At 36.9% G+C, this 144,179-nt stretch overlaps 8 protein-coding genes and 1 long non-coding RNA gene across 21 annotated transcripts in view; 2 read left to right on the top strand and 7 right to left on the bottom strand.

Moving 5' to 3' along the window:
• Positions 1 to 902, bottom strand: part of arid3b (AT rich interactive domain 3B (BRIGHT-like)) — a 39,413-nt gene extending 38,511 nt beyond the window's left edge. The window contains exon 1 of one of the 2 annotated variants that reach the window (XM_048158498.1): positions 444 to 902. In XM_048158498.1, the coding sequence (XP_048014455.1) occupies positions 444 to 479 (36 nt within the window). In that variant the 5' untranslated portion in view covers positions 480 to 902. Of the gene's footprint in view, positions 359 to 443 lie in introns of those variants that run through there. The other variant, XM_048158499.1, reaches the window with a different exon arrangement.
• A 1,816-nt stretch (positions 903 to 2,718) lies between these two features.
• Positions 2,719 to 5,575, bottom strand: LOC125247779 (cytochrome c oxidase subunit 5A, mitochondrial). Its single transcript, XM_048159262.1, has 5 exons — positions 5,385 to 5,575; positions 4,252 to 4,368; positions 3,606 to 3,727; positions 2,978 to 3,106; positions 2,719 to 2,876 (listed from the first exon to the last, which is right to left on the bottom strand). The coding sequence occupies exons 1-4, from the start codon at positions 5,455 to 5,457 to the stop codon at positions 2,993 to 2,995; spliced, it is 426 nt and encodes a 141-aa protein (XP_048015219.1). The 5' UTR covers positions 5,458 to 5,575; the 3' UTR covers positions 2,719 to 2,876; positions 2,978 to 2,992.
• A 2,078-nt stretch (positions 5,576 to 7,653) lies between these two features.
• LOC125247898 (delta-like protein C) lies at positions 7,654 to 11,632 on the bottom strand. Of its 2 annotated transcripts, XM_048159437.1 has the most exons (6): positions 11,364 to 11,629; positions 11,033 to 11,266; positions 10,875 to 10,932; positions 10,655 to 10,769; positions 9,574 to 9,728; positions 7,654 to 8,064 (listed from the first exon to the last, which is right to left on the bottom strand). In XM_048159437.1, exons 1-5 carry the CDS (start codon positions 11,409 to 11,411, stop codon positions 9,581 to 9,583), a joined length of 603 nt encoding a protein of 200 aa, XP_048015394.1. In that variant the 5' UTR covers positions 11,412 to 11,629; the 3' UTR covers positions 7,654 to 8,064; positions 9,574 to 9,580. The 2 variants fall into 2 exon arrangements, with proteins under 2 accessions (XP_048015394.1, XP_048015395.1); XM_048159438.1 differs by lacking the exon at positions 10,655 to 10,769 and having other exon boundaries at positions 11,364 to 11,632.
• Positions 11,633 to 16,588: 4,956 nt separating this feature from the next.
• rpp25a (ribonuclease P and MRP subunit p25, a) lies at positions 16,589 to 20,448 on the bottom strand. The gene is made up of 2 exons (XM_048158900.1): positions 20,323 to 20,448; positions 16,589 to 18,694 (listed from the first exon to the last, which is right to left on the bottom strand). Exon 2 carries the CDS (start codon positions 18,346 to 18,348, stop codon positions 17,656 to 17,658), a length of 693 nt encoding a protein of 230 aa, XP_048014857.1. The 5' UTR covers positions 18,349 to 18,694; positions 20,323 to 20,448; the 3' UTR covers positions 16,589 to 17,655.
• Positions 20,449 to 28,455: 8,007 nt separating this feature from the next.
• parp6b (poly (ADP-ribose) polymerase family, member 6b) lies at positions 28,456 to 54,929 on the bottom strand. 8 transcript variants are annotated; one of them, XM_048158420.1, is made up of 26 exons: positions 54,791 to 54,929; positions 53,121 to 53,220; positions 50,642 to 50,686; positions 46,284 to 46,579; positions 45,677 to 45,853; positions 45,351 to 45,428; positions 41,405 to 41,499; positions 41,119 to 41,179; positions 40,716 to 40,806; positions 40,572 to 40,638; positions 40,326 to 40,475; positions 38,613 to 38,766; positions 36,583 to 36,714; positions 36,335 to 36,430; positions 36,160 to 36,252; positions 35,318 to 35,443; positions 34,773 to 34,838; positions 34,446 to 34,513; positions 34,315 to 34,363; positions 34,114 to 34,226; positions 33,943 to 34,015; positions 33,775 to 33,844; positions 31,943 to 32,022; positions 31,632 to 31,695; positions 31,445 to 31,529; positions 28,456 to 29,353 (listed from the first exon to the last, which is right to left on the bottom strand). In XM_048158420.1, the coding sequence occupies exons 5-26, from the start codon at positions 45,719 to 45,721 to the stop codon at positions 29,257 to 29,259; spliced, it is 1,953 nt and encodes a 650-aa protein (XP_048014377.1). In that variant the 5' UTR covers positions 45,722 to 45,853; positions 46,284 to 46,579; positions 50,642 to 50,686; positions 53,121 to 53,220; positions 54,791 to 54,929; the 3' UTR covers positions 28,456 to 29,256. The 8 variants fall into 8 exon arrangements, 7 of the variants coding, with proteins under 7 accessions (XP_048014377.1, XP_048014376.1, XP_048014382.1 ...); XM_048158419.1 differs by having other exon boundaries at positions 54,779 to 54,914; XM_048158425.1 differs by having other exon boundaries at positions 38,613 to 38,751; positions 54,779 to 54,914.
• Positions 47,566 to 54,954, top strand: LOC125247200. Its single transcript, XR_007180036.1, has 3 exons — positions 47,566 to 50,549; positions 51,300 to 51,434; positions 54,819 to 54,954. It is a non-coding gene; the product is annotated as an uncharacterized LOC125247200 (long non-coding RNA).
• Positions 54,955 to 56,194: 1,240 nt separating this feature from the next.
• Positions 56,195 to 71,191, top strand: pkmb (pyruvate kinase M1/2b). Its single transcript, XM_048158427.1, has 11 exons — positions 56,195 to 56,320; positions 57,893 to 58,071; positions 58,163 to 58,254; positions 62,706 to 62,837; positions 62,931 to 63,117; positions 63,267 to 63,537; positions 65,038 to 65,188; positions 65,285 to 65,437; positions 65,734 to 65,900; positions 68,531 to 68,712; positions 70,691 to 71,191. Exons 2-11 carry the CDS (start codon positions 57,921 to 57,923, stop codon positions 70,795 to 70,797), a joined length of 1,593 nt encoding a protein of 530 aa, XP_048014384.1. The 5' UTR covers positions 56,195 to 56,320; positions 57,893 to 57,920; the 3' UTR covers positions 70,798 to 71,191.
• Positions 71,192 to 76,465: 5,274 nt separating this feature from the next.
• hcn4l (hyperpolarization activated cyclic nucleotide-gated potassium channel 4l) lies at positions 76,466 to 108,467 on the bottom strand. Its single transcript, XM_048158923.1, has 8 exons — positions 107,002 to 108,467; positions 95,778 to 96,201; positions 94,064 to 94,225; positions 90,500 to 90,718; positions 85,571 to 85,717; positions 85,217 to 85,457; positions 81,858 to 82,022; positions 76,466 to 81,206 (listed from the first exon to the last, which is right to left on the bottom strand). Exons 1-8 carry the CDS (start codon positions 107,640 to 107,642, stop codon positions 79,648 to 79,650), a joined length of 3,558 nt encoding a protein of 1,185 aa, XP_048014880.1. The 5' UTR covers positions 107,643 to 108,467; the 3' UTR covers positions 76,466 to 79,647.
• Positions 108,468 to 113,624: 5,157 nt separating this feature from the next.
• Positions 113,625 to 143,969, bottom strand: nptna (neuroplastin a). Of its 4 annotated transcripts, none has more exons than XR_007180141.1 (8): positions 143,649 to 143,969; positions 133,555 to 133,729; positions 131,654 to 131,748; positions 124,385 to 124,518; positions 123,529 to 123,816; positions 118,034 to 118,055; positions 117,776 to 117,851; positions 113,625 to 114,563 (listed from the first exon to the last, which is right to left on the bottom strand). XR_007180141.1 is itself a non-coding variant. In XM_048159117.1 (8 exons), exons 1-7 carry the CDS (start codon positions 143,719 to 143,721, stop codon positions 117,791 to 117,793), a joined length of 834 nt encoding a protein of 277 aa, XP_048015074.1. In that variant the 5' UTR covers positions 143,722 to 143,968; the 3' UTR covers positions 113,625 to 114,563; positions 117,776 to 117,790. The 4 variants fall into 4 exon arrangements, 2 of the variants coding, with proteins under 2 accessions (XP_048015074.1, XP_048015075.1); XR_007180142.1 differs by having other exon boundaries at positions 118,034 to 118,043; XM_048159117.1 differs by having other exon boundaries at positions 123,543 to 123,816; positions 143,649 to 143,968.
• Between the last annotated feature and the right edge of the window lie 210 nt (positions 143,970 to 144,179).

Below are 144,179 nucleotides of genomic sequence, written 5' to 3'. Positions count from 1 at the left end.
CAGTTACAGAAGATATTCAGATCACAGTCGAATCATGGCTGCCCAAAAAGTATGGCGCTCTTCCAAAAACAATTAAGCTATTAAAAGAGAGAACGAACACACGACGCAACAAAGTATCGCGTTCTAACGGAAACAAACGGAGATATTTTGGACTTTTCGAACTCGGCAGCGCGCGAACTGGAACTTTAAAAACAAATAAACAGCACGAGTTGTAACATGAAAAAATCCTGAAATCATGACGTGTACAATGTGGATTTTCGCTACATATAATAGCTTGATAACTCACACGGAGGTAATCAGAATAAATATTGATTAATTGCGACCATTTTAGAACATCTTAAATGTAGATACGATGTTTTATACGCTCGAGATCTGCTGATGAAATATTACAGTAGCTTATCAATATATTCAACAGGGCTCTGTGCCAACAGGACGGAACTCACCACTTGCGCTTTGCTGCTACTGGAATTGTCCACCATCACTCTTTTCCTAGATAAACCACCGTGCGTGTTTTGCTCAGCGCACCGAGGACGTGTGCATCCACCCGGACGTTTAATATCCCCTCTGATAAAACGGTAATAAAACTCTCGGTGTTTGCAGAGGGAGGAAAAAAACACTTGGGGCCAGCCAAAGGGGAAACGCCTGACCTCACCTCCCGAACTGCGCGCTCAGGGACTCCCACAGTCCCCTAGACTTTTCCTCCTCCAGCCGGAGCCAATCCCCCCGCACATTACCGCACATTTAAATCCCGCCCCACTGGCTGACTCGTGCAACAAGTTACTACGTTCTTACGTTTCCCCTTTGCAAGCAGCAAAGTAAAATATTTATAGCACAAAAACCGATAGGACTTAACATATTACACTTACGTGGCTATTTCATGGATCTAATATTAGAAGGTCATTTTTCATTTTAGACTCGAAATTCTGACCCCACATCAGCACATTATATATTTAGCAGACTAAAAATGAACAATGAAAAAAAAAAAAAAAAAAAAAAAGTTTTTTACCCAAAATCTTTTAAGTATACATCACAACTTTTGAGTGTAATTTTTACTTTGATATATGATTTAAGTTGAAAGCATACCTGCTGCGCCCCCTAGTGATTCAAAAATGCTATAACGTTTACTGTATTATAGCTGGTGTCAGGCAGAAAAACAAAAACTGTTTACTAGCCACCTTATTTTTAACGTAAGCGTTATTTTTTTTTTTTTTACCTCGAATATGTGCGAGACTTCCGGTCTCAATTATTTTAACTGTCCGTTATGCTGCTTGATGTTACACACTGTTATTTTTCATATTCATTTATTATCGTCGTATATAAACACTGTTTTGTAACGCAAATGGTTTTTACCGTTTACTGAGCTTTGTTATTCTTCGTTATTAGCAGCTAATAAAGCGGAAGTCTCGCACATTCACAGGAAATAGTTCGCTTTTCATTCAATTCCAAATACTCAAAATATTGTAGGTTCTCTTAAACGTTTAACAGAGACTTCCTCATTTGAAAAATAATGTGGATAGATTTTCATTTTTGTGATTATAACTATTTAAAGAAACAAAAACAAAACTACCCAGTTAAAAAAATACTATAGAGAACCATACTATAGTAAAGTACTTTGTTGTGGTAATATAACTATAGTAATATAAACAAATTATTTTATCCAATGCTGTACTAAGTTTTCTACAACTATTATACTACAATATACACTAGTTTACTGTATTAAAAAATAAAGTACACTACAGTTTATCAGTTCACTATAGTTAAAGGGTTAGTTCACCCAAAAATGAAAATGTCATTAATTACTCACGCTCATGCCGTTCCAGACTCGTAAGACCTTTCGTTAATCTTCGAAACGCAAAATAAGATATTTTTTGTTGAAATCTGATGGCTCAGTGAGGCCTGCATAGGGAGCAATGACATTTCCTCTCTCAAGATCCATTAATGTACTAAAAACATATTTAAATCAGTTCATGTGAGTACAGTGGTTCAATATTAATATTATAAAGCGAGAATAATATTTTTGGTGCGCCAAAAAAACAAAACGACTTCTATAGTGATGGCCGATTCCAAAACACTGCTTCAGGAAGCATCAGAGCATAATGAATCAGCGTATCGAATCATGATTCGTGTCAAACCGCTAAACTGCTGAAATCACGTGACTTTGCCGCTCCGAACTGCGGATTCGACACACTGATTCATTACGCTTCGAAGCTCCTGAAGCAGTGTTTTGAAATCGGCCATCACTAAATAAGTCGTTATTTTGTTTTTTTTTTGGCGCACCAAAAATATTCTTGTCGCTTTATAATATTAATATTGAACCACTGTACTCACATGAACTGATTTACATATGTTTTTAGCACATTAATGGATCTTGAGAGAGGAAATGACATTGCTCCCTATGCAGGCCTCACAGAGCCATCGGATTTCAACAAAAATATCTTAATTTGTGTTCCAAAGATGAACGAAGGTCTTACGGGTGTAAAACGGCACAAGTAATTAATGACAGAATTTTTCATTTTTGGGTGAACTAACCCTTTAATACTACAGTATGGTGTAGCACTCATTAAAGTGTTGTAAATACTATAATATAAACAGTATCCTACTATAGTATGGTTCAAAAACACTATAGCATTTACTATAAATTACTATAATATTTTTTATCACCAGTTAGCAGTTAATACAACAAGTCTGAGGCATCAGATAAAACACAACAAGTTTAAGTAAAGATATATCTCCCTTTATTAGGTCCATCAATATTTTACAAGCAAAAGAACATAATAAAGGCCAGTTAAATATAACACAAACACCATGACACGAGGCGAAGACTTCAAGTACAGTGGTCTACTCGGCCCAGACAAGAGCAGCAGTCCTCTGGAAGACTGTAGGTAAAAAGGAAAGATACAACGGACATGTTAAATCAAATAAAGAAACATCTTGCATTTGCTTAGAGAAACAATACATCATGCACGCTAATACTCACCACAATCGCAGACATCTATGCTTTGTCAATGCCAAGTTCCTCAGGTGTAGGGATACCAAGCTCACTGAGGGTAGGCTGGAGCTCTTGGACAACGTAGGGGTAGATTTCTTTGTGTGGGCCAGCTTTGTCCTGTGTAAAAAAAAAAAGAAAAAATTTAATTAAATTTGTAAAATAATTCTTTTTTTTTTTTTTTAAATAAAAAAAATATAGATTTTTTTTATTATTCATTTTCAGAAAAATCATGTTAAATGCAGCTTCAACAAATTAAAGGGATAGTTCACCCAAAAATGAAAATTCTGTCATCATTTACTCCTCAAGTAGTTCCAAACCTGTATAAATTTTTTTGTTCTGCTGAACACAAAGGAAGATATTTGGAGGAATATTTGTAACCAAACATATCTCGCCACCCATTGACTACCATAGTAGGAAAACTAAATACTATACTAAATACTAAATTTCCAAATATCTTCCTTTGTGCTCAGCAGAACAAAGAAATTCATACAGGTTTGGAACAACTTGAGGATGAGTAAATGATGACAGAATTTTCATTTTGGGGTGACCAATCCCTTTAAGTGAATAATGTTGTTGTGGTGGTGTATTCTGCAGTTGCACAGAGACATATAATGACCTTGACTGCCTCAAGAATGCGGATGGCACTGGCTAAATCGTCTAGCCTCCGACAGGCTCTCAGTGCTGCCTCCAGGATCTTTGGCTCAGGTACCAAGTCGTAACCGATCAAAGTGTTCATTCCTGAAGCAAAATGAAAGAAAACACACATTTACTCAACAGACACCAGATGGGTGTCATTCTGTTGAAATTGTCTTCCTTGATGCAAGAGCAAACACTTCCTTGTTCCAAAGACTTTTAGGTTAAAGATAAACAGACGGTCATAAATTTTTGATTCCAACAGATTAAACTAAACCAGCTTTACAGGTTATGAATCATAAAAAAGCAAACAAAAACAACAGGCTGTGTCAATATAGAGTCATCTGTAATGATTAATGATGGAAACCTGCTTGTATAATGGTGTATTATAGTTACAGGGTGATATTTCAGAACATGCTAAAAGGATTATATATATATATAGTTTTTGTTGAGATATTGCTTGCTACGGAATTCACTTTCTGAAACATTGCAATCTTAAAGAGCAGCATTCAAATCAACATATGGCCAATAAAATAAATTTATGAGAGCAAATTCTTGCTTTACAAGCTCAGCAGTTGAATGCACAGCTGCTGATTCAATAACAAGGTCAAAGCGCCACCGTCACCCACCTTTCCTCAGCTCCCAAGCATCGATGTCTGGCTTGTTGAAGTAAGTGACCCAGCGGGCATCAAACTCTTCATCTGTCTCCTGTTTGCCATGGGAATAAGAACGAGCAGCTACCGAAGCTGTGAAAGTAAAAGACCGGAGATGATCACAAGAGACTTGACTCACTTTATCAGACTAAGTAAGTTAGAGAACGACATCCAGATGATAAAAACGCTGCAGTCGTGGTCAAAGTACTTCCGGGAAGTATTGTATAATTTTCTCTATGATTCACTGATTGCGAACAACTCTTCGTAGCGCAGTGATATTTGGCATACAGGCCTTGTTCCAGTTGGAACTGGTCCAGTGCTTGTTTGACCTATGTTTGAGTGTTACCTTGTCCGATGGGTCAGTATGATTTGAGCTAACTCCTAACTGTCTGCTAAAGAAGGTCAGACAATACGTTCAATTGATATCCTAACATGAGATGTATAATATAAAACATTTAAACTAGATGTTGTATGATCATCATGATGTGCTCTATATTCTATAGTTGCATCTATTATGATCTGGGTTTGCACAGAGGTCAGTGAATTGTACCTAACAGAAATTGAGGATTATGCGTATTCCTCATCTTTAGATGCAACCCCGAGTCGCACGTACACATTGACCACATGATTATGGATTATATGACTATATGAAACCGCTCCAAAGCAAAAATGATAAACCACACAGCCTGTTTGCTAGGCTAAATATGCAGAAAGCCTAAATATTTACCTATTATACTTGCTGTTTCAATGAAAGCTCAGAATAATGTGTCAATCTGGGATGCTTTCGGTTTGAGTGTCGCGTTTCCTCCGCGCGCTGGGCCGAAGCCTCACTCTAGTGGGTCATTACAAGGACACTGTGAGAAAACTTCTACAGGACTTAATAAATGACAGGCAAAATGCGATTATGAAATGGAAATGCTTTAATAAAAACGATACACGAGCGCGTGATAATAACCTCTGAAAGGTATAACCTTTCAAGCAAGACACCGGTGCTGCCTCGGTTAGCCTATGTGCTAAGCTACGTTCAAGGTGTTTCCGTTATCTCTGATTCTTATTGTAGTTTTTTCTAAGAGCGATTTCATAATTAATGTGGTAAAATCAGTATTTACCTGTATATTGTGGCCGTGACCTTGTTAAACTCCGAGCACCGGAGACTGAGAGTCGAAGGGCGGCTCTGAACATAGTGCGGCTCACCGGACTCAAGCGCTGCTTGGACTTGAAGAACGACAGGCTCGCGCTGCTGAGGAGGCTAGTTCAGATAGCCGACCTGCTAACACGCGACTGTCTCGTGACTGCGCATGCGCACTTGTCTGGCAATAAAGCAGTATATGGACTCTGTTCATGGGAATCAATGTATAGTGAGGAGGAGGTTTGCTAAAGAGGATTATAAAAAAGCGTGAAGGACAAAAGTTACATTTCTAGACTGTATACAAATTTAAACTTCTATTATATGCATTATGAAAGCAATATTTGATTAAATATAGCCTATTTATATTATTTTGTTATTTAATGTTTATTGATATTTAATCATGGAAAACATTATTACAAAAAAACATCTAAATAAAACCACAAAAAGTACGGCTCCTGCATTTATTGCCTTCATATAGTACAAGCAATTCTTCATAACATGGTCATAATTTAAATGATATTATATGCCGTCATTAGTAAACTTTTTTTGTGCAATATTATGGCATTATTATCAAAGAATTATTTTGATCAAAATAGTTAAGTTTCGTTACATTTATGTACACTACCGGTCAAAAGTTTGGAAACATTACTATTTTAAATGTTTTTGAACGAAGTCTCTTATGCTCATTAAGGCTGCATTTATTTCATAATAAATACAGAAAAAACAATAATATTGTGAAATATTATTACAATTTTAAATTTGTGGTTTTCTATTTTAATATGCTTTAAAATATAATTTATTTTTGTAATCAAAGCTGAATTTTCAGCATCATTACTCCTTGATGATCCTCCACCAATCATCAAGATATGGTGATTTGAACTGTTTGAAAACAGTTGTGTTGCTTAATATTTTTTTGGAACCTGTGATACTTTTTTCAGGATTCATTGATGAATAAAAGGTTAAAAAGAACAGCATTTATTCAAAATATAAATCTTTTCTAACAATATAAATCTTTACTCTCACTTTTTATCAATTTAACACATCCATGCTGAATAAAAGTATTAATTTCTTTCAAAAAAAGAAAGGAAAAAAAAATACTGACCCCAAACTTTTGAACGGTAGTGTATATTGTTACAAAAGATTTCTATTTTAAATAAATGCTGATTTTTTTTTTCACTTTTTATTCATCAAAGAATCCTGAAAAAGTATCACAGGTTATAAAATAATATTAAGCAGCACAACTGTTTCCAACATTGATAATAAATCAGCATATTAGAATGATTTCTGAAGGATCATGTGACACTGAAGACTGGAGTAATGATGCTGACAATTCAGCTTTGCATCAATTATATTTTAAAGTATATTGAAAAAGAAAACCATAATTTTAAATTGTAATAATATTTCACAAATTTTCTGTATTTATTATGAAATAAATGCAGCCTTAATGAGCATAAGAGACTTCGTTCAAAAACATTAAAAATAGTAATGTTTCCAAACTTTTGACTGGTAGTGTACATACATTTATGTTACTAAAAAGTTAGTGTTAGATTAAAGTGAAAAAAGTGTATTTTCTGTCTTTCAATAAAAATTTTTTTTTAAATAGTTATAATGATTTAGCTTCTATCCCTAAATGTGAATTTCATATTGCTACAATATACAGCAACTGTTTCCAAAATAGTTGTTCTCACCAGCAGGGGGCAGTATTACATTTCATAATGTTAAACCCAGGGACAGTTAACAAAACTAACAGTGACCATCATTTTAAACTACATGTAAATGAGAAATGTTTCATTGGCAACTAGCTGAAAAATAAAAGACACATTATATATTCAGCGTCATACTCGTGAACCCTATCACTGCCATTATAAAGCATAGATGTGTCAGGATATTTATTAATATAACTCTGATTGTGTTCATCAGAAAGGAGAAAGTCATATACACCTAGAATGGCTTGAGGGTGAGTAAAGCTTGAGATAATTTTCATGTTAAAGTGAATTATCCTTTAAGACAAATATCACAATATTTTTGTATCAGACCCTTTGCACAGAACAGTATTTTAAAATGGCAAAATTAGTTCTCATCTCAACATTTGGTTTTCTTAAGTACTGCAGCCACTCAATAAAATCACTAATATTAAACAATTCACATTCATTTCTTTATAATTGTGTTATATTTACAAACATAACAGGCCTAAAACAGTGCGCTTTTAATAAAAAATGAAAAAGTTAATAACAAAACCATAAAAAGCATAGTTTAAAAAAGGCAATGCGTTTATTTGTTTACATTATTTGTGTTTACTTCAGGAACACATTATATAACTACCTGCCATATACATATAACAAATTATGATTTATGATCAACTACAGTACAAGTTTGTCATTTAAAGCACCATAATTAAAGGTGATGAAAGTAGATTTGTTGGATGAGACCTTTCAGCATAGAAAATAAAATACCATGACATCAGTTCAGATCCTCGTTGCAGAACAGGCCGCCCCAACCTTCCTTGCAATTGCACTGAAAGGGCTGGTTGCAGGTGCCATGCAGACACCCCGGGTATCGCTGGCACTTGTTGCAGAGGGGGCCTTGCCACCCAAGGCGACACTTGCACTCACTGGGGGCCTCACAATAACCGTGCTCCTTGCTACAGCCTGAGCAGATGGCTGTTTAGGGAGAGGGAGAAAAGAGGTGACATTAGAATGATTGGCATCATAAAACAACCACTCTTCTAGAGGCTCAGGCACATCAAAGGAGCTGAGGGACCAGTGGCAGTGCTAGGATGGGGCTTGCTGGGGCTATAGCCCTACCAGAAATTTGCTTATCACCTAATGATTTTCCTGTTTTTATGCTCAGCGTCACTTTAATTAAAAATAATTTTAAAAAATCATTAAAAACCTAAAAAATGGTTAAAGGATTAGTTCATTTTCAAATTAAAATTTCCTGATAATTTACTCACCCCCATGTCATCCAAGATGTTCATGTCTTTTTTGAGGAAAACATTCCAGGATTTTTCTCCTTATAGTGGACTTCAATGGCCTCCAGATGGTTGAAGGTCAAAATTACAGTTTCATTGCAGCTTCAAAGTGTTCTACACGATCCCAGACGAGGAATAAGGGTCTTTAAGTTTGAACTAAATTGTCATATACAATATGCTACTGCAAGTATATAACAATTAGTTCAAACTTTGACCTGTGGAGGGCAGTAATACACTTAGCAGCGTCTAAGAGAGCTAGTTCAAGATGAGCATTTATGGTTAAAATGTATACAATTAAAAAAAAAAAAATTTTAGAAAATGAGTGACGGTTTCTCTAGATAAGACCCTTATTTCTCGTCTGGGATCGTGTAGAACGCTTTGAAGCTGCACTGAAACTAATTTTGACCTTCAACCTTTTGGAGTCCATTGAAGTCCACTATATGGAGAATAATCCTGGAATGTTTTAATCAAAAACCTTAATTTCTTTTCGACTGAAGAAAGAAGGACATGAACATCTTAGATGACATGGGGGTGAGTAAATTATCAGGAAATTTTAATTTGAAAGTGAACTAATCCTTTAAAATGTTGTAAATGTGCCAATAATAATTATAATGGGGGGAGGAATCAATTATACTACTTTTTTTTGTGTAACAGTTGTATTGTAGTTCTCAGCACCATCAAAATAAAAGTCACAACAACAAACGTAGCTTACGTCACTTCAGAGTTCCTACTTCCGGTGCGAATGCAACCAGGAAAATTGTCCTAGGGGAACATTTAGTTGGTGGCTAGTTCTTATAACTAAGTTCCTAGAACTATCTGGTGTCAAAGCCCCTTATGTTACCTTGCAAAAGTATAGTGTAAGGTAAAATGGAAAATTAAATAAGTAAAATGCAGTAAATGCAGGGTATTGAAGTTATTGAGGCACTTATTTGTTTTCTTAGCACCCCCAAGAAAAAAAAATTCTGGAGCCGCCTGTGGGGGACACGCATAAGAAACACATGCTGCCTTTTTCACGGAAGGCAGAGCATATTAGGTTTCAACACGTGTCCTTGTTAATTCATGCTCTTTGCTTCTATTGTTACAGTGAACAAAAGCAAACTTAGAAGTTTTATTTGGCTGTAATGATTGTATCTCTATGGTGCACATAATAATGTACAAAATTCAAAAATAGTTATGTTCTGTTTTTGAATACGCTTACATTCTGCTCAATAATCGCCTATCCATCCAGGCAGGCAAATTCTGTTTCCATCGGCGTCACAGATGAAGTGGCCAAACGCATCATTCCGAGGGCGGCAGAAATCCGAGCATTCCTCGCCGTGGTAGAATTCATCACACACGACGCGATATGAAAAGCTATGGAAGTAAAATAATATGCATTCCATTAAAGTTGCAGTAAGTAGATTTTGAAAAACAACTGTTTGAAAGTTAGTCAGGCCGACACCTACAACAAACGTGTTAACAATCAGCAATAGGGGACGTAGCTATAACATAGAGGAGACAGAATGAGTAAGAGGGAGATTTGAAAAAAAAAAAAAAAGAAAACCTGCAGAAAGAGAGATGATAAGACAATACAAAAGAGCTCAAAAAATATCACTGGAATGAAGGGTTATGACTGGGCAAGATCATTAGGACCCGCGTTAATATTAGAAAAGCTTTAAGTGGGAAGGTCTGAAAACAGATGTGGAGGCTGCTTTGATTCGGCTTCACATGTGAGTAACACTGGGTTTGAGTGTTATTGATTGTCTGGAGCTGCGGCGAATAACAACAAACACTTGTTTGTATTTACTCTTGTGTACTGTACATTCAGTTTTTGTGCTTCCTTGTCATTTGTTCATCATCTGCGCTTTATTTTTCGTGAAGCATTTCGTTGCATGTCAGCTGTGATAGACATCCATAAATAAACAGACATAAGCTGTGAATATTTCAATTCAAAACATTTCACAAACATTTTCATTATTAAAAATTCATTAATCTATATTCACCTTTCAGATTTCATCAATGTGCAATGTTGAATTTTCTGTCGAATTTGAACCACTGAATTTTTAAAGCGAAATAAAATGGACCAAAAATTCCCTGTCGAATATTATAGGTTGTATTTTTAAACAGACCAAATATTTTGGAAGTGAAATCTTAAAGTTAAATATAGATTATTGAATTTTTAATAATGTAAATGTGTGTGAAATGTTTAAATCATTAAAAGCCCATTAAAATGCATATTTTTTTCAATTAGTGCAATTCAACAAGTTTTTTTGTTTCAAAAACATTTGTCATTATTTTACTTCCATAAAAAGCGCAGTTGGCTTTGCTCTCCGAGATGCACTTCCTGTGACCAATTCTTGTCGATAGCGAGTCTTCTTTTGGTGCCCAAACGGCTGATTGTGTTGTTGATATTCTCAGAAACGAATCAAAAAAGATATTTGTTAAAGACAGAAGTAGTCATAACAAATACAATTTTTTAAACTACTAAAAAAACAGGTGAGGCAAAAGTAGGCCGCATACTTGTTGACTGGTCAGAGGACTCTGCGTTCCAGGCTTCGATTATCAGCGAGACAATTCCCTGAAATGACAGAAAACTCTGTTAAATGTTTATTATACAATACATAGGCCTACACAATAAGTGATAATGAATCATATAAGATTCATTTTGAGCAACTCACCGGCCACTTGACAAAAAAAGGCACGCGGATATGTGCACTGCTGGAGATGGAGTCTACGCTCAATATGTCTGTCATTCCAGTGCCATAAGTGCACGGCGTCTCAGGTTGAATGATGTCTTGTGAGTGCTTCAGGCAAACGCGGAAAAAGATCTGGCAGTCGCTGGACCGTTTACACACACTGTTTGTGCTTGTGAAAGAGTGCACTTTCAACTCAAACACACCAGATGATTCTACCTATTGAAATAAAAACAGTACTAAGATTAGTACAAGTGAAAACACTGGTTAATAGAAGGGCCTTACATTCAAATGTGTGAAAGTGTGAAATACTCACCAGATGCGCTGATATCAAAATAAAAAAACTTAATAAAACACAAGCCATTTTGTTTCTTCCTGTCTGCAACTGAATGATAGCAGACTGCAAAAGTAGTCCGATATGAATGTTTGTAGTGGTATCCACAATTTAAGGGAAAAAAATATCAGAATGCAAAGATAAATTACTTAACTATTTGAAAAATCTTAATGTCATCTGTGTTGGAGCTTACAAAGCAAAAACAGATTTCTTGCTCCAGGAGACTTGGCACCTGTCAGTTGTGGAGTGTGGACTGTGTGGGGGCTTTAAATAGCAAGCCAAGTGAAGGTGTGGCTTATGCAAGGAAAAAGTCATATAAAAATTGCTTTGGATTTATTTGATGAGACCTTGAGGCCTTGGACATCATGATGCTTTACGTTCACTGTAAATGAGATATTACAAAACAACGCAAACAACATAAACTACATACCAGGCATTTGGAAACTTTAAAAAGGTAGGCTAATGTTGACAACAAATTAAATATTAACACTGGTTTATAAATGAATTCAAAAGCCAAATCACATTTTTTTTTTAATTGCTCCACACTGTGTTCCTAAAATTTATAGGATTAAATTCTAAACCTTTTTAAAAATACTTTTATAAACAGTTGTCTGAAGTGTTATTTAAAGGTGCCCTAGAATTAAAAATTTAATTTACCTTGGCATAGTTAAATAACAAGAGTTCATTACATGGAAATGACATACAGTGAGTCTCAAACACCATTGTTTCCTCCTTCTTATATAAATCTCATTTGTTTAAAAGACCTCCGACGAACAGGCGAATCTCAACATAACACCGACTGTTACATAACAGTCTGGATCATTAATATATACGCCCCCAATATTTGCATATGCCAGCCCATGATTGAGGCATTACACAAGGGCAGCCAGTATTAACGTCTGGATCTGTGCACAGCTGAATCATCAGACTAGGTAAGCAAGCAAGAACAATAGCGAAAAATGGCAGATGGAGCAATAATAACTGACATGATCCATGATATCATGATATTTTTAGTGATATTTGTAAATTGTCTTTCTAAATGTGTTGTTAGCATGTTGCTAATGTACTGTTAAATGTGGTTAAAGTTACCATCATTTCTTACTGTATTCACGGAGACAAGAGCCGTCGCTATTTTCATTTTTAAACACTTGCAGTCTGTATAATTCATAAACACAACTTCATTCTTTATAAATCTCTCCAACAGTGTGTAATGTTAGCTTTAGCCACGGAGCACTATCAAACTCATTCAGAATCAAATGTAAACATCCAAATAAATACCATTCTTACGTGATTAGACATGCTGCATGACGAACACTTTGTAAAGATCCATTTTGAGGGTTATATTAGCTGTGTGAACTTTGTTTATGCTGTTTAAGGCAAGCGGGAGCTCCATGGGCGGAGAGCACGAGAATTTAAAGGGGCCGCAGCCTAAATCGGCTCATATTTAATGATGCCCCAAAATAGGCAGATAAAAAAAAATCTATGGCGTATTTTGAGCTGAAACTTCACAGACACATTCAGGGGACACCTTAGACTTATATTACATCTTTAAAAAAGACGTTCTACGGCACCTTTAACCTGCCCCTTTTGCCATAGTTTTAAGGATGTAAAAAAAAAAAATCTTAGGCCTATTGACGACTAATGTCTTTAGCCACATTTTAGTATTTATCGATGTCGCGTGCCACGCAATTCTCTAAAAGTTTCAAATCACCAACACCCGTCCCTCGTCAGTGTCATAAACTGCACAGGGACGCAAAGGCTGAGGATCCAAATGCAGTGTTTAATGAAAGTGTAATCCACAAATAAGGTCCAAAAACAGGCAAAGGTCAAATACCGGCAAGACAGTCCAAACAATAACAGAGTCCAGGGAAAAAGGCAAACAGGAAAATACACAAACAGGCTGAAAAACTAAGAACTAAGACACAGGCAAACCGGAGAACCAGAGGCTTCGAAATGCAGTAGACATTAGCAAGGCCTATCGAAGAGTAATGCTGTGTTTGAAATCGCTCCCTATACCTTCATTCACTATTCCCCATATTAGCCCACTAATATAGTCCACTTGAAGGAGTGAATGAAAACGAGTGAGTGATTTAGGACACGGAGTGCGCCGGATGGGCTGCCACTTCTACATAGTTTGTGCTTGCTGTTTAATAATCATTTAAAACTTAGCAAACTGGCAGCTCCAGTAGTAAGATGAAAATATTTATCTAGAACTTTGTCTAGGAAATTATGTATAAACCTTAATTAATTTAATAATCACTTAAAAATGAATTTATACCTGTATGATACTACGCTGTACCCACATTGGACCATTGGATGGTTTGTAAAATGGATGGATGAATGATTCAGCTGTGGGCGCCATCTTCTAGCTAGACGCAAGAATTCATTAGGTTCCCGACTCTCACAGTGCATTATGGGTATTCTTTAGCCGTTGAGCATGCATCAGTTGTACACTCATTATTGCAGTGCACTGTGGGATTGAACGAGTGCACTCAATATTGTCCACTATGATTTTGGACACCACTCTCAAATAGTGCCCTATTTAAGGGTATGGGGGCGATTTCGGACAGAGCCTGAGTGATCCTGGCTTTTATAGACAGAGGAAATGAGATAAGGGGCAACCTCCATTGTAATATCAAGGCAGAGTTCTTAGATAATGAGGCTGGGCTCTGGGACAGGAGCTAACTCTGGAGTAGACTCTTGGACTGGAGTGGGCTTTGGAGCAGACTCTTGGGCTGGAGAGGGTTCTGGAGCGAATTCATGGGCTGGAACGGTCTCTGGAGACAACTATTGGGCTGGAGCAGGCTTTGGAGCAGACTCTTGGGCTGGAGCAGGTTCTGGAGTGGATTCATGGGCTGGAGCGGGCTCTAGGACCAACTCATGGGCTGGAGCAGTCTCTGGAGTTGACTCTTGGGCTGGATTGTGTTCTGTAGTGGACTCATGAACTGAAGCACAGTGCACGGCCCAAACACACCAAATGGCTGTAACAGGTAGTGCAATTGTCAGTGGGACCACATCTGAGACCCCCAGACTTGATGCCACTGCAGAGATGGCAGCTGCTCGCACAGACATCAGCGGTGTGTCTTCTAGACTTGAAGCCAGTCTCAAACACCTAGAGGTTGCCTTAATGGCTTCATGTGAACTTTCATGATGACCAGGAATACTGACGTGGCGTCTATGGCAGCTGAAGGCCCTGGCGTAACACCATGATGGCTGGACACTCTAGCATAGCGTCCATGACAGCTGGAGTCTCTGGTATGGCATCCATGATAGCTGGAAGCTCTATAATGGCACCCATGTTGGCTGGAGGATCTGGTGTGGAGCCATGATGGCTGGAGGTTCTGGAGTGGCAGCCATATTGGGTGAGGACTGGCATAGGAACCACAGGACGGGAAGGTACAGAAAGCACAGGGTTAATGACCATCAGAACTGGGTATGCTGGTGACTGTGACGGGCCAAGCTTTGTGGCCATTGGAGCTTGATGCATTGTCACTATCGAATGCAATCAGTGATGATGAAACCAGGCAAAGGATGATGGGAGATGAAGTCATTGAGGGAGTGACAACAGTCTGTGATGGAGTGCCACCTGGTGGCTCTCAAGGGCACTCCAGCGGGTGATTGTGACAGTCAGCCCCTTGTTAACCTGTCTATTTAAACCTCTGTTCTTCAGTTGTTTGTCGGTCATTGCTCCTGTATGTGTGTTCCTTCCATTGCTCTCCTGCCTTATCTTTGAGGGTTATACTCTTGTTCTTGGATTATTCTGTGTTTGTGTTTCTCTAATTAAACTTGTGCTTGCATCTGGATTCTCTCTCTCTCTGCCTCGTCCCTGCTCACAAGTTACAGTTGGGAAAGTTACTTTTAAAGGTGCCCTAGAATTGAAAATTGAATTTACCTTGGCATAGTTGAATAACAAGAGTTCAGTACATGGAAATGACATACAGTGAGTCTCAAACACCATTGTTTCCTCCTTCTTATATAAATCTCATTTGTTTAAAAGACCTCCGAAAAACAGGTGAATCTCAACATAACACAGACTGTTACGTAACAGTCGGGATCATTAATATGTACGCCCCTAATATTTGCATATGCCAGCCCATGTTAAAGGCATTAGACAAGGGCAGCCAGTATTAACGTCTGGATCTGTGCACAGCTGAATCATCAGACTAGGTAAGCAAGCAAGGACAACAGTGAAAAATGGCAGATGGAGCAATAATAACATGATCCATGATATCATGATATTTTTAGTGATATTTGTAAATTGTCTTTCTAAATGTTTCATTAGCATGTTGCTAATGTACTGTTAAATGTGGTTAAAGTTACTATAGTTTATTACTATATTCACGGAGCTGTCGTTATTTTCATTTTTAAACACTTGCAGTCTGCATAATGCACAAACATATTCTTCATTTTTTATAAATCTATCCAACAGTGTGTAATGTTAGCTTTAGCCACGGAGCACTATCAAACTCATTCAGAATCATTATATGTAAACATCTAAATAAATACTATACTCACATGATCTGAAACATGCATGCAGCATGAATGACGAACATCTTGTAAAGATCCATTTGAGGGTTATATTAGCTGTGTGAACTTTGTTTATTCACTGTTTTTTAGTCGCGAGCTCGGGGGCGTGGAGCGCGAGGATTTAAAGGGGCTGCAGCCTGAATCGGCGTATATTTAATGATGCCCCAAAATAGGCAGTTAAAAAAATTAATTAAAAAAAATCTATGGGGTATTTTGAGCTGAAACTTCAGAGACACATTCAGGGGACACCTTAGACTTATATTACATCTTGTGAAAAAACATTCTAGACACCTTTAAAAATAACGCATTACAATACAATATTGAATTACTGCCTAATCCCACTCCGTTACTTTCGGTTACCTTTCACACCAAAAGTGAAATGAATAAGCCTCAGGCTGAAGGAAATGCAAATTCACGTTTGTACAGTATAGAGGCCGCGGCCAAAACAAACCTTTCAGCTATGCTGCCATTTTGATCGCAGAAAAAAAGAGAAGAAATGTGGAATCAACTCTTCAGCAATAAAAACAAAAAAAAATGAAACACAAATGTGATGTTTATCTAAAGTCATTTTTGCTTATTGAATTGAATTGCATTGAAGGTCAGCAGCAAAGACATTGCTTAATAAAATGAGACTAAATACATAAAGTGTATTTGTGTAAACATATTTAATTATTGGAGGTTTGTAGAATATTCTGAGTTTGCATTTCATTTTTCATTATGACAATATTGAATCTGTTTTTGTGCAAGTGAGATGAGTAAATGCATGTTCACATTTAGTCTAGAACTACAATACCCATCATATTCACACGGCACGCACAACGCCTCTGCACTTACTCACGATTTCTCTCAACATGGGGACAGGAGAGGTGTCAGTCAGTAAATGGGAAAACAAAGTAACTTGCATTACTTATTTGAAAAAGTAACTCAGATATTTTGTTGTAAATTTAAAAGTACTGCTTTACATTACTAGTTACTTGAAAAAAGTAATCTGATTACGTAACTCAAGCTAGGCTACTTGTAATGAGTTACCCCCAACACCGGTAATTCCTTTAGAAGGATATAGCAAAACTTGAGTCATTACTATCCAAAACCTTACAAAAACCTCTAAAGCTTACAATGACTTAAGCCATTACAGGGCGTTAACATGCTTTTCACTTTAGAATACTGTTCCAAATTAGTAATTCCTTCTGAAAGATTTGGTAATACTTGAGTCATTATTAGTGGGTTACCATGATCTTCACTTTAGAATTAATAACACTTTATGCATTAGTCACATTAATTTTGAACCTGTATATAGTAGTTCTTACTATTCCTTTTGGGAGGTATGTAGATATTAGCTAATAGTGAACTACAACATTCAAATGAGTGTTGTTACTTACTAATTTGTTAACCAGAGTTCCTTGTTAGTTCATAGTAGTTAATATTTTGTTACTCATTTGTTCCTAGTTATTCATTAATGATGGAACAGTATTCTAAAGTGTTACCAAATGAATAAACATATGAAGAACATTGAGCAGGCAAGATGAAAGTGAATGAGTAAGAGAACTAGCTGACAATAAATTATTTGGTTTTATATTTTGGATGTAATTTAAACACAGACTATAATGCGGTAATACTAACAAAATTAGCCTACTTCATGCATTTTATCACTCAAATTACACATTCATATTTATTGCATCCTGATATGACCAAATTGTATGACAGTTATAAGCCAATATAGCAAGTTATCTAAGTAAATACTTTTATATCAACAATTTTTCACTGGTTCGAAAACTGCAACTTTGTCTTGTCCCAGAGCAGCTCTTTTAACCCTTGGAAGATCATCAGAACAAGGACTCGGTGGTCTTTTTTCTGGCTTTCCACTCCCATGTGGTCCATCTGCCCATTTGCTTTCCTCCGAGAGCGTTTCGACTGGAGGCTGATATCCCGGCTCCTGCGGGTCCAGCGGTTCTTTGGACAGAAGAATGCAAATGGAAGGAAGAGTTCTGTGGATGGTCATCTGAACCGGGCCGCTCTCCTGGCTCTCCCACACCTCAGTCACTGTCCTGTACTGGAGCTTTGACACCTGGTGTAAGCCCTGCACTTTCCGTTTCATTATCTCCGCACAGGTGATGGTTTTGGTCACAGCCCGTCCCGTCCCACTGAACAGAACCTGCGACGTTGGAGCCGTCTGTCCGTCGCCTTGAAATCGAGACATGGCAAAACCCAAAAGGTTCCTAATTTTGCTACCTTCCTTCACACGCATTTCCAGAACCTCAGACGTCAGTCCTGGGATTGGACATGGGATTGGTTCTCCAGTGGAACAGACCTTCCTGAATCCACCTTGCTTTGGTTTGTTAGGAGATCCAGTAAAGTTTATGGAATTCAGTTGGGAGGGTTGGACAGATGTGGTACATGTAGATTGTGCGTTATCATGAAGCTCTCTGCTCGGCATAAACATATTTATAGGTTATTTTCTATGTTCTTGAGGCTGCAAAATTTAGTACCACTTGATAATATTTCCCAGAACAGTTCTGGCCCTCAGAAACCTTTACCTTCAAGAAGACACAATGCATTATGATTTTATCCAGCATAAAGGAAACTGCACAGATGTGAGGGAAACCAAATGATCTTAACTGCTAAGTGTTCTGTTATTCCCAAAGCTCTGAACTGAATGACAGGGTGTCATTTACTTCATACTCTCTGGCGGTTGACATGAAGAAAAAAAAAATCTGTTCTGTAAATCGAGCAAATTCATCAAAGCTGAAAGTGCTGAGTAGCATATTTCAATTTCCATGAGAGGGGAGCTGTAACCAAACAAGGAAAAAAGATGATGAGCTCAGAGGCAGAACCACATTTTAAATTTAACTAGCTCATTTTGGGCATAACGTAATATTTATCCTAACTTTAAAATATTCTATTAAAGTTTTCAGCTTGTAGTTTATAGATGTTATGAAGTAAAGAATAGCCAAATGTATTCAAAATTACTCAAAATACCAATTCTAAAAAAAAAAATGCCGGCCTGAGCGGCTTCAACATGAGACGAGACAGAGACGATAACATATGTAATATGTAACGCACGTGAGTATAAATTTGTTCTTCACTTGCTGAAATTTAATCGGAATGATCAGGGAACTGAGTGAAGTACTTCCCACAGCATGGTAAAGAGAATAAACACCAATCCAACTGAAAAACTTTGCCGGGTTAGTGAACATCGCTCAACATGTGTTGGTTTTTTCTTGTCCTTTTAACATTTAATGGGTTTTCCTGTGCCCTGCTGACACTGACAACGCTAGTCAAAGCATTTGTCATTTGCGTCTTGTTCCGTGTTCACAAGTTTCAATATAAAAGTCTTTGCGACTGAGTGACTCCATCATAACGTCTTTGCCGCCATCTAATGGCATAATAATTGTAACTTCTGTTGCGGTCTATTTTTTTCCAGCGGAAGGAAGCCTTTTTTATGATTTTACTTAATGAAAGTTGCATTGATGCATATTTTTTGGCTTTAATATTTGTACTGTGTGATAACCATTTTATAAAATACACAGCAAAATTCCCAGAGTTAAATCAACTCTGCTCAGATTACATATATACTCTCTATATAGTGTTAAAGTAACACTGAAGCAGAGTGAAAGTTATTGAGATAATTAAGTGATTAAGTTATGATTAAGCATTAGTGATGAACACCTGCTGTTAACAAGCATAATCACTGAAAAGAAACACAATAACTACAAAGGACTTCCAGCCACAGCCTTAGATGAAATCAACTAAAGATAAAAGACATTACATTTCTCAAGATCTGATTAAACAACTCCACAAACAGCATATTATCTCATTAACTTTAACTCTGTTTCAGTGTTATTTTAACTTTATGTAAAGAGGGACCATATGTTCTCTGAGCAGAGTTGATTTTAATTTTGATTTTGCTGTGTAATAAGCCCCGTGAAGCCGTGGTTTACAGTGAATTTAAAACGCCCCTTAGCTGTTATAAATTCACTGTAAACCACTGCTGGGGCTTATTGCTTTATTATAAACTTTTTTTTATAAAATGTAGTTTGATCACTATCCTCTCAGTTGTTTAAAAGATTTGGGCAATTATCAAAGTTTGATAAAATGTTGTTTAAATTTTCCAAAACAATATTTTTTAACATGATTTGTTACATTTAATTACCCCTTATCAGATTTTGACTCATATAAGAAATAAAAATATAAACAATAAATAATAATAATAATAAAGCCAATTGGATATAGATATACAATTACACGCAATTAAAATAACATGATATATAATAAATAATAATATAAATGCCAAGCATATTTAAATATGCAATTACACACAAATACAAAAATAAAATAAAATCTAAGACAACTTAATGGAACAAGAACACATTAACGTTGAACTGATTTTTGAAGTAAAGTCTAGTGATGCATTTACCTTTTTGCTCTTAGAATTCTCATAAACGTCCACTGTAAGGTGAAGTTCTGCATCCGTCACCGCGCTTTACCCTTGACGCCTGGTCACAATCTGAGACCTTTCACATATTTACTCTTAAGTGGTGACTGCCACACTCCAGAATATACTGAAGACCCAATCTGAGTGGTTGTGAGGGACATAGAGAGGGAGGAGGGAGGGGAGGCAAAAGATCTCTTAAAGGAACAGTAACTGTGTCTGGCAAGTGCTCTGTACAGAATTGAAAATTTCATCCTTTCCTGAGTTCCCCTTTAAAATCCTCAGTGTTAATGAAGTCCTGTCAATCAGCGCGTGTCTGTGGCTGATTAACATGCGTGACTGATTAAGGCTGAGAGTTTAAAAACACATCCAACCATGCATGACGGCACAATCCAGCCAGTAAACAATTATCTACAGTACAAAAGCACAGTTGACTTATGCCAGGAATCTGCTTTTAAATGTGGCCTTGGGCCAACTAATTAAATTCTGAAATTATGTTTATATATAAAACTTGCATGCTAAATTGATACAGCACATATAAATGTAGGTCAACAAACTGCCATTTAGCGAGCGAGAACATTATTGTCCGAAGGTGGCTGTTTCATCAGTTCTATTTCTGCATCTTTTCCCACTGTGGCTGCTGAACGCTCTCAAAGTGTTAGAGCCCTGAGGCTGTGATTTCAATCAGAGAAGAGGGCCACGCGTTCTGCTTGACAAAATACACAGTCTGTATCCTGAAGGGGAGCATCCAGCATTCTAGAGACTGGGTTGACAGAAGGCAAGGCAAGCTTTCTGTTCAACGAGACGAAGCGTGGAAAGAAGCACGATTATACACTGTAAAATGTACAGTAAAATATATTTTATATGTCGTTAGATTAATAGAGGGTCTTAAATGTCATCGTAAGTTGCTTTTCCTGTAACCATGGTTGGTACTAATATACAGACAAAGCACAAAAACAAAACACCATCAATAACATAAAACACTAAAATAATGCAGTAAAAATTAAGTAATATAAAATACAACATTAAACACTCCATTCATTGTACAACTGATAGTTGAAATATTATGAAATATACCTATAAAGAATTCGCTACAAATGTGATGGTTCATGCAGCGATGTGTTTCTCCATAATTATAAAAATATAATTTCAATGATATAGTAAATATACTGCATTTTAAAATATAATATATATTTTCATTTAAAATTACACACACACACATATATATGTATACACTGTGTTCCAAATTATTATGCAAGTGACATATCAGTAGGATTTCAGTACAATAAACATTCAGATTTTAGTTTTTCTAAGAAAGTGTTTGTTTGTTTATTTATTTATCCTTGTCTTTTTAGATGACTGGTATCAATCTCAGACAAAATAATTTGCCAGGTCTACTTAGGAAAATGAAAACCCTACTTAGAGGTTTTTCCACATTATTAACCAATCACAGTTCTCATGCAATATGGGGAGGAAGAAAGATCTTTCTGAAGATGAAAAGCATGAAATGGTGCAACATTGTGCAAAAGGCATGAAAACAACTAATATTGTGTGAAACTGAATGGAGATTATCAAATTATCATAAGATTTGTAAGTGATTTAGAGCACAGCAGAACTCGGTCAGATAAAGGCTTATTGAGGAAAGTTTCTGTCAAACAAGTTAATTGTATTAAAAGGGCAACTATAAAAAAGCCAGTGTCGAGCAGCAAACAGGTATCTGAAGCTGCTGGCGTCTCTGAAGTCTCAAGAAGCTCTCCATGCAGGCTGGCAGTTGTGTGTAAAATTGCATTTTAGCCACTCCAAACCAAACCTCACAAAGAGAAACATTTACAGTGGGTGTAGAAATACATTTTCAAACAGTTTTATTGCTGTGGTGTTTTTTTGCAGCATGGGAGTGTGCATAGTGCATTGTATTTCAGAAGGCACTATCCTCCTTTTTATACCAAAGCTGAAAATGGCCAGTTATAAACTCCACATATCTTTCAGAAGTCATTTTGACACCCTAAAGGGACCTTCCATCTCACTTCCCAATATTCCAGCCCAAATCATCACCCACCAGCTCCCTGCTGACGTCGCAGTCTTGTTGGAACGTGGTGGCCATTCACCAACCATCCAGAAATCCATCCATTTAGACCATCCATTGTAGTAGTCAGTGAATAAAACTGTTTAAACTGTTAAAACTGTCTTCATGTATTTCTACACCCACTGTAAATGTTTCTCTTTGTGAGGTTTGTTTAGGGATGGCTGAAATTAATCTTTACGCACAACTGCCAGCCTGCATGGAGAGCTTCTTGAGACTCCAGAGACACCAGGAACTTCAAATACCTGTTTGCTGCTCAACACTGGCTTTTTTATAGCTGCCCTTTTAATACAATTAATTTTTATGACAGTAACTTTCATTAATAAGCCTTCATCTGACCGAGTTCTGCTGTGCTCTAAATCACTCACAAATCTTATGATAGTTCAATAATCAGCATGCAGTTTTCACACAATATTTGTTTTCATGCCTTTTGCACAACATTGCACCATTTCATGCTTTTCATCTTCAGAAAGATCTTTCTTCCTCCCCATATTGCATAAGAACTGTGACTACATACATAGTTCATTCATGAAAGTCTAGATGGCACAGGCTGATTGGTCCTTCAGAAAGCTGATGATAATTACAGCATTAACTACATGGCACAAGCTGATTGGTCCATGTCACTTCTGCAGTCAATGAGCTTGTTGCTCACACAATAAATGGCTGGTTACATTCACTATAGCAGTTTGCAGCGAGTTCCTCTAAAACCTCCACCTTCCCCAGCTCCACCTGTATAGATCTGCTATGGGTTATTGATAAATGCAGGGATGTGTTTCTCCATAATTATAAAAATATAATTTCAAAGATACTGTACTATAATATATATATACTACCACTGGGAATTAATAATTTAATAATAAGTTATATTATAAAAAATATTAATATTGCTAATATTGTTAATATGCTACTTTAAAATACAATACAAATGTGTTTTAACATAAAATTTCATATAAAATTAGGCTATTTATAATGTTTACTTATAAGAAACAATTTTATCAATATTCTAGCAAAATTACTACAAAATTACTTATTTAATATTTATTGGATTATTATGTAAAAAGTATAAATTACTTTATCATTTAGAGTTAAATATGTTTTAAAAGAAAATAAATTAAATGATAAATTTTGTTTTTTACAAAGTACAAATTATGCATTACTTATTATCTGCATTATTATTTATATTTTTATATACAGTCAAACCAAAAATTATTCAGTCGTTTTTGATATTTTTACTAGTGCAGGACACTATAGTTCATTTATGTAAGTGAGGATAGCAAAATAAACTGTGACATATTATACCCAAAAATACTTCATAAAGTGGACTACCAGTAAAATTGTTAAAAATTTGGAACCAAAAATTATTCAGATACTTTGACCTGACCATGTTTTGCTTAAGTGTTATCAGACATTTAAAATATTTTTTTCTGACACAGTTTCACTTTGAGATCTTGTCATATTTTATTACCATTTTTTTAAACTGCATTAATGAATGAAATTTTCTAGCTGTCTGAATAAAATTTGGTTTGACTATATAACATTTTTGTTTTATGTTTTTATTTTATTTGTGTGTATTTTGTATTATTTACATGTTTATCAAGCATATTTGGTTAGGTAGAGATTTTTACTGTAGCATTTTTATATTGTTTTCCATCAAACAGAATACCATTTTACAGTGTAAACAGTCTCTTAAGAGTATTTATCTGAAGAGCGGACACATTTCAGTGAGTGTTTTATAGGAACAGTTATAGAGATGCTGGTAAAACTGGGCCTTTCAAGTGCACTGCCAACCAGACGGTCTTATTTTAGTAAGCTCCCCCAACAGATAAAAGCGAACATGTTGACAATTACTGTTTCAATTACTTTATCAATCTCCATAGACGACACACACTCACAGCCGTTATCTGCCCGACAACAGAAACCCAGCCGCAGGGCCTCTCTGGCGGATTTCTTTGGAAGTCTTACTAATTTAATTAAAGGGAAATTAGGTCTCAAAGAGGAGCACTGCAGATTGCAACACCCACAGGGAAATGAAGTCAGAATGAAGTTTGTTTAATGGTGTGAGGCGACTGAGAGGGGCTTCAGTGAGAACTTTGGTTAAAGAGGCAATCTCTCTTACAAAGGGATGAGAGGAATTTTAAAGATTCGCCTTTTATTTCACATACGCTGCTGTGGAAGGATAAATTGGGTGGAAGTCAAGAGCGTTTCAAAAACAAACTGTAACAGCAAGTTCCTCTGTAGCGAGAAATATGCAAGCTTGAAAACAGCCCGGGTAATTTTCTTGCTGATGAAAAATTGGAAAAGGGCTCCTTCATGCCTCACTTCCATTCTGGAACAGTTCTCCCTTACGGCTCAGTCCAAGTGGTCTTTGAACACTTTTTGCTGATGGTGTCAGAACTACTCGAGCTGGATTGTTCGAGGTGTGTTCAGCCGTGAGCTGCACTTGTACAACATTTGTGAGGGTCAAAGCATTCGAATGTTTCCCGAGAAAGATAATAACCACACTCAGCGAAAGGTAGAGTGCAAAAGAAAGGGGAATAGAAGGACTAACAGAATAAAAAGCGGATCTTTAAACAAACATCGGCACGTCTCAATAGTGATGTCTACTTTAATGAAAGATGTGCTAAGCATCAATCCATTTTGCACATGTCCTGTCAACTAAAATAAAAGTTTAGAGTAAATAATGAAAAATCATGTGCACTTTATCATACAAAGCAGTCAAAAAATAATTTAGCCTATAAAGAAGAGGCAATTTAGTGGTACAAGTAAGTGGATAATTAGGACAAATTAAAGCAGGTGACAAACACAAAATGTTCCACTTTTTCAATCCTATTTTGTTATTCTAAAATAAGAACAGAAAACATTACAATGACACACACATATATGGGTCATTGACGAATAAGGTCTTTTTAGAAAAGTGTAAAAAAAAAAAACTAATTGAGAATTTTTTTAAAGTTTTATTAAAGGTGCCCTCGAATGAAAAATCGAATTTATCTTGGCATAGTCAAATAACAAGAGTTCAGTACATGGAAATGACATACAGTGAGTCTCAAACTCCATTGTTTCCTCCTTATATAAAATTCATTTGTTTAAAAGACCTAAGAAGAACAGGCGAATCTCAACATAACACAGACTGTTACGTAACAGTCGGGGTGTACGCCCCAATATTTGCATATGCCAGCCCATGTTCCCAACATTATGAAAGGCATTAGACAAGGGCAGAACGTCTGGATGTGCACAGCTGAATCATCAGACTAGGTAAGCAAGCAAGGACAATAGCGAAAAATGGCAGATGGAGCAATAATAACTGACATGATCCATGATAACATGATATTTTTAGTGATATTTGTAAATTGTCTTTCTAAATGTTTCGTTAGCATGTTGCGAATGTACTGTTAAATGTGGTTAAAGTTACCATCGGTTATTACTGTATTCACGGAGACAAGAGAGCCGTCGCTATTTTCATTTTTAAACACTTGCAGTCTGTATAATTCATAAACACAACTTCATTCTTTATAAATCTCTCCAACAGTGTAGCATTAGCCGTTATCCACGGAGCACAGCCTCAAATTCATTCAGAATCAATGTAAACAATATAACAGTATACTATACTCACATAATCCGCCGCATGCATGACGAACACTTTGTAAAGATCCATTTGAGGGTTATATTAGCTGTGTGAACTTTGTTTATGCACTGTTCAAGGCAAGCGCAAGCTCCGTGGGCGTGGAGCACGAGAATTAAAGGGCCAGTAGCCCTGAATCGGCTCATTTATAATGATGCCCCAAAATAGGCAGTTAAAAAAATTAATTAAAAAAAATCTATGGGGTATTTTGAGCTGAAACTTCATAGACACATTCAGGGGACACCTTAGACTTATATTACATCTTGTAAAAAAAAGTTCTAGGGCACCTTTAAATGTTAACAATGAGATAATGTGGTTTTTATAATCAATTAACACTGATTTTATTACAAGATAGACAAAATTCATTAAAAAAAAGAGTCATTCATTCATTCAGTTTTACAGAATGACACTTTTGGTTATACCGAATGACGATATTTTCAAACAATGCTAACAGGCTGAAATCTAGCTAGCTAGCAAAAGGACAATCAAACATTTTATATTTAGTACACGCTTTTAAAATATTACAACATTTTCCATGTTTTATAGCGGTTGTGCCGAATGACCTGATGTTTCGGGACATGCGTATGATCAAGTGAAATCTTGAATTTTTCAAATAGTTAAAACAGAGTTAGTTACTTTGTTTCAGGACCATGTGGTTCTTTGCAGGAGTCTGAATAATGTCACATCCTGTCACATGATATTGATCACATGACTTGATCCAAAATGGTCCCTTTATATTGGTTACTCCGAATGACATCAACGAAATGTATTTTTCTGGACATTCTTTCTCATTACAAAGCAACGACTTCTACACATTATTTGTTGATATATGATATTATAAAATCATGCCAGAATAAAAATATATACATTTATTACATTTTAAGATATTTTAATCACAAATTAAATGGCTGTATTGGCCTTTGGACGGTTAAACCGAATGACCTTTTGACACTTCAAAATCTTTAAAATACCTTTATATATATATATATATATATATATATATATATATATAAAATATAATTAAAAGCTTTTGGATTCAATAAAAGAGATCAAGTTGTACTACCTTACGTACCTTGGATGTCATATCTTTGTTTTTTATTATTATTAAAGGGATAGTTCACCCAAAAACGAAAATTTGATGTTTATCTGCTTACCCCCAGAGCATCAAAGATGTAGGTGACTTTGTTTCTTCAGTAGAACACAAATGATGATTTTTAACTCCAACCGTTGCCGTCTGTCAGCCATATAATGCGTGTCAATGGGAACTCGATCAATAAGAGTCAAAAAAATCCAAATTAAACCCTGCGGCTTGTGACGACACATTGATGTCCTAAGACACAAGACGATCCGTTTGTGCAAAAACCGAACAGCATTTATATAATTTATTACCTCTAAAACACCACTATGTCCAACTGCGTTCAGCACTCGATTAGTGAGTTCTGATCGCGCTCTGACAACGGAAGTGATGCCTCGTGCTCATTGAAGCAAAGTGCAAGAGATCACTTCTGTTATCAGAACACATTTTTTGACCTCACTAACAGGATGCTGAACGCAGTTGGACATAGTGGTATATTAGAGGTAAAAAAATGATATAAATACTGTTCAGTTTCTCACACAAACCGATCGTTTTGTGTCTTAGGACATCAATGTGTCGTCACGAGCTGCAGGGTTTAATTTGGATTTGTCTGTTTTTTTTACTCTTATAGATGGAGTTCCCATTGACATGCATTATATGGCTGACAGACGGCAACGGTTGGAGTTAAAATTCATCATTTGTGTTCTACTGAAGAAACAAAGTCACCTACATCTTGGATGCGCTGGGGGTAAGCAGATAAACATCAAGTTTTCATTTTTGGGTGAACTATCCCTTTAAGGCCTTTGGACAAAAAAAATGACCCGTCACATCATTGACCCATATATATATATATATATATATGAAACCAAAAAAAACAATTCATGAAAACAATAAATGTAATAATATGATGTAAAAAGGGAAGGTATGGGGTCTTGGAGCAGATGCAGGGCTCATGTGGATGTAGCGCACTGTTATGAATTATTATGTGTTTCTGCTTCAGAGGAGAACAGACCCGCTGGCTAAACCGAGAAGTCAAAATGTCCTCTGGGACTTTGGCGGGATGCAACACACTATTAATTTTTTAGGGGTCGTGTCTCATGACAGATAACAGTATGACAACAGACCCACATTTTCTACCATTATGGGGACTTTCCATTGACATCTATTGTTTTTACAAAGTTAATTAGAATTATAGGCTATACACCAACAGTTAACAGTAACATTTTGGCAGATTTAGACATTATTCAGTCCCTTTATAAACCTTTTTCATTGTTAGGGCCATTGATAGGTCTTCATAATGTCAGTCAGTAATCTGTCTTCATTTAGAAAGGAACTCATTCATAACATGCTCTAAATTTATTGAAAAAGTGCCAACATACAAATATGGGCCCGTATGTACACATGACCCCCAGATTAGTTTAGCGTCTCTTTCAGACTGACATCGACAGAATCATACATCTGTAATGTGTCATTACGTGTCGTTTATTGGCAGTCATCTCCACTCGAACTTGAAGCTCTCTGAAGAGTAAATGAGAACACGATGCCTTCTAGTGCACAGCACCAAACTTGTTAACATTTCATGTTGAGAGGTTTATCAATAACAAGTAACTGGCTTGACAACATTCTCATGAAAATAAACTCAATGAACTGACGGATATAGGCTGCATTTCACGAGTAAACATACATTAAACATGACTTAATAACAATGAATTGTCCCTAGTGGTAGATTTAAATAGATGTAAACACTTTAAAATGGCAGGTTTATAAAAGTACAAGCCTTTCCTATTTCATCCCCCCAAAGTTATTTTTATGCTTCTCTTTAGGCAATAGAGACCCCCAGTGGACAAAATGGAAATTACACTTTTTCAACCGCTGTAAATTCAACACTAATTAACAGCACTTCTCATTATGTAGAAAAAATGTAACGCGAACATGACATAAATAGAGACTAAATGAGAAATAAATCAAGAAAATGTTTATCAAAAAAGTTACAAAAGGGGTTTCCGTTCCTTCCATGTAGACGAACTTGACTGGAGGTTAGCTTCATCAAAAACACCTAGTTTGAGGTAATTCTTTCCCATTTTCAGTTCATATGTTCCCTTGTAATGTTTCTCAAAGCGTCACAGTGGTGAAACAGGTCAGTCAGGTCGATTGTCCTCCAATCACCCGCAGAATCTCCTTCTGTATCCGGACGTCCTGTGTGTTTATGTTAGCATCTCCTACCTGACCGTCCTCGTACCTGAGGAAAGACAAGATCATGCTAAAGTGTAGTAGACCCAGCTAACAAAATATGTTTTATGAATGTTTTGCTAATGTTCCCATTATATATAAAAATGTTATAAATGAATGTTCTCTGAAACTTAAAAACATCCAGATATTTAAATGCTTTAAAAACGTTTTTTTCTTCATTATGCGAACGTTAAGGGAACATTCCATTTTATCATTTTCCAAACATTATGGGATTGTTACTTTTGAATGTTCTGAAGTAGGAACATTTAAATGCCCGCTGAAGTGTCTTGGAACTGAACAGGAAGACAGGGACATATCGAACAGCCCCGCCCTTTTTTAAACTAGCCAATAGCGTTTCGTTTAAAGGTGCAATATGTAATATTTTTGCAGTAAAATATCCAAAAACCACTAGGCCAGTGTTATATATTTTCTTAAGTACTTACAATATCCCAAATGTTTCCAACTATTTGTAAATCGTGAGAAAATTGCAATTTTAACCAAGGCTCCGGGACGTGTGAGGAGTCGCCTGTCAATTGCGTCATACCCGCGTTATCCTCGGTTTCCGCTTTTATTTTGTAGAAACCATGGAAACAACAAAGACGCTTTAATATATTACGTTTTAATAGACAAGGGAACAACTGTTTTGATATATTTATAGACAGAAAACTAATTATTGTTATATAGCTCAACATCTTATTGTTTAAATCTAATTTTCTTGATTTTTTGCGAGTACCATGCTTTACCATGCCTCAGAGAAAAACACTATTTTGTGAAGTAGCTAACATAGCATAATCAGATGCAGCTTTATTTTTAGTACAGCATTTTCTCCATCATACAATATGTTCTAAAATTAATTGCATGTCATTTATCAACACAAGTTAACCAGCATTTAATATGATATTCTAAAATCTTACTGCAGTGTGTAACAGTGTCTCACAGCAGCCGCCGAGCGAACGCACAGAGTAACGTTATAACATCATTTTCAACACACTCAAATGTATCTAATATGATAAACAGAGCTGCGTTACCTCATACTCATGACCGGAAAAGCGGAAGCGGCACCGGCGACTGTGACATAATAAAAGTTCCGCTGCTCATGGCGCGTGTTGCGCAATCGCTCCAGCTCCTCGTTCAACTCCCACAACACTCGCTCCTGCTCTGCTTCATACTGCAGTAACGTTAATAATCGCATCCATGAACATGATTTCTTCCTGAGTCCTATCCCGATTCTTTTGCACCGTCAGTTGAGGTGAAGACCACATGTCCCAAGATTCCACTCTCAAACTTGGCGTCATCAAGCTACGCCTTTGTTTTGAATCGGCCTCTAGTGACCTCTAGTGGACAGAATTCTTACATACTGCACCTTTAAACTCAGTAAAACCTCTGTTTCCTTTTAATATCTAACCGTTTCTCCTCCTTATCTCCTATATATCACTTTAAAATACAGAATTCTGTGTAGAATTTAAATGGGTTCGATACCTTTCGTGGTCTGAGCCGACTCGTGGATATGATCTGCTCTGTGATCTCGTGTCCCTGGGCAGACTGTGCTCGCGTTGCGGCGGTTCACGTTATACTAACGCGAAAACGGACTTCATTCGCATCAATGTAAAGCATATTTACACTGTCTGGATCGTTCCCTATCCCCTATATTGTGCACTATGTGCCATTCACCATGTAGAAACTAGTAAATGTGTGAACAAATGACCGATTTCATGGTGTAGGAGGGGGCGGGACTTCAGATTCTAGAGAGCATTTGATTGGACAGAAGATTTGATGAGAAGCTGAAGTGCGATGTGATGTCATGAAAATCCATGATCCATTTTAGACTGTAAGTTTTGAATGCTTATATCTCCTAAATGTGAATTTAGTCATTGTTTTGGAACACACCAGCTTATTCATAACATTAAGGCTAACATATTCATACTAAAAGCTAAAAAACTTACATTTTGATTTCAGGGGGACTTTAAATAATGTCCAACTAAACATTTCATGTCGACTTTAATGTTACTGGAAGAACGTTTGTTAATAACTTTCAAAGAACCTTGCCACAACGTTAGCTAAAGTTCTAAGAAAGTTCCCTGTTATCTGGGAAGATACTCACACAAAAAAGAAGCGTGTGCAGACGTGATCAGAAATCGGGCAAACCCAAATATTTCCATGTTTCTGTAGATCTTTGGATGTTATTACTGTTGAAAAAAATTAATAAGGGACTTAGATTTAAAAAAAAAAAATCTCTACAAAGATTTGAATGGCATAATTTGTATTTCCAGGTATTATTAACATCATACCCTCACAAAGAGCAACACAGTTCAGATTCCGACTCTGAAGAAACCTTGACTGTACAGGTCGACACTGCAAAAGAAAAATTACTTATTTAGCACTGATACATGCAATGCAAGAAGGTAAGTATCTGTCTTTCTTGCAGCTGACAAACTAGTCATGTGAGTGCAATCCCAGAAGTGAAAAAATAAAATAGCACTCTCAATATGACTCTGCTTATATTGTTTCCAATCAGGTTTGACTCACCTAGTCCGATTAACTACAGATTGCACCTGTAATACATCCGTATCAGTCCAATCTCCACAGATAGAGATAATACCTGTAAGACAGTGTTGACCCTGTTGTAGTGCTGTACTAATTCCTCTTTAGTAGGCATGTGGTGCTGTCCTTTTCCCATTCCTGCACACAAATACAGCACGATTAATTAACACTACAGTAAAACATCAACAATTATTTCAAATACTCCCAGCTTCAGAAAAGTTTCCTTAAAAAACGTAATCTGGCAGTGGTATCGATGGTACGTGGATATAAACCATGGTACAGAATGATTATCATATTCAAATATCATGCCAAGGACCCTCAAAACTTATAGTACTTTTGCGAGGGGCCTCCTCCTTAAAATATAAAGGCAGCTGTATATTTATTACATAAAGATACATTTATAGTGTGTGAGAAAAGCATTAATTATGATACTATAAAGACAATGTGTTTCCTAAATTACTTTAATCACAATAAATTAGTGCTGCCAAATGATTAATCGCATCCAAAATAAAAATTTGCACATATATTATGTAAAAACAAACTTTTATTTTGGATGTGATTAATCTTCATTAATCGTTTGACAGCACTACAATAAATATAAATTATTCATAATTATGTTAATTGTTTTTAGAAAAAAAAGAAAAAATTAATTATTATAATTTATTATTTATTTATAATTATTACTAATTGTAAACTTTATATATTACGGAAGAGGATTAGGGCCAAGCAATAATAAAAACATAAAACCATCTCGAGATTAAAGTTGTTAAATTTTGAGAAAAAACTCGTTAAATTTCGAGAAAAAAGTCGAGATCAAATGTTGAGAATAAACTCATTAAATTATGAGAATAAAGTCATTAAATTATGAGAACAAATTCATTAAATTACGAATTTGTTCTCATAATTTAACGACTTTTTTCTCGTAATTTAATGAGTTTATTCTCATAATTTAATGAGTTTATTCTCAACATTTTATCTCGACTTTTTTCTCGTAATTTAATGACTTTATTCTCATAATTTAATGACTTTATTCTCAACATTTTATCTTGACTTTTTTCTCGAAATTTAACAACATTTTTCTCATAATTTTTAACGAATTTGTTCTCGTAATTTAACGACTTTTTTCTCGAAATTTAATGACATTTTTCTCATAATTTAACGAATTTGTTCTCGTAATTTAACAACTTTTTTCTCGTAATTTAATGACTTTATTCTCAACATTTTGTCTCGACTTTTTTCTTGAAATTTAACGACATTTTTCTCATAATTTAACGAATTTGTTCTCATAATTTAATGACTTTTTTCTCATAATTTAATGACTTTATTCTCAACATTTTATCTCGACTTTTTTCTTGAAATTTAACTACTTTTTTCTCATAATTTAACGACTTTTTTCTCGTAATTTAATGACTTTATTCTCAACATTTTATTTCGACTTTTTTCTTGAAAGTTAACGAGTTTTTTCTCGAAATTTAACAACTTTAATCTCGAGATGGTTTTATTTTTTTATTATTGCTTTGCCCTAATCCTCTTCCGTAATATATATATTTATATAAATATTTATTTTATTCATCTCATAATGTTACATTTTTATTGTTTATTTATATATATATATTTTATTTTATTTGATATATTTTATTGTTATTTTATATATATATAATATGTCCAATTTTTTATTCAAATATATTATAAATAATTTATATTTATTGTGATTATTTTCAAAATCTCTAATTTTCTGTGGACCCCCTTGCAGCCCTGAGAAGTCCCTGGACACTAGTATGAAAACCCCTGAAGACCTAAATGACATTATCATGGTACATGTCTAGAATAACATGGTATTACCATGGTCTCTGTCCCAAACTGTCAAAATATGTCCAGAATATCTCTGACCTGAGTATCCAAATGAGATGCTGGAGATAGGGCTGAGGTAGATGCCCTTCCCATAGGCCGCCCCATGCAGCTTGTGTCAAAGAGAACAAGAAGAAATATCGGCCAAGGTCCAATATGCTAAGTAGGAAATCTGTGGGTAACGCACTACATTAGAAGTAACCGTGGTACCTGCAGTTTCGTGTAGGAGGCATTTACTAGTCCATTTCGTAGAATGGAGTGCCAGTTTTCAATATGAGAACCACTGAAGATAGAGAACCAGTGATTAGTCACAAAAATGTTCATTCTGCTCCAGGCTGGTTTATGTAAGTGATCATGATATGATCTTAAACTGAAGCTCACTGAAAAGCAAACGTGCTGCCGTGGAGTTTTCTGGCGGTGCGGAAGCGGGCCTCTTTGGCAGGAGGACTGCTGAGGAGCAGGAACTGATGGGAGGTGTGCATGAACTTCAGTTGCTGTAAGCACAAAAATGGAGTGAGACAGAGGAAATAAAGGGTTTAGTCACACCGTTATTTGAGAGAAAATGAGATCAAACGCCCTTACCCTGCTGGAGGGCAGCTTGACAATGTGAGACCTGTTGCTGGATATAATCCTGAGAAGAAAAGAAGATTAAGGCTCATTACAATGACAGGAAAATGTCTGAGAATTCCATTAAAGGAAACAGCTTCACTCACCACTGCAGTAGAGGATGTGCAAGGGGGTCCATTTTGTCCATCTGTTTCTTTATTTCAACATAAGGACCCTATAAAATATGAGTTTAGGTGTCACTCATCCCCTATAGATGGTCTATAAAATGTGAACATTGATGTAGCAATCAAAGCGCCACCAACTGGCAGCGGGAAGTGTATCACTAACAACAGGCTTTGAAATTGTCCTCTTATATTTACCAGAAGCGCTTCAAACTTGGTTAGAATAATGTCAAGACACGGCTGATGTAAAATTGCGTATCTCAGATAGTGTTGCCATCTATAAATTGTGAGGCTATTTTACAAATGACTCACTTGTGTTATTTCTCGGATTGATGTGATGCTGTCTAATGCTCTCTGCAGCCGCTCGTAACTTCTTTTCTGTAAGCGGAAAGAAGATCACACAGTCATTCTAAACACAAAATTGAAAAAATTTCACACCAAGCCGACGCCGACAAACTATTGGCGATGAAAGCAGACTGTGGGGTTGGCTCATGTCGGCAGTGTCTGGGTCCAAATTTGCTCTGATGCACCAAACCGATGCTCGAAAGCCGACGGCCAAGTAGCGCGTCCGTTCTGAGCCTGCGTAAGATGAAATGCCTTTCCGTACCAGCAGGTGGCAGTAGCTGAACAGCCAATCAGAATGATCAGATGGCCCGACGAGCTCCGACGCTGATTCAACATGTTAAATCGGCTGAAAAAAGCCAACGAGGACCAACTTCAGCCGACGGTGCGGAAAAGAACTGAGAAAACTTAGTTGGCCGACGAACAAAAACTGCCCGACGGCCAACCATCGACTTGGTGTGTTCCTGCCTTGAAATCAGAAACATTTTATTCATTTTACTTGATAAAGAAGCTACCTTCGGATTGAAGGCCAGAGACTTGGGGTCATGAGGGTCAACCACAGAGGGGTAAGGGTCAAAGATAATGCTTTTACGGGCAGATTCAAGTGCAGCACGACACATTGCCACCAGAAGGTCCACTACCTGTACAAAAAAACATTACCTTTATGTAAAATTTTGATTTTTTTAGTGTTTTATGCTCACCAAGGCTGCATTAATTTGATAAAAAATACAGTAAGACAGTATTGAATGGAAATCATGATACATTTACATGATAAATTCAAAAGAACAGCATTTATTTGAAATCTTTTGTAACATTATAAATGTATTTACTGTCACCTTTGATAAATGTAATACTGAATAAAATGATTAAATTCTTATTTTTAAAAAAGAAATCTTAACCCAAACATTTGAATGGTAGTATATTGTAGTTTCCATAAAAATATAAAGCAGCACAACTCTTTTTAACATTGATATAATAATAAATGTTTCTTGAGCAGTAAATCAGCATATTAGAATGATTTCTGAAGGATCATGTGACACTGAAGACTGGAGTAATGATGCTGAAAATTCAGCTTTGCCATCAAATGAATAAATTACATTTTAAAATATATATTTAAACAGAAAAAAGTCATTTTAAATTGTAATAATATTTCACAATATTACTTTTTTCCTGTATTTTTGATCAAATAAATGTAGCCTTGGTGAGCAGAAGAGACTTCTTTCAACATCATTAAAAAATCTTAATTATACCAAACCTTTGACCGGTAGTGTATATAAATATTATATAACATTCTCTTACATAACAACAATAGAAGTCTTTGGTATATTCTGATTTAGCTAAGTTAAGTGTGTGATACCTCAGCTCCTGTGGCTACATCTTCTGCAGCTCCTGACATGACTCCCAGAGTGTTGAAGGAGAACACACACAGTTCCCTCGTACAAACAGCAGGCTGAACGACACACAGAGAAAAGAGACTGTGATGATAGTGGTATGGATGTATTTTAATGGACATTTCCAAGTATTTGTTGTACCTTGAGCATGGAGCCATTCTGAAAGACATGCTGTTCATCACAGACCACACAATAATCGTTCAGAGTTGGGATCCTCTGCTCTGAGTACTTCATAACCTAGAGGACAAAAAAGGATAGTTGGATAATCAGAATAGTTATGGAACATGGAAGTTAAATAGATTTAAGAAGAAAACAGCAAGAAAGAAGACCAATTGCTATTTATTATGCAAATATGTACATTTAATACATTTAATTATGTTGAGGTTTACCTGCACGAGGAAGCCGTACTCCAGAGTTGGGATGCTCTTGCAGTGGATGAGCGCTTGTGAGGAGAAGAAGAGCTGAATGAGCTGCCTGGTGGTGATGTGCACTGTGGATCTTGAGCCTGGGACGGCCACAGTCTGTTAAAAAAGCACTGTATCAATCATTTGACATAAATTGTTTTATAGATTCATTTATATATATACCTGTATATATATATATTTTTTTCTATCATGACAACTCATGGAGTGCTTGGCATGGTAATGGATGACAATGTTGATATGTTTGGTCTTGGCAAATAGATCTGCTGCTGCAGAGCAAGTACGGAACTTGCTACTGCCAATACAAAAGACACACTGCTGTGAGCAAGTAAGAAATGCTGCTGCTGTACAATGTAACATTTATGAATTACCCATAGCAGATCTATACAGGTGGAGCTGGGGAAGGAGGAGGGTTTCTGAAAGCATTAAAAACTGCTACAGCAAATGCCAAATTTGTATTTGAAGGTTGAGCTGCGAGCTCACTGCCTACTGATACATCAGGAACCAATCAGCTGTGCCCTATAGAGAATGATGCGATTGCAAGCAGATTATGACCGATACACATACACATACACATACAGTACAGTCCAAAAGTTTGGAACCACTAAGATTTTTAATGTTTTTAAAAGAAGTTTCGTCTGCTCACCAAGGCTACATTTATTTAATTAAAAATACAGTAAAAAACAGTAATATTGTGAAATATTATTACAATTTAAAATAACTGTGTACTATTTAAATATATTTGACAAAGTAATTTTTTCCTGTGATGCAAAGCTGAATTTTCAGCATCGTTACTCCAGTCTTCAGTGTCACATGATCCTTCAGAAATCATTCTAATATCTCAATAAACATTTATGATTATTTTCAATGTTGAAAACAGTTGTGTACTTTTTTTTTCAGGATTCCTTGATGAATAGAAAGTTCAAAAGAACAGCATTTATCTGAAATACAAAGCTTCTGTAGCATTATACACTACCGTTCAAAAGTTTGGGGTCAGTAAGAATTTTTATTTTTATTTTTTTGAAAAGAAATTAAAGAAATGAATACTTTTATTCAGCAAGGATGCATTAAATCAATCAAAAGTGGCAGTAAAGACATTTATAATGTTACAAAAGATTAGATTTCAGATAAACACTGTTCTTTTGAACTTTCTATTCATCAAATAATCCTGAAAAAAAATATTGTACACAAATATTTTGTACAATTGTACTCATTAAATGTTTCTTGAGCAGCAGATCAGCATATTAGAATGATTTCTGAAGGATCATGTGACACTGAAGACTGGAGTAACGATGCTGAAAATTCAGCTTTGCATCACAGGAAAAAATTACTTTGTCAAATATATTTAAATAGTACACAGTTATTTTAAATTGTAATAATATTTCACAATATTACTGTTTTTTACTGTATTTTTAATTAAATAAATGTAGCCTTGGTGAGCAGATGAAACTTCTTTTAAAAACATTAAAAATCTTAGTGGTTCCAAACTTTTGGACTGTACTGTATGTATATATATATTACAGTTTGGGGTTAGTAGGTAAGAAAGTGATACTTTTATTCAGCAAGTATGCATGAAATTGGTCAAATGTGACAGTAACGACATAAATAAAAGATTTCTAGATCAAAATGCTGTTCTTTTGAACTTTCTATTCATCTAAGAATCTTGAAATAAGTTTCCCACAAAAATATTAAGCAGCACAACATTTTCAACATTGATAATATTAAGTTACATTTTCTTGAGCAGCAAATCAGCATATTAAAATGACATGTGACACTAAAGACTGGAGTAATGATGCTGAAAATTCAGCTTTCCATCACAGGAATAAATAACAATATATTTAAAATATATTCTAATAAAATACAGTTATTTACAATTGTAATAATATTTCACAATATTACTGTTTTACTGTATTTTTAATCAAATAAATGTAGCCTTGGTGAGTCATGATACATACACTGTAGATCACATTATTATATATAGGCATGTTTAAACGCACTTGTCCAGTTGGGCTGGAGGTGTTCAGTTCTCCTTTGGTGCAGGACATGGAGCGGCTCATCAAGCGGGTCACTCTCAACTCCTGCCCTGCTGGCCTTGCCTTCACCCCAGGGCCCTGAATAAGAGGAACACTGGAGCACCTGGGGGGAAAATAGCTGTTATTATATTAAATTGTTAATATTACTATTAGCATATTTGGCACATTTATTCTCTAGATCAGAGGTTCTCAACCTTTTTTACTCAAAGATCCCCCTTCTTCTCCAAAACAATACTGAAAGACCCCCCTAAGATGCTTGACATTTTCTCTATACTTTCTCTATACTCTCTATACATTAGCTTGATTCAGCCTGAAAAATACAGTTTTTTTGTCATGATTCGAGCATTTAGAAACTAAATTTATGATATGCACATAAATGCCACTGACCCTCACAAACACGCTTCTTCAGTGAGCATCCATTATAAAACACTCGCAGGACATTCATTTTGACAACTATGCAAATAAATTGAAATGTGTCACATTCGTCATCCATCAAAACTTTACTAGCGCAACACTGGTTTGCTTTGTCCAACCGCAAGATGTAGTTTGCGTACAGCAGTTGTTTTGAGCCGTCGTTCAGTCAGTATTTCACACAGAGCAGTGAGAAATGTCTTCGGCTGCTCTGAAACAATCAATCACAGAATACAAGAGATGTTGTGCTTTGTTAATTTTTAATTTAACACATTAATAATAAAATGAATTAATTATAGGAATATATTTAAAGGGGTCCTTGATTATGATTTCACTTTTTAACTTTAGTTAGTGTGTAATGTTGCTGTTTGAGCATAAACAACATCTGCAAAGTCATGACACTCAAAGTTCAATGCAAAGGGAGATATTTTCTTTTACAGAATTCACTTTATAAGGACTACAACAAACGGCTGGTAGGGACTACAACAAGCTGCTTCCTGGGTTAGTGACATCACTAACCCTAAAATTTACATAAACCCTGCCCCTGAGAACATGCAACAAAGGGGGCGAGGCCATGTTGGGCTGCTTTAGAGAGGAAGAGTTGTTGTAGTAGAGTGTTGTTACCATGCTGTTATTTTACGCCGGACTGCTTCACAAATGATGGTCAATTCAACTCTGGATTTGCACAAAAGATTAACATGACGTCACATGCTAGTTGATGCGTTGAATCAACTCCACAGCAACTATATAAATGTATCCACTAACCGTTCAGAAACCTCCATATGCTTTCTAAAAGGTGTAACTTCTTCCTGAGTCTCTTCATCAGTGTCCGACTCCGGTTTGAACAATGTAAGGCTGAACATGTTACTGATAATTGTCATTTTGGCTGCGTGAGATTCTCCAGCTTTGTTGTTGTTGAGCAACCGAAGCACGAGCTGTTAAAGCTCCGCCCTCTTCTGGAAAGGGCGCCGGGAGCAGCAGCTCATTTGCATTTAAAGAGACACACACAAAAACGTTTTTTTGCTCACACCCAAATAGAGGCAAATTTGACAAGCTATAATAAGTGATCGGTGGTATTTTGAGCTGAACACATTCTGGGGACACCAGAGACTTACATCTTGTAAAAGGGGCATTAAAGGTCCCCTTTAAATTAATTTTACATTATCTCATGGCCCCTCTGGAGGGGCCTAGTTAGCCACAGTGCCACCCCCCCCTCACCCCCCAACCCGGATGAGAACCACTGCTCTAGATTGTATTGGAACTTACTTGGTTATTGGTGAGAAGATGCTGAGTCCAGCTCTGAACTTCTTGATGGTTCCTCCAGCCTTAAACCAGCTGTGTCTCTTCCTCTGTTGTGCATTCAGGAACTCATTGCTGAGATGTTTCCATTGATTAGATACAAATGTGCTGAGAATTCTGGGAGAAGACATCAATATTTGTTGGTGTACACATTACAGGGGCATATGCAGTATGTCAGTTTGGAAAAAAAAATATAATAGAAAGACTGCTCACCTTTTAAGCTGCACCCCAAGGCAGAAACCATCTTTACAAGTTGGCTGGAACACCTCCACAGTGGGTTCTGAAAGAGGTGGAGATGCTGTCAGTGGATTTAGGTGGAGTCACTTCCTGTCTCCCCTAACTAAATTAGTTACTTACCTGGTCCATCCAGATACTTGGAGAGGGAGAAACGAAGGCGTAAAATGATTGGCTCTGTTCTACTGACCTTCCATGCTGACGCCACCTCCTCCTGCAGAATGCAAACATTATTTTAGTACTGAGATACTACTGAATTTATGTATTTATTTTCATCTTTTCCGTTTTCATTTTGAGTTAAACTTTTAGTAGTTTTGTTGTGATTTTGTCATTTTTTTTTATTTCAGTTAATGTTTATTTTATTTCAAGTAACAAAAGTATTTTTTTATGGTTTTAGTTTTAGTTTAAGTTAACTATAATAGCCCTGCATAAGGGATGTGATCTTTTTTGCCACGTGATGGTGCATATTTGATTTGGAATTTGTTAAATATGGAAATTATTCCAAGTAAATTCCAAACGCTCTTACATCCAGGAAGCTGACGTTAATGTGCAGGTCAATATCCACATCGTCAATGGTTTCATACTCCCTGAAATATAGAGAGCAGGTAAAAACTCCACAGTTACACTGATGGTGAACATCTTTGGACAGAGGCTTCCCAAAGAAGGTAATTCATCATATAATAAAATAATCATAAATGACCTCAAAATGCAGTAGAAATTACATGATTCTCATATACAAGCTCATTGATGTCCTTTTATTCCCATGTTAGCATTTCATGGGACTTGTAGAAGCTTCATGGGTCAAAATGTACCTGACAGAAACGGCACTTTCAGAATAGATGTCCTTCACGGCACCAACATCGATGTCCAGCTGCGGGTGTCGACTCAGGTCAGTGGCATAATGACACTGCAAAGAAACTTGCTTTAGCATAAGAGTACAAGGGTACATTAAATGTCCATTGATGAAAATGATAAAATATTTTTCTTCAGAAATAGTATTTTACTCACTAAGGGAAAGCATATTATAATCTCACAAAAATATTGTATGCATCCTATCTTTTAGTTTGCTTAAAAATAGCCTTGATGCCTGCAGTGTTCATTTTTGATGCGAGTGGGTCTTGAGTTTAAAATAATAAAAGAAAAATGTTAAAGTCAACATTAATTCAGTTAATGTTGTTTTATTTTATTTCAGATATTGAAAATGGTTTTTTTTTACGGTTTTAGTTGTAGTTTTAGTTAACGACAATAACCCTGTACTGAACAAAAAATTTAACTGTAACTAAAAAAATTGTGTTTCACAACACAATGTGACCCATTTGGTGTTATTTTTTTCTGTGGTGGACATTTTGAACATATTATTAGTCAAGGAGTATATTAATCAACTATCAACTATGCTGGATTGATTTCAGTGTTGCCAAGTCCACGGTTTTCCCATGGAATTGGGCTACTTTTAAGTTGTTGCTGTGGGTAAAAGCTTTTTCCGTGCATTGATTTCCACCCCCGTACGATTTCGGTATTCCAACACCCCCAAAACTCCACTCAGACGTACAAATTCAGTGGAGAATTCAGCCACCCGATGGAGAAAATCGCATTGGGCTATTTTTGATTGGCCATTGGGCTACTTTTGTTGCATAGACCTGGCAACCTTGGTTGGTTTGCAATATTTTTGTAATTTCACTTCAAATATATGTTCAAATGAGGCTAATAGGGGTGTAACGATACGCTCAGGTCACGATACGGTACGTATCTCGATACAGAGTTCACGATACGATACGTATCACGATATTTTGAACAAAATGAAACTGAAATTCAAACAAGATTTATTAAATAAACAAACAAATTTCAATAATTTTCCTTGTTGTACATACAAGATCACATTTCAATAAAATAAATAAATATAAAATTTTAATAAAAACCTTCTGTATTCAAATTAACAGTTGAATAGGGCTGTCTGTCACTGAAAAAAATGTTAAATTTAACATGAACTTTTGATGAATGAATAGGGGCCGTTCACATATCGCGTCTAAAAACGCGTGGAAGGCGCGGCCGCACCGCTTCTCCTTCTTTCCAAAGCGCTTGCGCTCCTGTGGCGTCGGTCGTTGCTATGCAACCATGAACTGAGCTCTCCAAGAGGATCAGGATGTTTCTGCAAAGGATAAATGATTTCTAGCCCTTGCATTAGTTTTACTATGAGATATATTGATGGAGATAAGATATAAAAACCACCATGAACAGCTATGATCAGCTGTTCGGCTGAGCTTTTGATGTTTTGTTACGGAAAGGCCATAGCTGATCGGTTGATTCTTGTCACACGACCTGCGGTGCGCTTGCGGCATTCTGAAAAGTTGAGAATTGAATGCGCGTCGCGACCGCGTTGATCCCATTATGAGCGCGCCTGCCGCCCGGCTACATTTGAAAATAATAACTGACTTGCACGCGGAAAAGACGCAATATGTGAACGGCCCCTAACTTAAAGCAAAGCATCGCAAGCGTCTTTTGCTTTTCTGTGAGCACAGCTGTTCCTGTGCACTGCGGTGAAAGAAAGCCACGACTTTTCTCACGCGACCATGCAAGAGACTGACATGAGAAACGTTTAAACCTGCTTGCAAGATTCAATGTGTGCCCGAAACACTTACTGAACTAGAGAGCTGATTGAGACACACCATCTACGATAAATCGTTACACCCCTAATACTTATAGTAATTTAAAAATGTGGTAGCATTGGATCTGGACAGGAAGGATAACTCTGGGAGTTGGAAGGGGTGTGTCGCGATTCTGCCTTCTCACATCGCGATACAGGTTCGTGGACCTGCGTATCGCGATTTCGGTTTCATATCGCATATCGTTACAGCCCTAGAGGCTAAACTGATCAAGAAAATAGCATATGTTTGGCTAAACAAGGCCTGCCATTGAAATTATGAGTCAAAATGGTGAAATTGTCAACTATGCTCCCTATCAACTTGTAGAGCCAATTCTTGGATAACATACTGTCCTGGCTCTGTGTAATTATGTCCACTGATGATAATGAATTGTTAGATTGGTTTTTATCAGAGTGTGTACTGCCAGATTTGACAGGGAAAACATCCTTTCATTTGTAATATCAAAATGGTGTTTAAAGGGTTAGTTCACCCAAAAATGAAAATTATGTCATTAATGACTCACCCTCATGTTGTTCCAAACCCGTAAGACCTTCGTTCATCTTCGGAACACAGTTTTAGATATTTTAGATTTAGTCCGAGAGTTTTCTGTCCCTCCATTGAAAATGTATGTACGGTATACTGTCCATGTCCAGAAAGGTAATAAAAACATCATCAAAGTAGTCCATGTGACATCAGTGGGTTAGTTAGAATTTTTTGAAGCATCGAAAATACATTTTGGTCCAAAAATAACAAAAACTACGACTTTATTCAGCATTGTCTTCTCTTCCGGAATCCTTTCCATTGAATTGATTCCATTGAATTGATTCCATTGAATTGATTCCACTGAATCCTTTCATCTGTCGGCGTTGGTAATGCACTTTTACGTCGTTGTTTTTGCCGATTAGGACATCCGCGACATGTACACTTACGTACCATTTTAAAAAATATAGCAATACCAAAATACAAACAATGTAGAATAGCTTGAATACAGCGTGAATACAACGAAGCTCTGGCGCACCAGATAACACGTCATCAGCGTCACTGCGGAGTCGTGAACCACACTCCGGAGCAGAAGGGGGCGGTAATGCACCAATAAACTGGATGCCAACCACCGTAAAACAGGAAAGAAGAAGAAGAAGAAGAAGCGGAGTCGTGAACGCGAATTGACAACAAACCCGGAAGAGAATACAATGCTGAATAAAGTCGTAGTTTTTGTTATTTTTGGACCAAAATGTATTTTCGATGCTTCAAAATGTCGCAGATGTCCTAATCACCAAAAACAACCACGGCGACGTAAAAGTGCATTACCAACGCCGACAGATGAAAGGATTCAATGGAATCAATTCAATGGAATGGATTCCGGAAGAGAAGACAATGCTGAATAAAGTCGTAGTTTTTGTTATTTTTGGACCAAAATGTATTTTCGATGCTTCAAAAAATTCGAACTAACCCACTGATGTCACATGGACTACTTTGATGATGTTTTTAATACCTTTCTGGACATGGACAGTATACTGTACATACATTTTCAATGGAGGGACAGAAAGCTCTCGGACTAAATCTAAAATATCTTAAACTGTGTTCCGAAGATGAACGGAGGTCTTACGGGTTTGGAACGACATGAGGGTGAGTCATTAATGACATAATTTTCATTTTTGGGTGAACTAACCCTTTAATGATTTAGCTTGACAACTAGTAGTTATAATACATACTATAAACTGAAACCAATAGTCATTTTACCATTTTAGGAGTTCAACTAAGTGAAAATAATGTCCTGAATGATTTGTTATTCATTAAGAGATGATAGACACTCTTCGTTTTGGCAAGAAATCTGAAGCAAGATCAGGTAATCTGAAAAACTGAAGCCATCTGCTGCTCCTCATACTAGGGAGCCGCCTTTAAACCTACACTAATCCCCTGAAAACCCCACGATGCACTTTGGTAACCCTAATGTACTCTACATTCAGCCACTGGAGTATGTAGATGTAGAACAAAATCAACAAATTATAGATAAAATACATGTAGATACATAAATAAATTAACAAAATTAGCTTTGTTTGCTAATTTAGCAAATTAGCTTTAGCATGTGTTCTAGTAGACTGTTTGGTAATATGCTAACCTGGGTGCCGTAGAAGAAATCTTCACAATCGCTGTCACCATCTGAGTCCACGTCGCTCCAGAATTGCTCACCGATGCTCTGAAAAAGTTATCACGGGTCAATCACAGCTAATTTCCCCTGTGATGCACCAATTCATTACCCATCCCCCATTCATTAGACACTGAATATCCCTTATCAGTCAGTCTGTAATCTACTCAACAAGGTGAGTGTGTCAGTAGGGCAGCCTACATCTTAGATCATCAGCTTGGTCTGGTTATACTGTCCGTCAAGGCATGTTATTTACTTTCAGTGCATTAGATAATGGTTAGCATGTGTGATTTCCCTACCATGCTGTTCATAGATGCTGCTCTAGTGAGTTTCCTCTGCCACATTCATCCATTCCAGCTAAGTGTGGTTTGGCTAGGCTGGGATTTGTTTGGGAAGTCAACGCAGGTTGAACAAAGCCGACTGAAGGGATGTGCTCATTTTCTGGGATCCATTAGCAAAGTCATCTCCATGGCAATCTGTGACAACACAATTCAAGAGTGGCAATTCATTAAACATCCATTTAGAGTTCATTTGTGTCACCGCATATTGACATGGCGCACAAACACTTAAAATGTACTTAAAATGATACATATTTGAAATGGAGAATTAAATTTATTGATTATAAATACAGTCATTTTTATATTAAATACAGTAATTATAAAATTGATAATCTGATTTAAATGTGGACACTGTGTGAATCCATTGTTTTTGTTCTTTACAGGTGTCATTTGTCTTTGTTAATTATCCTGTACACCTGTTGGATGCTCGGATGTTTTCTTTAAACAAAAAATGAACAAAACTCTGAGTGAATAAAACATAATATGAGCACAAGAATCCATAAAATATTAAACTAGCTATATTGCATTCACAGTAGTTCTTCACTGTAAAAGAAAATTCCAGTCTTACCTCTTGAAGACAAGGCAGATGCTTTGAACAAGGTGTGTATGGCATAACCTTAACGAAACATCCCAAAATGCTCTACACCAGGAAGCATGTATATATATATAAAGTGAGTCGGCTGACACAAAGAGTCTTAATTAGAAATGTGTACCCCTATTGTCTAGCGTCTCATCTGGCTCCTCTCATGGCTTGCTTTTCTCGCTGTCTCCGTTGTCTGCTTTCTCCCTGACAACACACGACAGCTCGGGCATGCTCAGTGTGTGCCGTCCAGGTCATGAGACCGGCAGCTGACAGCCAGTGTGCTAGTAGCAGGAGGGGAGGGGAGGGGGTGAGCAGAAAAGACATGCCTGGTAGATCATGGAACAGAAGATCAAATGCAACCCCCTGCGTGTCCATGACCTGATATTTTCATCTCTTAATGCATGCTGTGTTATACACACACGTGTGAGTGTGTGTCATTCATTAAACAAAAGGGTGGATCTGTTGTGTTGAGTTGTTTTCTATTCTGTATTCATTCTATTTTGTTCTATTCATCTGTTCTATTCTATTGTTTTATTCTATTCAGTTTTTTTATGGCATGTTAAGTTCTATTCTGTGCTATTCTTTATAGTGAGTTGAATTCCATTTTGTGTTCTGTTTTGTTCTATTCATTTGTTCTATTCTATTGTGTTTTATTCTATTCAGTTTTTTATGACATGTTAAGTTCTATTCTGTGCTATTCTTTATAGTGAGTTGAATTCCATTTTGTGTTATATTTTGTTCTGTTCATCTGTTCTATTCTATTGTGTTTTATTCTATTCAGTTTTTTATGACATGTTAAGTTCTATTCTGTGCTATTCTTTATAGTGAGTTGAATTCCATTTTGTGTTATATTTTGTTCTGTTCATCTGTTCTATTCTATTGTGTTTTATTCTATTCAGTTTTTATGACATGTTAAGTTCTATTCTGTGCTATTCTTTATAGTCAGTTGAATTCCATTTTGTGTTCTATTTTGTTCTATTCATCTGTTCTTTTCTATTGTGTTTTATTCTATTCAGTTTTTTATGGCATGTTAAGTTCTATTCTGTGCTATTCTTTATAGTGAGTTGAATTCCATTTTGTGTTCTATTTTGTTCTATTCATCTGTTCTATTCTATTGTGTTTTATTCTATTCAGTTTTTATGGCATGTTAAGTTCTATTCTGTGCTATTCTTTATAGTGAGTTGAATTCCATTTTGTGTTCTATTTTGTTCTGTTCATCTGCTATTCTTTGTGTTTTATTCTATTCAGTTTTTGATGGCATGTTAAGTTCTATTCTGTGCTATTCTTTATAGTGAGTTGAATTCCATTTTGTGTTCTATTTTGTTCTATTCATCTGTTCTATTCTATTGTGTTTTATTCTATTCAGTTTTTATGGCATGTTAAGTTCTATTCTGTGCTATTCTTTATAGTGAGTTGAATTCCATTTTGTGTTCTATTTTGTTCTATTCATTTGTTCTATTCTATTGTGTTTTATTCTATTCAGTTTTTTATGGCATGTTAAGTTCTATTCTGTGCTATTCTTTAAAGTGAGTTGAATTCCATTTTGTGTTCTATTTTGTTCTATTCATCTGTTCTATTATATTGTGTTTTATTCTATTCAGTTTTTTTATGGCATGTTAAGTTCTATTCTGTGCTATTCTTTATAGTGAGTTGAATTCCATTTTGTGTTCTATTTTGCTCTATTCATCTGTTCTATTCTATTGTGTTTTATTCTATTCAGTTTTTTATGACATGTTAAGTTCTATTCTGTGCTATTCTTTATAGTGAGTTGAATTCCATTTTGTGTTCTATTTTGTTCTAATTATATGTTCTATTCTATTGTGTTTTATTCTATTCAGTTTTTTATGGCATGTTAAGTTCTATTCTGTGCTATTCTTTATAGTGAGTTGAATTCCATTTTGTGTTCTATTTTATTCTCTTCTCGTGTGTTGGGTTCTATTCTACTGTGTTTTATTCTATTGTGTTGAGTTATATTTTATTCTATTCTTTTCCTTTGTGGTGAGGTTAATTCTTTTCTCTATTTTGTTTTTGTTCTTTTGTGGAGTGTTGAATTCCAATTTGTGTTCTGTTATAATTTGTTCTCTTCTGGTATGTTGAGTTCTATTGTGTTGAATTGTGGTCTTTTGTGGTATGTCGAAATCTGTATAATTCTATTTTTTCTGTTCTGTTATTCTGTTATGAGTTGAGCTCTATTTAATTCTGTGTTCTTTTCTAGTCTGCTCTTTTATGGTGTGGTAAATTCTGTTCTATAGTGTTTTATTATATTTAGATCATTTATGGTGTGTTAAGTTCTATTCCATTGTGTCTAGTCTATTCTTCTGTAGCTAAATTCATTCTGTGTTCTGCTCCATTTTTTCTTGTGTGTTGAGTTCTGTTCTATTGTTTTATTCTATTCTGTTGCTGTGGTGTGTTAAGTTCTATTCTGTTGTGTTGAGTTGTTTTCTATTCTGTTTTCTATTCTATTTTGTTCTATTCATCGGTTCTATTCTATTGTGTTTTATTCTATTCAGTTTTTTCATTGCATGTTAAGTTCTATTCTATGCTATTCTTTATGGTGAGTTGAATTCCATTTTGTGTTCAGTTTTTTTTTTCTTTTCTGGTGCATTGCGTTCTATTCTATGTCGAGTTATATTCTATTGTATTTTATTCTAATGTGTTGAGAATGTATTTTATTCTATTCTTTTCCTTTGTGGTGAGGTAAATTATTTTCTCTATTCTGTTTTGTTCTTTTGAGGTGTGTTGAATTTTATTGTATTATGTTAAGTTTAATTTGATCCTATCCTACTCTATTGAGTTGTTTTCTAATCTGTTCTTCTGTCTATTGTGCTGAATTGTGTTCTATTCTATGTGATGTTCTATTCTAGTCTTTTGTAGTGTGTCAAAATCTGTACTATTCTATTTTTTTTGTTCTGTTATTCTGTTATGAGTTGAGTTCTATTTAATTCCATGTTCTTTTCTAGTCTGTTCTTTTATGGTGAAATAAATTCTGTTCTATGGTGTTTTATTATATTCAGTTTATTTATGGTGTGTTAAGTTGTATTCCAATGTGTTATGTGCTATTCTATTCTATTCTATTCTATTCTATTCTATTCTATTGTAGCTAAATTCATTCTGTGTTTGCTCCATTTTTTCTGGTGTGTTGCGTTCTATTCGATTGTTTTATTCTATTCTGTTTCTATATTGTGATAAGTTCTATTCTATTGTGTTCTATTCTAGTGTGTTGAGCAGTGTTTTTTATTGTATTCTTTTCTTTTGTGGTGAGGTAAATTCTATTCTCTGTATTGTTCTTTTGTGGTGTGTTGTTCTATTGTATTGTGTCAAGTTTAATTCTATCCTATCCTATTCAGTTGAGTTCTAATCTGTTATTCTGTGGTGTGTTAGTTTGTGTTCTATTCTATGTTCTGTTCTATTCTGTTTTATGTGGTATGTCAAGATCTGTTCTATTCCATTTTTTCTGTTCTGTTCTTCTGTGATGAGTTGAGTTCTAGTCTGTTCTTTTATGGTGTGCTAAATTTTGTTCTATTGTGTTTTATTATATTGTTGAATTATATTCTATGTTCTGTTCAGGTCTTCTGTGGTGTGTTGATAATTATATTTTGTTGAGTTGTGTTTTATTCTTTTGTGGTGAGTTGAATTTTATATTATGTTCTATTCTGTTCTTTTGTGGTGTGTTGGGTTCTGTTCTACTAAGTTCTTGTAACGCTGTGGTAAGCACGCATGAAGACAAAGATTAAAGTAGAGAGTCGAACATAATGAGAGACAGGTGCAAATCATAAGTAACCATAGAAACAAACGAGGACATAATCAGTAACCAAGGAACCCGAAACTAAACAGAACGGGGAAACAGGAACCAATGGAAACAAAACAGAATATTAATGAAAGTGTCCATAACGTGACAGGTCTATTTAATTCTGTTGAATTCTATTCGGTTGTTTTCTGTTCTGTTCTATTCTATTCTTGTGTTATGTTGTATTTAGATCTGTTAAGTTGTGTTATATTCTATTTGTTCTATTATGTTGTGTTTTTGTTCAATTGTATTCTATTCTATCCTGTTTTGTTCTATTCTATTCTTTATGGCATATCACTGGTCAACTAAAATGAATTTTCTGCCAAAACTATAGTACATGGACAAGCGATACATTTTACAGCAATAATGTTTGGAAGATTATAAATTATGAAATATTATAAAATATTTATAGGAATTGTCCTGGCGGACCTCAGCCCTCAACAAATCATATCTTCCTTTTCCAGGTACGTTAAGCTGCTCAACAAAGTCATTTTCATAATTTATCATTTTAACAAGAACTTTGAGTGGATAAAAATAGGTTACTTTGTGACAGTACCTCATCATTTAGTCATTCCAGGGGGTGGGGATCAACATGGGAGATCTGAAAGAGATGGATGGAAGTGGAGACTGTGTGAGAGATGGAGAGAAGCCCATATAACTGTCAGAAAAGTACAGAGCAGAAGAGATCATTAACACACTATCACTTAGCCTGTCAACAGCCCGACCCGTCCCATTTGTATCATGTTCACATTACACTAAGGGTGTTTTCTGTTGACATACATGTACAACACAGATGGTATCATAATCATTGCTTTGCTTTTTTTTTTTTTTTTTTACATTATTTTACATTATATATTTCGTCACTGTTATACTATAGCAATTACAATATGAAAGTAAAGCGCTTTGTGTGTTTTGCCTAAGATCTAATACACAACATCCTGGCCTTAATCTGTAATTATCCTTGTCTCAGGCACCTGGTAGCCTAATGTTGGTCCTAGACTATGCAGGTACTGCAGATGTAGCATTAGCAACTGCATATAGTCGCTGTGTACACTACAGATGCCCCAAAAAGCATTTGGATACTTTGAAGTCACAATTAAAATGTTAAAAGGGCTATATGTAAGAATTTTCCAGTGTTAATTGCTTTTTTTACTGCCAATGTGTGAACAGCTTGAAATGAAACTTAAAAAATGAGACCTTCCCTGAATTCCTAGGTTGCCTATGCCTATGACGCAGGACGTTTCTGCCAGGAAAATCAAAAGGATCTGACGTTTACACTCGCTCCTGAGAGCTTCTCCTTCCTACACATGAAATGAATACAAGAATACAGAATGAAAAAGAACTTTGCAGTGAGTACATTGGGGCCTTGAATCATATTCAGTCTCTTGTCCATTATGTGTAACGTTATATGCTAATGTGCACTAATAACACCGATAACAAAAGGTTTCTGAATTAAAGCTCCTTTAAATGTATAATGTATATGACTCTTTGTGGTTGGAAAGTGTGCAATATGTTTTTAAAATAAATGCCACATTGTTTTATATTTTATATAGGCTATGTAATGCAATGACATTTATATATTTTAAGTGTGACTTAAAGGATTAGTCCACTTTTAAATACACTTTTCCTGATAAATTTACTCACCCCCATGTCATCCAAGATGTTTATGTCTTTCTTTCGTCAGTCGAAAAGAAATGAAGGTTTTTGATGCAAACATTCCAGTATTATTCTCCTTACAGTGGATTTCAATGGCTACCAACAGATTGAAGGTCAAAATGACAGTTTCAGTGCAGCTTCAAGGGCTTTAAACGATACCAGATGAGTAATAAGGGTCTTATCTAGCGAATCGACCGGTCATTTTCGAAAAAAATACAACCGTTTATGCTTTATAAACAAAATATCGCCTTGAACGTTCTTTCCGCTTCCGCATTCTTCATAACGCTTACGCTGAATGTTCTACGCCTTCCCTATTCAAGTTACGGAACGAACGCGGCGCCAGTTTCGTTTTTTTCCGTAAGTAGAATAGGGAAGGCGTAGAACATTCAGCGTAAGCGTTATGAAGAATGCGGAAGCGGAAAGTACGTTCAAGACGATATTTTGTTTATAAAGCATAAACGGTTGTATTTTTTTCGAAAATGACCGATCGTTTCGCTAGATAAGACCCTTATTACTCATCTGGTATCGTTTAAAGCCCTTGAAGCTGCACTGAAACTGTCATTTTGACCTTCAATCTGTTGGTAGCCATTGAAATCCACTGTAAGAAGAAAAATCCTGAAATGTTTACCTCAAAAACCTTCATTTCTTTTCGACTGACGAAAGAAAGACATGAACATCTTGGATGACATGGGGGTGAGTAAATTTATCAGGAAAAGTGTATTTAAAAGTCCACTAATCCTTTAAGTATCCAAATATTTTTATAAGCCAGTGTATGTGAATGTTTAGGTTGTGCATATGAATTGCATATGTATTTTATTATCTTGTACACTTTTCACACAGATTCATTCTGTTACATAATTGACAATGGGATTAAGAAGCAGTAATACTATTTAAAATCCTAAAAAAATGTTCCAGATAAATACAATTATGCAAATATTTTCAGTAAATAATGAAATATAAAATAATTGCATTAATAATTAAAATAAAATAATTGCATTAAAATTAACTGAATGCCTCGACAATAATCATAAGCAATTTGTCTCGTGTCAAGACTACTTTAGGATGTATGAAACGGCATAGCACAAGAGACAGCAGAACTCAATTGAACCTCAATTAAAAGCAAATGGATTGGAATTTAGCACTTAAAACCTTATCTCCCAACGTCTGGAGATTTGATAGTATAAAGAATGTGTATAGAGCAGGGGTGGCGAACTCGAGAGCCTGGGCTGTGGCTCTCCATCCCTGGTGTAGAGTTAGCCATCCTTGGTATAGAGTTTAGAGAAAATGACTACAGGACAAACTGTTCCATAAGAGCAGTGCTGACTGCTGCAGATATAGTGTATAGGGTGTGCCTTGAGTGTAGGGTGTTTAAATATAACCTCTGCATATGGAGACAGGATACACTTTCAGACCCAAGTTGTCCATGGAATTAGCCTGATGTCCACTAGAGGGATCTATGTTCAGGCTCATTTTGTCTCTCTAATAAAAAATGATAAAAGAAAAATAAGATTACTCATTTTACCACAGAATATTCTCAAAGAAAGAAATTCTTTCTGACAATTAATATTTAGAAAATAATATTTATTTGGTGTATTGGCCCATTATTATCCCTCTCTTTCCATTGAATTTAACACAGGATTTTTATAATTTACTTTCTACTTTTTTTTTTTTTTCATATTAATTTACCACTTTACATTTTTCAGGTCAAATCTTAGCAGACATTTAATATTATTTTAAATTATTAAATTATTCTGAATTGAATTTAAAGATACACTATGTAACTTTTCGGTTAAAAATCAAAAGTGCATGCAAGTTCTCTTTAGAATACTCCTCTCTTTAAAACAAAACAAAACAAGATTTAGTGTGCTCCATGTCAACATTTCTTGTTCAGTGTGACAACTAACCTATGCCACTCCCACATCATACACGCGTCAAAGTATCCAGAGCAACTTTTCTCTATTTCTGGATATGAAGAAACACGCACGAGCGAGCGACATTGTACGCAATTTCCCGTGAAAACAATCCTGACAGGTCTAAAGTATAAAATAAATTTAAATAATATTTACAATTTTAAAAATATACATCAATAAGTAAAATTCATATTCTTAGCAGATGCTTTTTAGCATAAAGTTCCTATAATACAGTGTACAATCACATTACCAGTACATGGTGCTTGGGATTAGTTCACTTTCAAATAAAATGTTCCTGATAATTTACTCACCCCCCCGTCATCCAAGATGTTCATGTGTTTCTTTTTTCAGTCGAAAAGAAATTAAGGTTTTTGATGAAAACATTCCAGGATTATTCTTCTTATAGTGGACTTCAATGGGCACCGAACGGTTGAAGGTCAAAATTAGTTTTAGTGCAGCTTCAAAGGGCTTTAAACGATACCAAACGAGGAATAAGGGTCTTATCTAGCTAAACGATCGGTCATTTTTGAAAAAAATGTAAATGTATATGCTTTATATAAACAAATGATCGCCTTGCACGTGCTTCCGCTTTCCATATTCTTCAAAATGTCCTACGCCTTCCCTATTCTACTTATGGAAAAACAGATCTGGTGCCGCGTTCATTCCGTAAGTAGAATAGGGAAAGCATAGGACATAAAGCGTAAGCTTTTTGAAGAATACGGAAAGCGGAAGCACGTGCAAGGCGATCATTTGTTTATATAAAGCATATACATTTAATTTTTTTCCGAAAGCGATTTCCGATCGCTTCGCTAGGTAAGACCCTTATTCCTCGTTTGGTATCGTTTAAAGCCCTTTGAAGCTGCAATGAAACTATAATTTTGACCTTCAACCATCTGGAGTCCATTGAAGTCCACTATAAGGAGAATAATCCTGGAATGTTTTCATCAAAAACCTTAATTTCTTTTCGACTGAAGAAAGAAAGACATGAACATCTTGGATGACATGGGGGTGAGTAAATTATCAGGAAAATTTAATTTAAAAGTGAACTAATCCTTTAAGTCTGCAAACCTGTAAATTAGACCAATGTGCAAACCCATATGTTTTTTTATAATAAAGAAATCTTATACCTATAATTATACCTATGTCCATTCCTTATATGTATTTTAGGAGCTTCGTTGATGGACTGTCCAGAGATTTCCGAATGCCATTGGTCCAGGGTTTCCTTGAGACGTGCCCATATGACAGGGAGAACATGTTGTACCAGTGGACAAATTTGGACTGTACATGACTGCTAAAACATTTGGTTTGTCTTGAAGCAGTCTTTTTGGCCTTAAAGTTGATTTCTTGTATTCCACTTGTCTGATTACCTATAGTTGATGCAAACATAAGCATATACTGCAAATAAACACAAGTATTCGCATTTAGTACTGCAATATCTCTCACATGCATCCTTCTGATTGCAGTTACAAGTGAACCAAACAGATAGACAATGAAGAAACATCATGATTTTGCATAACAACAAATCAAATATTTTTTCAAAACATGATAGTTGGCATGAGACGGAAAGTTCTCTATTGTGATGTATGAGTGAAACGTATTTTCGAACAAGAAAAAATGAATGTAGGGTGGGACTTGATTTAGTCCATGGGGAATTGATTGGATGGTTGTGGTTTGCTATTGGTCGATCTCATGTGAGTGACAGGTTGTCCCACCCACACGCCAGTAAACAGAGAAGAGATAACGCTGCAAGAGGGAGGGGAAGTTATTTTTATTTGAATAAATGATGTGCACAGATAATTGATTTATAATAAATCATACAAAATAAGTATTGTCCATTTTTATTTAATGGTGGCTTTAAAGGAGGTAGAGTTAGTTACACCTAATGTTAGACAGGAAGCTATGCATTTTTAAAGGTCACCCATAAGCCTACTGTTACCCATCCATCAACTTGAAGGGTAAGTATGTGTATTGAATTTAATGACAGAGTAATCATGACAATACAGACAATATCTGGATATAATATATGCAAAACATCAGATGATCTGACCTTTCCTGATCTGTGGAAATGGCATACAGAGCGGGCAACGAATCAAACGAGCAAGCATTTCTATCATGGGCATCAAAGTTTCAGCTGTAGGCCTTGGAGTTATTATTAGTACTCCAGATGCCAGTAATGGCTGTTATTTATGAAATGACATGAAGGAGTGGTGAGGGAGTAGCCTACTGTTCTCTTTTTAGGAACATACAATACTTTAAACAGCAATAGAAAATCAAAATGACATGCAAAATTCAAATCTTACAAAATGGGAATTTGAAATCATGCAAGATAGTGTGATTTTTATTATTAAATCCCTAAATGAAATCACACTTACTCCTTCAGATGACGGTATCAAGAGCTTCCTATTAACCTGCAGGTGGCGTCTGATTAGCTGCATTCGCTCAAGATGAAATAGCACCTAATATATAACACAAATATATAAATATTATCAATATATCGTATTAATAATAATGTTAATGCAATCATATGCACTTCATTGAAAAGACCAAACTGTAATATTGCGGAAGAATACGCAGAGCTGTGGGAAGTAGTGCCGGTCAGTTCTGAATGAATAAGTTCAGCAGTGACAGTGGAAGAGGTCAGAAGTTCCTGCGGGCGTTCATCTTCTGAGGTAGGAGGCGAAACTCGGCAGAGGGTTTAAATAGGGCTCAAACAAACTCACTAGATACTTATTACGACCTGAAAGTGCACTTTAGATAGTCGGAGACGTTTTTACCTCTAAAACAAACGTTTATTTAAAACATTTTTTAAATATAATTAAAAATAAATATTTTTGTCCCACGTAATTAACTGTCGCATATTGTCATGGTGATTTAATAACAAAATATGCCCTTAGTTCGTTGATTTATAAAATCTGTTTTGTCAAAATGTTTCATATTTTGGTGTTTACTGATTTAATATTTAACAAAATATTTATATTTTTTAATTATATCCTTTTATTTTGCTAAATATTAATACAATATATTATTGGCTGATTAGTGTACATTATAGCATTATTTTATATGCATGTTTATTACCGATGATGATGATGATTATTACTATTATTTATTACTTTGACAAGTCTTTTTTTTACCCTGAGATCACTGTTTGCTGGAATGTGTGTAAGAGTTTGTGCAGTCATGCATTTAAACCCACTCTTCCTTTCTGGCTCAGGCAGAGCTGCCAGTGGCTGTCATTTACTCTTCATGTAACTTGTGGGTTAAACATCAGGAGAAACACATAAAACCAATAGAAGTAAAGGTGATTAGTGTCATTTATTATCATCTAAACACATCTTCCCAGGTGAAAAAAAGTACACTTCTATATTGTACTTAAAGTGCTCTATTTCCGCACACTCATTTTGTACTTAATATACTAAAAATTCTTCTTTAGTACTAATTAAGATCATCTTAAGAACATCTAAGTGTGCTATTTTGAGACACCATGAAATATGAACTAAAATGTGCTTTTAATATACTATCTCTGTATTTAAAAAAAATGTATTTAGTTACCACTTGTAGTACATTATGGGTTCAGATGTACTATAAGTGATATCTGAATACATTTTTTAAATACACAGATAGTATATTAAAAGCACATTTTAGTTGGTGTCTTAAAATAGCACAGTTGAGGACACTTAGATGGTCTTAAGATTATCTTAAGAAGTACTAAAGAAGAATTTTTAGTATATTAAATACAAAATTAGTGCGTGAAAATAGAGCACTTTAAGTACATTATAGAAGTGTACTTTTTTTTCACCTGGGTTACATTAGTAGTAATATAGAGTTTGTGTTCTCCTGTATACGATATGATCTTTTCTTCATCTAACCTGCTACAGAAGTTATAAAACTAAATGTGAACATCATATGAAACCATGTATTCAAGGATTACAATTAAATTGAAATAATTATTCTCTGAAAATCTTGCTTTTCTAAATTGTTCACCCTTGGGTTAGTGCACTTAAAGGGTTAGTTCACCCAAAAATGAAAATTCTGTCATTAATTACTCACCCTCATGTCGTTTTATGTCGTTTTTAAACATTTCTTATCATTTAAAGTACATTTTAAGTCATTATTTTTTAATAACCTTTGTTTTAACCTTCTTATTTTGATGTTGACTAACATGATGTTGTTCTACAGTAAAAGAAAGTCAAAGGTGTCCTTACATAAGCCACCTGAACTTGCATTGTCCATGTTCCTTCCAGGACTTTTCTAGCAGTCACAGCTCCAGCTATGTCTCAGACCAAAAATACGGGCTCTGCCTTCAGTCAGCAGCAGCAGATGCATGCTGCTATGGCAGAAACCTTCCTGGAGCACCTGTGTCTGCTGGACATAGACTCTGATCCTACAGTGGCTCGCACCACAGGCATCGTCTGCACCATCGGTTAGTGGGCCACCTTAGGAAGTTTTGAATGCAGACTGTCCATCAACATGCAGAGGAAAAGTTTCCAATATTTCATTTTATCTTAATGCAGGACCTGCCTCTCGTTCTGTGGAGACACTGAAGGAGATGATCAAGACCGGTATGAACGTTGCACGTATGAACTTCTCCCACGGAACTCACGAGGTACATGATCTGATTCAGTCCAGACCTATTTCAATATACTCACTGTTCTTCGTTTTTGGGTAAAAAGAAGTTTGAAATACCTTAGCAGCAGCATTCTGTCACTCCAGTGAGTTCGGTGGGGCCTTTGCTATGTTAATTTCTGCTGAAATGATATTATCAAGCAGTCTATTAATCTTGTACTAAGATGCCTTTACAAAGTCTCTCATCCTCTTACCCAGACTTTACGTTTGTACCATCGTACTGTAGATCCTCTATTATTGTGGCATTTCCCTCGTGCCTCTTCAAATGTCAGAAGATGTAAGCTGATCTTGTTAGCCGCTCTGATCTGTCTGGTCGATACATTGAGTAGAGTCATCTTGGGCTCAAGCCAGAGCGTGAGTTTAGACTGCTCTGACCTCTCCCTTTTAAAAGTCATGGCTTTTTACCTTTTTCTGCATGGCACCTTTACTACAGATTACTACATCAGGCACGATATCATCAAGTGATGCAGTAGATATTTCCAGCTCAGGGCTTCAGAAGGTCAAAAGCTCATGTTCTTTTTTTAATAAAGTTGCTTCTGGTGTATGACAGGTTAATATGAGCACACAGTTTATTGAGAGTTCCAGTGAGCATATTCATGTAGTTATGAGACAAGGTAACTTCTTTTCAAAAACCAATCAATCTTGAAATATATAAAATAAAAAATGTAAAATCAACATATACAATATATTAAATTGTTTTGATCTTTTATTTAAAAAATTCTCGAAGATCTAAATTTTTCATTGAAGTAAAACAATTGAAAATTGGGGGAAAAATCTCATTATGGAATAAATGTTTTTCTCTAATACACATTGACCACAATTAATGGCACCCTTTTATTCAATACTTTTTGCAACCCAAGTCCATGTTGGCCATGGCAGAACCTTAATTTTGAGCTTAGTAACCCATTTTTGTGTTGATTTTGATGTTTGTTTTGGATCATTATCCTGATGGAAGATCCAACCACGTCCCATTATAAGATTTCTAGCAGAGGCAGTCAGGTTTTGATTTTTTTATCTGTTGGTATTTGATAGAATCCATGATGCCATGTATCTGAACAAGATGTTCAGAACCTCTAGCTGAAAAATAAGCCCACAGCATTAAAGATCCAGCAGTTTAAACCATGGGCATTGGGTACTTTTTTATCCCTGTGTGCACCTTTGTCCACTCTAACTATCCTCCAGTCTCGAGTCCCATGGAGGAGCACCAGAAGGACAAAAGGAGGAGTGACAACAGTGCAAGACAAGAGCCATTTATGTTGGTGTTTTATTATTCAATGGCACCTCTGGTTACGGGCACCTGGCCATGAGCCCCCCGTTTCTTCGCTATGCCTGCTCCTCCTCATCATGGCGGACAGCTGCAGGTCTGGCTTCAGGTGAAGAGCTGCGCCTCCTCCGTCCCCTAATGGATGGCAGTCGCCCCTCCTTGAACCAGGCAAACAACCTCCCCCTTCTAAATATTGTCTCACTGCCGGCCTTGCTCCGTTCCCATGGCTCTCGGCCCCTCCCTTAATTGCCCTGATGGTGTGGAATACTTTAGCTATTTTCTTACAGTCATTTTCTAATTTGTGAAACTCAACAATCTTTTATTGCACATCCAAACTATATTCTTTGGTTTTATCCTTTGTGATGGATGATTAAGGGAATTTGGCCTTTGTGTTTCCTCATATTTATACTCCTGTGGAAGTCATGGCTAGATAATTTCATGTTCCTAGTCATTATCAATTGTATATAAGTTCATGTGTTTCCCTCTTAAGTTTGTCCAGTCTTGTTTGTGTTAAGGTTGTTTACTTCGATTACCTGTTCTGGGATTTATCTTTAGAGTTTATTAAAGACTTTTTGTCTGGAATCTTCATCTTCATGTGCTTTACCATGACCGTTGCTGACAGAAGACTGGACCCTAGAAGTGATATAAGCAGAGATTTAATTTTTCCCCATTGTGTGGTATTATGGACAATCCCTCATTTCTCCTGTTATGCCTTGAGCAGGGAGATCAGTCCCTGGCACATGGCACATTCCTTGACCTTGGCCTTCAGTCAAGCTTCCCGGACGACTGCCTTTGTTCGTTCCTCTTCACAGGACTCAACAACGTGACAAAGGCCCAGTTGTCCGGGGAGGGTCCTTGAGGGAACTTCGCCGCATTTGTGGAGTGGGTGCTGGTGTCATGTGGATGGCCGTTCACCGTCGGATCTGACGATGAAGACATCAGCCCCAGTTCCAACCCAGTGCACAGCCAGAAAACATCAGAAGGCAAGTAGCGGCAGCATGTACCCACTGCAGACAGACAGACGCCACGATGCATGAGCCAGAGCAGACAGGAATGCCTGAGCAAGACATCGCCCAGGAGCAGGAGCTTTGCGTGTCTGACAAGGTGTGTGAGCCAGCTGCATCATCCATCACTGAGGAAGACTGTGAAGAGTTTAAGGGTGTAGAATATAGCCCCGCCCATACTCCCACCACTGAGCGTGAGTTTCTGGCCACCAATATGAACAATTATTTTGATTTCAGAGAGGAAGATCCCCTACCCCTTTTAATCCCACTGATCCTGTCTGCTCTGTTTTGGACTTGCTGGTCCCGCCCAACCTCCCTCCTCCTCTCCAAATCTCTAACTGTGTATCTACCCAAGCCATCGCATATTTTGCCAGTCCCTCTGTTCCTTCTCAGTCTCTTCTCCAGCCCCCAGCCACTCTAGCTACCCAGTCCTTGCTGTCTCCCATCATTCCCTCAGTCCTTCCTCTGCCTCCTCTCACTGGTGTGGCAACACCTTGCGCCCACTGTGAGCCAGCTTCCCATGGGCCTAGGGATCCCTTGGCTCTGCCTCCGGCCTCAGATCCTGTCTTTCCACCTAGACCTGTTGTCCTGACTCCTTTGCCTCCACTCCTTCCTCCCTTGACTCCAGCAGTGACCATCGTGCTTTCAGCTCCACCAGGCTCCCTCGGACCATTGGCTCCACCTGGGGCGGACATTGCCATGGACTTGAGGGCCGACCGCTGCTCTCCGGCCCTCCACCCCTATGGCTCTGTCCTCCCTCAGGCTTCGCTTCAGCCCTCGGTCTCTCCAGCTCCACCTCAGCCCTCTGGTATCTTGCTTCCATCTCGGGGGGTCCTCGCTGCGGCTCTGTTGCGGCCTCCGGGATCTTCATTGTCACTCTGGCCCTTCGGCTCTCTGTCTGTGCTGAGAGCTCATTCTCCATCAGCTATGCTGCCTCCGCTCATCCTCATGGAGACATGGAGACCCTCACCACCATGGCTCCTCCCTCCTGCAATGCCACCATGGGACACTGTCCTGGCTGTGGCTTGGATCATTACCTGGCCATTCCTGCTCAAGGCTATCCCCTGGATCACACCACCACCTGCACCACCCTAGATTTTCTTTTGTTCTGCCCCTCTCCTGGATTCCCGTCCTCCACCTGGGCCTCCTCCTCCATTCATCAGTCAGTGTGAGGTCGCACCTTTCTGGGAGGGGGCGCAGTTCAGTTCAATTTGGACTTTGTTTTTGCATTTTTTTGCATTTTTGCATTATAGTAACTGATTAGATTCAGTTATTCTTCTCAGCCATGTGCACCTCATTATCGTACATGAGTTTACCTCTTAAATTTGTCCCTTTAAGTTTGTCAGCCATTTTTACATGTTGTGGCATGGTTGTTAAGTGGCTGTCTTGTTGTTTGCTTTTGCACATTCTGTAATGAGAGTGATGACATCCAAAATTTTGACTGAACTATCAGTAAAGCTGTCACACCAGTAATATTTATTCATTGAGTTCAGAAGCAGTCAAATGCTTCTGTGGGGCACTGGAAACATAACCTACTCTCCCTGATACTATATATACCTCCCTGTCTCTGCCTTAAGCCTGCTATTGGACAGACAGGACAGAAACTATCATGGCATTTGAGCTGTAGACTTTACAGCAAAGACATGCTCACTTTGTTCTTTTTATTTTGCAACATTCGGTAGAGTTTTACAGTTCTCAGAGCTGTCAATCAATAAAACTTTATCTTTCTTCTGAGAGCAAGAATAAAAAAACTTATCTAGATGGCATGATGAAATTGTGTTTGGTATTATATATGAGATTTTTTTAACTGATCAGTCTTTGCCACTATTGTATATTCTTCTTGTTCATGTTGATTTCCCATATTTTTACATTTAGATTACCTTTGATGTCACCTTATACTCACTTAAAGCTAATATTTGAAACACTATCTTCCTTCTGAGAGCAAGAATCAGAAGACAAGCATAACAAAAAACACAGAATAATCTAAAATAGTTAAATTAAAGTGTTCTTGAACAAAACATGATCCTATATTTATTTTTTATTGGACACTATTTTATGTCCTTCTAGTTCATGCTTATTTTTTTACATTTAAATGACCTTTCTTATGCTTACTTAAAGTTACTATTTAAAACCATTGACACAGTACATAACCTTTTTATGCAGTACCATGCTGAGACCATCAAGAATGTCCGTGAAGCCATTGAGAGTTTTGGATCTGGTAGCATTGAGTACAGACCTGTGGCCATTGCCCTGGATACTAAAGGCCCTGAGATCAGGACTGGACTTATTAAGGGCGTAAGTACAGCGTCTCATTTTCTGGTGTCCTTTTCAATATTAAAAATCTGTAATAGATGTATTTATCTCTTCTCATGTTTGTGGTTTCTTCAGAGTGGCACTGAGGAGGTCAAGCTTGTCAAAGGTAACATGATCAAGCTCACTCTGGATGATAAGTTCAAGGACAACTGTGATGAGAAAACCTTGTGGTTGGACTACAAGAACATCACAAAGGTGGTGCAGCAGAACAGCCATATTTACGTAGATGATGGTCTTATTTCACTCAAGGTTAAGGAAATTGGTGAGTTTATAGTCAAAGTTGACTTTAAGTTCAGTTAATCTCTCCTTTCATAACCACATAAAATGTTCAACTTTTTAACACATAATAAAAGTGATACATCACGGCAGGACTGCCAAAATTCAATGTGTTGACATTGTTGAATGTTCCAGGTTCTGATTTCCTGAACTGCGAGATTGAGAACGGAGGCATGTTGGGCAGCAAGAAAGGCGTGAACCTGCCCGGGGCCAGTGTTGACCTGCCCGCAGTGTCTGAGAAGGACATTCAGGACCTTCAGTTTGGTGTGGAGCAGGGCGTTGACATGGTTTTTGCCTCCTTTATCCGCAAGGCTGCTGACGTACAAGCTGTCAGGAAGGTGCTCGGAGAGAAAGGCAAGGACATCAAAATTATAAGCAAGCTGGAGAACCATGAGGGTGTACGCAAGTGAGTAATAATATACAGAAATATTAAATAAAATATATATATACAGTACAGTCCAAAAGTTTGGAACCACTAAGATTTTTAATGTTTTTAAAAGAAGTTTCGTCTGCTCACCAAGGCTACATTTATTTAATTAAAAATACAGTAAAAAACAGTAATATTGTGAAATATTATTACAATTTAAAATAACTGTGTACTATTTGAATATATTTCACAAAGTAATTTATTCCTGTGATGCAAAGCTGAATTTTCAGCATCGTTACTCCAGTCTTCAGTGTCACATGATCCTTCAGAAATCATTCTAATATGCTGATCTGCTGCTCAAGAAACATTTAATGAGTACAATTGTACAAAATATTTGTGTACAATATTTTTTTTCAGGATTATTTGATGAATAGAAAGTTCAAAAGAACAGTGTTTATCTGAAATCTAATCTTTTGTAACATTATAAATGTCTTTACTGCCACTTTTGATTGATTTAATGCATCCTTGCTGAATAAAAGTATTAATTTCTTTAATTTCTTTTCAAAAAAATAAAAATAAAAATTCTTACTGACCCCAAACTTTTGAACGGTAGTGTATAATGCTACAGAAGCTTTGTATTTCAGATAAATGCTGTTCTTTTGAACTTTCTATTCATCAAGAAATCCTGAAAAAAAAGTACACAACTGTTTTCAACATTGAAAATAATCATAAATGTTTCTTGAGCAGCAGATCAGCATATTAGAATGATTTCTGCAGGATCATGTGACACTGAAGACTGGAGTAACGATGCTGAAAATTCAGCTTTGCATCACAGGAATAAATTACTTTGTCAAATATATTTAAATAGTACACAGTTATTTTAAATTGTAATAATATTTCACAATATTACTGTTTTTTACTGTATTTTTAATTAAATAAATGTAGCCTTGGTGAGCAGATGAAACTTCTTTTAAAAACATTAAAAATCTTAGTGGTTCCAAACTTTTGGACTGTACTGTATATATATATATATATATATATATATATATATATATATATATATATATATATATATATATATATATATATATATATATATATATATATATATATATATATATATATATATATATATATATATATATAATGAAGTTTTAAAATATGTATCAGTAAAGACTTTTATAATGTTACAAAATATTTCTATTTAAAATAAATTCTGTTCTTTTGAACTTTATATTAATCAAAAAATGCAGAAAGAAAATATATCCTGATTTCCACAAAATATTAAGCAACACAACTGTTTTCAACATTGATAATAATAAGAAATGTTTCTCGAGCAGCAGAAACATCGGGTAATTATGCTGAAATTAAGCTTTGAAATCAGGAATAAATTACATTTTAAAATATATTCACATAGAAAACAGTTATTGTAAATATATGCACAGAATGTTAATTGGAATTTATGTGATTGCAAAAAGTGCAAAAAAGTGAGTTTGTTGTTCTGATTATTTCTTTATTTATATTTATTTACTTGTGTAGATTTGATGAGATCTTGGAGGCTAGTGATGGCATCATGGTTGCCCGTGGAGATCTGGGTATTGAGATCCCGACTGAGAAGGTGTTCCTTGCTCAGAAAATGATGATTGGTCGTTGCAACAGGATTGGAAAACCAATCATCTGCGCCACACAGGTTAGGATGATACCATGCAGAAGCAAGTGAGCCGGCTCAATTCAGCTAGCACGAATGGACTGTTGTTCATCCACTGATTGTCTCTTTGACTGACAGATGCTGGAGAGCATGATAAAGAAGCCCCGCCCCACCCGTGCCGAAAGCAGCGACGTGGCCAATGCCGTGCTCGACGGTGCCGACTGTATCATGCTGAGTGGAGAGACCGCAAAGGGAGAATACCCAATAGAGTCTGTTCGCACACAGCACCAGGTATGATCAGGGCTGTGCCCTGACTGGTGCCTGATAAGTGTTGCAATGCTAACATTTTAATAATATACTGTAAGTTTAGCTTGCTAAGCAGAACATTCATGTAATCTTACCCCAAACCTCTAGCAAAACTAAACAGTAGTTAAATGCTAATGCTATTGCTCTAACTGTACTGACTACAATTACAAGTTACCCTTGTGATTACCAGTTAACCAACTTAAGTTGCCTTTTATTTCATTAATATTATGTTATCTGCAAGAACCGTTTTTTAAAAATCATGTCAATTTTTTGTGCGTCAGATCGCCCGTGAAGCAGAGGCCGCCATGTTTCACAGACAGTTGTTCGAAGAGCTTCGTCGTACATCCCATCTGACGCGTGACCCCAGTGAGTCCGTGGCCATTGGTGCAGTGGAAGCCTCCTTCAAGTGCTGTGCCAGCGCCATCATTGTCCTCACCAAGACTGGCAGGTCAGAGACACCCTTCATAACCCTAAAGGCTTACAGTGGCATTTACACACACACGCTCGGTTCTAATATTAGGTACAGTGACCTCAACTCAGTGTTGTGCACATGAACCGAAGAATGTAAATCTTATGAATGCAAATGCTTTGTAGGATGCATCTCTTCTTATGCCATTTTAAGATAGATTTTGCTTTCTTGAAATACTTATAACTTAATTTTATCAGTTGTGTAGAGTTAGTTAGCCACATTAAAGAGTCTCTTTGTCACTCTCATACATTATCCGATTTGCCTTGTGGCTGATTGAAATGCATCTTGTTGCGCTGAGCGCAGTCTGACCTTTGCAGGCCTGAACCTTGACATTTCATAGGCTAATTTAAACTCCTTATTCACTTGTCCCACAGTAGGTTGCAGAGAGGCAAAAGTGCACACTCATTTAGGCTTATATACAGGAGTACATGTTTTAGACTGACTTCAACCAGAGGAGATACAATTTCAAACAAGCATTTAAATACCTATTTATTGCACGGCTATCTGGAATACTTGATTCTGATTGGTCAGTTGTATCATTCTGTTGTCAAGTATTTTGTATAATAGTTGCTAAGCTCTATAATTGACAGTTTTACTACATAGCTGTGTACACAACTTATAAGTGCTGCCATTTATGTTGCTTATGAGAAACCTGAAATGCGCCAAAAGCAAAACAGCACTACTTTTTTTAACCGTGGTACAGGAACAATTATTAGCTCTGCCCAAAAGACAGCGCAGAGTGGGCTTAGAGCAAATGCTCGGCCTCAATCATGTGACCAATAAACAGCGCAGTGAGAAGGGTTCGAGTTCGGTGGAGAGCTGTCCGATACAAACCATAAATCTCTCAGTGATTTAAACTAGTTTAAAGGCAGATGAAACAGCGCTGACATTCTCAACAACACTGACATGGAAAACAGGAGAAACATTGTGCTGCAATGATCCAGTTAGAAGGCTTTTCAGTTCACAAGTCACCAACATTTGCCACGATTTACTGTACTAACACTAACTGAAACCATGGTAGTGTGGCAGAAATGTGGGATATTCATATCGAATTTTATTATATTATTAATATAGATATGTATTAAATGTATTAAAGGCACAATATGTAGGATTTTTGGATTAAAATATCCAAAACCACGAGAATAGTGATATATATTTTGTTGACTTGTGTACTTACATTATTATTATTTTTTAACCAGGACACGGACCGTGTCTGTGCGTCGCCTATCAATGACATCATACCTGTGTTACCCTCAATTTCCTCGATTTATTTTGTAGAAACCATGGAAACACCAAAGACGATTTTATAAAATTATGTGTTTTGATACATTTATAGACAGAAAAATTAATTATTGTTATATAGCTCAACACGTTTAGTGTTATTGTTTAAATTTAATTTTCTTGATTTTTTGCGAGTACCATGTTTTACCATTCCTCAGAGAAAAACATTATTTTGTGAAGTAGCTAACATAGCATAATCAGATGCAGCTTTATTTTTAGTAACAGTAATACAGCATTTTCTCCATCATACAATACGTTTTAAAATTAATTCCATGCCATTTATCAACACAAGCCATCCAGCATTTATTAATATGACATTCTGTCAAGTGTCTCACAGCAGCCGCCGAACAAACGCACAGAGGAACGTTATAACATCATTTTCATCACACTCAAATGTATCTAATATGATAAACAGTGCTGTGTTACCTCATAGAAGAGGCCTCGTTCTGCTCCTACAGCACTCGGTCCTGCTCTGCTTCATACTACAGTCATTTTAATAGTAATCTCATCCATGAACATTCTGCCCGAGTCCCTTAGGATTCTTTTCCACCGGCTGTGAGGTGAAAATGACATCTCCCAAGATTCCGCGCTCAATCTCGGTGTCATCAAGCTACACCTTTGTTTTGAATAGGCTACATATTGTGCCTTTACAGAAGTAATGATATATAGGCCAAATTACATAAATTTTGTATAAATACAAATGCACAAAACTACAAGCTTATAACAAAAAAAAATTGCTTATAGACTAAATAACATATAGCCATTCTAGAAACCATATTGTTACTTTTTACCATGGTAGTGAGGTGCCATGTGTGCTTTAAAATTTTTGGACACCTATGTGGTCTATGTGGTTGTGTATTATTTCCTGTTCCACCCGTTGCTGACATATATGTTTTACATTTTAAACTATTAAAATACATGCATCTTATGTCTTCATCTTATGACTGAATGAAAACAATTAAAAACAGTCATGTTCTATTAGCAAATTAAAATCTCATGTAATGTGAACTCATTTTAAGAGACTCCATGACTAATAATAAGGCGACTCCATGACTAACAATATTATTCGTTTTTTAAAATATTAATAATTATAAGTTTATTAATAAAAATATTAATATGTGAATTATTTATTTATTACACATGAATAAACAACGTATTATAAAATGTAATATTTAATAATAGAAAGAAAAGAAGATTATATTATTATTATTGTGGTTAAATCTTAAAAGAAGACTAATTATAACATTATAATATGAATTACTATTAATAATAATATTATTATAAATAATCAATCTTTAATAATCTTGTCTTCCTGTCTGTCTCCTCAGGTCTGCCCAGCTGCTTTCCAGATACAGGCCACGTGCTCCTATCATGGCTGTGACCCGTAACGGCCAGACATCTCGGCAACTGCACCTGTATCGCGGCGTCATTCCCATCCTCTACACCAAGCCTGCAAATGATGTATGGGCTGAGGATGTAGATCTACGTGTCAGCTTCGCCCTGGAGATCGGTAATGAGACATCTTGAGAAATCTAGTTCTTCAGTGTGACACTAACAGATGCTCATTGATTTAGTCTTTAGTTACTTACCGAGCATATTACCTTTGGCATATATATATATATATATATATATATATATATATATATATATATACATACCTTTTGTTACATTTTTATGTTAAATCCACTATTGTTTTTTATAGAATTATATAGTCTATATATAGTCTATACAGTATTTAATGAAATTACATCAGAAGTAACTGTAATTAAATTACAGAAAAATTAAGTGTAATCCCTTACTTTACTTTTTCAAGAGAAAATAATAATAATGCATAATACTTAAAGGTGCCCTAGAATTAAAAATTGAATTTACCTTGGCATAGTTGAATAACAAGAGTTGAAAAAGACATGGAAAAGACATACAGTGAGTCTCAAACTCCATTGCTTCTCCTTCTTATATAAATCTCATTTGTTTAAAAGACCTCCGAAAAACAGGTGAATCTCAACGTAACACCGACTGTTACGTAACAGTCGGGATCATTAATATGTACGCCCCCAATATTTGCATATGCCAGCCCATGTTCAAGGCATTAGACAAGGGCAGCCAGTATTAACATCTGGATCTGTGCACAGCTGAATCATCAGACTAGGTAAGCAAGCAAGAACAATAGTGAAAAATGGCAGATGGAGTGATAATAACTGACATGATCCATGATAACATGATATTTTTAGTGACATTTGTAAACTGTCTTTCTAAATGTTTCGTTAGCATGTTGCTAATGTACTGTTAAATGTGGTTAAAGTTACCATCGTTTCTTACTGTATTCACAGAGACAAGAGAGCCGTCGCTATTTTCATTATTAAACACTTGCAGTCTATATAATTAATAAACACAACTTCATTCTTTATAAATCTCTCCAACAGTGTAGCATTAGCCGTTAGCCACGGAGCACAGCCACAAACTCATTCAGAATCAATGTAAACATCAAAATAAATACTATACTTACGCGATTAGACATGCTGCATGACGAACACTTTGTAAAGATCCATTTTGAGGGTTATATTAGCTGTGTGAACTTTGTTTATGCAATGATAGAGTCGAGAGCTCGGGAGGGGGGCGGAGAGAGCGATCAATTAAAGGGGCCGCAGCCTGAATCGGCGCATTTCTAATTATGCCCCAAAATAGGCAGTTAAAAAAATTAATAAAAAAAAATCTATGGGGTATTTTGAGCTGAAACTTCATAGACACATTCAGGGGACACCTTAGACTTATATTACATCTTGTAAAAAAAACATTCAATGGCACCTTTAATAATGCTCAACACCCAAAACTGACTATAACTATAAAGTTTTAATTAAAAAATATATATATTTTTATATATTATATATATAAAGTTTTAAGATATTAGACTACACGTGCGCCTCAATTTGTGTACTTGCGCACTATTCTATGACGTTTTGCAGTATAAATAGTGCAAGTAGTGTGTTCACACTGAAAATACCAAAAAGAAAAAGTACTTTAAATACCCAAATGGTGCCTCTTAGACACCTCTTGGACACTCAAACGTCGTCCAGATGTTGAATGACAAAATTACCTCATAAAATTCATAAACTACACAGTTGAGCACATGTGTATAAGTGCATAGTAGTGTATAATGCATCATTTGGCACACAACTTATAACTATAACGATAATAACACAGAGGAATTATATAATGGAATCACTTTTAGAACACATTTTTTCCAGCTGATGAAGAATAAAACATTTACAGCCAATCAGAATCAGCTTGAGCTGGTGCTGGGCCTTAAAGCTAAAGCTAACATGTAGCCTATGTAGTAAAAGTCACAAACTGAAATTCAACATTCAGTTAGTAAAACATGGATTATATGCGATTAGATGTGGTCAAGAGTGTTTGATATTCATATATCAGACACTAAAACCTGTACTTGTAGGCCTACTTGTTTACACACCCTCTATTTTGATTTTCAGGCAAGAACCGGAAGTACTTCAAGTCTGGCGACGTTATCATCGTTGTCACAGGCTGGCGCCCAGGATCTGGCTACACCAACACCATGCGCATTGTTGTGGTGCCTTGAGCACATCCTCATGAACTGTAAAGCCCATATATATTTTCACATGCAAACAGCTGTTCATCCTCCAATCAAGACATTTAAGTTCCAAAAATAGACTGGTGTTGTTCACATGCCTTAAATTCCCATCAAACTCATGTTTTTTTTAAAATCCTTTTTCATCCCACTGCAAAATTATTTTCATCAGCACTGTATCTGTATGAAACTTTTGAGTATCCTGAACATATTAATATATTGTGAAATACCATTATTTTTCTCTGTATGCTTTATTTTAAACAGCATATCGTTTTGTTTACCGTTGTTTTTATAGGTTGTGCTTTCACATAAGGCATCTTGTAAAAGGCAAATATCCCTATAACGCCACCCCGTGGACTAAATTGAAAATACAGAATCACAACAATTGGGTCAGTCCAATGTCATATCTCTGTGTTAATGTGTTGATACTTCTAAATAGCACCTGATGCCAAGGAATATAGAATATTTTAACAGAAATTATATTGTTGGCTACACGCTTACATGATTGGATAAGAAAGGATTTGTTTGGCTTATGAAGGTCTGTACTCAATTAGCTGTAGGCTAATTACGACCTGAGATCAAAAGAAAGGTCATTTAAAGGGACAGTTCACCTAAAAATGAAAAATCGGTCATAATTTACTCACCCTCATTTGTTCCAAACCTATATAAATTTCTTTGTTCTGTTCAACACAAAGGAATATATTTTAAAGAATGCGTTAAACTGAGCAGTTCTGTGGCACCATTGACTTCCATAGTATTTTTTTTTCCTACTATGGAAGTCAATGGTGCCCAAAAGCATCCAAACTTTCTTAAATATATCTTCCTTTGTGTTCAGCAGAACAAAGAAATTCATACAGGTTTGGAACAACTTGAGGGGGAGTAAATGATGACAGAATTTTCCACCCCTTTAATAATTCGTTGGCTTTAGACAGTGACCACTAGGGGGCGGTGTGTAATTGGACACCCAAGGCACTGCATTGCACGTTATTTAAAAAAAAAAAAAAACGAAACAAAATACACGATGAAAACGTAAACATTCATAATTTAATCATTTTAATTTATTTGGATCCACCGGGAGGAGTGTGCTGAAAAACAAAACAAAACTCGGATCTAAATAAAAACTCATGTTCGGTTGCATGCAGAGTGAGTCAGCAGTCTTGATGCGCAATTAAAATTAATAACGCAACTTTTCAAACTTTCACAAGGGGAAACTAAAGAGCATCAGATTTCACTGCAGACTAGGGATCCATTTGGCATTAATATAACGGGATCACGCTGTAATTAGCAGGGCTTGCAGTCTGGGTGTACCTTGGCTGCATTGTCGGAGTGACAGGGATCAGCTGGTCAATTTGTATGCAAATAGGGTGAGGCTTAGCCAGGCTTTGATTCGCCAGCAGGGCTCGCTGACATCAAGCCGATATGAGTGGAATTCTTACGAAGCATCAGTGCCAGAGCGGGACAAATATAATAGCTGCCTGCCATAAACACCATCTCTGCCTTTGGTTTGTTCTTTACAAGCCACCCCTGCTTGGTTCCACCCCAGGAAGGTGAGCACTAGATCTGAGCGAAACATACAGATTAGATGCTCTGTTTCGCGATGATACTGATAGGGGTTAAACAGTCCAGTTTAGTGGGGGATGGAGAGCAAGACAGTAGGAGATTGCTCCACTACTGTCTCGGGGAAGTGGACGATGCTATCTCAGTTCCCCACTGGAGCCACATCAAGTGTCAGGAGCGCTGGAATCTAAGTGGGAGAAACAGCGCTGTGGATTTTCAAGGACACGACCTTGTGATTCTCTCGTTCTGTGGCAGTGTTACAGAAGCCATATGCTCGGGATGATGCATGGATGCTAGAAATAATGCCGATTAGAGCTGTCCTAACATGCTGAGTCGAAATAATTACATTGCTTTTAGTAATATTAAAAATAATCAAAATATAATTAGAATTACATAGCTTCCTCTGTGCAAGACTTATGATTCATTGTTAAAGTCATGGACAATTCTTATTTTTTTATGGAATATTCCATTAGGCTATTTATTATAAATGATTTATCCTTAAAACATATATATATATATATATATATATATATATATATATATATATATATATATATATATATTTTTTTTTTTTTTTTTTTTTATTTACGTGCCCTCGAATCTTTCCATCTTTCTTGCAGGGTCGTTTTTTAGGGTTGCCAGGTTTTCACAACAAAACCCCACAAATTGCGCCTCAAAATTAGCCCAATGGCATTTCAGGGGGGTCCCACACGTTCCAGAGGGTAAAATTCGTGGTTTTGGTGGGGCTACCCCGGTGAATTTTGCATTCCAGGGACTAAATATCATGTTATTTTGGGTCGATTCAACATGCGGACATGAAAAAGTAGCCCAATTTCGCGGGAAAACCGCGGACTTGGCAACACTGGTCATTTCTTCTCTGATGACCTGTTTTCTGGCATGAGGGCGGGACAACCTGTCACTCACAAAAGATCGACCAATAGAAAAACCACAACCATCCAATCAATTCCTGACTGACAAAATCAAGTAATGTCTTACTTTTTTTTCTAGTTTCATTCACTCAGATATAGGCGTCACAATAGACCCCTTAATCGCATACGTCACTGTGACATCACCGCTCTAGCTGGAGGCAAAACATAAATAAGAACTAATAGCGGGCGCGCTAAAAGTTTGAGGTTTTAACTTTAAAATGTCGTCTTGTTGTGTTTTTGGCTGCCAGAATAGAAGGAACAGGACTTTTGGTTCAAAACTAAAGTTTTACCAGATCCCGGCAGACATTCCTTCACAGAAATCAAAAAGATAATTGTGGTTGAAAGCAATACGGCGTACAGACTGGACGGAGACGATCATAAATAATGCTCTTGTTTGCAGTGCACACTTCATATCAGGTAAAATAATCGATGCATATGTAATGGTGTGTTGGTTTTATCTAGTACAAATCAGCAAGTTTCTGTTTTATAGGTGAAATGTCGCCAACTTTCAGCACACTAGCTAACTTAAATGTTAAACAAACATACAGCGATAGATGAGTGTGCCATCCTTTGAATGGTCTCTTAAAATAATCCACATTGCTAGCCATAATCATAGTTAGCCCAGCGTTAGGTTACATTAGACAATAAACCTTGACATATTTGCATCGCCTCCGAGCAGTTATTTCCGGAATACAAGACCAACGGTGTGTCCCAGTTCGCGTACTTATGCACTATTCTATGACGTTTCTAAGTATAAACAAAGACTATAGAATAACACAAGACGTGTCACTCGTATTGTTTTGAATGGGAGAAAGTGTAACGCGCAATATGGCGGAATAAGTCCCGCCTTCTAAAGCCAAGAGCCAATCGCCGACTGGTAAAGTCATCGCGTCACCTCAGCGGCCGTTAGAAACACCGGTTTCAAATCAAACAGTCAGACTCGCGCCTCCGAAGAGACGCGCATTTAGGTCTGCGCATGCGCATTAGCTTGATCCAGCCTGAAAAAATACAGTTTTTTTTGTCATGATTCGAGCGTTTAGAAACTAAATTTATGAGTCGGTTGTTGTTAGATTTCATTGGAGATTTCAAATATGAAATCTAATCGTAAGGTTGGCGAACAGTTTTGGAGAATTTGATGTTTCCCCATTCAAAGAGATAGGAGCTGCATGATGCCCAGGATGCCCGGGAGGCGTTTCAAAGATGGCCGCCGAGTGAAATGACTTGTCTTAAAGGGACTTTGGTATAAATAGTGCGAGTAGTGCGTTCACAATGAAAATTCCAAAAAGAACTTTAAATACCCAGATTATGCACTAAAATAACGGAAAAAACGAAGTGAATGTTGGACACTTAATGCACTCAACTTTCACAGCTTTAATTACGTATTGGAGGGGGAGGGGGTATCAGACTCCGATTTTAAATGACAAAATAACCTCATACAATTCACAAACTACATGGATGAGTACATAAGTACATAGTGTATAAGTGCGACGTTTGGGACACAGCTCAAGTCCTATTTGAATGGGGGAATCCTGAAATCTCAAAAACTGCTTGGCAAACTCACTTAAATAACATATTTAACAGAAACAAAATCTTACATTAACTGTCCTATAAATGTTGTTTCTTATGCTCAGGTAAAAAAGCTTATTTTTCAGGCTAGATGAGCCAATGCGCATGAGCCGTCCTAAGCGCGAGTCTCAGGTTTCTATGGGAACCGAGCTTCTAACTGCAGCTTGCAGGTGAAGCAATGACTTTGTCAATCAGCGATTGGCTCTTTTACTTAGAAGGCGGGACGTTTTCCGCCATTTTGCGCATTGCAGTTTCTCCCATAGACATCATATATAGCTAGACGCCCTATCGAATGCTACTGCCTATTGGCACGGACGAGCCGTGGAGCCGCCATCTTGGATCGGTCGCCAGCTCCACTCAGTGTAACTTGTTTGACAGGTGCAATGAGCTGTCAGCGCATTTAATTAATCATATCTCACTGAATACCTAACTGATTTTGACTCGGGTTTTTTTGCTGCAAAGGTAATTCATGTAGCTATGATACAGGACACATTGTTGAATGTATTTTAATATTCATAGTAGACTTAACAGTTATATAATATTCTGATATAATAAGATGATATATAATATAACAAGTGACCAGACGTCCAAAATCAAAATATGTGATGTAGGATATAAGGTAATATATAAATCACACATTATAGATATAATAAAGAAGCAGAAACAGATAGTTGCAGTAAAATACGATATTTTAGTAATACTAGCAGAAGTAACAAGATTTGCGCTTTGCCGTCATGTGTGTATGCTTCCTGATATCACGTGCACAAACACAAATAACTATTTTGTCCGGTCGAACAATGTATGTATTAAATTCAGATTGGATTGTGTTGGTAATAGGCACTTAACGTTACCTAACGCTAAAAGTAAGTTTCGTGCATTGAGCGCATTCTTGTGCTTTCGAACTTCCTTCTGATCTGAATAGTAATTATGTGGAAAACACTTGCGAGGTCCGACGGTTAAGCAGAGCGGTTAAGATAAAGGGGCTTGAATAATTAATAATCAATATAACCTGACGAAAATATATTTATTAAATGTTATCCACATTATATTTAATCTGCAACAGCATTGTGAACATTTATAACGATGCGTTTGGTCATTAACTTTTAAATGCATCATTATGCAAAGATGAGGAGAGTTATTGCATGAAAGACCCATGACTGGCAGATCAACGTGCGACTACATCTCTCCGAAACGGTAGGAAAATAAATGTAATTCAATGTGGAGGATTTTAACTGTGACAAGATGATTGACAGGGTAGTTTAAACAGTTACAGGTTGCGTAAATAAGCGACATAACGTCCGTTAAAGACGCAGTTATGACGGTAGTATGTCCCAAAGCTTGTCTACTCTTCTGCTACACACTCAAAAGTATGTACTTTTTCTTTACAAAAACAGTAAATGCTTTTAGGACGTCGTATAAGTAGGCGAATTGGGACGCAGCTTAGGAGTACGACCGGTCTAAGATGGCGGCCGCAAATCTCGGCGCCTAGCGGCCAATAGGGCGTCTACCTATATGATGTCTATGGTTTCTCCCATTCATAACTAATAGGAGTGAACTATCTTCTGATTTCATCTCAGCGTATCACTGTTCCCGGGTCCAAATGGAAGACACCATGTGAGGTGCGTCCCCCTATGACTTTTTGTAGTATAAATGGTGCGAGTAGTGTTCACACCTAGAAATAATTGCACTTTAAATTAACCGAAAAAATTAAGTACAAAATGTTGGACACTATGCACTCAACTGCCAAAGCTTTATGTGATACGACCCGAACCAGTCTAAAATAGTCCGAATATAAACATGTACCATAGTGATTCAGGATAAGACAAAAACACAGTTTGGAAAATGGATTCATGATATACTCGCTCATTATATAATTTGTGTACATTTTGAATACAAAAAAAGTTATGAACAGCAGCTTTAAAATAGTTGCATACAGCCTATAATATACAGTGTGTTTGTGATAACTATAGTAATTAGTATACTATAGTATAGTATATTAAAATGATATGTTTGCAACATCAAGCAGCATGTTTTTGTACAGCTAAAATAACTGGAAGCCACTCTTACTTAAAAAAGAAGGGTAGGTATTGTTTGTTGTATTTAATATAATTGAAAATGAAATGAATATGGTATCATTAACAGCCCTAATACAAATATAATAAAATATATAGGGAGGACTTTTACTCAAGATGCTACATGGTCAGGGAGGAAGAAAAATAAAGGACATAATAACAGACTTTACAAAGAAAAACAATAAAATTTAATTTTTTACAGTTATTTATCAATTAACAGTTCAAATGAAATATATAGCTATACTCATGAATATTTGTACATACATGATTATTCAGTATTCATGATGAACATTATATTCTGTAACATTTTGATTCTGAAGCATGTTAGTCATATTACATATTGTTACCATAATTAACATCAGGATAAAGTGAAACACTGACCAAATATGGCAAGTTGGTCATCTTCCAACTCAAAAAAAAAAGGGGAAAAAAAGAAGAAGAAAGACTGCAGTTGTTCAAATTCCATGCGAAAATATTGCACTAATATGTTTGTGAATTCAAAAGGGGACATATTCCAGAAGGAAGTTGTTTAAGATGTAAGAATTTGTGTTTTGATGAATTGAAAGTGCACTGTAGACTGATGCATATTGACACAACTTGTCCATCGTGATATGCCATATGGCTTAACCATTTTGCCATACAGTGACCATAAATACTGTTTTGGACTATTGCAATTTTTAAACTAAAAGGACTGAGCATCCTAAATAAATCCATAGGCCACCAATACGTGACCCCCTCTTAATAAAGTCAGGCTGTCTGTAATGACGTTGGTGGGGTTAAAAAATGCTACTGTATAACAATCATTAATTATACCTCACTTTGGTTATGATAAACAATAAATGCACAGAATATTATAAAATGCTACAACATAAATGCACAGTAAAACACGCATACACGCACACAGACCTGAAAAAGAGAAATTAGTGTAATGCATTGTGTGCTCTGTAATACTGACAAAAAGCTCTTTGATGCTTTGATATTTAACTCATTAATATTCAACATCACATATACCACTCTCATTTGCATTTTGCCTTGCAATTTTATCCGACTTCAATGCAGGGAACAATGCTAACTTGAAAAATCTGGGTCTGAAAATTAAAATAATGATATGATAATCAAATGCATATTGCAAGAATGGAACAGAATTGAGTGGAAGGACCGAGTGATGCATAATGACAGTATCTGTAGACTGATGGTGACAGTATATAGATTATGAATATATAGATTAACAAAACAAACACATACACAATAAATAGATATATACATAGACGTATTATAAAATCATATAAATTATACAATATATAATAACCTGGGACAAAGCAGGGAATTTTCATGATCAACCTGTGTAAGCTTTGCTTAAAAGGAAGGACACTTAGAAAAATACTATTCCTCCTTTTACCACCAACCACATATGGCATGTCATAGCATGTGCTAGGCTAACTATTGTGTTAGCAGAGTTGTCTGCTGTACCTCTGCTGCAATTCATCTTAAATGGTCAAAAATTATTAATTTCACGAATATGAAATATAATACATACTAACCAAAACATGTATTGCACAACCAGAAAGCAACCTCATGCAAATTGTGGCGTATAGGCTAACTGCATTTTACAAAATGTGCATTATTGAACAGATGCAAAATGGAAATTAAAACATAGAAACCAAATTCAAACATGACTTTGTAATTATTAGTCTTAACTCATAAGCTTTGGTAACTGCAGTGGGCTCTTTTTTTTATTTTATTTTTTTATAACTGTGTCATATTGGTAGTGTCACTGCCATTGACAATCATCCAGTATGTTTTCTTAGACAGGAAGAAAGCTGCAGTTTACAGTTCAACCTCCGTGCATGTACAAAAACCAAGCATACAGTTTTATTGCTTAAGTACTGCACAAATTCACATACAAAGCACATACAAAATGATTGCAAAACATTCTTAATGTTCTCGGTTCTGTTGTGGAAGTGAGGGTGTCATTCCCTGGTGTCCAGACACTAAGGCAGTATTGTTACAAAAAGGAAAGGCCATAGATACTGAGCAGTACCTCTTTGTCAGCAAGGAGGTATGGGGTCAAGGTCAAGCGGGAAGATCATACTAGGTCTAGATAATTGGGATGTTGAGGGCTAGGTTTGTTTGTGCATGTGAAAATGTTTGTGTGCACCTCTGTGTTTGTGTATATCTGTGCCAGTGCCACCTGCCCGGAGAGACCTGTACGACGTGTTCTTTCACAGTGACAGATGATGCCCGACTGATGAAGTGCGACAAATGTAGCTTTGCTTCCCTGACCCAGCATAATTCCCTTCTTTAAAAAGAGCACACTATTATAACATTACAATAGCAATCGCTCGCTCACACGTACACACAATCACAAACATACATATGTCTTTTAGAATTATTACTTTGAAGTAACTTTTTTGTTTTTTTCTTTGTTTTTTTTTTGGAAGTCATAATTTGCATATCCCTATACAGTCTTATCATCAGACAATAATATTGCAAAAATTACTGACAGAACTTGGAAGACAAATTTAAGTCCCACCTTCATTCTTCTGTCAGTTTGTAGTCCATTCCTTCTTTTGGCATAACAAATAGTGAAGTCATTGGACCAATAAAAATCCAAGTAGATGAACATACACCCTCCTTCTCTGGTGAGAAATGTTAGTGTCTTTGACATATTAAAAAAAAAACGTTGCTCACTCATTGTAGGAGGGTGCAGACCATTCTCACAAGTTCGATGGGAGTTTTGGGTGCAAGCTTGGCGTCCCAGGGCTGGACCTGTCACTAGACCCATGGGCTGGTGACCCACCTGAGGACCCAGTTTGAGTTATGGACAACTTGGAAGTTTGTCTCGATAGGACAACATGACCAGGTATTGAGCTAAATGGTTTTATAATTGGAGGCGGCGATGGGAGTGGTGAGTAACCTGAAGCCGATCCTCGGTGATGGGATAAGTCTGGCGGTTGTGGTCCTCTTCCAACTAACTTGGACTTTTCAGGTAGTCCTGGGGTTGGAAGAGACATGGTAATGGTGGTTAAGTCTTGTGAAGGTAGGTCAATTAGAGATCCACCTCTTTGTCTTGGTTGAGGTGGTGGTGGGAAGAGTGTCTGAGGGGATAGGAGTGAGCTTTGGGATCCAGAGATACTAGCAGGGTGGCTGTGCATGGACATCCTCATCTTCTCCACAGTAGGACTCTGGCACGTGGGACTCCAAGCTGAAGGTGTGCTACATGGGGACACATTTCCGGACCCATATTGTGCAAGAGAAGCAAGAGCAGATGGTTCTTGGAAAAGAACATCCGGCTGTAGACCAATTTGAGTGTGCTGGGATGGGACTTGCTGGGATGGTATGGGACTTGTTGGGCTCGGGACTAGTTCAAGAACGCTCCTGGAGTGGATAGGGGACTCTGTTTTAGGAGACTGGGAGGCTGTCCTTGCAACTTTATTCAAGTCTTGGCTTGGTTTTGTTGGTTGAAGATTTGGCTGAGCTGAATGCAGTTGGGTCAGGATGGGACTTACGGAGTGCGCTATCAAAGGAGTAAGGGTGGATGTAGGGGGAACTGAAAGCTGGACAGCCTCTCCTCTGACTGCTCCTTGTTGGAAGAAACCACGAAGTGATGCAGCAATGCCAGGGAAAGAGGCCTGAGGAAGTTGTGGTTGAGAATGAAGCTGGGCAACACTGAAGTCTTTGGAGCCATGGGAGACAGGGGGTCTACAGGGGTAGAAGGAAGACTCTGTGATGCTGGAGGTGGTGGTGGTGACAGTGGTTGTGATAGTGGATGGCAGAGAGCTGGAGGATGGTGGCGGAGGTGTGGAGGTAGATGATCTCTCGGCCCTGAGTGTGTCTAGAATTGGGGTCTCTATACAAGAGCTTAACTGTGAGCTGGTTGATGAGGAGCCACCAAATGCAGCAGCGCCCGAAAGTGCAGTTGGGAACCTTTTTACATACCCTGGCTGGTCTTTCAGTGAGCCAAGAAGCGGGACAGGGGGTCGGAAGAGGGTATGGGGCAAATGGGGGTGCCGAGTCAGGGCAATGGCTACTGAAGTTGTGGCTGCGGCAGCTTGTAGTGGGGCCTGAATAAGAGGTGCCCAGATGACGGGGGTGTGGGAAGATGGAGTCGGCGCTGGGTGAGGAGCTGGGGGAGGTGTCTGCATGAGGTGGGCACAATGGGCCATATCCCTGTCGTGCTGCACAATCTGCTGGATGATCTCGTTTTCTTGGTAGTTCAGAACTCCGGAATTAAGATCTCGTTGGACCTTATGCTGAAGTACAGAGTTCCTCTTTCCTATGAGGACAAAAAGGAAGACAGAAAAGCATAGATGATAAACTCAGTAATGTAGTTTGACTTAAGCGTTAAAGTAAAAAATGTAGGGCTGGGAAAATGAACATGAACATTTAATGCAATTAATATGGAATGGTTCCTTTGATTGCTCCACCCTGTACTTGGATACTTCAACGGGCAATTCCAGAGCTAATACTGTACGTGCAAATGAGACATCTAACAGTAAATCCAATATTATCCAATATCCAATATTAAAAATATTATTTAAATGATTAAAATTATAACCCTACATGGCCAATCAACTTGAAATCAAAATCATTAGGAACTTCTAGGCGTGTTGGAGCTAAACTTTGCAGGAAAGTGGCCCTATAGGAGCAGGTTTAGACATCCCTGATTTAAGCCAGGTTTTTCGCTAAATGTTAACCAATAGCCAAACAGCTACTTTGGTTTAACAAAAACACATTTTCTCTTATTATTGAATATCCTGTTTCAGATTATAATACATGACATTATGCAAATAAAAACGGTTGCAAACTGCAAAAATTACAATAAAAGCAAGGGACAAGTTGTGACCACTTATTAAACTCTCCACTCTTCAAGGACATCTCAGAGCAGCTGTGAAAAACATAGGCCTGTTGAACTGACAGCTCTCACCTATGCGGTCAAGGCGATCGAGGGCTACAGTCTCAAAGGCGCGTCGCATCATGGGGTACTCCTCCAACACCTCGTTGAAGTGGTCCACAGAGAGCGAGTACAGACGACAGTATGTGTCCGCTCTGACGCTGGCTGTTCTTCTGCCTCGAGTCAGCAAACAGATCTCTGTGGACATTTTGCAACATGAGGCAAATGAAAACCACAAAGGAAAACACGTATCCTACTCTTTTTGTAAGAGCAACCAGGTGGAAAGAACAATTTTACAAGTATATACGTTTATGTATATAAATAATAGAATGAAATAGTAAATAAATGCATGATTGGGTATACCTTAGTATCCAGCCCTAACTGAGCATTAAACATAAATGTTTCTTCAGTCTAAGTTTAGAGCACTCCAGCACTATTAATATGTGCATAAATTCACAATAGTGGGAACCATGAATAAAATATACTTGCTGTAAATGCAGTGACAGATTTTATATACTTTTAGTCTGTTTTTTTTTAATGGTCTTTTTATGATCTGCACCCAGAGCATTAAAACACAATTTTGACAGCTTAGAGTTGTACTTGGTCTTCATCTGTACAGTCAGATCACATAGTAAAAGCTGTATTTGAAATGCAAAGGAAATTTCTAAGTGACAGACAAGCAGGAGTTGGAGGAGGGGACACAAGGGACTGCCAACACTAATGTACTGATCAGGTGTTCCCAGTCAGTACCTCACCTTCAAACACAAGAAATACAGTTTTACTGCTTTCCCAAAAGCTCACTGACTAGTTTGTAGCATTTTTAAAACCTGAAAAAGTGCATGGTTTTCTGTACACAGAACAGCTAAACACTGTTAGCCATTTTGCTAACTTCCACCAGACTTAGCCACTAAATCGCATGAATTAGATTACAGTTTTTTTCTTGTTTTAAGCATAAATCTAACAATCTTGCAAGGTTAAAGCTTAAAACAATCAATGACAAGTTGCCAATGGGGTATCAAAATAAGCCTAATTACAAATATATTCTCTGAAAACTGGTTTCTGAATGGCTAACACATGTAGCATGTGTTCATTTCAGCTGTTGGGCTGTCAAAGAAACAAAGTTTTATTTCTCAATTCATCAATCTGTTAATATAGGAACATTTTTATGTGTGATATTTGAAATATAACAGCTTATACCACTTTCAAGATTATTAACAAGATATTTTTGAATGCTTGCATGTGTGCAGCTGGTATTTATGATGGGTGCTGAAGAATAAGAATACTATGGGGATAAATGAGGTGCTGTTGGACATTCAAGAACCTGAAAGATGAGGTGGTGTTATTTGGGTAAGACAGAGGGGTAAAACAGGCTGTAGAGATTAATTTCACTCTCTTTTTCACCGTCTAGTCGTCATGGCCAGAGTCATAAAGAACATGCTGCCAAGAGCCACTCCATCAGAACACACACTCACCAACACACATCCTGAGGGGGGGAGGGAAGTAGGGTGGCATGAGGGTCAGGAAAGATGGACAAACAAAAATAAACAATAAATGACGTGCATAAAAATACAAAGACAACGTTACCATGATAATACCATGTTTGTTTTTATTATGAGGCTTTGCCATTGCTTTTCTTTTACTATATATATATCACAATATTTGCTGTGATTTCCTTCTCAATTTGACTGCCAGCATTTTTACTTTACTGTACTTAAGATACTTTTACACAAAAGTGGTAAAATTGGATTAGAAATGCAAAAATATAGCAAATAAACCAATTATTTACACTACTGTTCAAAGGTTTAGGGTCAGTATTATTTTTTTAGTGTTTTTGACATTGTCATATGCTCACCAAGCTTGCATTTATTTGATCAAAATACAGTAAAAACACTATTATTGTAAAATATTATTACAATTATTAAATATAATTTAAAATGTCATTTATTCCTGTGATCCAAAGCTGAATTTTCAGCATCATTACTCCAGTCTTCAGTGTCACATGATCCCTCAGAAATCATTCTAATATGCTGATTTGCTGCTCAAGAAACATTTAATTTCATATTAAAAACAGATAAACTGATCTTTTTTTTTTCCAGTATTCTCTGATAAATAGAAAGTTCAAAAGAACAGTATTTGAAATAGAAAACTTTTGTAACATTAAAAAATGCTGAATAAAAGTAAACATTTCTTTAAAAAAATCATACTGACCTCAAACTTTTGAATGGTACTGTATATATGTATAGTTAAATGTGCTATTGCACATTCTATTATTCTTAAATAATAAAACAGTAGGAAGTATACAGTATATACAGTGTGCTGTATTGCACTAATATTGTACTAGTATTGCATTCTAAACTATACCAGATTGTAAAGAGAAAGAACAGATGACACATGGGGACTGGGTTAGCTTGGTACTAGGCCACAATCCAGACTGCTCTTCCTTTCTCCACTTTCACACAGGGTTTATGGGAAAAGAGATTATGAGTGGCTTGTTGAACCTCAAACGAGCCCAGGCAGAAGGGAAGGGTTTTTTTGGGGAAAATATGATGACATTTTTTTTCTTGACTAAATCTGCAGCTCACTGATAGCACAAACTACTTAGTTGTGATCCCAGAACCACACAGGAGACAGTAATAGAGTTTATAATGGCACAGAACGCTAGGAAAGAGGCTAGCTTACATTTGGAGACCAGGTGGTGTGTATAAAATAATTTATTTCAAAATATTTGCATCACCCTCATTTTCCTCAGAAAATAGAGAATGTTGATTTGTTTGTTAGACTCATCATTTTCATACAAGGTAAACTTTAATGTGAATAAATTGTATTTTTTTTTGGCATTTTTGCAATTTTGAAACGCATTTAATAATGGACATTAGACAACATATAAATGATAAATGGCAAAATTAAAAACAGAAAATGTACAAGACAGGAAAACACGTAAATCTATTTGGATTCATACAATGGTAATTGTAATGAGAAAAACTGCAGTGAACAGCCTCTGATGACAAAGCTCAACTCAAACTGTTATCTTCCCCTCCTTCCTCAATCTTGTGAGGGAAATTAATTTCATGAATGGTTAACTTATGCTGGGTAAGGAATTTCCCCAGGCTCAAAAAGCGTAGCCATTCACTGATTTGGTTCCCTTAGAGAACCATCCGATAACACTGAAGAACACAGTGGTACCAGCCTGAACATTAAACACATAAAACCTCTCTAATAAAAACACAAACTTATTTGCTGCAATTTAAATGCCAATCCATCAACATTAGGTTATAAGAGAATCCATACCAAGCAACATTTCAAAACCACCTAAATATTAGGAAACATGTAAAAGTTGCATTAAGCCATCCAATCAGATCACAAACATCTCGCCGATATCGGTGTCCTCTTACCTCCAAAGTAAGACCCGTCCGAGATCTTTGTCTCTTTGCTGCCCTTCGTCAGGACAGTTAGTACACCGTGTTGGATGAAATACATCTTCTTTCCGACGGTCCCCTCCCTGATAATGTAATCTCCTGGCTGGAACACCTCGAAACGTAACTTTGTTAGCATGGAGGTCACAAAGTTGGGATCTGCGTTGGCAAACAACGGCATGGTGGCTACAAGCTTTCGACAGTTAAAACTGATGATTTCCTGCAAACAAAAAATAAAGTGTATAGAAAAGTAAGTGGATAGTACTGTTCAATACTAGAATACAAGCTATGGAATGAAAGTATACGCTAAGTATCTTGTATTTTGCTACTAACCTCTCTGAGCGGCTCGTTTAGTTCTCCCAGAATGCTTTCCTCGTCAAACATCTTGCCCTGATAGCGATGCTCATAGTAATCATGAATCCTCTGCCGCATGTCTGCAGGAAGTTTGTGGAAGGACATGTATTGCTCCACCTGTTTGTACTGCACAAATGACACGTACAATATTTTTTTTAACCTGAATATTACACATTTATCTACATGTTTAACAACAATAGTAAAAAAAAAAGAAATATATATATTTTTTTTTTTATTATTTGGAACCATTCTTTAAGGACAATAGCGGATCAAATATGAAACCAAATAACATCAACACAACAAAAAACATTTAAAATAAAAATTAAATGAATAAATAAATAAAAAATAAACAGAGAAAAGTCAGTTTATCCAGTAGGATCTTATTTGAATCTTAGGATTGTTGCCAAATCAAAGAAATTCTATTAGCATTCCTTTACAATTTATATTCTATCTAATTTAATTGATATAGGAACTTTGGCATACAAAACAAACCAAAACACACAGCAAAATAAAAACAAAGCAAAACCAAAAGCAAAGCAAAACAAAACACAAAGCAAAGCAAAACCAAAAACAATGCAAAACAAAGCGAAGTAAAACACAAAGCAAAACAAAGAAAAGCAAAGCAAAGCAAAACAAAACGCAAAGCAAAAGCAAAAGCAAAAGCAAAGCAAAACAAAGCGAAGCAAAACAAAACATAAAGCAAAACGCAAAGCAAAAACAAAAACAAAGCAAAGCAAAGAAAAACACAAAATAAAACAAAGCAAAAAACAAATCAAAACATAAAACAAAGTAAAATAAAAAGCAAAACAAAACAAAGCAAAAAAAAATAGTTTCTGTATATAAAAAGCCTTGTTCATTATCACATACATGACATGCTTTATTTTTTTATGACACCACTGTAACATCATAATCCTTTGCATATGCACTATGCATATGGTACTGTGCATATAGTACTATGCATATGGTAAGGTACTATTATATTACCATCTGATACCCTGATATCATCACTCTTCTAAGGTACTGTCATTTCTTTTTTAAAGGATCACAGTCCAATAATTTGTACTTGGAATGAAGGAGCCCACAGTGCCCATATATTTTTTAAGTCTTGTCATGTATGATTTTATGATTTGGTGTAAACAGACTTTAAACCCTCCTCAGACACTGAGTCTCTAACTACACTGCTACTGATAAATAAATATTGACTAAATGTCTTGCAAAACAATAGCTTGGTCAGTGTAACTGTCCGGCTCCATATTTACGGCAGTCTTCCCAGGCTCCATTTGCAAAGCTCGGCAGTATTTTCACATCAGCGGCCATCTCCCCATTTATCATTGTCTATCTGTTTGTCTCTCTCTCCATGCCTGTCGCTTTGACTTCGAAGGAAAGGACATACAGTATCGATAGGGTTTATTTTACCCACGATCCCCTTGTACTGTCTCTTTGTTATTTCATTCGTGTCTCCGAAACTGGCAGAGAGCGTCTGCAGCACTGCGGCTCGGCGACATTACGCCGCACGACTCTCTGCCTCTCCTGTCCTTTCTAATAAACTTTGTTCTGTCACTAGCCATTTTGCTTTCTCTCTCCCGCTTCTATGAACTCCTGTCTCTGCTGTCGACGGTAGCCGGTTCCAATGTGCCCTTCACCACATGCTAATGTTCCTGCCATGTCAGCTGTGAACATCTCACCGGCGCAGCTACACTTGGTCTCTTAGAGTGGCTCTTCTATTATCATATTCAAGGGCAGGGGACAAAGCCAGCAGGATGAGTTCAAACAACAGGAAATAATGTCACGCAATACAGTTAGGTTTCAACTGCGGAGACCGGCGAGGGTGTGAAGTCGCTCATCGAAATGCCAGCGTAAGGCAAGCATGACTCATGGTGTCGGGGAAAAAAAGTGTGTCATTGGAATTTGTCCTTTTTCTGGAAATGGATGCTGGTAATCGCATTGACACTGAGGAGAGATATCCAATCGAAGTGTGGAAGCCCAAATACAGCAGGTAATGAAATCGGCAGCTAAGTTAACAGGACAAATTGACAACTTCAGACAATTTTATCCCTGTTGAACTCTCCCTAACCTAATCTTCCTCTCTCTCCCGGTCTCTAACTTCTGGTTGTGTTTACGCAGAGCTTCAAAACCCTCTCAAACAGATGTGGAGAGGAACTCTAAATTATGTACTGTAATCAAAACTGTCGGCCTTCATGCATTGGGCTTTTGAGAAAACAAAACACAAGAAAGAGCCGCATCCTTTCTAGAAGGAAACCACATCAATACAGGCTCCTGTATCAACAATGCAAGTTGCCACGACAACCGCAGTCGGGCTGAATTGACTTGAATCTTTTAACACAGCAGAGGTCAAAGCACTTGTATTTTCTTCTCATAGAAAATGACAACAGTTCAATTACCACTCCAGCACACTTACAGACACGATAAAACTGCGTATTGATCACCACAGAGGTCAGAAGCCTTCACGACTCGCAAAACGCATTTCAAGCCTCGCTCAAAACTCACGAACCCTCGTCGTTTTATATTTTTCTCTCCACTCATTTTCGACCCTGGTTTTTCTATTTTTAAACAGGACTTCAAAGGCAGTGAGTGAGAAAATTTTGTCTGCTGGGAAACCGTTACAATGCTCAACTAAGTGGGAAACGGCAGCTGCTCACACTCATTAAAATGGTCTTTGCCTTAATTGCTGGCTTACCAATGAATATTGCATTTTTGGGGGTTTTCCATTAGTATATAGACCGACCAGGCATAACATTATGACCACCTTCCTAATATTGTGTTGGTCCCCCTGACCCATCGAGGCATGGACTCCACTAGACCCCTGAAGGTGTGCTGTGGTATCTGGCACCAAGATGTTAGCAGCAGATCCTTTAAGTCCTGTAAGTTGCAAGATGGGGCCTCCATCAGACTTGTTTGTTCAGCACATCCCACAGATGCTCGATTGGATTGAGATCTGGGGAATTTGGAGGCCAAGTCAACACCTCAAACTCGTTGTTGTGCTCCTCAAACCATTCCTCAACCATTTTTGCTTTGTTGCAGGATATTATCTTGCTGAAAGAGGCCACAGCCACCAGGGAATACCGTTTCCATGAAAGGGTGTACATGGTCTGCAACAATGCTTAGGTAGGTGGTACATGTCAAAGTAACATCCATATGGATGGCAGGACCCAGTGTTTCCCAACAGAACATTGCCCAAAGCATCACACTGCCTCCGCCGGCTTGCCTTCTTCCCATAGTGCATCCTGGTGCCATGTGTTCCCCAGGTAAGTGACGCACACGCACCCGGCCATCCACGTGATGTAAAAGGAAACGTGATTCATCAGACCAGGCCACCTTCTTCCATTGCTCCATGGTCCAGTTCTGATGCTCATGTGCCCACTGTTGGTACTTTCGGCTGTGGACAAGGGTCAACATGGGCACCCTGACTTGTCTGACAACTTTCTATCAGAACCAGCATTAACTTCTTGATCAATTTGAGCTACAGTAGCTTGTCTGTTGGATCGGACCACACAGGTCAGCCTTCAATGAGCCTTGGCCGCCCATGACCCTGTCGCCGGTTCACCACTATTCCTTCCTTGGACCACTTTTGATAGATACTGACCACTGCAGACTGGGAACACCCCACAAGAGCTGCAGTTTTGGAGATGCTCTGACTCAGTCATCTAGCCATCACAATTTGGCCCTTATCAAACTCGCTCAAATCCTTACGCTTGCTCATTTCAGTAAGATATTTTAGGCAATTAATACTTTTATTCAGCATTAAAGGGATAGTTCACCCAAAAATGAAAATTTGATGTTTATCTGCTTACCCCTAGGGCATCCAAGATGTAGGTGACTTTGTTTCTTCAGTAGAACACAAATGATGATTTTTAACTCAGTCGTATAATGCATGGCAATGGGAACTTCGTCTATTAGAGTAAAAAAAAACATGCACAGACAAATCCAAATTAAACCCTGCGGCTCGTGACGACACATTGATGTCCTAAGACACAAAATGATCGGTTTATGTGAGAAACCGAACAGTATTTATATAATTTTTTACCTCTAATGTGGTAGTGTGTGAGGTCTGAAAACACGCTCTGATGCTGGAAATGATCTCTCGCAGGTATATGTCAATGAGTGCGGGCGATCACTTCCGGCATCAGAGTGCATTCAGACCTCACACACTGGATGCTCAAGGCAGTTGGACATAGTGGTGTATTAGAGGTAAAAAATGATATAAATACTGTTCGGTTTCTCGCACAAAGTGATCGATTTGTGTCTTAGGATATCAATGTGTCATCACGAGCCACAGGGTTTAATTCTGATTTGTCTGTGCATGTTTTTTTTTTTTTTTATCTTAAAGATGGAGTTCCCATTGCCATGCATTATACGACTGACAGACCGCAGCGGTTGGAGTTAAAAATCATCATTTGTGTTCTACTGAAGAAACAAAGTCACCTACATCTTGGATGCGCTGGGGTAAACAGATAAACATCAAATTTTCATTTTTGGGTGAACTATCCCTTTAAATTGATCAAAAGTGACTTTTACTTTTACAATGGCCCCCAACTTGATAAATAAAGCAATAGCTTTAGCTTTAGAAACTTTTAACCATCAAATGAAATTGATATGAACTGTGTTTTAAGGGAATCAGAATTTCAGACATCCAAACTGGACATTCAAATATAATTTCTCAAAGCACAAACTTTTCTTAGCATGTGCAGAGTATGTGTTTTAGCTTATTTATGAGCAAAGGAATTTTGCGTTACAGTTGCCCCAAGCTTCCCTATATTAAGTTATTCTGTAATATAATACAAAATAATAATTACTCATTTAAATAATTTTACATCGCAATGCATCTGAACATTCAGACTTTAGCATCTCGGAGCAACTGATTTCATAACCTCCTCTTTTTTTACTAACCTTCTCCTGGTACTGCCTGCGTGAGGAGTCCAGTGATTGAATGAGGGCGGTGGCATGGCCCACAAACATGGCATAGCAGGTTGCGCCCACGATCATGCTGAGGATGGTCAGCCACACATCCGTCATGCCCACAGGAGGGTACATGCCATACCCGATACACAGCATGTGGCTCATGGCCTTAAACAGGGCATAAGAGTACTGCTGACCCCATGTGTCATTCTGTGAGGAAAGAGAGAAAGGGAGCGATGGACAGAGAGAGAGAGAGAGAGAGCGGGAAAGAGATAAAGAGAAAAAAGAACCCAAATTAAAGCATGAATATAATTATAAGCTTGAAAGACATCAATTGTGATAGAGAGCAAAAGAAATAGGAGACGGTGAAAGAGGGACAAAACGTGTTGTGAAGGGACAAAGGTATGAACCAATGAGAGGGAGAAGAGAGAAAATAGAGTTGAGAATGACAAAATGTGAGAGAAAGAGCGTGAGAGAGTGTTAGACTGGAAAAAAAGTGACAGTGTTTCTATATATTTCTGACAGGACTCAGAAAGAGCCTTAGTAAAGGCCAGAGAGAGAGAGAGAGAGAGAGAGAGAGAGAGGGGGGGAAATATCACGTCCTTTAGCAGAAGGGTCATTGCGAACGCCGCACGTGCTTTCTTGATATCAGAGGATGGAGGAAAGCAGAAGGTACTGCTTTACAAATGCAAATGAAGCATAGTCACGAACAGTATTTGTCTTTTTGCAAAATGATTTGCTCAGGCCTGGCACTTTTGGGCCAAATACTTATCATGCAGGTCCAGGAAATGATGCAGCTGGCCTTATTTCAGTCAAAAACATTACTTTTATAAATATTAGTTCAATATGCAAGCCAGTTCCAGTCTGCCTCAGAGTAAAAAATTAAAAAGTAATTACGACTTGATAGCTTACAATTGCAACATTGTTTGTCATAATTCTGACTTTATTTCTTGTAATTTTGACCTTGTTTGTCATAATTCTTAATTAATATCTACAGTGTTTCTAAGTCTAAGTGTTTTTTTTTTGTAATTGCATCTTTATTTCTCATACTTGTGACTATTTCTCGTAATTGCAACATAGTTTCCCATAATTGCAACATTTTTTCTCATAATTCTCACAATTTCACCTTCATATTTCACAATGTGGCTTTATATCAAACTGCAACAATTTATAAAAACTGCAACAATTTCTTCTAATTTATGACTCCATTTAATTTAATTCCAACTTTGTTTCTCGTAATTACGACTTTGTATTTCAGTGTGGCTTAATATTGCTAAATCTGACTTTTTATCTCATAAATGGCACTTTATTTCACATAAATGCCACATTATAATTGTCACTATATCTCACAATGTGACTTCATTTCTTGCGATTGTGCCTTTGCTTTTTAGTAGTTGTGACACACAAAGGACTTTATTTCTGTCATGGCAACTCTCATGTTTGGCATGGTAATGGACATTACAATGTTGATTTGTTTGGTCTTGGCGGAATAGATCTGCTACGCTGCTGTTGCTGCTGTTTGTTATTGCTGCTTTTATTGCTGCTGCTGCTGTTGGTTATTGCTGCTTCTGCGGCTGTTAATGCTACTGCTGCTGTTATTGTTGCTGCTGTTGGTTATTGTTGCTTCTGTGGCTGTTATTGCTGCTGCTGTTGATTATTGCTGCTGCTGCAGAACAAGTACGGGACTTGCTACTGCCGATACATACACAACACACTGCTGTGAAAAAGTAAGACATACTGTTATTGCTGCTGCTGTTGGTTATTGCTGCTTCTGCGGCTGTTATTGCTACTGCTGCTGTTATTGCTGCTACTGTTATCGCTGCTGCTGTTATTGTTGCTGCTGTTGGTTATTGTTGCTTCTGCAGCTGTTATTGCTGCTGCTGTTGATTATTGCTGCTGCAGAACAAGTACGGGACTTGCTACTGCCGATACATACACAACACACTGCTGTGAAAAAGTAAGACATGCTGTTATTGCTGCTGCTGTTATTGCTACTGCTGCTGTTTTTGCTGCTTCTGGGGCTGTTATTGCTACTGCTGCTGTTATTGCTGCTGCAGCTGCTGTTGGTTATTGCTGCTGCTGCTGCTGTTATTGTTGCTGCTGTTGGTTATTGCTGCTTCTGCGGCTGTTATTGCTACTGCTGCTGTTATTGCTGCTGCTGTTGGTTATTGTTGCTTCTGCGGCTGTTATTGCTACTGCTGCTGTTATTGTTGCTGCTGTTGGTTATTGTTGCTTCTGTGGCTGTTATTGCTGCTGCTGTTGATTATTGCTGCTGCTGCAGAACAAGTACGGGACTTGCTACTGCTGATACATACACACTGCTGTGAAAAAGTAAGACATGCTGTTATTGCTGCTGCTGTTGGTTATTGTTGCTTCTATGGCTGTTATTGCTGCTGCTGTTGATTATTGCTGCTGCTGCAGAACAAGTACGGGACTTGCTACTGCTGATACATACACACTGCTGTGAAAAAGTAAGACATGCTGTTATTGCTGCTGCTGTTATTGCTACTGCAGCTGTTTTTGGTTATTGCTGCTGCTGTTGGTTATTGCTGCTTCTGTGGCTGTTATTGCTACTGCTGCTGTTTTTGGTTATTGCTGCTGCTGTTGGTTATTGCTGCTTCTGTGGCTGTTATTGCTACTGCTGCTGTTTTTGGTTATTGCTGCTGCTGTTGGTTATTGCTGCTTCTGTGGCTGTTATTGCTACTGCTGCTGTTATTGCTGCTGCTGCAGAACAAGTACGGGACTTGCTACTGCTGATACATACACAACGCTGCTGTGAAAAAGTAAGACATGCAGTTATTGCTGCTGCTGTTATTGCTACTGCTGCTGTTTTTGCTGCTTATGTGGCTGTTATTGCTACTGCTGCTGTTATTGCTGCTGCAGCTGCTGTTGGTTATTGCTGCTGCTGATGTTGGTTATTGCTGCTTCTGCGGCTGTTATTGCTGCTGCTGTTGATGATTGCTGCTGCTGCAGAACAAGTACGGGACTTGCTACTGCCAATACATACACAACACAATGCTGTGAGGAAGTAAGACATGCTGCTGCTGTACAATATAGCCTACATGAATTACCCATAGCAGATCTATACAGGTGGAGCTGGGGAAGGTGGAGGGTTTCTGAAAGTGCTGAAAACTGCTACAGCAAATGCTGACCAAGTATTTGAAAGTTGAGCAGCCAGCTCATTGGCCACTGATACAGCAGGAACCAATCAGCTGTGCCCTATAGAGAATGATGTGATTGCAAGCAGATTGAGTTAAGGACCTATCAGCCTGCACCATCTATAATTTTATGACAGAACTTTGTATTTCTCAATGTAAACTTCATCTCACAATTACCCTGTTATTTTTACTCTGAGGCAGAAACAGCCTTCCATCATTCAAAATGTTCTATCCAGGCCATTTATTCTGTTTTCCAGCAGTTATGTAAATACAGGCATTCTATTCTGCTGCATATATGTCATCAGGTTTTTTTCAGAATGTGGATACTGGAATAAAAAAAACTTCTGCCCATGTAAAATAAACAAGAAACAAACATGGATTGGCCCTTCACACTTACCACCATTTTGTTTTTGGCCACCCAGCAATCTGAAGGGAAATCCTGCAGCATGGGCACCAGGAACTGCAAGCATCCGTCCCAGTGGCACAGCAACAACATCATTCCAATGAGATTCACAATGCGCACCATGGCACTAGCCAGATCATAGGTCATGTGAAAAATCTAAAGGAAAAAGAGGTCAGAGATGTGCGACCATGATGGCAGAACTAGAATATGCTGCATTGGGTCACAATTAAGATTTAATCCTCACTCAGTTCTAGGCCACATTGTCCTTAAGCTGGTTTTTAGTAGCAAAATGCTTGGCTTGTGGAGTATTACATAAGGTACTGTATCTCTTCTGCTAATGTCACTAATAGTTCCTAGGAGATCAGTGGGAGGCCAAAAGAGAGGCTGATGTTACCCACAATCCATAACGGCACCAATGCACCACCCCCCAGTGAACAAAAAGATGGCGTTCCCAAATAGCAGTAATTAAAGTGCGAAATCCAATAGATTTCCGTTAACTTGCAAAGTTGGGGGCCGATAGGGTTGAGCGATCGAAGCAATTAAAGGGTCATGGTGCACTCTTTTAACTTTGCCATGGACAAACAATGGTTAGGTCGAGTAACACATTGCTGTCTGCAATTGTGGCTAATTGCAGCTTGATTTAGAAGCAGCTTTCTTTGGCAGAGCTAAAATTAAATCCACGTGATGGGAAAACAGTCCCTGAGTTTCAGATACGAGTGTGACTTTTTGTCCATTGTAGCTGACCGTGATTTTAACAAGTAGGGTGTGTTCCTGGATCAACACTTGTTGGTCCTAGAACAACATTTCCATTAGCCATTCTATTAGGTCACTATTAAGGTCAATTCACACGTTACAGACAGATGTCGACCAACAGCAAAAGATACTTTGTTGGGTTTTTTCGGATCAGTGTGTTACTCCTGTCGGCGTCTGTCGGTGCTTGTTTTCGCCAGTTGAACATTGTCGGGTTGTGGGATGTCCGAGAACTGACTTTAATCTAGTGATTGTTCACGATGGCTGGCATCTATTGGTGCAGTGTGAAACTGCCTTTAGAGGACACTGTTACCAATCATTTCCCCCTGATTCCATAGGTATTTAAAAGAAGAGTCCATTCAAAATTAAATTTCTGCCATCATTTAAATGTTGTTCCAAACCTAAAGGTGTTGCATAGTCCCCTATCCTCACCAAGGCAGTAATATTATGAAATATCATTACAATTTAAAATAACTGTTTACTATTTTAATATATTTTAAAATGTAATTTATTCCTGTGATATTTCATCATCATTACTCCAGTCTTCAGCGTCACAAGGTCCATCATTCTAATATTATTATCAATGTTGAAAACAGTTGTGCAAGAAAAAAACCCCTACTGACCCCAAACTTTTCAACAGTAGTGCATATATTAAAATAAGCAGTATTTTTGGTACTTCTATGGTACTTTTATATTTTTTTGTCATTTTAGAGCTCAACAGCCCAAATCCCCATTCTTTATGACTTGAGAATGACATGAGGGTGAGTAAATGAATGGCAGAATTTTAATTTCAAGTAAAAGAAAATTGCTTTAATGGTTTACATTACGGTTACAGTTGTGTTTATGGAATGAGTATATTCATTAGAAACGGTATGGGAATATTAAACAAGCCGCAAGAAAATGTGTTTATTTGCAATAGATATGTTACAATCTAACAGTCAACACAGGTGTATCTTACCTCCTCCCATTGGTGGATGTATCTAATGAGTCTGGACAATCTCAGTAGCCGAAGCAGACTGAGTATTTTAGTGAAACGCACAATCCTCAAAGCTCGTGCCGTCTTGTAGAAGTCCGAGTCGATTCGTGTCTCAACAATGAGGAAGATGTAATCCACAGGGATGGAGGAGATGAAATCGACAGCGAACCAGCTCCGAAGGTACTTCACCTTGATCTGCTGAGGGTCCAGAATGATTTCCGTGCTGTCTTCTTTGACGATCCCGGTGCGGAAGTTCAGCACCAAGTCAACCAGGAAGAATGTATCAGAGACCACGTTAAAGACTATCCAGGCGGGAGTGTGTTCATCTTTAAAGAAGGTGATGCCTACGGGGATGATGATCAAGTTGCCCACCATCAAGAGCAGCATGATCAGGTCCCAGTAGAACCTGGAGGACATAAAATAGACAAAGCGTTAAGAACAGAAGAGCCTATAATGACCTTTGGAGCCATTACCGATTAAAGGCAATTAAAGATTATATATTACAGTAAAGTGCTTCTTTTTTAATAGTAGTTGAATTCTCTTTTACATACAGATCAACATGCACAGAAACATTTAAAGGGATAGTTCACCCAGTAATGAAATTTCTGTTATTAATTACTCACCCTCATGTTGTTCCATACCTGTAAGACTTTCATCTTCGGAATGCAAATAAAGATCTTTTTGATGAAATCTGAGAGCTTTCTGTCCCTCCATTGACTGCTACATAACTATCACTTTGAGGCTTCAAAAAGTTCATGAAGACATTGTAAAACTAATCCATATGAATTGAGTGGTTTGGTACAAATTTTCTGAAAAGACTTGATCGCTTTATATGATGAACAGATTGAATTTAGGCTTATATTCACATATAAACATTCATCAACTCACACATCAGTTGTGGTAAACAGAAGCTCAAGCATGTTCGCTTGACGTTCGAGAACCATTGAGGTTCGTTCTCGATTACACAGCACATTTGAGCTTCCGCAAGAGGTTTGTTCTCGTGTTTCGATTGAGCTTCTGTTTATGTTCACTGATCAAAGTTTATATGTGAAAAAAAGCCTAAATTAAATCTGTTCATCATATAAAGCGACCGAGTCTCTTCAGAAGATTTGGATTAAACCGCTCAATTGACCATTTGCAAAGACCCGCCCCCTTTAGTTACTGTTGCTATGTCCCAAAAACCATGCTGCTCTCACGCCACACATCATGTTCTCACGCAGTGAAAAATACATCGGGGAGCAAAGAGGACACTGACAACGCATCGACAGACAAGACAGAGCAGGTTACTTTTGAAATGAAACCAAGTCTCAAAGAAATTTAAACAATAAATACCGTTTTGTGGCTCTTTAATGTGTCGTGACAGATCACTATAACACCTTAGTTCAAGCGGCTCGTGAACCGATCATCGCTTCCTACTAGCTAATTTAATAGCATCAAATACACATGAATGAACATCAGAAGGAATGTTGTTTCAACCGTGGAAATACGTCAAGTTCAAGTCCACTGATTTTAATCTACTAACTCCCCTGACAGCAGATTTGGCGTTATGATTGGTTAGATCACCTGTCAATCAAACTCCTGGCGAAGGGTCAATTCATATAGATTTGTTTTACGATCTCTTTTTGACCTTTTCTAAGCGTCAAAGTGTCAGTTGCGTAGCTGTCTATGGAGGGACAAAAAACTCTCAGATTTCATCAAAAAGATTTTCATTTGTGTTCCGAAGATAAAAATGAAAGTCTTATGGGTTTGGAACGACATGATGGTTAGTAAATGATGACATAATTTTCATTTTTGGGTGAACTAACCCTTTAAGACCAACTAGCAAGCTCACACAGAACTGAAAAGCATGTAGTTAAACTGATGCGCCACGGAATAATTGATAAGATGCATGCCTTGAAAGCACTGTTAGTGGTTTTGGGTACATGCATCAGCCAAATGCATACACATAATCATCTGCCATAATTTCCTCAAGATAAGTATTATGATGTCAGTAATGACAAACACTAATCTAAAAACCGTACTCAGGATTCCTTTTGAACGCTTCATGAGCTCAGACCCTGACTGACGCTGGAAATGGCTGGCTGTCTGGTTGGGCTATTACTTCTCGTTTATGGATGAGTTCCCTGTTTGGTAATTGGATGTGTCGTACGTATGTAAATGAAAGGGGCTGGAAGACATCCAGGAGACCTCTGGCAATACCGCCATTTCATCAATAAAAGATCTGCTGGGTGAAACGTTTACACAAAAACAAGCCGCCATAATTGCTGAATGCAGCATTAATTACCCCATTGGCCCTTACATGCCAAAATGAGCCTTTTCTGGTTGCACAAAACATTCAATAATGCTTCTAATATTTCACACTATTTTACTTTATTTGCCTGGCTCTTATCCCCATATGCTAATATTCATTCAAATCATTGGATATACACCACAAACTGAAGTCGTTGAATAGCATTCTTCATTTATAGCGTGGTAGAGAGCTAGTTGGTTAATAAATTCCAGTCCTTTGCTGCTGTTGTAATTAAGCAGGAATCGATCACACAAAGGGTTGATAAACCATCCAGCTCGGTATGGATTGCAAAGAGAGAATGAGGCTCTCAGCATTTCAGAGTTGTCCAGTGGGATTAGGTGTTGTTTGACACCATGGACAAGAAAAAAAACATTCTGTTCGATTTTAGACTTGGCCCTTATATTTGTGTATAAATAGGTCACAATGTTTTCTTCAGTGACAAATTGCTTGTGAAATGATCACAGAAACGATCAAAAGCAGATTATCCATGATCTCACACAGTATCAGATCATGACTGAAGGTTACACTTATCAGCAATCATATTAGTGTAAACAACCATAAACACATAAAAAAGCTATACTGTTACACAGACAGCTGAAAATTGGGGTTTTGATGTTTTGAGTTTTGCCAAAAGTATAAAAATCCAACATTTAGTTAACGTTCTGTCAAGGTTCTCTAAAAGTAATGATAAAAATGTTCATCCAGTAATGTTAATAGAATGTTTCTTCAATGTTGTGGTCTAATAATGTTCTCAAAATGTTAGCACAAAAACATTATTTATTTATACATCATTCGTATTTTTTTTTCGGAAATGTTTTAGTTGGAAGTTTTAGTACGTCTAACATTTTTTAATGTCTAACGGCGCTTGTCAATGTCAAAATGATTGCCAATCAGATCAAAGAAGGCGGGGCTTAATGTTAAAGTGTGAATTCCAACGCAACACTTTTAGTTTTTACAGTGAAAGAGTGCGTGCGTGGTAAGATATAAGTATCTAAACATTAAATTTAGAAAATACTTTTGTTAGCTGGGTTCTTGTCTGGGAAAACTGTACAAAATATTAAAGGTGCCCTAGAACTTTTTTTAAAAAGATGTAATATAAGTCTAAGGTGTCCCCTGAATGTGTCTGTGAAGTTTCAGCTCAAAATGCCCTATAGATTTTTTTAAATTCGTTTTTTTAACTGCCTATTTTGGGGCATCATTATAAATGAGCCGATTCAGGGCTACTGGCCCTTTAATTCTCCTGCTCCACGCCCTCTCCTGCCTTGAACAGTGCATAAACAAAGTTTACACAGCTAATATAACCCTCAAATGGATCTTTACAAAGTGTTCGGCATGCATGCGTCGGATTATGTGAGTATTGTAAACTGTTATATTGTTTACATTTGATTCTGAATGGATTTGAGGCTGTGCTCCGTGGCTAACGGCTAATGCTACACTGTTGGAGAGATTTATAAAGAATGAAGTTGTGTTTATGAATTATACAGACTGCAAGTGTTTAAAAATGAAAATAGCGACGGCTCTTGTCTCCGTGAATACAGTAATAAATGATGGTAACTTTAACCACATTTAACAGTACATTAGCAACATGCTAACAAAACATTTAGAAAGACGATTTACAAATATTACTAAAAATATCATGTTATCATGGATCATGTCAGTTATTATTGCTCCATCTGCCATTTTTCGCTATTGTTCTTGCTTGCTTACCTAGTCTGTTGATTCACCTGTGCAGATCCAGACGTTAATACTGGCTGCCCTTGTCTAATGCCTTTCATAATGTTGGGAACATAGGCTGGCATATGTAAATATTGGGGTCATACATATTAATGATCCCGACTGTTACGTAACAGTCGGTGTTATGTTGAGATTCGCCTGTTCTTCGGAGGTCTTTTAAACAAATGAGATTTATATAAGAAGGAGGAAACAATAGAGTTTGAGACTCACTGTATGTCATTTCCATGTACTGAACTCTTGTTATTTGACTATGCCAAGATAAATTCAATTTTTCATTCGAGGGCACCTTTAAGGATTAATTTTGCACTACACAGATTTGTCCAATTAAATTCTCCCAACAATAATGTTCCTAAGACCACCTTCAGTTGACCAGCAACTAGCATTTTATTAGCTAGCATAACCTACAAAAATAAAAAAAGAAAGCCTTATAATATATCCCACTCAAACTTACTGTTTTAATAAGAAATACAGTACAAAAACCTGTGCTTTGCTTGTCAATCTATTTCATGGAGTCTTATCTGAATAAAGTATCTGAATAAAATTACGCTAATATTATATGCTGCTTCTCTGGCAAGATAATACTATAATCACATGTATGTTAAATACCTACTTTTTAAGCGCAATATAAAATCTAGGTTTAATCAAATGGAAAAATACTATTTCCACTCTTCTGCATTGCATTGCTCTATTTTACATAGCTTGAAATGAGCTTTGGGGAGATTAAACAAGAACAAACCATCTATAGGAAGTGTCACTAAATCTGCCAGATTATTCTCAGACAGTTTTCAGATTATAAAGGATTTGCCATTGACATTTAGCCTTGGACAGATGCTCCAGTGGTCAAAGCAGTCAGTAGGCAAAAAGAATAAGTAATACAGCAACATGTGCTGAACTGTTTGTACCGTACACTTATGCAAGAACTAAAACCGTTAAAAGAAAACAAAACCGCATTATAATAATTTCTGTAAAATGTTAAATTTATAGTTTTCAGTAAGAAACTATGCTGTATTTAAGACCACGTCACAGAATTCTACACAGTCCCCAGACCTTGTGTATTTGTTAGTTAAATATTTTAATAAATAATACATTTTTCCACATTTAAACCAAATTTTTTTCCCTCAAAATAAGCATGAAAATTGAAAGGAAAAACAACAACAACAAACAGATTCTGTCTGGGCCTACCAATTAGTTGGTAATCTCTTCATATCACATCACATCACATCACAGTATTTTCTTGGTCCACTTAATCTCAGGATTATATTATGGTCTGTAAGCTTCCATCATGTGTATATTAGCCTTTACACTGTCAGTGAATTTAAAGTTCGTTTCAATTAACCGGTTCACTTCATCAGATTGATTCGCTTAAGAATCGGACATCACTAGTCATGCAACATGTATATGCAACCATCAACCCACACTGTTACTAGAGCCCTAATTGTATTGGGAATATCCAACTGTAACCACATTATAGACATGTGTAAACAAGTGATATATCATATGAACCTACACTATAAACAACCAGAAACCACAAGAGTCATTTGCAAGCAATGTGAATCTCAGATTGTCACAATATACTGTAAAATGGACACCTGCCGTGGGTATGAACTTGAGAAATACTAGCTTAGAAAAGTGGAAATAGTTCTGCAAGAAAGTCTAGCATTGTTTGTGTGGCCTTCATTGGAGTTGTATGGATCTTTAACAACCCTATTTAGGCTAAAAATCAACTAACAGATGAGAGTCACTGTTAAATGACAGCAGAGGGAACACATTTCATCCAAACAAAAGCCTTTGCAATAATCAGCTTTCTGTTACAATCTGCCAAAAATACACTCTCCATTCTCATTCTCTATCTGTTGCTGCTTAGCATATTATGAGTCCTAATTGTCTTTCCCAATCCCCATCCCTCCAATTGTGATGATCTCTCTGTGGAATCTGTGTCAACTCTACTCACCAGATCTAGCCATCATCCCGAATGCTCTGCACCAGAGCTCAACCAGTCGCTCTGGCCTCTGGAGTTCCCTGCAGAACGCTAATGTGTTGGGTACATAATAATAGGTTTATGCAAGACTATTGCCACGATTCACTTGGGTGGCTGTCATGCTGCCGTCATGCAAAAGAATCAAATTAATACAGATAAAAGGTCTAAAGGATGTTTCTTCAATGATGGGCACTTTTGGCCTTGTAGGCCTTTAGAAAGTGAACTCAACCCAGACCTACATCACACTCACTAGTTCTGTCATGACAACTCTCAGAGTGTTTGGCATGGTGATGGATATGACAATGTTGATATGTTTGGTCTTGGCGGAATAGATCTGCTACACTGCTGCTGCAGAGCAAGTATGGGACTTGCTACAGCTAATAGGTACACAATACATCTGCTGTGAGCAAGTAAGACATGCTGCTGCTGTGCAATAGCATTCATGAATTACGCAAAGCAGATCTATACAGGTGGAGCTGGGGAAGGAGGAGGGTTTATGAAAGTGCACTGCAACTGCTACAGCAAATGCAGACCAAGCATTTGAAGGTTGAGCTGTGATCTCATTGGCTGCTGATACACATAAACAAATCAGCTGTGCTCCATAGAGAATGATGTGATTGCAAGCAGATTGAGTTAAAGGAACACTCCACTTTTTTTGAAAATAGGCTCATTTTCCAACTCCCCTAGAGTTAGACAGTTGAGTTTTACCATTTTCAAATCCATTCAGCCAATCTCCGGGTCTGGCGGTACCACTTTTAGCATAGCTTAGCATAGTTCATTGAATCTGATTAGACCATTAGCAATGATATTATGCAGTGCCTGTGACCCCCTGCTTGCACAGGGAGCGTGCCTTGCAACCATGGAGACATTTGTGAGAGACGCCACGTAATATCATTGCGCCTGCTGCACCCATGGGATGGCAGCAAAGTTTCTTGATTATTACGCCGGAATGAGAGTATAGTTCCTAGCCATATCGGCCTAGAAAATCGCAACTTTTCATTTTCTGTCGGTCTTAGTACACGATGTAACTACAGAAGAGTCAAGTTTTAAATAGGAAAAATATCTAAACTCTTTGGTCATTTTTGAGCGAGATGCTAACGGTCTAATCAGATTCAATGAACTATGCTAAGCTATGCTAAAAGTGCTACCGCCAGACCCGGAGATCAGCTGAATGGATTCGAAAACAGTAAAACTCAACTGTTTAACTCTAGGGGAGTTGGAAAATGAATTTTTTCCAAAAAAAAAGTGGAGTGTTCCTTTAAGGACCTATCGGCCTGTGCCATCTAGAGTTTCATGACAGAACTTTGAAAGAAATGGGCCCCTTTGCTGTATTTTAAAATGATCAAACCTATAGTACACAAACCCCCAAATGTCTTTACCATAGAGACACAATGCTATCACAAACAAATCAAATAATTTTTCATAATAAATGTTAACATTATATGGTTATTGGGCTTTAATTTTAAAAAATGAGGAAGATATCTGGAAGAATATGGGTAACCAAACAATTGATGGACCCCAATGACTTCCATAGTATTTTTTTTTCCTGTTTGGTTATCCATATTCTTCAAAATATCTCCTTTTGTGTTCAGCAGAGAAAAGAAATTCATGCAAGTTTGGAACAACTTGAGGGTGAGTAAATTGATGACAGAATTCAGAAAAAAATGGTATTACACTTGACATTTCTGCCCCCCTCACTTTTTTGTAGCTGTGCTTAAAATAGTTGTAAGATATGATATGCTGTTTATTATTATTATTAATAAAAAAGTATGATTTTACACTGATACTTTAAGGTTTATACCAGAACAATGAAATGGCTCCAAAAAATGAAATGGCTCAAAAAATTTAAACCATAACAACTTTTCTCTTAATGTTTAAAATAATGTGTATTAACATCTGTTCACAAAAGGGTCATAATCCTTTAAAAGTTGTCATGAAATGGCTTGATAAAAATCCATAAAAATAAAATAAATGTAAATAAACCTTCATGTGACACAAAATATGTTAGTTTTTAAAAAAAAAATCAACCTCTGGGACACAAAAGTGCGCAACGTTGAAGAAACACCAGCTTAAGCACAGAATTCCACATCCATTGCAGTAATATGTTTAATGTATAATTTAATAAAGAGAGCTAAAATGTTTGCTCTGTTAAAAATGGCTAAAATGTTTGTCACTTTTTTTAGTGACGGAGGATTTTTTTTTTTTTATCTCTGTGAGAGAGCAGTGCTTTCATTCTCCACTGAAGCTAATGGAGAAATGATGTGATGCACCATATTGTTTAGCAGAAAATTATATTTCCTATGCTTTCCAAATGCACTGCAGAACAGAGCTGCTCTGTGGTGATTCATTAAAAAAGCACGTCTCTTTGCTTCACTTATTCCAGAACCCCTTGAACACTGACGCTAACCTTCCACCCCCTCTCAGCAGCTCTACATTCTGACACTCTCTTCTCATTTTCTGCATCAACCAGGTGATGCAATCAGCAAATGGAACTCCCTGCATCGCCCATCCCCTTCCTAACAGTGCTGAGGGGAGGAAGGTCAGAGAGCACGGGGAGAGAGGGATGTAGCAAGTGCAAGAGGAAGGAGACAAGGGCAAATGTGAAAATGACACCTGAAAATGCCAGACGACTAAGGACGTTGCCTCTTGTGACAGGTGAATCTTTACAAATCACCTGCTGCTGTGTTTTTTGGGTCCTCAACAGGTCTCGCTGACACATTTTTCTCGGTTCTTTATTGGCATTGATGGTTCCATGAAGAACCTCTGATATCCATCAAACCTCACCATCACAAAAGGTTCTTTATATTGAAAACATTCTGCAGATTGTTAAAAATTTCTTCACTCCAAAGAAAAAAATGGGTCTTTTAAGAGCAAAACCCTCTTATTTTAAAGAGTTTTCAGTCAGATGACATGCTGAATGGTTTGGATGTTGTATGGTTTCGCCAGTACAAATGCTACTGAAGTTAAAGGATTAGTTCACTTTCAAATGAAAATTTCCTGATAATTTACTCACCCCCATGTCATCCAAGATGTTCATGTCCTTCTTTCTTCAATCAAAAAGAAATTAAGGTTTTTGAGAAAAACATTCCAGGATTTTTCTCCATATAGTGGACTTCAATGGACATCAGAAGGTTGAAGGTCAAAATTACAGTTTCATTGCAGCTTCAAAGCATTCTACGTGATCCCAGACGAGAAATAAGGGTCTTATCTAGAGAAACTATCGCTCATTTTCAAAAAAAAAAAAAAAATGTATATACGTTTTAACCATAAATGCTCATCTTGAACTAGCTCTCTTCTTCTTCTTCTTCTTCTCTATTTGTATTCCAGCAAGTGTAGACACTGCTAATGTATTACTGCCCTCCACAGGTCAAAGTTTGAACTAATTTGTCATATACAATATGCTAGTGCACGTAATATAACAATTAGTTCAAACTTTGACCTGTGGAGGGCAGTAATACACTTAGCATTGTCTACACTGCTGGAATTCAAATAGAGAAGAAGAAGAGAGCTAGTTCAAGATGAGCATTTATGGTTAAAATGAATATAATTTTTTATTTTTTTTCGAAAATTACCAATCGTTTCACTTGATAAGACCATTATTCCTCATCTGGTATCGTTTAAAGCCCTTTCAAGCTGCACTGAAACTGTAATTTTGACCTTTAACCATTTGGAGGCCATTGAAGTCCACTATATGGAGAAAAATCCTGGAATGTTTTCATCATGAACATCTTGGATGACATGGGGGTGAGTAAATTATCAGGAAATTTTAATTTGAAAGTGAACTAATCCTTTAAAGGGAAACAATAAGAAAAATCCATAAAAAACAGGGCCCAATATGTTTTTTTTAGATTTATTTTTGCCTTTCTTATGATAATAGGATAGTAAGAAAACAGGAAGCGAAGTGGGAGAGAGGGGGACAGGATCGGGAAAGGTCCACAAGCTGAGACTCAAAGTCGGGTCGCCTGAAGCGCAAAAGCGCTATATGTCGGCGCTGCCCACAAGGCTATTGGCGCCGACCCAACATACTGTGTTAATAAGGAATTTTCCATATTGACTTTTCACAGGTGTTTGTTTTACTAATATTCTGAATTACGCATTGCAAAGAAACAAAACCAAAACAAACAAAATGAAAATACTGCCATTATTTACTCACCTTCATCTTGTTCCAACCCTGTATGACTTAATATATGTATGACTTATGTGGAACAGAGGATTGTTTTTTTGTCCATACAAAGTCAATGGGGTCCAAACAAAACAAACAAACAAAAATGTTTTTTGACTTTCCATTGACTTTCATTGTAAGCAGATGTTTAAAAAAACAAGTCATACAGGTTTGGAACGAAATGAGAATGATTAAATGATGACAGAATTTTCATTTCTGGTGAAGCTACTGTCAATTCAACGTCCACATTTGCAACACTATTGTAGCACAACCCCAATTTAAGTCTTTCATTTCATCTGATATCCAAAACAATGTGGCAAAAGCTCATTAGAAGCGCATAACTGCTCGGCTTACACGCCGTCCTGACTGTGCGAAGGCCATGTGGTCCATTTCAGCTACCTGACTGTTAGTATACTGCCCCCTCCAACTCAGACCGTTCAGCCACACCAACCAGAGTGCCATTAAATAAATTGTGTTGTCGTAATCCTCTCTTATGTTTGCTCTCAATAATGCTTGTCGTCATGTTAACCCATTTTGATCACCCTATACAGCTCTGTTAGAGAGAAAACAGCAGCGTCGCATTAGAACAACACAAATCTAAATATGATTGTGCGACTTATTTCAATGCAGTAAAAGTAAGAGATTAGGGACAGCTCACTTCTGTGATGGTGCAGTGAAAGTTTCACACAACGAGTGCCAAAACAATCACAGAAACTCATAGGCACCGAGACAGGTGGCACGTTTGCCCTTGCATTATGTGTTCTGGCAATGTGGATGGTATCAATGTCATTCAAACAGGAAAGAGGTGAATATGACCAGGTAATGTTAGTGAAGGCAGCAGCATGGGCCTGATTTTAATATCCTTGGCAAGCTCAAGGACACAGAAAGACGTTTTTAAAAACAAAACTATAAAATAGGCTGTATTTAATCTTCTCAGACATGTGAGCAAAGCTCAATATCAGTTTAATTTTGGAGAGCTCCTTGCTGGAGGCCTAATGGCAGTGGGAATATTTGCATAGACGATAATTTGACAATGAATTACCTGAAGTCACTATATGGGTGAATGATCCAAAAGCCTGCAGATTTGACCCGTTCTTGCTCGCGCTCCACTGCCTTCTCGCTCCCGAACATTCGAAGCGAGAACTTGTTGACTCCCGGTTGAAGCATCGCTCCAAACTGCCTGTGCATAAAGCCCGCCTGGTATAACCTCTCATCGTCCGGCAGGATCTGATCGATACCCTCCAACTTTACGAAAGTGGACTGTTCTTCTGAGGGCGCCTGCTGTGCCCCGTCGCCGCTACCGCCCTGCGCGCCCTGGCTCTCTCCAGGTCCGGTTTGCTCCAAGGGACCTTCGTCCTCGGGGCTCGCATCCCCGATGAGGCGCCTCTGCTCCGCCAGATCCGCGTCTGGAGCATGTCGGCTGGTGATGGAAGAGAGGCTGCCCCTGAACCTCCGGCAGTCGCCGTTCACGTTGGTTCTGAAGGGTCTCCCCACATCGGTCTCCGCGTCTCCGCTCTTGGCCTCGCTGACACCTTTAGAGCTCCCCGTGGAGGGAAGATGCTTCATCCTGACACTTTTCCTCCGAGTGTCCTTGTCGCTGTCTTCGCCGTCTCGAGTCATAGCACCCTTGTGTCCAAACTGATGTGGCAAGCTATAGAGACGTTTGCGCATGGAAGAATGCATTGTGATCGACCACCTTAACAGAACAAATGACAGTCGGTATCATCTGAGAAGAGGCAGGAAAATAGGTCGTCAAAAATATGAATGCACAAATATGCATCCCGCTGCATCTGTAATACTAGACACCGATTCCGAGAGCGCAGAATCAAAGCGCGCACACTGGATGCGGGAAGACGGACGGACGTGTCTGAACGAGAAGCAATTTGACGCGCGTCTCAATGACAAATCATTGCACCCCCTTTTCAAACTACTCTTGAAACAGCACTTACGAAGCACCCGGCCATTGACACATCAGTAATCCAGTGTGCAAAAGATGTCCAGTTCAGTTGTGGTAACATGCGTGAGGATGGATAATCTATTACGTTGCCATAGAAGCGCAGACAGCAAATAAGCACGCACCACCTAAACCGACTGTTAGGGGTGTAGCAAAAAAAAAAAAAAAAAAAAAGACATATGGCATGACATCTTCAGCTTGCCTATCTTTGCTGATGTGTATTTTCGCTAAACATTAAATAAAAAAATTGCAAAATGGCAAAACTAACGTTTTTACGTCATTCAGTGTATTACGTCAAGAAGCCTGATGGAAAAGAATTGGTATTGTTCCAGGCTAACAGCTGTTTATCAGTTGGCTTGACAGAATCAGACCAACAGGGAAGAAGTCAAAACAAAAAAGTATGTTTTCGTTTTACGTAAGGATTCGCGATATTCAACAGCGTTTTCAAACGTTTTAGTAACCATAAAAGTTGAAATCGCGTTCACTGGAGAAAGTAACCATGGCAACAGTTCGCTGGTTAGGATCAGTATCGGACGTAAAGCGACAAAACATATCACTTTATTGTAGATTATTCACACAACAAAATAATAAAATACTTGTCTTTAAAGTCACCATGAAATTAAATTTCTTTTTATTTCGGTATTTATTATAAATTATTACCCTATTTATTAGGCTATAAATTATTTATATATATTTTTTAAATTCATACGCCCTTGTTATCTTTAATCAAAATAACTTCCCCTGTGAGGCCAGACAACCTGTCACTCACATGAGATCGACCAATAGCAAACCACAACAATTCAAGCAATTCCCGATGGACAAATTCAAGTCCATGTCTACATTTTTTCTTGTTCGAGAAGCCGTTTCACTCGGATATACATCACAATAGAGAAGAAAAGACTATCGCAACTTCCGTTTCGTGCGACTTTAAAGGGTTAGTTCACCCAAAAATGAAAATAATGTCATTAATTACTCACCCTCATGGCGTTCCACACCCGTATGACCTTCGTTCATCTTCAGAACACAAATTAAGATATTAAGATAGAAATTAAGATAGGGAGCAATGACATTTCCTCTCTCAAGATTCATAAAGGTACTAAAAACATATTTAAATCAGTTCATGTGAGTACAGTGGTTCAATATTAATATTATAAATCGACGAGGATATTTTTGGTGCGGCAAAAAAACAAAATAACAACTTATATAGTGATGGCCGATTTCAAAACACTGCTTCATTAAGGCCGGAACACACCAAGCCGACGGTCGGCCGTCTGGCAGTTTTTGTTCGTCGGCCGACTAAGTTTTCTCAGTGTGTTCCACACCGTCGGCTGAAGTTGGTCCTCGTCGGCTTTTTTTGGCCGATTCGAAATGTTGAATTGGCATCGGAGCTCGTCGGTCCGTCTGATCATTCTGATTGGCTATTCAGCTACTGCCACCTGCTGGTTCGGAAAGGCATTTCATCTCACGCAGGCGCAGAACTGACGTGCTACTTGTGCCAACCCTGCAGTCTGCTTTCGTCTCCACTAGTTTGTCGGCTTTGGCTTGGTGTTTTCTGGCCTTTAAGCTTCGGAGCGTTATGAATCTTTTGTTTCGAATCATGATTCGGATCGCGTGTCAAACCGCCAAACTGCTGAAATCACGTGACTTTGGCGCTCCGAACCACTGATTCGACACAAGAGATTCATAACGCTCCGAAGCGTCATGAAGCAGTGTTTTGAAATCAGCCATCACTATATAAGTCGTTATTTTTCAATACATATCGATACTGAAATATCTGAAATGCTCCAGTACTCATTTTCCGCAAAATAGACATACAATACCAGCTGCGGTTTCTCGCTCTCTCATCTCTCCGACAGCGAGTTGACACAGTTACCCGCCTCCCCTCACTCACTTGTTTCATTTGCACTGGATGAATATTGTTGGTGTTACAGGACTTGAATTTCGGCGTAGGATTGTGTGTATTGCGCACAACTTTACTTATTTAAGTGCGCACAAATAAAGCCAACTCTTAGTACTAAATTGAGTTTTTTTTCACTGCTTATTGCAGTCATATACACACAAAACAGTGTCTAAATGCCAGTCATGGCGAGTATTCACGTAAAAACAGTCAGTTATGCTTTAAGTGAACGTAAACAATTGAGAAAGAAAATGCATGTGAAACAGTATAATAGATCTGTGCGTCAGGTCTTAAAGTGACAGCAGACTAATATACCTGCTGCCAAATTATGAGATAATATTAAAAAAAAAAAAAAAAAATTTTTCACCATATGTACTGATGTCAAAATTGTAGCCAGTGAAAATGCTGATAAATATATATAAGGCTGGTTGTCAGACAATGCCATCATTGCTAAAAGAAAAAGAGGGAGACAGCTTTCAGGTTTGGTTTATTTAGGTTTGGTGTAGCTGGTGGACAAGTGTGCTAAAGTGAATGTGGTTGAACAAGATAGTGTTGCTGGTTATACTGATAAAGAGGTCTAGTGAGGACAACAGCTATGACATTCTTTATAGGGATGGATCTTGTTTTGATGTTTATGACACATCAGTGTGATGAATAAGAGAATCACACCACAAAATGTAACAGTTAATAGCCTATATGTAATTATTCTTATGAGTAATAAAATGATCAAGCCATTCATTTCAATATCCGTTATGGCATGTTTCATGTTCAAAAACAACAGCAGAAAACCCTTGTTTTAAAACATCTGTGCTTCAGCTAATGTCCTTGTTTTTACTGTGCGTCCAGATACAACATAACATGTCAGATGGTGAAGTCAGGGCACCAAGTGATCTGATGAAACAAGATACTGAGAGAATAACGGCACTATAATCTGTAAGCGCCTGGGCAAAGACAGCTTTCTGCCTTTTGAGCAGAAAATGCATTGTGACAAACACTGCCTTTCCAGGAATCATCCATCCCTATGGCTATGGTGGAGAAATGACTGTGAGATTATTCTGTTTGGATGTGATTTGTGTGTGTGTGTGTGTATTCTGTCATATGGTAACCTGCTGTCTGTGAATACAAGCTAATTCCCCCTTGTAATATTTGAATTTATAGTGTACAGGTCACATTTATGAGCTCAATCTTAAAAAATGGCTCTCACATTTTTCTGGTGCTATATAAAACTCATATGCAAATAAAATGCATATTTACAGCACAGATATGTGGTTTAAATTGAATAGCTAATAATGAGAGGAGATGATTAAACGGTATCTTGTTGTTGCAATGCCTATAACTGAAAACTGGGAGGGTGGGGGAGTGGAAGCAAACATCCAGAGACAACAAGCATTTGGAGGGTCTGAAGTTTCAGCCTTGGTCAGCGATGCCCCCCTCTGGTGCACAGACATATTTGTTTTAGGCGTAACAGTGCTGCCAACCCTATGCTAGGATGATTAAAAAAAAAACTTTAAATACATAAACACCCACACAAAGATGTTAATACTGAAGCAGATGGTATCTACTTTTCGAAAACAATGTATTATTGTGCACTTGAATATTCTTAGCTTGTACTCTTAGAATAAAGGGTTCAGTGGGGTTCTGTATATGCGTTTAAACTCAGTGTAAATTTCACATATGATTACCCCCCAAATAAGCGAAGCAAGTTGCAACACATTGAACGTGAAATGTAAAATTTTAAAGAAGCAAAAGTGAAATAGCATAGTATTTTCTTGTAAAACATATTTGAATATTCTTTGTTTTATTTATAGCTTTTTTTCCCCCCAGTGTAGAACGCTAAGGTTCTTGACTCAGTTTCAAAGTTTGAAACCTTTATGCCAAAAACGTTCTATATAAGGATAAATGTCTTATGATTGCATAAAGGCCCATTCACACCAAGAACGATAACTATAAAGATAATGATAAAGATATCGTTAATAAAAATCGTTTTTAATATAAAAGAATAGCACTGTCCACACCACAGCGATAACGATCGTTGGGATCACTTTCAAAACGATTGAACGCTGTTGAATGATAAAACACTGACAGCCAATCAGAATCCAGTCTAATTTAAGGGCTTGCGCATTTAAAATAGCAGACAACATAGTGGAGAAGCTAAAGGGTTAGTTCAACCAAAAATAAAAATTAATCACTCACCCTCATGTCGTTCCACACCCGTAAGACCTTCGTTCATCTTCAGAACACAAATTAAGATATTTTTGATAAAATCCAATGGCTTAGTAAGGCCTGCATCGCCAGCAATAACACTCCCTTTTTCAATGCCCAAAAAGCTACTAAAAACATATTTACAACAGTTCATGTGACTACAGTGGTTCAACCTTAATGTTATGATGCGACTAGAATACATTTTGTGCAAAAATAACAAAATAGCGACTTTATTCAACAATATCTAATGGGTGATTTCAAAACTGCTTCATGAAGCTTCAAAGCTTTATGAATCTTTTGTTTCGATTCAGTGGTTTAGGGCACCCCCCAGTGGTGAACCATTGAAATTTCAAAACACTTATGACATAAGGAAGCCTAGTTTACTGAAATCATTTGATTTTGGCGCTCTGAACCACTGATTCGAAACAAAAGATTCGTAAAGCTTCGAAGCTTCATGAAGCAGTGTTTTGAAATCGCCCATCACTAGATATTGTTGAATAAAGTCGTTATTTTGTTTTTTTGACGCACAAAAATTATTCTCGTCGCTTTATAATATTAAGGTTAAACCACTGTAGTCACATGAAAATGTTTTAAATATGTTTTAGTAGCTTTCTGTGCATTTGAAAAAGGGAGTGTTATTGCAGGCGATGCAGGCCTCACTGAGCCATCGGATTTTATCAAAAATATCTTAATTTGTGTTCCGAAGATGAACGAAGGTCTTACGGGTGTAGAATGACATGAGGGTGAGTAATTAATGATTTTTTGGGTGAACTAACCCTTTAATTGCCGAGTTCCAGAAAAAGCCACCTCTTGAGACGTTATATATCCTCAAGGATACTTTAAAGAAAATGGATATATAAAAAAGCAATCGATCATATCCTCAGAATAAATGGTGGGAAGTATTAACAGCTAAACATAAAGTATTAACAGCTAATTTAAAATAAAATTACCTCAAATATCCAGCGCTAGTTTTGACAACATTGTCTAACTTCCTTTGAAGTTGCAGTGAAAAAGACTAGGCCTTGTTTTTATTCCACTATATTGACTTCATCAGCTAAATTCACTGTTAGATTAGATCGATTACACTAGCTACTCACTTGAAACATAGCATGCCAAGGACATCTGCTGGTTAAAGCCGTGTAAATGCAACAAGAACAGCAAAAACATGTTGTACGCACTTTGAAACCGCAGGGCGTGAGCTTAGAATAAACAGACTGTTATCGTTCGTTGGTGTGGACGCAAATATAGTTATCATTATAGTTATCTTTATATTTACCATTCTTGGTGCGAACGGGCCTTAATACTTTCATGTTAACAGGTTATTTCTATTTTTTCTAGTGATAAAGTGTTTACAAGCTGCCTTAATTCATAAAATTTAATCAAAATTAAAAGAGAATTAAAACAAAATGAATTCATTAAAACTAAACCTATAAAATGATCCCATTATGGGAACGATTCTATAGAGCCTGACAGAACCCTTTTAGATTCTATATAGAACCTTTTCTTCAAATGTCCTTGTTTGCTAGTTTATCATGTAGGATTTTGCATATGCACAATTATTAATTACAATAATCAAATTTATAATAATCATGTTACAAAAGAGGACAACGCATTTGACTTTGGATATTTTAATTGTTAAAAATGACATGTATATGCCTTAGTCAATTGAGTTAATATTAATTTCTCTTCACATTCTGATTTTGTAGACCTTTTATAATGTGTAAGGAGCTCATGCAGTGACGTATTAAACAACGTGGATTGTTTTTCATGGTCTGAACAGTGCACTCTGCGAACATATAATATTAAAGCTTAATTATACACAACCAAAAGCTAAAAAGTTTGTTCTACTGTATGTATAGATATTGCATAGAATAAAAGCCATGCTGTATACTATGCATACATAAAAAGCAATCAGCCATGTAGACTTAGAGAAGATAAGGTAAATAAGTATAAAATGAAGTCACTGGTTTGCAAGAATAATATTTGAAGAGATAAGTGCATCAGTATGAAGAACATTCAGATATCTATAGATATTTCAAGTGATTTCATACATCAATGTACAATACATGTACAAATTAAACATGGCAGGACACATTGCAAAGCCCTTAATTGAGTGATAGAATCATATGCCACCATACCAAATGGTATACAGTAACATGATAATCTGTACAAAAATACCAGAATCATGGTGGCATATTTGCGATAAGTTAAAGGCTTGCTTGAACAGAAGTCATTCATAAATACACAAACAAAAAAAGCCTGTATCAAACAGTAGAATATCTTGCATGCAATTATTATTTTTGTACTTTTGCCTGACATGGAAAAACTTGACTTGAATAAAAGAGATTCTAAAGAAAACGCAACACAATCATGCAAGAAAATGTTCAGGATTAGGTTCCGTTCTGTTCACACGTCCTCCTCACACCAGATTTATAAGGCATGCCTCGGGTTCTCATTCATTCCGTTAAACTCCTCCACCTTTGATTTGTTTACCAATGCGCTGAACCGTTCATGAGTAACGTTCATGTGGTCATGATGCGAATGCCTTTATCTGTAAACAACAAACAGCAGTGACAAAAAAGTTGTTTAATAATGTGGGTTTTACCAGAAGAATTACTGATTGAGAAAAGCTTAGCATCGCTGCCTAGTTCCTTGTTGTTGTGACATTCGGTGGACAGATTTTTCCTAATATTCATCTTTATCCATGGCAATGCTATATATAGGGGTGTAACGGTACATGTATTTGTCTCGAACCGTAATGGTACAGACATTGCATATAGTCAATCACAGGTGATTCACACTCCAATCCAGAAGGGGGCGTGTGCGATAATTAGTGTTGCCAAGTTGGGCAACTTTTTGAATTGGGCTACTTTTCACTGTTGCCGCGGGTTGTTTTTCATGTCCGCGGGTTGAATTGACCCAAAATAACATGATATTTAGTCCCTGGAACGCAAATTTTAGCAGGGGAGCCCCGCCAAAAACGCGAATTTTAGCTCCCGGAATGCGTGCGACCTACCTGGAATGCCATTGAGCTACTTTTGGGCTAGTTTCGAGGAGCAACTGGTTTTTGTTGTGAAAACCTGCTTACCATGACAACAGGACAAGTGCAGAAGAAGAAGAATAGTCGATCTATGCATAGATATGTTTATGTGTAATATCTCAACCAGTGTTTAACCGCTGAAATATATCAATAAAACAGCCTGAGGATAATATCTCACGTAGCATCACATTTACCTCAGGCAAGTCATTCAGTGTCCACAGCATGTTAGTTCACTAGAGAAATGAACTCTAGAGGGAGCATTTCACTAAATATATGCACGATATTAGCTTATATATTCATTATATTTACTTTACCTGTTAGTAATGTCTTAATTATTTAATATATGTTTAAATAAATTTGTTGTGAAAACAAGGTATGACAGTAACTGTGTAAATGATCTTATTTCAAAAATAAATTGGATTTGAAAAATAATTGAAAAACAATTTTATAATTAGATTTAGAAGATAACGCAAAGCCTGTCTTATGTGTAATTTACATGTTTTTTGTTTTGAGTGTTAAAATCTAAAAATTAATAGCAACTGAATTTAATAGTTTGGACTCTGTTGTTAACTGTAACCTTTAATATTACAGTATAGTTCACAGCATTAGCTGAGATAGATATTTTTATCCTTAAAGCTGCAGTCTGCGATTTTTCCTCTTTGTCGCCATCTCTTGTTTGAAACCTGCAATTGCAGTCATATGCGGAACAGTTATCTGTATGTGCGTTGTGCCTCGGCACAGCTCGTCAGCGTGGATGAATCTAATGTTTGCTGTCAATCACCACACCGGTGTGGATACTGAACTTCAGAATCACAGATTCTACGTCTTGAAAGTATGACCAATATAAGAAATTTCACTGGAAAATATCATCTGAACATGCAAGTAACATTTCTGCCACTTTTGTTCTGACCAGCTGAGGAAAAAAGCATTAGGCCTACAATAAATCGTGCTGCTAATGATGATTAAATCTAACGATTGCTTAACTCGGATCATGCCAAACCGTGCAAATTATTATTACTGTTATATTGTTCTCAAATTGTTAATGTTAACAGCATCAGCATTGCGTGACTGTGTATTTAGTGTATATTAGCGTTACCTGTAGATTTCAATTTCTGTAGCCACTCCACAGTCCAAAGTCTTTTGCTTTTTGACTACGGGTGAATCTCCAGCTGTCACTGATGATTGTCATTTGGACCTTTCTGGATTACAATCCGCCATCAAAATGATGTTTAATTATTTCAGCTTCTGTGAGAAAAGGCTATAAATGATCCGCTACCAGCAGCGTCCTCACATGATATAACTGACTAGCCTCTCGACGGGACTCCTTCCTTTCTGTTTACGGACGTGACGTAATGACGCACAGACGAACTGCCGCATGCTCGAATTTACCGCGGAAATCCACCATGTCGCTCTTATTATAAAACATTATTACAAGCTTACCGTTGTGAATCAAGACAAGATAATTAGATCATTTTGAAAACTGGCTGGTTATGTACTTGCTCAAAAATTGATTTTGGATCATTTTTAACCAAACATATGTGGTACGTACCGAACTGTCATGTTTGTGTACCGTTACACCCCTAATATTTATATATATATATATATATATATATATATATATATATATATATATATATATATATATATATATATATATACAGTACAGTCCAAAAGTTTGGAACCACTAAGATTTTTAATGTTTTTAAAAGAAGTTTCGTCTGCTCACCAAGGCTACATTTATTTAATTAAAAATACAGTAAAAAACAGTAATATTGTGAAATATTATTACAATTTAAAATAACTGTTTTCTATTTGAATATATTTCACAAAGTAATTTATTCCTGTGATGCAAAGCTGAATTTTCAGCACCATTACTCCAGTCTTCAGTGTCACATGATCCTTCAGAAATCATTCTAATATGCTGATCTGCTGCTCAAGAAAAATTTAATGTGTACAATTGTACAAAATATTTGTGTACAATATTTTTTTCCAGGATTATTTGATGAATAGAAAGTTCAAAAGAACAGTGTTTATCTGAAATCTAATCTTTTGTAACATTATAAATGTCTTTACTGCCACTTTTGATTGATTTAATGCATCCTTGCTGAATAAAAGTATTAATTTCTTTAATTTCTTTTCAAAAAATAAAAATAAAAATTCTTACTGACCCTAAACTTTTGAACGGTAGTGTATAATGCTACAGAAGCTTTGTATTTCAGATAAATGCTGTTCTTTTGAACTTTCTATTCATCAAGGAATCCTGAAAAAAAAAGTACACAACTGTTTTCAACATTGAAAATAATCATAAATGTTTATTGAGATATTAGAATGATTTCTGAAGGATCATGTGACACTGAAGACTGGAGTAACGATGCTGAAAATTCAGCTTTGCATCACAGGAATAAATTACTTTGTCAAATATATTTAAATAGTACACAGTTATTTTAAATTGTAATAATATTTCACAATATTACTGTTTTTTACTGTATTTTTAATTAAATAAACGTAGCCTTGGTGAGCAGACGAAACTTCTTTTAAAAACATTAAAAATCTTAGTGGTTCCAAACTTTTGGACTGTACTGTATATGAAGATAAAAAAATAACTTTCTAGTAATTTATAAGTTTAAGTGTGGCTTAGTGTCCAAAAAGTCTTTTTTGCTACTATAACCACATTGTTTAGAGTTCAACTAATAAGAATATGCTCAGTGCAACTGAATACTCACCTTGTAATGATCAAATCAATTTGTATTTCTCTGACGTACGTTTTTATCTTTGTGGTTGTTGGTGGAATTAGTTTTCCTTAAAGGTGAGATCATAAAAATGAGTCAGTGTGAGTGCCATATGACAATCCAAAATACAAATTCAAATACATTTCCTTGTACATCTCTTTAAACTCTTTACATTCTGTAAAAATGACACATCACTTATCTAGGACAGTTGCATCATACCAGTTCTTATTTAAATGTAAATCTAATACTTACATTGGCCCAGCTGGTTCGTCGTCTGAATGGAAATCAAAACAAGGACAATTTTAGTTTGAGGCTGCAATGCTTCCAGCTGGCACAATTTTCACATTATTGAATGAATGCCGTAAACCGACTGCATTAAGTAGCTGTAAAAAAACAACTCGATGCCATATTGTCTTTCAATTTATTGTTGCGCAGACGAATAACACAGAACAAAGACTTCGCTCCTTCAGCACTGGTGTGAGTAATTAAATGGCTTGCAGTACAAGAACAGAGAAAAAAAATACAACCATGCAACCAAACCTATATTCCACGACTTCTGTATCACTTAAATAGCTCTAAAATGAATAAAATTTGATATTATATTCATGCATCATATTTCTTTACTTTATGTAATGTATTATATATTAAATAATATAGGATGTTATATTATATAACACACACACACACACACACACATATATATATATATATATATATATATATATATATATATAGCTTTTCTTAACAATGATAATTGAAAAGTGAAAATAAAGAAAAAGTAAAATCTCATGCTCATGCCAACATGAATACATTTAAAGAGTCTCCAGTGAAGACGATTTACAGATAAACGAAGGTCATTTGAAGGTTAAACAGCAACAGACAGCATTCTAATAATGAAGGCAAAATAAAAACCCATTTCAGCCTTATTCAAACAAGACATATGTACAAACTAAACTATAGGGCAACAGTGAATATATGCAATGCTGGTATAGGTTCAATCAAGCTGCATGCAGGTCTTTCACTTACCAGTGTTTTAGGTTGTGCCATTCAGAGAGAAAGAAATGTGTTAACGTTGTTAATTCTTAATGACTGCTACGTCCTCTGATATTAAACTCTAAAAGTGTGATTTAACTGCTAAAATAATGCTGCAGTGATTCACCAAGACTAGAACACTTGTGCAGATAAACCAAATGAAGCTGAAACTGAATTTATACACCTTACATTGTATTTTTAAAAGCATGTCTGCTCACATTCACGAACAATTTACAATATTAAACACATTTTTATCAAACAAAACGCATAAATTAGTTGCTAGTCGATTAAATTAATACCGGAGGAAACCACTAGGTGGCGATGCTGGACAGCCAGGCAACATCCAATTGAATTTAATGAAGACGTTAGCTGTTCGTTAAACCAGTTCTTTTGGAAATATCGACGGATACTAAATAAATGTACGAAATAACGAATATAAATTATAAAAAGAGGTCGTTTTTTATAAAGTCAGGTCTAAAGTGAATTTACTGGCTTGCAGCAAAACATTCTGCTGGATTGACACGGTCTCGTTTTCCCTCGCAGTGCATTAGGTGAGCAACTAAAGTGGCGTGGGACTACACCTCCACGCGCATCAATAATTCACTGCCCACTATACCTACCCATACACCGCAGAGTCTTATTTCTCTTGAATATCAGATTAGTGTCCAGATGACCTAACACAGGTGCCCTACAGGAAAAGAATGATGAGTGTGTGTGTGTGTGTTTGTTCTGGATGGCCTCAGACTGAATTATTGAGTAAGGGTCCAGGTCAGGATCAAATAACAAACTGTTCCATAAACTTGAGTTAAAGGTCTTGTGACGCAGGTAATAAATGAATTGTTCTGTATACACAGATGTGCTGCTTTATATTTTTGTGAAAACCTTGATACTTTTCTTTCAGGATTCTTTGATGAATTTAAAGTTCGGCATTTGAAACGGAAATCTTTTGTAACCTTATAAATGTATTTACTGACACTTTAGATCTGTTTAATGTGTCTTTGCTGAATTAAAGTAGTCATTTCTTTCAATAATAATAATAATAAGAAAACTTACTGACCCCAAACTTTTGAACAGTAGTGTAAGTTTTTCTTAAGCGGCATCCTTTTTTACTTGTGATAACACAGAAATGTGACATTTTTTTCTTCGGCAGTATCTACAGTGTAATTCCTAGTAAGAAAATGTATTATCTGACAGACATATAAATGAATAATACACATTTTCTGTTTTGAAACATCGTACCAACCCCAAACTATTGAACAGTAGTCTAGGTAATATTCATTTAAATATCCTTTACATTGTATACAGTTCTTACCAAGTTTCCTCTCACTGCGTCACAAAACCTTTAACTCAAGTTTATGGAACACTTTGTCATCTGATCCTGACCTCGTCTCTTAATAATTCAGTCCGAGTCCATTCAGACCAAACACACACATACTTACTCTTCATTCTTATATATACAGTCAAACCAAAAATTATTCAGACATTTGATATATTTGTACTAGTGGGTGCAGGACACTGTAGTTCATTTATGTAAGTGAGGATAGCAAAATAATGTAAACTGTGACATATTATACCCAAAAATACTTCATAAAGTGGACTACCAGTAAAACTGATACAAATTTGGAACCAAAAATTATTCAGACACTTTGACCTGACCATGTTTTGCTTAAGTGTTATCTGACATTATTAAAAATTAATGTTTTCTGACACAGTTTAACTCTGAGATCTTGTCATATTTTATTACCATTTTTTAAACTGCATTAATGAATGAAATGTTCAAGGTGTCTGAATAAATTTAGGTTTGACTGCATATATACATATATACATACATATATATATATATATATATATATATTTTTTTTTTTACCTATTTTGTATTGTATATAGTAGCCTCAAATTATTTAAACACTTAAATCACACTTTAAAATGTTGAAATGTCACTGGATTAGATAAAATACCAAACCAAGTGACATCTGCAAACTAATTCTGCTCTACCTTTTCTCAGAAATAATTTTCTGATAGAAAAATTTACAAATAATTTTTGTCTTGATTTTGAAAAACATATCTTGATTTGATGTTTTGTTCATTTGACATTCATACATTTCTGAGTATTTTAAAGTCTCTATGAAATCAAAATTGAAGTTTTTTTTGGCTTTTAGTATGAATATGTTAGCCTAAAGGCCTTTGCACACTGAGTCCGAAATTTTCGCATGCGTTTTTTCGTATTCGTAATCCTAAAAATTCGTCATGCACAGAGACCTTGCACACTGAGTCCGATGCGTATTAAAGGTCCCGTTTTTCGTGTTTTTTTGAAGCTTTGATTGTGTTTATAGTGTGCAATATAACATGTGTTCATGTTTCGCGTGTAAAAAAACACAGTATTTTTCACATAATTTACTTCTCTGTATACCGCTGTTTCCACTGTCATAAAAACGGGCTGATGACTTCCTTGTTCTATGAAGTCCCTCCTTCAGAAATACGTAACGAGTTCTGATTGTGCCAGCGGTTCCTGTGTTGTGATTCGACAGCAGTTTAGCGCATCTTGCCCGGAAAGGTCACGCCTCTTACCATAACGTGGAGATGCACGCGCTCAGTGTTATTGTAAACATGTCTTTAATTTTACCCTATCAATTTGAGCCGGAATCAGACCTGGTGATTGGACTGCGGGATGAAAATAACAGCGTTTCGACGACATGGCGACAAACACACTCTACAAACGCAACTCTTGTGTATTCCTGTGGGCGGAGGTTAGTCAAAAAACTGTTTTAGTGACGTCATTAAAGAAGGAAGTAGAGGGATGTAGTCCAAACTGGCCGTTCGATGTAGGCGACTTCTGTTAAATAAAATATCTCGCTTGGCATTGAACTTTGAGCTTTAAAATTTTACAGATTTTATTTATACTCTAACAACAACATTACACACTAAATAAAGTTTGAAACATGGGATCACGAAGAACCGGGACCTTTAAAGTCCCCATGAAATCAAAATTGAAGTTTTTTTGGCTTTTAGTATGAATATGTTTGCCTAAAGGCCTTTGCACACTGAGTCCGAAATTTTCGCATGCGTTTTTTCGTATTCGTAATCCTAAAAATTCGTCATGCACAGAGACCTTGCACACCGAGTCCGATGCGTATTAATGAATGCGTTGCGAAAAAAATCGCAAAACAATACAAAATGAAGTCTTCAAGCAGTGAGCACGATTTAGTTGTCCTCTCTCTCCTTAAAAAGAGGAAATATTGGGTCCCTCCAATTTCGAGATTGCATAGAGAGAAAGGAGAGTTTCACCTCATCAAGGAGCTGCGTGATTATCCCGAGCGTTTCAAAGTTTACTTCAGGATGTCAGTAGCTCAGTTTGATGCTTTGCTACTGGCACAATTTGTCTTTGTATTCTGCACATTGTTTGTCATTCAGTGCTGCTGTTTTGTGCTGTAGACGACGTGGATCAACTTGTCATTCTGGATTTTTGCGTTCGCGTACGGTGGCTCTGAATTGTCAAAACGTCTCTCAAAATGCGTGCCACGGATGCGAAAAATGCAGAAAATCGAACTTGATCCGAATATTTTTTTGACGGACGAAAGTTTCGGAGGCAGTGTGCAAACGTGATTGACATAACGTGAGGTCGAATTTATTTTTAACATCGAAAATTTCGCATGCGAATTTCGGACTCCTTAAGGCCTCATTTACACTAGTGTGTTTTTGTTTTAAAACAGCGTTTTTAAATTGAGAACGATCCTCGTCTACACTGGCATTTCCACAGCGTTTCAGAAACGATCTCCGTCTACACTACACGACTGAAAACGCATGACCTCTAATGCACACTGGTCATGCGCGTACAAGTGTAAACAGTTGCCTCTTGCGCATGTAGGCAGCTGCAATATTAAAAATGCAGAGTTTAACTGCACAAAGGTTGCTAAAAATGACAACAATGCCAGCAAAGATTGCAGTTCAGTCTCCATGTTATCGTTTACACGGTCGTCAAGGAACGTGGGCACGCCATCGCTTTCAAAAGTCTCCATTTTGGTCCGTTTATACTGAAATGCAACCCCGGCATTAATGTTATCTATAAGCTAGTGGGCTGCAAAATAATGACAAAATTTAGAAGATATAAGTATTCAAAGCATTCCCACTTCCGCTAATATGGATCAACGATTTTAATGACATCACTCTGCACCTCATTAGATTTTCTGTCCCATCAAATGCTCTCTAGAATCTAAAGCGTCTCGCCCCCCCTACATTATAAATAGATGCTGAAGCTAAAATCGGTCCTATGTTCACACAATTACTATTTTCTACATAGTGAATGGCACATACCCTGACAGCAACATAGTGTCGGCCCAGATCTGGCCCACATCTGGTCCGTGTGTAATCCACATGTACCAGATGTGGGCCGGATCTGGGACATAGTATGTTGCTGTATGGGTAGTGCACTATATAGGGGATAGGGAACGATTCAGACAGTGTAAATATGCTTTCCATTGATGCGAATTAAGTATGGTTTCACGTTTTGGGCACACTGTAGGTCTATGTATTAGTTCTATATTAGGCAAATTGTGTTTGGGATGGTCATTTTTCTTGGACTGGCAAGAAATCTCAGTAATGCTTTTTAAATAATAAAAAAATATTCTCCTAAATCTCTTCTAATTTCAATCTCTTATCAACTTTTGTAAAATAAATATCAGCCTAACATCAGTAGTTCATATTGAGATATAACCCACCCTTTTAAACTCACCATCAGGCACGTCATCAGGCTTCTTGCGCTTCTCGTAGATGACGATGATCAGCACCAGGATGATGATCTCGGCGAGGACGCCCAGCAGGGGCCACAGGGGGGCCAGGTAGCTCCTGACCCGCAGGACTGATACCATGGAGGTGGTGCCGATGGTGTTGGTCGCGTTGCACTCGTACTCTCCGGGGTCAGACGTGAGGTCTAGGTTTATAATGGTAAGCTTGGTGTAGCCATCCTCACTGCTAATGAAGAAACGGCGAGAGGAGTTGTCGATATCCTGGGTGATTGATGGAGTGGGAGGAAAAACAGTGACAGATGAGGAGAGGTGAAAGACGGGGGAAGAAAAGCCACTGATTATATGCTCAAATAGTATTTCTGATTTTTTTAAAAAAAAATACATTTTATTAAATGATAAAGCAACTTATGTTTACTTGATACTTGATTATCCATACACCATTCAAACTACAGAGCTTTGATCATAAAACTAAGCACTTAAATACTTACCAAGACATATTATTGGGAGATATAGAGTGCCAATTCAATTTCAGTCAGAATTACATCTTTCTTTTATGCCATATAAATAAATTAGCATCTGCACCAAATTGCATATTTTTGCTCAGTTTGGGTCTCTGAATAAAATTGATGTTTGTTTCCTCCTTGAGTATGAGCTCCATATTCTCACTATATCATACTATTTCAGCCATAAAAGCCTGATGCATCAAATTTAACGCTCAACAAAAGCACATCAGGCTTTACAGAGTTAAAATGACATGAGTAAATGAATGACGCAAGTAAATCCTTTTAAATCTACCAAACGGCTGATCTTAGATTCAAAAAGACCATACCATATTGGGTCCGTTATCAAGTTTACGCCAGGTCCACAGGGGATAAGGATAACCCACGGATTTGCAGTAGAGGACGGCTGTCTCACCCTCATTCTTATTCTCGCTGCGCTTGTGCCCCGTGATGTCTGGTGCAGCTATGAGAGGAGAGCAGAAGGACGGTGAGTCCTTCAGTATCAGAACACATTTCATTGCAGAAACCTTATTAAGCATCGTGATCTTCAATCACTGAATGGATGTTTTTTCTTATGCCATTTGCAGTGTCATTTTGTGTGGTAAAATATAGCTTAAAGCAGGGGTGTCCAATCCTGCTCCTGGATGGCCACTGTCCTGCAGAGTTTAGCTCCAACCCCAATTAAACACACCTGAATCAGTTAATCAAGGTCTACTAGGCATACTAGAAACTTCCAGACAGGTGTGTCGAGGCAAGTTGGAGCTAAACTCCATATCCAGGAGCAGGATTGGACACCCCTGGCTTAAAGCTAGTGGTGGATCAGGAAATATTAAGAAATTACACCCTGATTGCCCAAACAACTGGGAAACAACCAAGAACGTAAGTCCACAGCAATATGATGTGCTGCTATACAAGCCGTTTTTGATGAAAATGCTAAGAATGGTGAAAACAATGATGTTTTCTCATTCACATTTCTTTATTTGGTTACACTTTATTTCGATGGTCCACTTTAGAATTAGAATTTTCAAAAGTACCGACTTCGGTCCCTAGTCAGTACTTAAATTTTAAAAATGTGAAGCTTTGAGTGCTGTTGAGCGGATTCGTAAACACCTCTGATTGGCCATTGTGTTCACGGCTCATCAGATATGTCTGTGATTGGCTTCAATGATCAACGCTTTAAAAAGGTTGTAAATAGTCGTCAGTGAAGCTCTTCACCAAGCGCTTACACAGATACACACGGGAGCGTTTGAAAGCAGACATCTATCAGCAGACTGGTCGGCCGCTTTCAGATTCAAACACTAATGTGTGCTTTCAAACATTGCTGTGCGTTGATCGTTGTAGCCAATCACTGACACATCTGTTGAGTGCGTGAACACAATGGCCAATCAGAGGTGTTTACGAATCCGCTCAACAGCGCTCAAACCATCACATTTTAAAAATGTCAGTACCGATGGGTACCGAAGTCGGTACTTTTGACAACTCTATTAGACATCCTACTAGTAGACTGTTAGGTTAGGGTTAGTAGAATAAGTTGACATGTAGATGCAAAGTTACTTGTGGACAGTAGAATGTCTGTTGGGGAGTATCAAAATAAAGTATTAGCAGATATTAAAAGAATAGTTCACCCAAAAATGAAATTTCTGTCATTAATGACTCACCCTCATGTCGTTACAAACCCACAAGACCTTCGTTCATCTTCAGAACACAAATTAAGATATTTTTGATGAAATCTGAGTTTATCTCCCATAGAAAGCAATGAAATGACCACATTCAAGGTCCAGAGAAGTAGTAATAAGAAGTAGTAATGCGCACAAAAAGTATTCTCGTCACTTCATAGCATTAAAGGTGCCATCGAACATTTTTTTTCCAAGATGTAATATAAGTCTAAGGTGTCCCCTGAATGTGTCTGTGAAGTTTCAGCTCAAAATACCCCATAGATTTTTTTTAATTAATTTTTTTAACTGCCTATTTTGGGGCATCATTAACTATGCACCGATTCAGGCTGCGGCCCCTTTAAATCGCACGCTCCCTGCCCCCCGAGCTCTCGTCTCTATCATTGCATAAACAAAGTTCACACAGCTAATATAACCCTCATAATGGATCTTTACAAAGTGTTCGTCATGCATACTGCATGCATACATCGGATTATGTGAGTATTGTATTTATTTGGATGTTTACATTTGTTGAGTTTGATAGTGCTCCGTGGCTAACGGCTAATGCTACACTATTGGAGAGATTTATAAAGAATGAAGTTGTGTTTATGAATTATACAGACTGCAAGTGTTTAATAATGAAAATAACGACGGCTCTTGTGTCCGTGAATACAGTAATAACCGATGGTAACTTTAACCACATTTAACAGTACATTAGCAACATGCTAACGGAACATTTAGAAAGACAATTTACAAATATCACTAAAAATATCATGTTATCATGGATCATGTCAGTTATTATTGCTCCATCTGCCATTTTTCGCTATTGTCCTTGCTTGCTTACCTAGTCTGATGATTCAGCTGTGCACAGATCCAGACGTTAATACTGGCTGCCCTTGTGTAATGCCTTGAACATGAGCTGGCATATGCAAATATTGGGGGCGTACATATTAATGATCCCGACTGTTACGTTGTTTTAACAATGTTATTACTACTCCTGGACCTCGAATGTGGTAATTTAGTTACTTTCTATGGGAGATAAAGAACCTTTCGGATTTCATCAAAATATCTTAATTTGTGTTCCAAAGATGAACGAAGGTCTTGCGGGTTTGGAATGACATGAGGGTAAGTACTTCATTTTTGGGTGAACTGACTCTTTAAGCAGACAGTCTACTAATACTGTAATGACTGATAGTTGATGTCTGGTAGTTGCAGAGTTACTTATAGTTAGTATAATGTCTAAAGTGGATCATCAAAATAAAGTGTTGCCCTGCATTCAAGCTGACATTTATCCCATGCATTCATTAGGATTCAAACCTGTGACTTTGGTGTTGCAAGCACCACACATTACCATTCGAGCTACAGTGAACTTATCCACACATACATTGTCAATTTCAGTTCTGAGATTGATTAGATAAAGTGAAGTGCTGGTTCAAGTACAGTGGTTCAATATTAATATTATAACGCGTCGAGAATATTTTTGGTGCAAAAAACAAAACAAAATAACGACTTATTTAGTGATGGCCGATTTCAAAACACTGCTTCATGAAGCTTCGGAGCATAATGAATCAGCGTATCGAATCATGATTCGAACAGCTGATTCGACACGCTGATTCATTATGCTCCGAAGCTTCATGAAGCAGTGTTTTGAAATCGGCCATCACTAAATAAGTCGTCATTTTGTTTGTTTTTGGTGCACCAAAAATATTCTCGTCGCTTTATAATATTAATATTGAACCACTGTACTCACATGAACTGATTTAAATATGTTTTTAGTACATTAATAGATCTTGGGAGAGGAAATGTCATTGCTCTCAATGCAGGCCTCACAGAGTCATCGGATTTCAACAAAAATATCTTAATTTGTGTTACGAAGATTAACGAAGGTCTTACGGGTGTGGAATGGCATGAGAGTGAGTAATAAATGACAGAATTTTCATTTTTGGGTGAACTAACCCTTTTTTATTAAGTAATAAGTGCTCTTTTCAATATTATCAGACAAATGAATGATTACTGATATGGCACTGATATATTGTGCATTCCTAAAATTACTGTTTTTAATAATACTGTGATGTTTAAAATTAAGAAAATATAGTATATATTGTATTTTGATCAAATAAATGCAGCTTTGGTGAGCATAAGAGAATGTCAAAAACATTTATACTTAACAGTGTACTTAAAATTAAACAGTGTACTTAACAATTTAATTTGTCACTGACATATTACATCTAATGTGCTAATATCTCAAAGGACACATACATGCACTATGTAAAAATATATACACTGAATATATGTGCCATAATGAGATGATTCACAATCTCAGAGGCTTAATCTTTGAAACCAACAGAGTATTGAAGCATTAGCATCAAAAGAAGGCTCAATCATTCATGATATGCCAAGAACCCCTACGCAAAACATCTTCATGTAAATCATCTCCCCATTTTGTAATTCAAAAGTCAAATGACGAATCATGACAGGAGAGTTTTTAAAGGTTAATTCAGTCTAAATGACCCCAAATACCTCAGCTAAGAGACAGAGAGAGAAAAAGAAAGACAGATTTACATCCCCACCCCCTCATGCAGGCCACCATCTGGTGCCTGTGAGCTGACTGCAGGATAACCAGAAAGAGGTGACCAGGACACGCTTAAACCGCATGGCACTTTACCAGCTGGTGATCTCTAACACAAAAAAGCCTGCTAGCTTTAAAGGCCATTATTAAACACACAATCACAAGGAGATCTGGGCTGGCTGGCATTTTGGTTTACACCCATTGCTGACTTGAGGCCTTAGAAATTTCCCAAAATAAACAAAACCAAAATGCTATATATTATTATGGAGCCAAACATAAAATAACTATAAAATATGTATATATATTTATAACCCTGTATATAAAATGAATTCCTTGTTGGTCCAGGCTAATATAGTGCTTGTGGACCAGCATAGTCTTGCTGTTCCTAAGCATATTAAGATTTTATATTATATTTCCTATTTGGCCCTTCATAATATACACAGATGGGCCAAAACATTATGACCACCTGCCTAATATTCTGTTAGTCCTCTGTGTGCTGCCAAAACAGCGTTGAGGCATGGACTCTACAAGACCACTGAAGGTGAAGGTATGTGGCACCAAGACGTTAGCAGCAGATCCTTCAAGTCCTCTAGGTTGTGAGATGGAGCTGCCATGGATCGAAATTGTTGGTCCAGCACATTCCACAGATGCTCAATTGAGATCCAGGGCAACACCTTGAACTCATCATCATGTTCCTCAAACCATTCCTTGAACAATGTGTGCAGTGTGAATCATCCTGTTGAAAGAGACCACTTCCACCGGGGAACACCACTGTCATGAAGAGTTGAACCTGGTCTGCAACAATGTTTAGGTAGGTGCACGCGTCAAATTTACTGGCTGGATCCAGGGTTTCTCAGAAGAACATTGCCCAGAGCATCACACACCCTCCACTGGCTTGTCATCATCTCACAGTGCATCCTGGTGCCATCACTTCCTCAGATAAACGGCGCACATGTACACGGCCGACCACGTGATGTAAAGGAAAACGGGACTCATGGGACCAGGCAACCTTCTTCTACTGCTTCAAGGTCCAGTTCTGACGCTCGTGTGCCCATTGTAGATGCTTTTGATGGTGGACAGGGGTCATCATAGACATTTTGATTGGTCTGCGGCTGTGCAGCTCCATACGCAGCAGAGTGTGATGTGTTGTGACACATTCCTCTCATAACCATCATTAAAATTTTGTGTGAATTCTGCCACAGTACACCTTCTGTTGGCTTGGACCAGACAGGACAGCCTTCGTTACCCTCATGCATCGATGAGCTTTGGGCGCCCAACATCCTGTCACCTGTTTGTGGTTGGTAAATTCTCGCTACTGCAGACTGGGGGCAACACACAAGCCGTTTCAGAGATACTCTGACCCAGTTGCCTTGCCATAAGAATTTGGCCCTTGTCAAAGTCTCTCAGATCTTTATTTCTGCTCATTTCTCCTGCATCCAAGAAATAGATTATGAAAACTGATTCTTTTCTTACCATCTAATCTACCCAGACCTTAATATGTGGCCTTGTTAGGAGACAATCAACGATATTCACTTAAAGGGTTAGTTTACCCAAAAATGAAAATTCTGTCATTAATTACTCACCCTCATGTCGTTCCACACCCGTAAGACCTTCGTTCATCTTCGGAACACAAATTAAGATATTTTTGATCAAATCTGATGGCTCTATGAGGCCTCTATTGACAGCAAGATAATTAACATTTTCAATGCCCAGAAAGGTAGTAAAGACGTATTTAAAACAGTTCATGTGACTACAGTGGTTCAACCTTAATGTTTTAAAGCAATGAGAATATTTTTTGTGCACCAAAAAAACAAAATAATGACTTTATTCAACAATATCTAGTGATGGGCGATTTCAAAACACTGCTTCATGAACCTTCGAAGCTTCACGAATCTTTTGTTACGAATCTTTTGTTTTGAATCAGTGGTTCAGAGCGCGTATCAAACTGCCAAAGTCACGTGAACTATTGAAATATAGAAACACTTATGATGTAACGAAGCCTCGTTTACTGAAATCACGTGACTTTGGCGCTCCAAACCACTGATTCGAAACAAAAGATTCGCAAAGCTTTGAAGCTTCATGAAGTAGTGTTTTGAAATCGACCATCTCTAGATATTGTTGAATAAAGTCGTTATTAGTTTTCTCGTCACTTCATAACATTAAGGTTGAACCACTGTGGTCACATGATCTGTTTTAAATACGTCTTTAGTAGCTTTCTGGGCATTGAAAGTGTTAATTATCTTGCTGGCAATGCAGGCCTCACTGAGCCATCGGATTTTATCAAAAATATCTTAATTTGTGTTCTGAAGATGAACGAAGGTCTTATGGGTGTGGAACGACATGAGGGTGAGTAATTAATGACTGAATTTTCATTTTTGGGTGAACTAACCTTTTAACCTATGACTGGTCATAATAATAAAACAAACTAAAATCATAAAAAAAAAAATCATTACTTGAAATAAAATAAACATTAACTGTAATAAAATAAAATTATTTTAGGTAGTTGCCAACATTTCTTATTTTAATTTAGGTTAACTTGATGTACTAAATAGCTAAAACTAAAATAGAAAAAATGACTAAACACACAACAAAATTACTAATACTTTAACTCAAATTAGAATAAAAACAGAAAAAATAAAAATAAAAACTGATTCAAAGTATTAATTAAAACTAATATTATCTCATATACTAAAATAATACTGCTGTATAATACTGAAATGCTTTTATTTGGTATTTTTATTAAAAATTATATTAGCATAACATTTTAAGTCAAAAGTTTGACATTATAACATTACTTTTATTAATATTATTTAAAAAAATACTTCTGCTAAATATGCTGTTATTATCCAAATATTGCAAATGAATTACTAATGATTAATTTTGCAACTATTATTATTGTTTTTATATTATTACTATTTAGATATTGCTAATTATACAGTATAAACAAATAATACTAATTATTAAGATCACAAAAAAAAAAAAAATGTATTCACATTGGTTTGGTTTAGTTTTATTTGCACAAATATAAAACACAATAAAAACAAAAGTACAATCCATATACTGTGCAGGGAGAGGCAGAAAACCCAAAGGGCTTATTCACTCTGTACTGCCTAGTGAACAAAAACTGGGTGTCTTTTCCACTCAACTAACCAAGCTCACAATCATGCTGTCATGGCCTCTGTTAGTGTCCAAGCTCTGCTCTGACTCAGCATGTGCTGTGTGGAGGAGATGGAAAGACCCCACAGACAGGTTCAAAATGTTGACACTTATACAAACCATCTGAAAATAAGACTCGCTGTAATACTAGAAAGAAACCACTGACCATTCAATTTCTGTATTTTTTTAGAGAAATGTGTGGTATTTTGAGGGCATCTTACCTTTTACCTCAATGGTGGCATTAGCTGGAGGGGCCGATTCAAATATGTACACGCACATATACTCGCCCGCATCGTCTGGCCTTGGTTTATTAAGTCTGTGTAAAAATAAAACACTTATAAAAGATACTATTTCTGTACCAAGCAAATATAATGGTATTCAGGACCTTGGAGTAATATATAATCAATCAGAATAAATAACACCCACATGTAGAGAAAAAAAATGAATGCAGGTTAACTGTTAGCAGTACTAGTGTGCCTATATGGTTAGTCTGATTAGATTAGGAGTCAGGCAGAGAGATTAGCAACACGTGTTAGTAAAGACAGAAGCCTCGCTCAGGATTTAGACCAATGCAGAGCAGAGCGGCATCAACAGACAGAGAGCCAAGGCTTGAGAGTCACTGAGATAATGCATTTACAAAACAAAGGCCAACTTGGTTAGTGCAAATGACTACATGATCGCTATTTGTTAACACCCAGAAGCCTATATTGCTATATTTTGATCTGATAGTGGCACAGAATGATATTAAAGTCAATAAAATGTACTGAATCGATTAAATAATCTATTATTAAATATAATGTTGATTTTTCAGTTCATCTATTATTAAATTAAATAAATATTTTTTTTTAAAATTAAAATCATTAGTTAGTCGATAGAAAAATATATAAGTATATTTATAGTATTAGTAGTAGGTCTGCAAATAACAAATTTTGCTAATCAATTAAAGGGTTAGTTCACCCAAAAATGAAAATAATGTCATTTATTACCCATAATCATGCCTTTTCACACCCATAAGACCTTTGTTCATCTTCAGAACACAAATTAAAATATTTTTGATGAAATCTGATGTCTCCGTGAGGCCTCCATAGGGAGCAATGACATTTCCTCTCTCAAGATCCAATAATGTACTAAAAACATATTTAAATCAGTTGATGTGAGTACAGTGGTTCAATATTAATATTATAAAGTGACAAGAATATTTTTGGTGCACCAAAAAAACAAAATAACGACTTATATAGTGATGGCCGATTTCAAAACACTGCTTCATTAAGCTTCGGAGCATTATGAATCAGCGTATCGAATCATGATTCGGATCGCGTGTCAAATCGCCAAACTGCTGAAATCGACACACTGATTCATTTGTGCTCCGAAGCTTCCTGAAGCAGTGTTTTGAAATCGGCCATCACTAAATAAATCTTTTTTTTTTTTTTTGCCGCAACAAAAATATTTTCGGCGCTTTATAATATTAATATTGAACCACTGTACTCACATGAACTGATTTAAATATGTTTTTAGTACATTAATGGATCTTGAGAGAGGAAATGTCATTGCTGGCTATGTAGGCCTCACTGAGCCATCGGATTTCAACAAAAATATCTTAATTTGTGTTCTGAAGATGAACGAAAGTCTTACGGGTGTGGAACGGCATGAGGGTGAGTAATAAATGACAGAATTTTCATTTTTGGGTGAACTAATCCTTTAATCTGTTGATTAAATTATGTACAATATACATTGTGTAAAATATCAAGTGCTTGATGTGGCAAACTGGTCACATGAAAAAATATGTTTACAATTTACAATAATATGCATTAATAAAAGTATGTAAAATAAATGTAAAAAAATTATAAGTATGACTTAATGTTATTATACTTTATATACATAATAAAAAATGTAGCAGCATTTAATTTAACTCAAATTCAAAAAATATTTTATTAGACATTATAATAGTTATCATCCATATAAAACTACTTGGTAAAAATTATAATAACAACATGCTTACATACTGTACATTTCATGTAGTATTTGGTTTGTGTGCCAAATCTTATTTATTTCATATTATAATGCTTCTAATGTTTCAGATTCAATGCTATAAACAGCACAAATGTTCAATAACAGCACCTACTTGTACTCTGTGTTCTTGGCTATGACCCTTGTGTCAGCGATCTCCTCCCCGTTTTTCATCCAGAAGGTCTCTAGGTAGGCGTTTTGGAAAGCTGTAAGGTTGCACTGAAGCGTGATTGGTGGGATGTGGTAACCCACGGGTAGAATCATGTGATCCGATGAATCGATTGATGGTTCTGAAAATACAGATGTGTCGGTCAAGGCCAGAGAAATACTACATCACACTGATTGAAGGCGGCGGGGATCTATACATCTATATATAAGTGTGTGTGTGTGTTTGTGTGGAAGAGTGGGAGAGGAAAATAAATATGGGGAATAAAGCTGAATATGCTTTATAGCAACAAGAAAATAAATCACTGAGCTTTTCCAAGCAGCTTCTTTATGATGCTTTGTGTAAATGGACTAATATAGACTCATATACCATATTATATTAAAAGCTCACTATTAAACGTATGAATCTCTTATAATAAAAAATTTACAAAATCATTTTCCTTTTATTCATACATTATATCCAGTGAAGTCCAAAAGTCTGAGACCGCAAAGACTGTCAAATAAACATAAATAGTTTTAAGATTTTGAATTTTATTATTGAAACAACAACAAAATAAACCATTATGATATACAATAAATAAGAAATATCTAAGATTCTGCACACAAACACAAACCAAATACTAAACTAAACTAAAGTACATTCAGTTCTGTGTTATTTGAATAGTATATACTTTATTGATATAGTATTATGTAAATTTTTCAAATAAAATTTTATTTTTATTTTTTGTTTTCACTTTAATTTCAGGTAAATGATGGCAATGTCACTTATTTGCGCATTTGTAGTTTACAACAAAGTATCGTTTACAAAAGTTTGCATTTTCAGGCCTCCAAAACGCATTGTCGTGTAAATGAACGGCCAAAACACATAAAACGTTTTCAGTTTTTAGTTGAAACCCCTTAGTTAACAATAATAACCCTGGTTCAATACAGCTTTTCACATTAAATATTATATTACTTGTAGTGAATTCTAACCACCTTATTTTGCAATGCAGAAGTAAGCTATTTACTGTGAATATGCAAGGCTTCAGATTCATTAGCTGCTAAGAAACTAAATAAACAATAAGTGCAGTAAACTGTAAAACTATTTGCGCTACAAACCAGCGTGTTTATGATTATGACAACACATTTAAATAATATGGTAAGAAATAACAGTTTGCAATGTCAAGCAGCATACAAGCTGTTTTTTACAGCTAAAATTAACCAGAAGCCGGACACACTGAATTTACAAATTGCTATGCTGCTCTTACATTAACAATAAGGTGGATAAAGAAGTATAGTGGTCTCAGACTTTTGGACTCCATTGTATATCATATATGATCCAGGCCTGTAATATAGGAAGTATTTGACCATTGGTTATTGAAAAAAACCTAACTGTTGAATACTAACTACTGTATCTTACCAGATTCCATGGACTCCTTTGAACAGAAACTGTAATATTGTCATAATCAACACAAAGAAAGCAACCTTGAAATATCTCAATAAGGAGGACAAGGACATTTTACACTCAATAAGGGCTTTTTGACTACAAAAGTAGGTCACTGCCTGTATGTAGCAGCTACTAGCGATCTAAAAGGATGGTGCTCTGACCGTCTGTAGTCCGTTTATAGACTAAAACCAAAGGAGGAGGAAAAGGGAAGATCCACTACAGCAAATGCTGACCATGGCACTACACTAAATTGTAGGTAAAGTCAAGGGGGCGGATGGTTTATTTTGGCCACACCACTAGCGGGGACAGTTAACTCACTCTGCAACACCGTAACTGTTGCCTGGGCTCGAATCCAGGTAGTGGACGGATTCTGGCGCAAATCGTTACGCCGCGGGTCGTTACTGGCTCTGCACTCATAAATCCCAGAATCCTCAATGGTGACGCGGGTGACGGACAACACGCTTACGCCATTGACGCCGTACGCGGTGTTGATGGACACGCGTTGCCTGCGCGCGCCATCCCACAACTGGAAGAAGTTGTCGGCCCTGTTCACCTCGGCGTACCACCACTGGATCTCAGGTGTGGGCTTCCCCACAACATCACAGTACAGCTCAAAGGTGTCGCCCGTCAGCTTAGTCTCAGAGAGGGGGGACTTTACGAACCCCGCTGAGGGGCGGCACAGAGACGGGAAGACAGGAAAAACATGACAAATAAAGAGATGGGAGGAAAAAAAAGGACAGTGAAAGGGCAGCGGGTGGAAAAAAAAGAAAGATTAAACTCAAATTACAAACCAAAAGTGCAATAAGAAATAAATAATTTAACAATGAATCCATGAGAAAATACAAAAAAGATCCTGCCATGCACAGAAGTGTTATTTACTTTTTGAGGAAATGAATTGGGGTCAGGTATGGAAGCCCATTTCCGCCACTAAATAAAAAAATAAAAAGAGTAATTGCGACTTTTTATCTCAGAATTCTGACTTTATATCACACAATTGCGAGAAAAAAAGTCAGAATTGCGAGAAAAAAGTCAGAATTCTGACTTTATATCACACAATTGCGAGAAAAAAGTCAGAATTGCGAGAAAAAAGTCAGAATTCTGACTTTATATCACGCAACTGCAAGTTTATATCTCAGAATTCTGACTTTATGAATCGCAATTGCGAGACAAAGTCAGAATTGCGAGAAAAAAGTCAGAATTCTTACTTTATATCCTGCAATTGCGAGTTTTTATCAGAATTCTGACTTTATAACTTGCAATTGTGAGTTTATATCTCAGAATTCTGACTTTATATCACGCAACTGCAAGTTTATATCTCAGAATTCTGACTTTATGAATCGCAATTGCGAGACAAAGTCAGAATTGCGAGAAAAAAGTCAGAATTCTTACTTTATATCCTGCAATTGCGAGTTTTTATCAGAATTCTGACTTTATAACTTGCAATTGTGAGTTTATATCTCAGAATTCTGACTTTATATCACACAATTGCGAGAAAAAAAGTCAGAATTGCGAGAAAAAAGTGAATTCTGACTTTAAAAAATTGTCAGAATTGTGAGAAAAAAGTCAGAATTCTGACTTTATATCACGCAACTGCAAGTTTATATCTCAGAATTCTGACTTTATATCACGCAATTGTGAGTTTATATCTCAGAATTCTGACTTTATATCACACAATTGTGAGTTTATATCTCAGAATTCTGACTTTATATCACGCAATTGTGAGTTTATATCTCAGAATTCTGACTTTATATCACGCAATTGCAAGTTTATATCTCAGAATTCTGACTTTATATCACGCAACTGCAAGTTTATATCTCAGAATTCTGACTTTATATCACGCAACTGCAAGTTTATATCTCAGAATTCTGACTTTATATCATGCAATTGTGAGTTTATATCTCAGAATTCTGACTTTATATCACGCAATTGTGAGTTTATATCTCAGAATTCTGACTTTATATCACGCAATTGTGAGTTTATATCAGAATTCTGACTTTATAACTTGCAATTGCGAGAACAAAAGTCAGAATTGCGAGAAAAAAGTCAGAATTCTTACTTTATATCATGAAATCGCGAGCTTATATCAGAATTCTGACTTTATAACTTGCAATTGCGAGAAAAAAAGAATTGCGAGAAAAAAGTCAGAATTCTGACTTTATATCAGGCAATTGCGAGTTTATATCTCAGAATTCTGACTTTATAACTCACAATTGTGAGATATAAACTTGCAATTGCGAGAAAAAAAGTCAGAATTCTGTGATAAAAAGTCGCAATTACTCTTTTTATTTTTTTATTTAGTGGCGGAAACGGGCTTCCATAGTCAGGGGCCTCATTTTAACCGCAATAACGTAAAATCTCTGATCTGACCGATATTTTATTTTCCTTTTTTACATCTTGAAGCACAGATTTTAAAATTCTGTTCAATGCTGAGAAACCAATAAGTAATTTACATTGTATGGATGACAACTAAACAAATGGCATAAACATTCTATATTATTTTGTCTAAAAAATACAAATATTAAATATATATATCCTGTGCATCCTTACCCTGCAACCACCGTGTGACAATGGCAACTTCTTACTAATTGAGCAAAAACTACTAACTTCTTACTTACTGACACAAAAAGACAATCTTTTGAGCTCACCAAGGCTGCATTGATTTTACCAAAATACAGTAAAAACATAATATTGTGAAATATAATTACAATTAAATATTTAAATCTCTTTTTTTTTCTATTTTATATTTTAAAATGTAATTAATTCCTGTGATTTCAAAGCTGAATTTTCATCATCATTACTCCAGTCTTCAGTGTCACGTGATCCTTCAGAAATCATTCTAATATGCTGATTTGCTGCTCAAGAAACATTTCTTATTATTATCATCAATGTGGAAAACAGTCATTATATATATTTTTTCAGGATTCTTTGATGACTAGAAAAGAGCTTCTTCTGCAGATAGACACAAAGTGCACAGCCCTGAACGATGCCATCAGCATATCAGTCTGAATCTGAGCACCTCAGTGCAATCTCACTATTTATGTGTGGGTGTGCTGATGGACAGGCGGTTTCCATAGAAGCATACTAACAGTAGATGAGCAGGTAGGGCTGCCCACCACCCCCTCATTAACTGCTGTCTAAGCTGATTGCATTCAGAGATATCAAGCCTCGCAAAGTGCCCAGTCATATAGTGTAGTAAGTGTTTGTTGTGTGCATTCAGCAATATAGCAACTTAGGAACAAAACTGAAAGTGATTAATCAACAGTGCTTTCTGCTTTTCAATGTTTTCAAGCACCAGAAAACAAACTAATAAAAACTTGTTTTGAATTTAAAAACAAAAGGGATAGAATGTGTGAAGGCATTTTCATTAGATTTCAAAAGTTTATAGGCCTGTGCATAAATAAATGATGAAAGACAAGATATTTGAACAACAACCACTGACAGGTGTTCATAATTTACTGTCATTTATGTTTTGTCATTATGAAAACAAAGCATATGCCATTTTATTATGAGCTTCTAATTGCATGCTCCAAGCATAATAATATTAATTATAATAATAATGTTTATACATATAAAATATAGCTATATTCTGATTTGAGTGTGACTTCAGTCAGTGTATGAATAATTATAATAATAATATTAATAACAATAGTGCATGTATACAAATACACAGTGACAGGAGGAGACTACTGTTTGAATAATAATATAGTAACAATATTGTGCATACATATGAAATATAACTATTTCAATTTATTGGAGTGTGAGTTTACTATAAAATAATAATGATAATAATAATAATAATAAATATGCATATACAGGTGCTGGTCATATAATTAGAATATCATCAAAAAGTTGATTTATTTCACTAATTCCATTCAAAGAGTGAAACTTGTATATTATATTCATTCATTACACACAGACTGATATATTTCAAATGTTTATTTCTTTTAATTTTGATGATTATAACTGACAACTAAGGAAAATCCCAAATTCAGAAAATTAGAATATTGTGAAAAGGTTCAATATTGAAGACACCTGGTGCCACACTCTAATCAGCTAATTAACTCAAAACACCTGCAAAGGCCTTTAAATGGTCTCTCAGTCTAGTTCTGAGGGCTACACAATCATGGGGAAGACTGCTGACTTGACAGTTGTCCAAAAGACGACCATTGACACCTTGCACAAGGAGGGCAAGACACAAAAGGTCATTGCAAAAGAGGCTGGCTGTTCACAGAGCTCTGTGTCCAAGCACATTAGAGAGGCGAAGGGAAGGAAAAGATGTGGGAGAAAAAAGTGTACAAGCAATAGGGATAACCGCACCCTGGAGAGGATTGTGAAACAAAACCCATTCAAAAATGTGGGGGAGATTCACAAAGAGTGGACTGCAGCTGGAGTCAGTGCTTCAAGAACCACTACGCACAGACGTATGCAAGACATGGGTTTCAGCTGTCGCATTCCTTGTGTCAAGCCACTCTTGAACAACAGACAGCGTCAGAAGCATCTAAAGACAAAAAGGACTGGACTGCTGTTGAGTGGTCCAAAGTTATGTTCTCTGATGAAAGTAAATTTTGCATTTCCTTTGGAAATCAGGGTCCCAGAGTCTGGATGAAGAGAGGAGAGACACACAATCCACGTTGCTTGAGGTCCAGTGTAAAGTTTCCACAGTCAGTGATGGTTTGGGGTGCCATGTCATCTGCTGGTGTTGGTCCACTGTGTTTTCTGAGGTCCAAGGTCAACGCAGCCGTATACCAGGAAGTTTTAGAGCACTTCATGCTTCCTGCTGCTGACCAACTTTATGGAGATGCAGATTTCATTTTCCAACAGGACTTGGCACCTGCACACAGTGCCAAAGCTACCAGTACCTGGTTTAAGGACTATGGTATCCCTGTTCTTAATTGGCCAGCAAACTCACCTGACCTTAACCCCATAGAAAATCTATGGGGTATTGTGAAGAGGAAGATGCGATATGCCAGACCCAACAATGCAGAAGAGCTGAAGGCCACTATCAGAGCAACCTGGGCTCTCATAACACCTGAGCAGTGCCACAGACTGATCGACATGCCACGCCGCATTGCTGCAGTAATTCAGGCAAAAGGAGCCCCAATTAAGTATTGAGTGCTGTACATGCTCATGCTTTTCATGTTCATACTTTTCAGTTGGCCAAGATTTCTAAAAATCCTTTCTTTGTATTGGTCTTAAGTAATATTCTAATTTTCTGAGATACTGAATTTGGGATTTTCCTTAGTTGTCAGTTATAATCATCAAAATTAAAAGAAATAAACATTTGAAATATATCAGTCTGTGTGTAATGAATGAATATAATATACAAGTTTCACTTTTTGAATGGAATTAGTGAAATAAATCAACTTTTTGATGATATTCTAATTATATGACCAGCACCTGTATTAATAACTATATTATGATTTTTTTTTTATCTTTTGTTTGCATTTCCATTTTTATCTACCCTTGTTTTAATGTTGACACTTGCACCAACCTATATACTTAACATATAAAGCTTCTAAAGTCTAACAGTTAAAAAAGAAAAATATGAAACAAATGTGACTACTATGATACATATTTATTTATTTAGTATTAAAAGATTATGGGATCAGTCAGTGAGAGGTTTGTGTAAGGGTTTGTGCGAGTAGGGAGAACAGACAAAAGATCAATAGCACAAATGAACAAAAAAGTAATACAAAGTTTCCTTTGAGGTAATGTTACGTAAGTATGCAGAGAGGCTTTTTGATTGTTGAATTGTATTATTATGTTAATCAGAATATTAATTTTACACACAGCAGTCTACTGCTGGTTCTGTTGATAATGATTGTGATATAAAACAATCATATAAGGGCATAATGAGAAATAAAGCAGGCCCAGATATGATTTTTGCACCTTTCTACTCAATGGGTGATACAAGTTACCAAATGCTGCATTGATTAAAAACAATATATATGGACATAAGCATGTTTTATTTTGATCTGATGACTGTAATGAGCATCGCAGAAATTAGGAGGCATTGAGGATCTCCTATTCAACACCCCTGTGTGCATGAAAACAAATTAACATGTGCCTGTAATTAACATGGGCCAATATTGATCAATTAATTTATCTCTGTATTGGTCGATAAACTATACTGTGCATCCTTTAATGGTAAGCTTGATTGCATACAAATATGTTGTTCGCTAAAGATAGAAGCAAAAACCTTGTTAGTCTGAAGGCAGCAATCAATGTTGTGCTCTTATGCCATGCAAAAACATCTATGCCAAAATGATCCATTTGATCAAATGTGTCTGTGTGTGTGTGTGTGTGTGTGTGTGCTCACACATTTGTACTGAGAGATAAAAAGCATCTGAGTGAGATGAAAGGAAAAGTGTCAGGTTTGATCTTCATATGTGCTGATCACAAACAGGCAATGGGCTACAACAGTGGGTTGTGACCAAAAATGGACCCTAGATTTGTTCCGAGAGGCTTGCGGACAGGAACAATGCTAAATGCAAATTCTAAATTGCAACTAACTATATATGTGCAATGCATACACTGTAAAGAATTGTTTTATTTAACATAAAAAAGTAAGTTACCTGGTTGACTTAAAATTTTGAGTTCATTGAAATTAAAAAATTGAGTTAATACAATGAAGGCGAATGGTTTAATCAACAGAAACTCAAAATATTATGTTATCTGAACTACATTAATTATAAGTTTATTTGACAAAAGAAAAAAATGTTGTGATAACAAATCATGAAAATATTTTTTACAGTGAAGGACAGCTTAACTTCTAAAAAATTAAGGAAACACTTCCCATATTAGTTGTTGACACCCTACAAGAATTTGGCGTACGTTTATTTGTCGTTTGTTAGAAGCTAGTCAATTTTGGCAGAGGCTAACAAGAAAAATGAAAAGAAAAAAAAAAAAAGATCCAGATTACATTAAAAATTGGTTCACTTGCATGCTGTTGGGCCTATGTTAGATTTTTTATTTCAGAAATAGTTTTATACAATGCAATGGGTCGCAAATTAAAGGGTTTGTTCACCCAAAAATGAAATTTCTGTCATTAATCACTCACCCTCATGTCATTCCAAACCCGTAAGACCTTCGTTCATCTTCATAACACAAATTAAGATATTTTGGTGAAATCTGGGAGATTTTTATGTCCTCCATTGAAAGCAATAAAATTACCACATTCAGTGTCCAGAGAAGTAAAGACATTGTTAAAATAGTCCATGTGACTACATGGTTCAACCTTTATGTTATGAAGTGATGAGAGGTATCTCCCCTGTCAATCTGCTATATGCTTTTTTCATTGCAGCGCTTCGAAATAAAGAGTTTCGTTTTTGCGCACAAAAAGTAGTCACTTCATAACATTAAGGTTGAACCACTGTAGTCACGATGACTATTTTAATGATGTTTTTACTACATTTAGGCTACTACATGTAGGTAATTTTGTTGCTTTCAATGGGGGATAACAAAAAAAATCTCGGATTTCATCAAAAATATCTTAATTTGTGTTCCGAGGATGGATGTTGAACGACATGAGGATGAGTCTTAATTAATGACAGAAATTTCATTTTTGGGTGAACTAATCCTTTAATATGCAACTGAAGCAAAGCAAGTTGAGAATCACAAAGTCCAATCATTGGGTCACCTTGAATCACAAAGAATAACCTCTGACTACTTTTTCAGCTTAATTAACACATTTTTTCCTCCATTATTTCCTATCATTTACGATGTTAAAGGTGATACTTTATGCATTAGTTAAACGGCAGTAATTCATGGCCAGGAGATGAAGTCGGACGGGCTCTTGTGTTACCGCTCATTAACTGAGCGCGTCCATGTCGTCATAATGCACCGCGGTGCTCCTCCGTTAAGACTTTAACGGGTCCGCGCGCACGGGGAGGACATTAACGCCATGCATACCGCTGCTGCATCGGCTCTATAAATAGAAACATGCAGCAGAATGGACTGCTGCTATTTACGGCGCTGCAGAGGACCGGGTACCTGCCTCTACCGTTATTTCCTATTTGACATGCGAGTTAACGCGAAGATGTCGCTGCGCAAAAGGATCGGTTTGCGTCGGAAGAACAAACAGGAACATGAGAAGAATTTCTGAATCATTAGATTGGCCGTATGCAAATCAAGCACAAGTGCGAAACACAGTTCTGCATTTTTGGGTTTGTGATAAGCAGCCAATGACCCATCTAAGCGCATCCAAACGATCCTCTGGAAAGGAGAGAACCATAATCACAGTCACAAATAGATGCTCCCTGTGGGACAAGTCACCAAATATTAAAATCTAACCTATTTGTGAGAATGAAGTAGAATGGCGAGCCGCTTTTAAGAGATATAAACTGCTCTTTTAAGGCGGAATGCAGTGCGCTTTGACATTTAAACCTACAAGGACATGTTTTCTTAAATATTTAATACACATAAATGTCACCTTTCTCAGTCTGAGCGGCTGTTTAGTTCTGAGTATTTCCAAAAGCAGTGCTGAGGATTGATGAGAGTTTATCCCGTGCGGTCGAGGCAAATTGCACCTGCACGTGCAGCAACCGTTTCCTTATCAAGAAAGCCTTCATAATCTGTAATAAAACGTTTCTTTAAGCTCAACACATTAAAGTCCTTACCGTTCTGAGCGGAGCCCGAATGCAGCATCAAGACCCCGAATAATATCACCAGCGGATTCCCGGCGCAAGACATTTTCTAGGTCGTCTGGATACCTGGAATATGTGTGGAGGGATGCAGAGGAGAGGGAGAAGAGGGCTATCGAGGAGGATGTGAGTGGAGAGGGAGCTGCTACAATGACGAGGCGACCCTGGATGGAGCTCGAATCGGGTCACGTAAAAAAGCCCGTCGCCTAGCAATAGCGAGCGCGGTTAAGTAGATGCCGCCGCTACACTTACATCCGGTTTAAAGCGAGGCTCGTGAAGACGATGGCGCTGTCCTCTTAAATTCCCGCGATAGCAGACCTGTCCTGCCTACATGCCAGATAGACGGACACAATCCTCAGGTGATTATCAAATTCGCTCAAACACTCTTAAAATAAGGCTCTCTAATGGCATATATGGTTTTATTAATAACTTTACATCTATGGAACATTTTTAATGCACAAAGGGAGATTATTATTAGTTATTTACACTAAGAAAATGGTTCTTATA

This window comes from Megalobrama amblycephala, linkage group LG15 (genome assembly GCF_018812025.1).
Source record: "Megalobrama amblycephala isolate DHTTF-2021 linkage group LG15, ASM1881202v1, whole genome shotgun sequence".
NCBI lineage: Eukaryota > Metazoa > Chordata > Actinopteri > Cypriniformes > Xenocyprididae > Megalobrama > Megalobrama amblycephala.
The sequence above is the reverse complement of the archived record's forward strand: the minus strand, read 5'-3'. Positions and strand labels throughout refer to the sequence as shown.

Excerpts from the sequence above, each read along its gene's own strand:
- parp6b (XM_048158420.1), bottom strand. The coding sequence starts at position 45,721 with ATGTGGCAGAGGAAACTCACTAGAGCAGCATCTATGAACAGCATG. Across the intron at positions 36,431-36,582 it reads AGTACGGCTTCCTCGTGCAG|GTTATGAAGTACTCAGAGCA; the intron begins GTAAACCTCAAC and ends TTTGTCCTCTAG. Across the intron at positions 33,845-33,942 it reads CCTCCTACACGAAACTGCAG|CTGCATGGGGCGGCCTATGG; the intron begins GTACCACGGTTA and ends CTTTGACACAAG.
- pkmb (XM_048158427.1), top strand. The coding sequence starts at position 57,921 with ATGTCTCAGACCAAAAATACGGGCTCTGCCTTCAGTCAGCAGCAGCAG. Across the intron at positions 62,838-62,930 it reads GGACTGGACTTATTAAGGGC|AGTGGCACTGAGGAGGTCAA; the intron begins GTAAGTACAGCG and ends TGGTTTCTTCAG. Across the intron at positions 63,538-65,037 it reads AACCATGAGGGTGTACGCAA|ATTTGATGAGATCTTGGAGG; the intron begins GTGAGTAATAAT and ends TTACTTGTGTAG.
- nptna (XM_048159117.1), bottom strand. The coding sequence starts at position 143,721 with ATGTCTTGCGCCGGGAATCCGCTGGTGATATTATTCGGGGTCTTGATG. Across the intron at positions 133,730-143,648 it reads TTCGGGCTCCGCTCAGAACG|AACCATCAATCGATTCATCG; the intron begins GTAAGGACTTTA and ends CTGTATTTTCAG. Across the intron at positions 124,519-131,653 it reads TGCCACCATTGAGGTAAAAG|CTGCACCAGACATCACGGGG; the intron begins GTAAGATGCCCT and ends CTCCTCTCATAG.
- LOC125247779 (XM_048159262.1), bottom strand. The coding sequence starts at position 5,457 with ATGTTCAGAGCCGCCCTTCGACTCTCAGTCTCCGGTGCTCGGAGTTTA. Across the intron at positions 3,728-4,251 it reads TGCTTGGGAGCTGAGGAAAG|GAATGAACACTTTGATCGGT; the intron begins GTGGGTGACGGT and ends ATTTTGCTTCAG. Across the intron at positions 3,107-3,605 it reads GCATTCTTGAGGCAGTCAAG|GACAAAGCTGGCCCACACAA; the intron begins GTCATTATATGT and ends TTTTTTACACAG.
- LOC125247898 (XM_048159437.1), bottom strand. The coding sequence starts at position 11,411 with ATGGCTTGTGTTTTATTAAGTTTTTTTATTTTGATATCAGCGCATCTG. Across the intron at positions 10,770-10,874 it reads GTCCTCTGACCAGTCAACAA|AGAATATCAACAACACAATC; the intron begins GTATGCGGCCTA and ends GATTCGTTTCTG. Across the intron at positions 9,729-10,654 it reads CAACTGCGCTTTTTATGGAA|CTTTTCATATCGCGTCGTGT; the intron begins GTAAAATAATGA and ends TTACTTCCATAG.
- rpp25a (XM_048158900.1), bottom strand. The coding sequence starts at position 18,348 with ATGTTTATGCCGAGCAGAGAGCTTCATGATAACGCACAATCTACATGT.
- hcn4l (XM_048158923.1), bottom strand. The coding sequence starts at position 107,642 with ATGCATTCTTCCATGCGCAAACGTCTCTATAGCTTGCCACATCAGTTT. Across the intron at positions 85,718-90,499 it reads GCAGGCAGTACCAGGAGAAG|TACAAACAGGTGGAGCAATA; the intron begins GTTAGTAAAAAA and ends TCATTTGTGCAG. Across the intron at positions 85,458-85,570 it reads TAAACGAGCCGCTCAGAGAG|GAAATCATCAGTTTTAACTG; the intron begins GTTAGTAGCAAA and ends TTTTGTTTGCAG.